Source organism: Homo sapiens, chromosome 20 (assembly GCF_000001405.40).
Source record: "Homo sapiens chromosome 20, GRCh38.p14 Primary Assembly".
NCBI classification, from domain to species: Eukaryota; Metazoa; Chordata; class Mammalia; order Primates; family Hominidae; genus Homo; species Homo sapiens.
The window spans coordinates 23,660,808-23,789,431 of record NC_000020.11 but is presented as its reverse complement, the minus strand read 5'-3'; the positions used below and the strand labels follow the sequence as shown (position 1 = coordinate 23,789,431).

The window sequence follows — 128,624 nt, the reverse complement described above, 5'->3', positions numbered from 1 at the left end:
TCACAGCCAAATTCTACCAGAGGGACAAGGAGGAGCTGGTACCATTCCTTCTGAAACTATTCCAATCAATAGAAAAAGAGGGAATCCTCCCTAACTCATTTTATGAGGCCAGCATCATCCTGATACCAAAGGCTGGCAGAGACACAACAAAAGAAGAGAATTTTAGACCAATACCCCTGATGCACATTGATGCAAAAATCCTCAGTAAAATACTGGCAAACTGAATCCAGCAGCACATCAAAAAGGTTATCCACCATGATCAAGTGGGCTTCATCCCTGGGATGCAAGGCTGGTTCAACATACTCAAATCAATAAATGTAATCCAGCATATAATCAGAACCAGTGACAAAAACCACATGATTATCTCAACAAATGCAGACAAGGCCTTTGACAAAATTCAAAAGCCCTTCATGCTAAAAAGTCTCAATAAGTTAGGTATTGATTGGATGTATCTCAAAATAATAAGAGCTGTTTATGACAAACCCACAGCCAATATCATACTGAATGGTCAAAAACTGGAAGCTTTCTCTTCGAAAACTGACTCAAAACAGGGGTGTCCTCTCTCACCACTCCTATTCAACATAGCGTTGGAAGTTCTGGCTGGGGCAATCAGGCAGGAGAAAGAAATAAAAGGTATTCAATTAGGAAATGAGGAAGTCAAATTATCACTGTTTGCAGATGACATGATTGTATATCTAGAAAACCCCAACGTATCAGCCCAAAATCTCCTTAAGCTGATAAGCTACTTCAGCAAAGTCTCAGGATACAAAATCAATGTGCAAAAATCACAAGCCTTCTTATAAACCAATAACAGACAAACAGAGAGCCAAATCACGAGTGAACTCCCATTCACAATTGCTTCAAAGAGAATAAAACACCTAGGAATCCAACTTACATGGGATGTGAAGGACCTCTTCAAGGAGAACTATAAACCACTGCTCAATGAAATAAAAGAGGATACAAACAAATGGAAGAACATTCCATGCTCATGGGTAGGAAGAATCAATATCGTGAAAATGGTCATACTGCCCAAGGTAATTTATAGATTCAATGCCATCCTCATCAAACTACCAATGACTTTCTTCACAGAATTGGAAAAAACTACTTTAAAGTTCATATGGAACCAAAAAAGAGCCCACATTGCCAAGTCAATCCTAAGCCAAAAGAACAAAGTTGGAGGCATCACGCTACCTGACTTCAAACTATACTACAAGGCTACAGTAACCAAAACAGCATGGTACCGGTACCAAAACAGAGATATAGACCAATGGAACAGAACAGAGCCCTCAGAAATAATGCCACATATCTACAACTATCTGATCTTTGACAAACCTGACAAAAACAAGAAATGGGGAAAGGATTCCCTATTTAACAAATTTTGCTGGGAAAACTGGCTAGCCATAGGTAGAAAGCTGAAACTGGATCCCTTCCTTACACCTTATACAAAAATTAATTCAAGACGGATTAAAGACTTAAATGTTAAACCTAAAACCATAAAAACCCTAGAAGAAAACCTAGGCATTACCATTCAGGACATAGGCATGAGCAAGAACTTCATGTCAAAAACACCAAAAGCAATGGCAACAGAAGCGTAAATTGACAAATGGGATCTAATTAAGCTAAAGAGCTTCTGCACAGCAACAGAAACTACCATTAGAGTGAACAGGCAACCTACAGAGTGGGACAAACTTTTTACAATCTACTCATCTGACAAAGGGCTAAGATCCAGAATCTACAATGAACTCAAACAAGAAAAAAACAGACAATCTTATCAACACATGGGCAAAGAATATGAACAGACACTTGTCAAAAGAAGATGTTTATGCAGCCAAAAGTCACATGAAAAAATGCTCATTATCACTGGCCATGAGAGAAATGCAAATCAAAACCACAATGAGATACCATCTCACACCAGTTAGAATGGCAATCATTAAAAAGTCAGGAAACAACAGGTGCTGGAGAGGATGTGGAGAAATAGGAACTCTTTTACACTGGTGGTGGGACTGTAAACTAGTTCAACCATTGTGGAAGTCAGTGTGGTGGTTCCTCAGGGATCTAGAACTAGAAATACCATTTGACCCAGCCATCCCATTACTGGGTATATGCCCAAAGGATTATAAATCATGCTGCTATAAAGACACATGCACATGTATGTTTATTGCAGCACTATTCACAATAGCAAAGACTTGGAACCAACAAAAATGTCCAACAATGATAGACTGGATTAAGAAAATGTGGCACATATACACCATGGAATACTATGCATCCACAAAAATGATGAGTTCATGTCCTTTGTAGGGACATGGTTGAAGCTGGAAGCCATCATTCTCAGCAAACTATCGCAACGACAAAAAACCAAACACCACATGTTCTCACTCATAGGTGGGAATTGAACAATGAGAACACATGGACACAGGAAGGGGAACATCACACACTGGGGCCAGTTATGGGGTGCGGGGAGGGGGGAGGGATAGCATTAGGAGATATACCCAATGTTAAATGACGAGTTAATGGGTGCAGCACACCAACATTGCACATGTATATATATATATGTAACAAACCTGCACGTTGTGCACATGTACCCTAAAACTTAAAGTATAATAATAAAAAAAAAATCCAGAAACTGAAATACTCGGAAGACAGCCCTAAAAATGACCACAAGTGCCCACCTAATAGCACCAGGTAGATCTTTATGCTTCTTCAGGCAGCACTAGGCTACCAGACAGGCACAAGGAGAACTCAGACCCCACTTTGTACCTGCTCACCTCTTCCTCTTTTCTGGACATCTTGGACATAGGGGTCCTGAAATCACATAAAAGAAGTATAATGAAATGCAAGATCTTAACAATTCCTTAAAGTACACAGAAAAACATTTTGTCCATCTTTTTGGACAGTCAAGTGTTCCTGAACAGGGTACCTGGGTGATTACTCACACTTTTCATCCATTCACTTATGAAGTTCACCAAAGTACCAAGAGGATCATTTTGCCCTGAACCCACTTGGAACTGCTCAGCTGCCAGCACATGGCTTCTGGTTGCATTTCTTACCCAATTTCTTGTTCGGTGGAAGAGAATGAGCTTTGTGGCACCTGTGATTCATTTTCATTTCTACTTATTTTACTTTTGGGGCTCTAGGCTGATGATTACATTTTCTCTCTCTCTCTCACTTCCTTTTTATGCATTTTATATTTGGGGATGATTTTTCAAATTACACAAAGCAATTTTCTTATTGTTCCTGGCAACTTCTATAAAATATTTTTCTTTCAATTATTCAAGAGAATTTCCCCATAAATTAATGTTTCTAAATAAAGATTTTTGAAAGTTTATCAGACTTTTCAAAAAATGGGCTTAATTTCATCACTCCTACTGTCTTTGTTGAGTATACATTTTATGCTAGAAAAGAAATCTGTTGCTGGAGAAAAGAAAGTGAAAGAGCCAAGTCCTCCATCCTCGAGGAATGTACAGTATAGAATTCTGGGTGGTAGACAAGCAAGTGGAAATCAGAGAAGAGAATATGGCACTGGAGAGCACAGAGAAGGGCACCAAACACACAGAGAGGGCTGGGGGAGGAGGACAAGCTGCCCAGATCCCTTGATTGGTCCTCACTGCCTTACCTCACTGCGCTTGCCAGTCCACATTCCAGTTGCCACCATCCCCACAAGTTTACCTGTGCACATGGCACAAGCAAGTGCGAGAGAACTAATAGCCCTGTACATTCTTCTTCCAAGGAATGACACCAGCAGACATGTTCTATGCAATCTCCCAGAAGTTCCCAGCAGAATTGAGCCCAAGGTATGAATAGCAGTAGCCTGAAAGTTCACACTCACTGTATTCAGCACCTTCTCTTTCCTGTATCATTTCCTCAATGCCCCAGCAGTGTGTCCTGGGACTACCACCCAAATAAATCACTTTCATTTGCATCCTCTTGTCAGGTTTTTCTTCTGTCAATCTGGAAAGTCACCTTTATGGAATATAGAATATCTACAGAATCACAAATGATGAAGAGAAATCAATGAGGTGACATAGGAGATGGGAATTCCAAAAAGAAGGAGAGTCTGGACCAAGACACGTGGGCAGGAATCATTGTCAAGTTCCGTATGAGGTGGTGATGACCTTGGCACTTTAAATGACCCCATCCTCTGAGCTCCAGTTCAAAAGCAGCATAACTGTGGCTCAACATGAGATTTCTCAAATGTACAAAGTTTCAGGGACAGCAGACTGCTGAGGCATCTCACATCATGGCAATGACATGTAGTCAGACTACACAGGTTAAAATCCTGATTCTTCCATTTACAAGCTGTGTAAATTTGACATATTTCCCTAAACTCTCTGTGGCTCAGTTATTTCATCTATAAAATGAAGACAGTAATAGCACCTACTAAGTAGTTATTATGAGGTGATGATACATTATTGAGTGTTATGTTCATTATTAGTGTTAGCTAGTTTTTGTTTGTGATTATCTCAGTGATCTCTGAGAAGGAAATCACAGGGGGAAGGGGACTCAGTCTTTATCCTCTAGGTCCTCATGGCCTGGTGGGTGACAGAAGTAGACACACAAGTAAGAACAACTCTCAGAGGAGGATAGAAAATTCCTCTTGTGCACACAAAAGTGCAATAAGACCCCAAATTCAAAAGGGTCACACCTGGCTGGCTACATGGACCAGAGAGGGATTCATAGACAGGGTTTGTGTAGACCTAAACCTGAGAAGCAGTAGCATTTGTGGAGGTAAAGATTTAGGGTGGAGTGGGCATCTACAGGTAAACATTTGAGAAAGAATTATGTGAGCCTGGACAGTTCTGTGTCTGGAGAACATCAAAGAGTCCAGTTTCTCTAGAGGCCAGGCTATGTCATGGCAAAAGCAAGAGTGCAGAGACAGAAAGCAAGATGCCAATGCTTCATGTGGCAGAGGATATGGGTTTCTAAACATTTTAGAACCAGAGAAACAAAATCTGAGGGTGGAGACCAGCAAACCAGTGAAGACTTCACTGTGGATGTCCACATCCGACCTCTCTAGGGAAGATCCAGCAATGTGGCAGCTGAGAAATAAAGTGAGTCTTCTCTTTCATTGATTGCAGATAGTTCTGAGAAGAAAAAGCAGGTTCTCACACTCTTCTATCATGTTTCAAAGCCAATTACCACCTTATTTTTTTCTATAAAATACAGAATCAGCATGACTATGTAATCACATGAGGTTTATAAAGGGTGTGGCACAATGTCCAATGCAGAACAGCTGCTGACAGACACCTGGCAGTGGTGCTGAAGATGATGATGGTGATGAGAATGATATGCTGGGGATGAAAATGGTGATGGTGGTGGTGGTTTTGAAGATGATGATGATGGTATGGTGGTAATGCTGGTAATGGTAATGATGGTGATGGTGTTGATGATGATAGTGGTGCTCATGATGTGTATAATGATGATGAGTATACTGATGGTGATGGTGGTAATGGAGATGGTGATGTTGATGACAGCAGTAATGCTGGTATTGTTAATGGTGATGGTGATTGTGATAATAGTGATGATGTTGGTGGTGGTGGTGGTGGTTATAATGGTGGTGATGATGGTAGCTCTTGTAGTAATAGTAGTGGTGATGGTAATAGTGGTGAAGTTGGTAATAGTGATGGTAGTAATAGTGGTGGTGGTGATGGTGATGATGGCAGAGATGGTGGTATTGATAATGATGGTGGTGGTGATGATAGTGATGATGTTGATAATAGTGTTGGTGGTAATGATGGTAGTGATGGTGGGTATTATGGTGGTACTGGTGTTGATGGTGATGGTCTTGGTGGTGGCAGTAATGGTGACGGTGATGATAATAGTGATGGTGATGGTAGTGATGATTATGATGATGGTGGTGATGATGGTGATGACCATGATGTTGAGGTTATGGTGATGGTGATGATGATGGTGATGGTGATGATGCTGGTGATGATGATAGTGATCATGGGAGTGGTATTGATGGTGATAGTGTTAAAGATAATGGTGATGGTGGTAGTGATGATTGTGGGGATGGTGGTGGTGATGCTGGTGATAGTGATGGTGGTTATGGAAGTGGCAATAGTTGTGAAGATTATGGTGATATTGATGATATAGTGGCGATGGTGGTGATATGATATTTGATGTGAAAAGATAAAGCTCTTTGGTGCAGAATATAAGCACGAAGGCAGAGCAGCTATCGTTAAGGTTTTCCTCTGTTTGCAGGCTCATCAGATCTGGACTCAGGTGAATCTGGTCTTCAGACACCTCGCCTTGCATGGGAAACCGTTTTTCAGTAATGGATCATGTGTTCTTCTTAACCACAGCAGCAAACGTGGTTTTTCCATGGTATTCATGCCTCCGACTGACTAAGTTGACCATGAAAAAGAAGGAGATGGGTAGTTTTAGAAAGGGGCAGGAAGTAAGAGAGGGAGCACCAGGAAAGGGGTGAGGAGGAAGAGAGTGGAAGAGAGGATAGAAACCAGACTTGTCCACGGGGTGTCCACACGTTCATTGTCACCTGCCTTCAGAAGGTCCCTGTCTTCTGAGAGAGTCAGCTCTGGGCCTGTCTCTCCTTCCTGGAAATATCCAGCAAGGGCCCTGGGGAGAGCTACAGGAACAGAAGACTGTGCCATCTACTGGTCATCGCTCTGATCAATAAAACCCCACATGCCCAGGTAGCCCAGGTAGCCCAGGGCAGCGAGGACAGAGCCAAGCAGACGGGCCTCTGCAGAACCCGTACGGCACTCAGGGAATGCTTAGTTTACAAAACTCCTTTCTCCAAGGCAGATGCTATGACAACCCCAGGGTTACCTTCAGAGCCTGCTCCGCAGGGTGAGGCTGGAGTAGAGGCACCCAAAGGGCTGGTCATCCATGGGTGAGTGCTTCCCTCTGGTGGTCACTGTGGTGAAGTGGAGCATGCAGAACCTAGAGGTTCTCTGCAAACTCATGAACTGAGAAGGATTTACAGGGCAGGTGGCTGCAGGCACAGGAATTGCCCTGTGGCTTTGTGGTTTATCTGCCACATTTGAGCATTTTCCTTGTGATGTGTTCATCTTCACATGTGATGTTTCAGCATATCATCCCCTCCTTTATCATGGGGTGAGGAGGTTGCCAACTCTGCAAGCCTCTTCCCACTTAGTTCCCATTGGATACTCTCCATATCTTAGGGCCCCAAAGCCCACCATTCCTGCCAACTCTGACACAGCTCAGGCATCCTTCTCAGACACCCCAAATGGCATGCACACCTGTGCATAAACACATTCATAAACTTCAGAGTACAATGGAGTTTCTACAAGCTCTCGATGAACACTCATATAAGTGACTTTGTTCTGGAGACCAGCCATTGTCAGTTCCTTTCCTCTTGCCTGCCCCTGAGTGCAAACAGTGAAAGTATCAGGCAATGGACTTCCAAGCCTTCCTCACCCCTGGGGAAATGGAGCTCAGGTCCAGCCAGCAACTGCTAAGCACTCGGCCGGGTTGCTACTAAGAGAGTATCTGCTGGATAAACAGAGAAAAGCCCCCTGAGGAGAGTTCTCTCTCTCTCTTTCTCTCTTTCTCTCTCTCTACCTCTATCTCTCTGTCTCTTTCTCTCTCTCTCCCTCAACCCTCCTCTCACGCCCTGTGACCTCCGCCTGCTCCTACTCCTCACCTTTCAGGCTGTAGTGTGGGACAGGATGTCTAGGGCTATGGTGTCCACCTTTCACTCATGAACTGTGTGCCCAAGAACAAAAGCCCAAGGAATGATGGAGAAGATGGAAGGAAACCACCTGGGCCCCTGCTGAGGATGCTGCAACTCTGTGAACACCATTCCCACAGCCTTTGTTAAATAACAAGTGTCATCGTGGGAGAGGCGGCAAGTGTTTCTCAGGACTCCTGCTACCTGCGGCCAGGACGCTCCTAGGAGTGATGGAGCTGACACATCACTTAGTGTCAGTCCCAGAGCCAGGGTGGCAAATGAAGCTTACTGTGTGACAAGAACATAATTAAGCTGAAAATTACATGACCTGACATCTTATCCTCAACCTACCTCCTACTTATTTTCTTAAGAGTAAAAAGGGTTTCTGGTACCTGCCCAACCTTCCTCAACAGCTAGATCAAATGAAATTATATGAGTGAAAATATTTCACCAAGTCCAATACAGATGGATACTTTGGTTTGCATTTCACTAGGGATGAAGAGGGGGAAAAAAGACCCAGCTGAGTAAGCGATTTTTGGGAACAAGGAACTTTCCAGATGAAGCATTGGTTTTCTTCAGCAGGTCTCATGGGTGTGAGAACATTGAGATCATCTATTGAAGGGAGATATCCAATCTCCTAGACAAAAATTTTCCAAACTTTCACAAACCTAACACCCACTGTGGTTAAAAGGCAAGATATTTGTGGTGTGGGTCCTGACTCCACCATCTCTTGGTTAGGGTTCCTGGGAACCAACTCAGATGGAGATTCACAGGCAAGAGGCTCACTGAGGCATGTGCTGGGAAGGCAGGGGCCCTCCCAACACTTTGAGAGGCCGAGGCGGGCAGATGACGAGGTCAAAAGTTTGAGACCAGCTTGACCAAAATGGTGAAACTCCGTCTCTACTAAAAAAAAAAAAAATACAAAAATTAGCCAGGCCTCATGGCACGTGCCTGTAATCCCAGCTACTCGGGAGGCTGAGGCAGGAGAATCACTTGAACCCAGGAGGTGGAGGCTGCAGTGAGCCAAGATCATGCCATTGCACTCCAGCCTGGGCAACAGAGTGAGACTCCATCTCAAAAAAAGTGGGCATAGAATGCCTAGGAATACAATTTACAAGGCAAGCAAAGGACCTCTTCAAGGAGAACTACAAACAGCTGCTCAAGGAAATAAGGCAGGACACAAACAAATGGAAAAAAATTCATTCTCATGAATAGGAAGGATCAATATCATGAAAATGGCCATACTGCCCAAAGTAATTTATAGATTCAATGCTATTCCCATCAAGCTATCATATTGATTTTCTTTGCAGAATTACAAAAAAAAACTACTTTAAATTTCATATGAAATCAAAAAAAGATCCCATATAGCCAAGCTAATACTAAGCAAAAAGAACAAAGCTGCAGACATCATGCTACCTGACTTCAAACTACACTACAAGGCTGCAGTAACTAAAACAGCATGGTACTGGTACCAAAACAGAGATATAGACCAAGGGAACAGAACAGAGGCCTCAGAAATAACATCAAACATCTACAACCATCTGATCTTTGACAAATCTGACAAAAACAAGCAATGGGAAAGGATTCCCTATTTAATAAATGGTGCTGGGAAAACCGGTTAGCCATATGCAGAAAACAGAAACTGGGCCCCTTCCTTATATCTTATACAAAAATTAACTCAAGATGGATTAAAGACTTAAATGTAACACCTAAAACCATAAAAACCCTAGAAGAAAACCTAGGCAATAGCATTGAGGACATAGGCATGGGCAAAAACTTCATGACTAAAATATCAAAAGGAATTGCAACAAAAGTCAAAATTGACAAATGGGATCTATTTAAACTAAAGAGCTTCTGCACACCAAAAGAAACTATCATTGGAGTAAACAGGCAACCTACAGAAAGGGAGAACATTTTTGCAATCTATCCATCTGACAAAGGTCTAATATCCAGACCTTTGCACAAAAAGTGCACAAAGGATATGAAGAGACACGTCTCAAGACATTTATGCAACCAATAAACACATGAAAAAAAGCTCATCATCATTGGTCATTAGAGAAATGCAAATCAAAACCACAATGAGATACCATCTCATGCCAATTAGAATGGCAATCATTAATAAGTCAGGAAACAACAGATGCTGGCGAGGCTGTGGAGAAATAGGAAGGCTTTTACACTGTTGGTGGGAATGTAAATTACTTCAACCATTGTGGAAGACAGTGTGGTGATTCCTCAAGGATCTAAAACCAGAAATGCCATTTGACCCAGCAATCCCATTACTGGGTATATATCCAAAGGATTATAAACCATTCTACTACAAAGACACATGCACACATATGTTTATTGCAACACTATTTACGATAGCAAAGACTTGGAACCCAAATGCCCATCAGTGATAGACTGGATAAAGAAAATGTGGCACATACACTATGCAGCCATAGAAGAGAATGCATTCATGTCCTTTGCAGGGACATAGATTAAGCTGGAAACCATCATTCTCAGCAAACTAACACAGGAACAGAAAAACAAACACCACATGTTCTCACTCATAAGTGGCAGTTGACCAGTGAGAACACATGGACACAGGGAGGGGAAAATCACATATCGGGGCCTGTCAGAGACTGGGGGACAAGTGGAGGGAAAGCATTAAGACAAACACCTAATGCATGTGGGGCTTAAAACCTAGATGACAGGTTGATAGGTGCAGCAAACCACCATGGCACATGTACACCTATGTAACAAACCTGCACATTCTGCACATGTATTCCAGAACTTAAAGTAAAATTTTTAAAAGTGGGCATAGCATATAAACAGATATTTTTCAAAAGAAGACATACAAGTGGCAAACATGCTTGTGAAAAAATGCTCAACATGACTAAATATCTGAGAAATGCAAATTGAAACCACAATGAAATATCATTGTACACCAGGGAGAAAGGCTGTTTTTAAATGTCAAAAGACAGCAGAGTGCAGTGGTTCATGTCTATAATCACAGCACTTTGAGAGACCAAAATGGGAGGATTGCTTGGGGCCAGGATTTCAAGACCAGCCTGGACAAAATAGTGAAACCCTGTCTCTACAAAAAATAAAAATGTCTTGCCATGGGCCTGTAGTACTAGCTACTCAGGAGGCTGAGGCAGGTGGATCATTTGAGCTCAGGAGTTTGAGGCTATAGTTAGGTATGATCGTGCCACTGCCTTTCTGCCCAGGTAAGAGTGTGAGATCCTGTCTCAAAAGAAAGTCAAAAAACAACAGACATTGGAGAAGATGTGGGGAAAAGAAAAAAATTATGCACTGTTGGTGGAAGTGTACATTAGTGCAACCTCTATAGAAAACTGATGATTTCTCAAACAACTAAAAGCAGAACTGCCCTGTGATCCAGCAGTTCCATTACTGGATAGGTACCCTCTAAAAAGAAATCATTATGTAAAAATGACACCTGCACTTGTATGTTTCTTGCAGCACTTTTCACATAGAAAAGTCATGGTATCAATGGACAGATGGACAGTTGGATAAAACAAGGTGGTTTGTGTGTGTATGAATACTACATATATATATATATATATATACTCACACGTATACATATATATGTATATATGTATACGTGTGTATATGTGTGTATATATATATATATATATATGCACACACACACACACCCCATGGAGTAATACTCAGCCACAAAAATGAATGAAATTATGTTTTTTTGCAGCAACGGATATGGAACTGGAGGCCGTTATCCTTATTGAAGTGATTCAAACTGAAAATCAAAAACTGCATGCTCTCACTTGTTAAGTGGGAGCTAAACAATGGGTACTCACGGACATGCAGAGTGGAATGATAGACAGTGGAGGCTCAAAGGTGGGAGAGTGGGATGGTGGTGAATGTGAAATATCACCTAGTGGATATAACGTACATTATCTGGTAATGGGTACCCTAAAAGCCCAGATTTCACCTCTATGCAATATATCCACATAACGCAACTACATCTGTACCCCAAAATCCATAAAAATAAACAAATCCCCCAGGTTACACATACATAATTAGGCGTTTTATTGTATGTAAATTCTACCTCATTCAAGGCAATTTTTAAGAATCAGGTGAGTTTTCCAAGTAGTGCACAGAGGACCAGTGCCGGCAGCTTGGCTGTCTGAGGGGAGGAACAAGAGATACCCGTGGGCTCCCACATTCATCCCGCGGCTGCTGCTCCCTCTCCTGACACCCCCATCACCTGCCAGGAGTCTCCCTGCACCTCCCACTGGGCCCCACCCACAGTTACCCTGAGACTCCAGGTCATTCCCTTCCCTGCTCACACCCGCCCCAGGAGCTTCCTCTTCTTGGAGCAGGCATGCTCAGCCCCGCCTCAGGGCCTTTGCACTGGCTGTTCCCGCTGCCTGGAGCTCTGCTTCCTGTCTAGACAGGGCTTCTCACCTTTCCAGTCTCCCTGACCACGGTCCAGTGGCTCCATCTGTCTCTACCTCATACTCTTTCACTTCCAACAGACAGACTAATTTCCTGATATTAATTATTGATTATCGCTTTCTCATCCTCCATACCCTAAGGAGCAGAACCACTGCCACCAGCCACATGTGGCCATGGGTCACTGAAAATGAGGCCAGTCCAAGATGACATTTGGTCTAAGTGTAAAAAAAAACAACAGGGAGTTTCAAAGACTTACACACATTCAAAAGAATGTAAACTATCTCATTAACAACTGTTCCCATGTGTTGAACTAATATTTTGGATATATTAGGTTAAACAAGAAATATTATTAAAATCACTCCCTCTGTTTCTTTTTCCTTTTTTAACGTGTCTATTATAAAACTGAAAATTGCTCATGGGTTTGTGTCACATCTCTGTCCATGGCTCGGTCATCCGTGCTCCCTCTCTAGGTCCTAGACCACCTGGTACCAGGAGGAGCTGGTAAAGGGTTTGTGCATTGAATAATGAGGACTCATGAAAAGAGAACCTAATGGCCTTTTGCAAAACATTAATTCTCTTATGTCTGGCAAAGAAATTCCCCAGAGCAGGATGCAGAATAAGCCTTCCAGGAGCTCCTGAAATCATCTCTCTGTTTCATGGATTCCCAGACTGTGACCAAGCTCTCACTGATGCCTCTGAAAACTGAAGATCCCAGGAGGGCCCTGCACTTTTCCCTTTTCTGAGGAAACAGGAGGTCATGTTGCTTTCACAGCCCAGTGAGCAGTGTGCCCTCTCTGGGGACAACGGTGAGCCAGCTTGGGAGCAATGGGGTGGAGGGGCAGGGCTGGAAAAGGGGTGGGAGTGAGGAGAGTAGTGAGGAGGAGGGGGAGACGGAGGAGCAGACTGGGGGATGGAGGGGCAGGGGCGGAGGGGCAGGGGGAACTTAGGCAGGGAGGGAGGTTATGGGGGGCCGGGCGGGGCGGGTAGGGGGAGTAGTGAAATGAGAGATGGATAAAGAGGGGGATGGGCAGAAAGAGGAGGAGGAGCCAAGGGCGGGCATGGAGTGGGGTGGGCTGGGGCTGCGGAAGCACGATAAATGCACAGCTGCCTGCTGGTCTGGGCTCCCTACCTTAGGCTCTCTCCCTCATCTCCTGCAGCTCCAGCTCTGCGCTCTGCCTCTGAGAAGCCCATGGCCCGGCCCCTGTGCACTCTGCTGCTCCTGCTGGCCGCCCTGGCAGTGGCCCTGTCCTGGAGCCCCGAGGAGGAGGAAGGACAATCGGGGTGACATCTATGACACACACCTCAATGATGAGTGGGTACAGCGTGCCCTTCACTTCACCATTAGCAAGTACAACAAGGCCACCAAAGATCAGTACTACAGACGCCCGCTGTGGGTGCTGCGAGCCAGAGAGCAGGTGGGTGCTGCCACCACACCTAGGGATGCCATAGCCTCTGCTTTGCCCCTCTGAGAGCATTCCCAGCAAATCAGCACTGACACATTCATGATCTAAGGCTCAGACTCATTCAGCTTTCCCTGACAGTCCGCTGACGGCCTTCAAGCCCAAGGATGCTCTTGGGCCATGAGTGCTTGAGTTCAGCCTTGTCGTGTCCACTTGGCCACCTTTAACCTGCAGCAGTCACTGGGTCTGTGCCATGATGTTAGCATTTCCCAGGGTCCAGCAGGTGTGGATGGAGACTGTGCGGACTCTGGGTGGGCTTGGTGCTGCTCAGGATGAGATCCAGGCCATGAGGCTCATCCTCCTCTCTGACTCCTCTCTGCAGGGGCCACAAAGGAGCCTGGCTCCTTGTCCTGCAGAGCCCTGCTTCCCTCCCCAAGTCACGCCCTGGGTACAGCCCCTTAGGGCTACCAGCCTTCACCCTCAGACTCACTGACCACCTCCTGCAGCCCAGGACTGCTGAGTTCCTGCTGGGGTGGAACACACCTGATGACCCTCCCTCTGCCAGCTGACACAGAGTTAGACTCAGCCAGTGAGGACAGCAGTCACCCAGCAGAGTAGAGGAGGGAGTTGGGTCAGGAGGGAGATTCAGCAGGGCTACCAGGCCCAGGTTGACGTGCATCCCGTGGCAGAGCAGCAAACAGTGACATAGACTTTAAAGCTCCTCCACCTTCTCTTGGAAATTCAAAGGAGTCCAGACCAGCCCCGTTTCTCCTCCTGCAGCCATCAGCTGGTGCTCTCTGCCCGCACATGAGGTGCATTCGCTGGTGTCACAGTTCCTCCTGGCCTGCAAGTGTCTCTGAAGTGTGACAGTAACTCAGAGTGAAGCAGTGGATGATGTGAATTGTTGGGCCCAGGATCCTAATTTACAGATGGGGAGACTGATGCCCTAGAGAACACACAACTACCTCTTGGTTCCACAGCCTGGTTCCCAGGGCTCCTTCTCCTGTGCTTCTCCCAGTTCTGACAAGTTGCGCCTCCATGATGCCCTGTGCAGGGAAAGCATTCAATTCTCTTCTGCAATAGCAAGTTTAACACAAGTAGGTGTATGACCCTAGAAATACTGGAGCCAAAAACCCACTCAGAATGGAGGCATTAGAGAGGAAGTCTCCTATTGGCCTAAAACATCCACTCAGAACAGAGGCATTAGAGAGGAAGTCCCTTATTGGCCTAAAACATCCACTCAGAATGGAGGCATTAGAGAGGAAGTCTCTTATGGATGTTTTAGGCCGGCACTAAAGCATCCACTCAGAATGGAGGCACTAGAGAGGAAGTCTCTTGTTGGCCTAAAACATACATTTGTGTGAAGCCTCTCATCTCCTACTGATAAAAGAGGGAATAAATAAATCTGAGTTAAATGGAGGAAATAAGATGCTCAATGGGCTGAATGCTAGAAACTGGAAGTTAGCTGAAATTTCATCATCAGACGACAGCCTTCCTAGAAGAAATACAGGGTCCCTGCCCCTTGGGCCAGCAGATTTCAGTTAATCCTTTGCACTGGCACAGAGAAAACAAGTTACCAGGGAGGCCTGGGGCATATCACCCCTGCCAGCCGGCAGGAGGTGACTGTGTGCCTTGCAGGTGGGAGTGTGGGCAGCTCATGAAGGCAGGAATGAAGCCCCAGGCAATTCCCTTGACTCAGTCACAGTGATGTGCCTGTGTGTGCATGAAACTGGTGGAGAGCACTGTCCGTGCATCCTGCTCTTTCACGTGAGTAGGTCGTGGCTGCGATGAACTAAATCTTTGATGTGGAGATGGGGCAAATCAAATGTGCCAGGTCCCAGCCCAACTTGGAAAAGTGTCCGTTCCATGACCAGCCAAAACTTCAGGAGGTGTGTGCATGATGTGGGTCGGGGACAGTTGTGCATTGCAGAGGGGTGTGTGTGTGTGTGCTCGTTCATATGTTTTGAAGGGTATGTGTGTAAGCGCATCGGTATGCCTAGAGCAGGGCATGCAGGCATGGGTACATTTATATGGCGACATGCATGTGTGTTTATGCAAACATGGCAGATGTGTGTTGGGAGAGACATGAATGTATGTGCATATGAAGTTATATGTCTGTGCATGTACATGTGAGTAGGTGTGCAGGTGTTTTGCTCATGGAAAGGGGCATGTGTACACACACATGTGCAAGTGTGTGGGGGAGGTGCATGGGAGTGTGCATGTGGTTGTGTGGGAGAAGTATGGACGTTTGTGCATAGATCCATGTGGGTGAGAGTTGGGGTGAGTTCATGTAGATGAATATGTGTGTGCATGTAGGTGGGGTGGTGTGGAGAGGAGTGAGGAATTTGATTTGCTAAGAGGGCTTTAGCTTGGGAATGGGGGTACTGGGAGCTCCACCTCATGTGCTTAGGGTTGTTGCCTGCTGAACCATAGGAAGCAGCTGCAGGGCTGGGTGCTGGGCAGGGAGATGGGGCTCTGTCTAATCCCAGCTTCAGGCACCTGCCCACAGCCACCGCCACGCTGAGCAGATTAGAGGGACCTAGAGGCCTGTTAGCTGCAAAGCCCTGGACCTGCCCCGCTCACCCAACAACAGCCTCTCCAAAGACCTGCTTGTTCTTGTGAGGTCTGCAATCTGGGAAGACCCGCACTCCCCTTCTCGCCCGCTCCCTACGCCCCAGCTCTTTCAAGGGGAGCTGCCCTGCCCTGGCTTCTTCCCTCTGGCCCCTCATAGTGCTGGCCTAGGCACAGGAGGTGGAAGGAGCTGGGGGCAGTGTGCTGCCTCCCCCTGTCCTGCACCCTTAGGGCTCCGGAGACCTTGCACAGGCTGCTCCTCCCAGGGCTGTGCTGGGGCAAGAACCCTGCAGGCTGGAAATGGGGGCAATGCCACCTGGTGAACTGGAGCTTTCCATCCCCACCTGAGAGGGGGAATGGAGTAATCACTGCACAATTTGGTTCAGTTCCTTGGGTCTCAGCAGGAGCAGGTGGGGACACAGTGTCTCACCTCCATCCATCCTTGCCTCCATCAGATGCCTCATGCCTGGGCGCCTCTCACTTTAACTGCAGCCGACACTGTTAGTCCCTCTCTCTTTCCTTTCACGGAAACAGTTATGCTCTTTCCAGATCTATGAAGTTCCTTGGGAGGACAGAATGTCCTTGGTGAAATCCACGTGTCAGAATGTCTAGGGGTTTGTACCAGGCCAGCTGCACAAACCACCTCCTACTCCCATGCCACTGTAGTGCTCTCACCCTTGAATTGGTGGTTCCTGCCCTGGGGGAGGTCTCCTCTGAGGGTCTTCACCAGGAGACAGGCAGAGAAGACATCAGGAGGCTTTCTTCACAGCAGGGGTTTCTGCCCTGGCTCCTTGCTTCTTACAGCCCCGGTGTATGGTACACATGCCCCCTTCTCCTGCAACTAAACAGTAGCATCTGCTCCCACTGAGTTCTTGGCTGTCCAGGGCTGTGCAAACAGGAAGGGTTTTGGCGGACCCTTTATGAAACTCTCCTTGTCCACCAGCCCCCTCCTCCAAGTCTGACCTCTTCCAAAGGGAGCAGCCCAGGTTCTAGTGTGAGAGCAGTGCCTCCTTTCATCAGTTCCATGTGGGTGTGCCCTGCGCAGGGAGATCATACCCTATGCTGAACAGGGAGATTGTGCATTACACTGGGAGGTAGTGCCCTGCGCTGGGAGGCTATGTGCTATGATGAGAGGTGGTGTCCTATGCTGAGAGATGGTGCCCTATGCTGGGAGGCTGTGTCCTATGCTAAGAGGTGGTGTCTTATCCTGGGAGATTTTGCCCTGTGCTTGGAAGTTATGCCCTACACTGGGAGGCAGTGCCCTGTGCTGGGAGGTTGCACCCTAGGAGCATTGTTCACGTTCACACCCACTAGTACTTTCTCTTGGACTTGGATTTAAAGCAAGTCGTCATGTCAAACTTAACATAAAGTATGTAGAAATTAAAACATTCAGGACTGTAATGCAGTGGATGCTCTTCAGGTTTCAAGAAGGATGTTCTCATTAATAAAGAACATCACTTAATTGTCACTAACATTCCAAAGAACAGTGGACATTTCTGCCCTGAACAGGAAACTACAGTCCTAAGTCACACAGCCCACCCTGCACAGTCCTCTTTGCCATTTCAGGGTACAGGGGGGCAGCCTCATGGCCGGTGCCCCAGGCAGGGCTTTCCAATACCTTCCATGCTCAGAGTCACATTGAGCAAGGGCTGCTGCCATGAGCATGGCGGAGGGCAGGGGCACAAAATGATAAGAGGAAATCTGCCCAAATTGTCCAGAGGCTGGCACCCATGTGCCACACCTTTCTAAGACTTTCTCTCCCAAAAATGATGTCACAAATCAGTGGTAAAAGATTGAAAATGAAGATGTTAGAAAGGATTTTGAAGGGATATTGAGGCTCTCAGAGCATGGCAGGACTTTGTGTAAAGCAGCCAGTGTCAAGCCTGGTCTGCAAAGTGGACCTAGGTCCTGTGTCCTTAGAACGCATAAAGTCCAGATAGATGTGGAATGTTCTGTCCATAAACCCCTTCTCTGTAGCTCTGTGCTTCTGTGTAAAGGTGGATGTAGATCCTCCAGGCAGTGGGATGTTCTTCTTACTGATAAGCAAAGTTTCTGACAGCCCCTGACTCTAGAGGATGAGGTCTTCCATTGAGTCAGAAAGCAGTCTTGTGTTGACCTCCTATCTCATCCTGTGACTTAGAATGCCTTAACCATCTGGGAATGCAGCACAGTAGGTCTCAGCCTCATTGTACCCAGCCCCTACTCCAGATGAAGTTGCTCTGATTCAAACGCCTCTGACATGAGCACGTAGATGGGGTGGTGGGGAACAAATGTGATGAATTTGATTTGGTAAGTGGGATTTAACTTGGCATTGGGGGTACTGGGAGCTCCACCCTGCATCCTTTGGGATGTTACCTGCTGGACTGGAGGAAGCAGCTTCAGAGCTGGGTGCTGGGCAGGCAGAAGGGGCTCTGTCTAATCCCAGCCTCAGGCACCTGCCCAGAGTCAGAAAGCAGTCATCAGCCAGCAAGAGGCTGTTTGACATTTCAAAGCTGCAGCTTGAGAGAAACATTCTGTCCTGCTCATGATGCCACTGGCTTTGTTAACATCAGTCCATCTATCCACTCTGCAGATGAAAGGGCAGATTTGCCCTTCTTAATCCACATGATTTTTACTTCCTCACATGATATTTTTATTAATCAGCTACTGACACAACTCATAATTTCATTCGATGTTTTTATACTCAACTAATGAATCACTATTTGCCTCATTGTAAGACATTTATCATAGGACTTTGTCAAGTATAACAGAAGAATAAAGCAGTCTTTCCACTAAAAGGTTTGATCACTTGTAAAATTGATGGCTCATCACATCTTGATTCAAACTCATACTTGGTCATATCGTGCACATTTTTCTGATTGTTGTCTAATTTGGAAAAGCCTCTTTCATTTTCCTTTCATCTGCAAGCTCTAAGATTTTAATACCTCTAAAATTTCTTGACTTAAATTTGAAGACCTTAACAAATCTTTCTACTGACAATACACACAAACACAGCATTTTTAAACTGTCACAGTTGTATTGAGCTTCAGAATTATCTAAAAATGTCATTATGGGTTATATTTATTAGCTCATTGTATGTGCAGGAGGTGTTTGTCCTGAAGCAAGTATTTCTTCGAGCTGTCTTTCTGCTAGTCACAGTTTTATATCTGTGTTATGTGGAGCTCCCAGACTTGATCAGGATAAGAAGAGGTGGGAGGTCAGCCCCATCCTCAGTTCTGTGCCGCTTCACACACATATGTCCTTATTATGGGTAGTTTCACCACACAGATCTGTGCTCTACAAATGTCAAAAATTCAGAAATTCTATCTCATTCAATTCCCATCAAAAATAAAGACAACTGCATAATGCACTAATTATGTTATATGCCATATTACTAAATACATTTCCAATAGAATAAAACTTCCTTTTTTGACTAGGGTCAAAAAGAAACAAAACACTCACTTAAAATTTTGCATGTTTCTTCTGGGAATAATTTTCCACAGATGGGCTTCTGGCGCCACACATTGCAAACCTTCTTTCCTCTGCTAATCACAGGCTTCCAATGTGAGGTGCTGGGGACATTTTCTGATCAAGGTTCTACCTCTCCTCAATGCTTTAGGTAAAATCCAAGATGGTGGTAGGGCCTTGTCTGGGGCCTCTCCTGCACCAGGACAGTTTGAGGCAACATGACTATGCACAGGAGTGACTGAGAACCATGGGACTGTGTTCCCCTCACCCCAGGTTAAATGCATCCCAACTCAACTTCCTCTTAGCCAGATACCAAAATGCCTGTGTCCACCCTACACCATCCAGAGGGCCATGAATGGGAAGAGGAAAGCCAGAGTAGAAAAATCCAGTGTTCTTAGCTGACTACAGTGAAAATATCACACATCTTTTATTGTACAAAACATCCAGCCAAGTAAAGCTGTTGCTAGGGCCCACTTGGAGCCTTTTGTGGGGTTTTTGAAGATCTCTGTACTTAAACGTCATTAGCATCATTGAAGATCTTCTGGATTTTTATGAGAAGACTTTACTATTTTTGCAAGAGTGGATGGGCCAAGGGGAAATGGGAAGGAGGCAAATCCACCATCCACAAAAATAGGAGACATGGAGAAGAAGTGAGGGAAGGAGAAACTCATGCAAAAGAAACCTGCACGTGCATGAGGACCTGGCAAGAGGCTTTCCGCAGCATGTAAGAAAGTCCCCAATTAAAAATGGCTTGAATGCAAAGGGAGTGCTCTACCTTTCATAATAAGAAGGCCCTGGGTGAGACAAGCTTTAGGAACAGAACTCCCACCATCTAGCTCTGCTTCTCTGGGATTCTCTCATTCGTACCTCTCTGTTCATGATGCTGCAGCCTCAAGCTGGTAGCAAGGTGGTTGCCACAACTCCAGACATCACATCATCAGCACCAACATCCAGAGGCAGAAAGATCCTAGGGAGAAGCCTCTGTTCCACCCGTCCTTCCTGAATGTGAGTAAGCTCCTCCTATGCACTCACTCCTTTTGATGCCTCATAGGCCAGGTCTGGATCACAGGCCCATCCCCTACACCAATCATACACTTAATAGATCTTAATACATCTACACTTAAAAGATGTTGAGAATCTATTAATACATCATTGATAGTGTCACCAACACTCAGTGAAACCTGTGGATGACCATGGCAATGTCCTGGTAATAGCACAAACTTTAACATGATCAAAATGATGTCATCACTAGAGACTACTCAAATAAATTATAGAGCACACACATTATGGAAGAGTGGTTAAGAATTAGATAGCAATATATGTATTAAACTGGAAATAATTTTAATATATCTTGAATATATTATTTTATTGAAAGCAAGGTATATATGGTGTGTTAATATAAAGCTTGTTGTAAAAACAAAGTAAACACACATGTGTATGAGTGGCTATATAGACATTTAGACACATATTTCCACATATGGATATACACATACACATCTAAAATATGGGAAAGGAGAGAGGCAAGCAGTCATTTGTATTTATTAACATTGGATATCACCGAAGAGAGGTGGTAGTGTGTGTAGGGAAACGGATAATTTGGCTTTTGCTTTTTTTATATTTAGAATCTTTCTTTTCCATTTGAATATTACAAAAATATGTGTGTGTTCTTTCTACCTCTTTTTTAGTGTCAGCTAGGAGTCTTTGGGTGATGAGATTACAGGTTATTTCCCCTTGGATCCTCCCTATGTCTCTATTTTTAAAACTAACAAATACTATGGCTGAATGACTTATTGGTGTGGTTGATATACCCACATATGCCTAACAGCTTATCAACTATGAGTTAATCGGCAGTTTATTTTCAGCATAAGTGTTCTCACAGCTGGGTACAGTGGCTCATGCCTATAATCCTAGAACTTTGGGAGGTCGAGGCAGGTGGATGATTTGAGGTTGAGAGTTCAAGACCAGTCTGGCCAACATGGTGAAACCCCATCTGGCATGCACCTGTAATCCCAGCTACTCGGGCGGCTGAGGCAGGAGAATCACTTGAACCTGGGAGTTGGAGGTTGCAGTGAGCCAAGATCATGCCATTGCACTGTAGCCTGGGCAAAAAGAGTGAAACTCCTTCCTAAGGGGGAAAAAAAATTGTTCTCACATGCTCCCTGATTTGTGAAAGCCACTTAGTATTTAATAAGTGTTTCCTTGTTTTTCATGGCAGTAAATGTTTTCAGATATATCCTCCGCCATCTATACTCTGAGCTCCTGGGGAAGAGAAGGTGTCTTAGGTCACATTCCCTACGAAGCCTTCACCACCAGAGAATTCATCACTGCCGTGGACTCAGTGACTGTGATTAGCAAGTGGGCTTTGGCTTGGCTTTAGTGTGCTCGATTTCATCCTCTTTCATTCTCCTGTATTCTACTTTGATTGAATGTAAAGAGGAGGTAGCCTGCTGCCCAGTTCAGTTGAAAGTAATGGACGTCTGAAGCTCAAGAGGTGAGTCTGTATTTAATTTCAGTGCAAACTCACGGCATTTCATTTACATCTCAGCGTCGATACTTCAACATTAGAATGGTGTACCAGTCACTGATCCCATTAGGAATCAGATGAGTATTGTAGAAATGGTGTGTATGTATGCATAGGCACACTCCTGCACAAACCCACTTGTAACCTTTTGAGTACTATGGAGTTTCTACAAACTCTTTGTGGACTCTTATATTAAGAAATTTTGTTCTGAAAACCTCACCAGCCATTCCCTACTCCCTTTCTCCTGCCTGCCCCGAGTGCAAAGGCTGAAAGCATCAGCCAATAAACTTCCTGGCCTTCCTCACCCCAGGGGGCATAGGACCCAAGTCCAGGCAATAACATCTAAGAAGACAGCCAGGTCATCACAAAAAAAAAAAAAAAAAAAAAAAAGCCTATACTGAATAGAAAAGATCGAGGCCTTGGAAAGAATCCTCTCTCTCTCTTTCTCTCTCTCTCTCTCTCACACACACACACACACACACACTCTCTCTCTCTCTCTCTCACTCACTCTCCACACCCTCCTCTCACCACCTGTGACCTCCTCCTGCTCCTGCTCCTCATCTTTCAGGCTGTAGTGTGGGACAGAATGTCCCAACTATGGTGTCTGCCTTTCACTATGAGCCGTGTGCCCAACAACAAGAGCCCAATGAATGATGGAGAAGATGGAAGGAAACCACCTGGGCCCCTGCTGAGGACACTGCACCAACTCTGTGAACACCACCCCCATGGCCTTTGGTAAATGACCAGTGTCATCATGGGAGAGGTAGCCTGTGTTTCTCAGGACTCTTCCTCTCTGCAGCCAGGATACTTCCAGGAATGATGGAGCTGACACATCACTAAGTGCCAGTCCCAGAGCCAGGGTGGCAAATGAAGCTTATTGTGCAATGTGAACAAAATGTATCTGAAAATTACATGACCTGGCTTATTGTCCCCAAATTGCCTTCTACATATTTCCTCAAAATTACAAAGGGTTTGTGTTACCTGCCTAGCCTTCCCCATCAGGTAGATCCAAAGAAATTTGGTAAGTGAAATATTTCACCAAGACCAATGCAAATGGAAGCTTTGGTTTTCATTTTACTAAGGAGTAAGGAGGGAAAAATAGTCCTGCTGAGTGAGAGATTTTCAAGAACAGGGAACTTTCCAGATAAAACACCATTTTTCCAAATAAGTCTCAGGTCTGAATGCATTTGGAACATCCTACCCCTTGAATCCTGAGAAGAGAGACATCCAGTCTCCTAGACAAGAATTGCTCCACCCTCCAAACATTCACAGACCTAACACCCACTGTAGTTTAAAAGGCAGGATATTTGTGGTGTGAGTCCTGACTCCACCATCTCTTGGTTAGGGTTCCTGGAAACAGACCCAGATGGAGATTCATGGGCAAGAGGCTCACTGAGGCATGTGCTGGGGAGGCAGGGGCATGGGGTAGGGCAGAGGAAGAAGTCAGGCAGGGGTGCAGCTCAGCAGATGACAGCCACAGCCAGGCCCATGGAGAGCTCTGCAATGGGGATGGCCTCAGAGTGGTAGCATATCAGGGCAAAAGAGTCAACATTTTGTACCCGCATATAGACCTATTATTTAAAATAGGCAATTCCAGGAGGGGCATGAACTTGGACAAAGCAGCTTCCTTTGACTCAGATCAATGCCCACAGAAGGACTCAACTGTGAGCCATCAGCGGCCACACTCCCAGTAGCTGAGAGAATGAAGTCTCACTGGTAAAGGGGAAACTGGTGGATGGAGCCCCTGCTGAGAGAGCGAGGGATGTCATCTCGAGGAGACTCAGTTAACTCATCTGTACAATGGGAAAAATTATAACTATGACTACGTATGGTCATTTAAGGTCTGTGGACTATGTACTTAAGTTTGTTTTTATGGTAGCAGGGATCTTTTGTTTCCATGTGTAGTACTTCCTGAAGAATCTCATGTAAGGCTGGTCTAGTGGTAACAAATTTCCTTAGTGATTGTTTGCCTGAAAAACATTTTATTTCTCTTTGCTTCTAAAGCTTAGTTTGACAGAATATGAAATTCTTGGTTGAATTTTCTTGTCTTTAAAAATGCTGAAAATAGGCTCCCATCACTTCTGACTTGTACAGTTGCCACTGAGAACTTTGCAGTTAAACTGATGGGGCTTCCTTTGTACATTATCTGACATTTTTCTCTAGATGCTTTTAGATTTTTTATATAATTGACCTTGAAAAACCTGGTGACTATAGGCATTGATGTTCATTTTGTGTAGTATCTTTCATGTGCGTCTGTGTGAAGAGACCACTAAACAGGCTTTGTGTGAGCAATAAAGCTTTTAATCACCTGGATGCAGACAGACAGGCTGAGTCTGAAAGAGAGTCAGCAAAGAGAGATGGGGTGGGGCTGTTTTATAAGATTAGGGTAGGTAAAGGAAAATTACAGTCAAAGGGGGGTTGTTCTCTGGTGGGCAGGAGAGTGGGGGTCACAAGGTGCTCGGTAGGGGAGCTTTTGAGCCAGGATGAGCCAGGAGAAGGAATTTCACAAGACAATGTCTTCAGTTAAGGCAGGAACAGGCCATTTTCACTTCTTTTGTGGTGGAATGTCATCAGTTAAGGCAGGAAATGGCAATCTGGATGTGTACCTGCAAGTCACAGAGGATATGATGGCTTAGCTTAGGCTCAGAGTCCTGACAGTATCTCGCAGGTGTTCTCTTCATTTTTTGTGTCTAGATGTCTATGACACTAGCAAGATTAGGGAAATTTTCTTGGATTACCTCAGATATGTTTCCCACATTGTTTATGTTTTCTCCTTGTCTCTCAGGAATGCTAACAATTCAGAGGTTTGGTCATTTTATATAATTTCATATTTCTCAGAGACTGTTCATTATTTTTGTCTGTCTGGGTTAGTTCAAAGTACCAATCTTCAAGCTCTGAAGTGGTTTTTTTGTTTGGTCTAGTCTAATAATAAAGCTTTCAACTGTATTTTGAAATTCCTTAAGTGGAGTTTATCAATTCCACAAACTCTGATTGATTTCTTTTTAAAATGTGTATTTCTTTCTTCATCTCCTGGATTGCTTAAGAAATTTGTTTTTGTTGATTTTGAATATTGTCTTGGATCTCATTGAGCTTCTTAGCAATGTATGCTTTGAATTCTTTATCTGTCATTTTTGAGTTTTCATTTTGGTTAGGAACCATTGCTGGGGAGATAGTGAGATCCTTGATGGTCTCACAATATTCAGATGTTTCATGGTGCCAGGATTCTTGTGCTGTTTTTTTCTCATCTGGACACATTGACACTTCTAATTTTTGAAATTATTTTCATGCAGACAGAATTTTTTTTCTATCTTTCTCTATATCATTGTTTTTCTTTCCATTTCTACCCCTCTCTAGGGTGTGTGACTATAGGGTTTTTGGCTTTGCTTCTATAACACTATGCACTTTTGTCAGTATGTTTTATATTGGGCCACGTGGTTTGTCTACAGGCCAATAGACGGTGCTTGTCTGTAAGAGTTGGCTGTGGCTAATGCAGATGGGTATATACTTGATTCTTGTTTACCGGGAGAAGTTTTCTGTTGCCTCTGGCATTGGGCTGATCCTGAAGTGCACCATGGTGTGAGCTCCCTGCTTATGCCTGGATGAGGTGACCAAGAAGGGCAGGCATAACTACAGGTGCTCCAATAGCAGGTACAAGCACCAGCATTGAGTGGGAGTCCAGTGGGCATCAATTGAGCACCCAGACATGTGCCTAGGCCTGGATGTGAGACACCTCCTTGGACTCAAATTCTCTGCAAGGGGTAGAATGCCTCAATTCCTAATCCAGGGGAGTCAGTGCTCCAGATGCCTGGATATCTGCCTGAGCATGGAGTGCAGCAGGTGCTGCTATACCAAAATCTCTGCACAGGAATATTGGGGCAGCTCAGGATGTTGTTCCAGGTGAGCAGGTGCTCTACATGTCTGGAGGTCTGCCTGGGCATGGAGCAGAGAGGGTCCTGCTTCACCACTGTCTCTGTACAGGAAGGGTAAGGCAGAAAAGCCTGCTGATTTAGGCACAGGGGTGCTCTGAATGCCTGTAGATCTACCTGGGTATGGAGTACAGAGGGCCCTGCTACACCACAGTCTATACATAGGAAGGGTGGGGTTGCTTAGGCTGCTCATCCGAGTGAGCAGGTGTTCTGAATGCCTAGAGATCAGCCCTAGTGTAGGGCAGATAAGATCCAGCTGCTCCATGATCTCAGGGAAGAAGTCTGGTGCATCCAGCACCGATACACAGAGACCAGTTCCAGGTACCAAGATGACCTTGGCTGCAAGTCTCATGACATAGGAGAACCCATGACTGCAGTAGCCCTCCTCTGGCTTCAGACTGGCAACAAGGGTGAACACAATTCCAACACCTATTATTAGGGCATTTTTCGCAGTCATTGCTCAGTTCTAATATGGAGACCCCTACCCCATTCTAGCACAAGCACTCCCATATGGCCCAAGACTAAAATGAGTTTGTAGGCAAGCTGCTGGGTCACCTAAGAATGACTGACTTATGAGCCCAGATTAAAACTAGCATACTGCTCTTAGTCCTAGGTCTAAGAAAATGGCAGCAACTTTTTCCAGTGTCTTTCCTTCTCAGAGTGTCCAGCATCTCCCCAAGTTAGCTCTAGGGCTTGGGAGAAACAAAGTGCTCTCCCTTGACCTGGGTCCATGGAATCCCCAGTGGAAGGGTACATCACAGAGGGAGACTCTCTACCCCCTCACATTCTGGGACATCGCTCACTTTTATCAGGAGCACATTAACATAGGGGCTATTTGCCTACATTCTCCTCCCCAGAATCTGAGGTGTCCTTCAGGATTCCAGTGGATTCCCACTCTCCTTCTTGAGTTAAAACTCACAGAGCCGATCACTAGGTACTATTTTGCTATTTCCAAGTGCTTAGGCACACTGAAAGCTTCTAATCTACCACTGGGGGGAAAAATGCACAATGTTTATCAGAATCCCTGACCTCTGTCCACTAAATGCCAGTAGCACATCCTCCCAAGTAGCAACGACCAAAAATGTCCTAGACATTACCAGTGTGCCCTGGGAAGCAAAATTGCCCCAGGTGAATAACTACAGACAGAGGCACCATGGCCTCCCTGTAGCAATGAATGTGCACAGGCACCACTCGGGATTGCTTTCTGAACTCACCACAGATTTCAGCCAGTAATTCTAGAGTTGGATGAAGGAAAGTATAAAATAGATCTAGAACTTCTTGTTATTAATACATGAGAAGGTAAGGATAGGCTCCAATAATAATGGAAACATGTCAAGAGAACAGAGGAAGCTGTTTAAAGGAGCTCTCGGTAGCCAACTGTGAGATAATCTACACATTGCAATAATAGTGGTAACAGATTATAACTTCTTGAATAAAATAAGAAACCATGAGTTAGATCTATCGAGAGACAGAAGCTAGGTAGGTAGGTATGTAGATAAACAGACAGATGAGAAAAGCAAGTTTTCCTTACAGTGGAATGAATGCCATTAATAAATACAGAAGAAATGATGAAGTTAGAAAAAATAGTCACAATCATCATAATAGCAATTGATTCATGGAAGAATTATCATTATATGCTAATGGTAGAAAGTAAAAGTTCAATAATAAGTAGAACATAAACCTATTTTCTAAGTATTGCTCCTTGAAATACTTATTAATTATACAACAAATAAAGTAACTTTAGAGTGGAGAAAGCTGGAAGATGCTATCTAAATCTAGAGATTAATGTTAACATCTATCAGCAGTTGGACGATGGTATCCTAGCCTCCTGGAATGAGGTACTGAGGGACACCATATCACTTCTATAATTTTCATCTGAAAAATGCATCACCTGAATCTAATCCATTGATGACCCCAACAGAAAACATTCTACAAAATAGCCAGTTATTGTCAAAAATGACAGGATAACAAAGACAAGAGAGAATGAAGGGCTTTTCCAGATTAAAGGAGACTAAGGAAGCTTGGCAAATAAACACCATTGATAAATTGTCTGAACAACAGACTAGACAAAAGGATGTATCCACACAAGCATCATGATTTTGCTCATTGAACTGAGGTTGTGTTAGAGAATGTCCTTGTCCTTAGGACACACACATGAAAGTATCTGAGGACAAAAGAGGCCATGTCTGCAATTTGCACTCAAATGACTTGTAAAAACCTATAATAGCTTGTACACACATAGAAAGAGAAGGAAAAAGCACAAGATACAATGTTATGAGTGGGAGAATTTGAATGTATACAAGAGTTCTTTATATTACTCTTCCCACTTTTTGTAAGTTTGAAATCACTAGGCCGGGCGTGGTGGCTCACGCCTGTAATCCCAGCACTTTGGGAGGCCAAGGTGGGCAGATCACAAAGTCAGGAGATCGAGACCATCCTGGTTAACACGGTGAAACCCCGTCTCTACTAAAAAAATACAAAAAATTAGCCGGGCGTGGTGGCGGGCGCCTATAGTCCCAGCTACTCAGGAGGCAGGAGAATGGCGTGAACCCGGGAGGCGGAGCTTCCAGTGAGCCGAGATTGTGCCACTGCACTCCAGCCTGGGTGACAGAGCAAGACTCTGTTTCAAAAAAAACAAAAAAGAAAGAAAAAATAGAAATCACTACAAAATAAAAGGTGCCAAAAATAAAAATTCAAAATACAGCAAAGTTCTATGTAAGGATCATCGACATGCACAGCCCTGTGTTGTCAGCTAGTTGGGAAGTCATGGAAACACCTCCTAACTTCTCAGCCTAGCATCAGTGTGTCAGGGGAATGTCCAAGCCATTGCGTGATGAAGCTGCAGGCTGGCTGGTTACTAAGAACACGTTTCACCAGCATCCACACTCTGTACTGTTCCTTAGAGCAGAGACAGAATGTGAGATGGAAGGGACTGGGGCACTGGAGAGGATGCAGGGACAGAGGCTGAGGAGGAAATTCCCTCCAATTTCCCTAGATGTTGCACCTCACAAGAGATGGCCACGTTCCCCACCTCATCCTACCTGCACCTCCCTTTGCAGTGCAGGGGGGTCACTGTTGTTTCCCAGCCCCCTTCTTCTATTTCATCTTGAGTTTTCATCATAAAACCCCATCCTGCACATTGCACACCTTCACAATTATTTGGCTATGATTCTGATACCATGTGAACCACACTGGGTGGGAGTAGAAGTGAATTCTCTATTAGGAAGAACTCAACAATCAATACATAACAAATCATAGGCCAAAAAAGCCTCTACCAGGCCATACCCTTTGACCAGCCTGTTTTTATGGAGAATAAACACGGGCTTTTGGAGAGGAGCTTTCCTCATATGGAGGATCCCATCTAGGGAGCCAGCACTTCCCAGATACCCCAGGTGGAACTCAGGAGACTGAAAAAATCACCCTTGTTAGCAAAAGTTTAGACAGCCATGCCAGCATGAAAGCCACAGGCTTCCTGGAAGTGTGTGCCATGTCATGGCACAGAGAAAAGGGGTTTTCCTAGATTCAAGGGGGTATGCCAGGATTGATGGAGAGCTGTCTCCCTTGCTGGAACAAAACTATACATGCATGCCCCCTCTGCCATGTGGCTAGCAGCAACTCTCTCCAAAAATTGCAGCATAAACCCCCATTGCCTTTGTGCATGGTCATGGGTCTTGCTTGGGCCTTAACAGATGTGACAAGGACAGAAACCTTAACCCTGCAGATGCGAGAGGTGGGTCCTCCTGCTCACCTCCTCACCATCATGAAGAAAACCTGATCCAAGCAGACACTGCCCCTTAGCATGGGCCCCAGGTTGAAGACACAAGGCAAGCCAGACCAGATCTGCTAAGCCCCAGCCCATTTGCAGGCTCCAGAGCGTGACAGGAACAGTTTCTTGCTTTTAGTCCCTAAGATGTTAAGAGTTTTTCCTGTGGAACAGCAACTGACTCACACATGATTTATTCCATTTTCCACTGTACTCCTTCTCCACTCTTTTCCCAAATGAACTCTTTACTGTCCCCTTGACAACCTACCTCCCATAAGTAATTGAGCTGCTGGCTGTAAAGAAACAGAAGCTTTAAAAGTTTCCTTTTGGCAAATCCTAAAAGCAGCCCATATATCAGAGACCCAGGACAGCACTTAACTCTTCCCAGATACAAATAAGCAATCCAGGAGGTCTGTGGGGGCACAGCATGCTGGTCCTCCGCATTGCCCAGGTCCTGGCTCCTGACTGTAAGTCAAGACAGCACCTCAGTGAGAAAAGGGGAGGATCCCGGTTCACCCTGTCAAACGCCACCCTAACCCTAAAGTGGCATGCTAAAGAGAGGCAAAGGAGAATGCAAACCACCACTGAATGGCTGTTCCTTTAGAGAGCAAAACAATAATCACAGAGGCTGGAATCCACTTTTAGCTTTTATAATCTGATGCACATGACAAACAACACAAGTAGAACTGGGGACTCCCAGGTTGGCTACCCTATTTCAGTTTGATTATTTATCAGATATTTAGAACTTTCCCTCTTTTTTAGACTTTAAGTTCTAGGGTACATGTGCACAATGTGCAGGTTTTTTACATATGTTTACATGTGCCATGTTGGTTTGCTGCAGCCATTAACTCATCATTTACATTGGGTATTTCTCCTAATGCTATCCCTCCCCCACACCCCCACCCCATGACAGGCCCCAGTGTGTGATGTTCCCCGCCCTGTGTCCAAGTGTTCTCATTGTTCAATTGGCTCTCTGTTGGTCTGTTATCGGTGTATAGGAATTCTTGTGATTTTTTCACGTGGATTTTGTATCCTGAGGCTTTGCTGAACTTGCTTATCACCTTAAGGAGATTTTTGGCTGAGACGATGGGGTTTTCTAAATATACAATCATGCCATCTGCAAACAGGGACAATTTGACTTCCTCTTTTCCTAATTGAATACCCTTTATTTCCTTCTCCTGCCTGATTGCCCTGGCCAGAACTTCCAACACTGTGTTGAATAGGAGTGGTGAGAGAGGGCATCCCTGTCTTGCACCAGTTTTCAAAGGGAATGCTTCCAGTTTTTGCCCATTCAGTATGATATTGGCTGTGGGTTTGTCATAAATAGCTCTTATTATTTTGAGATATATTCCATCAATACCTAGTTTATTGAGACTTTTTAGCATGAAGCACTGTTGAATTTTGTCAAAGGCCTTTTCTGCATCTATTGAGATAATCATGTGGTTTTTGTCTTTGGTTCTGTTTATATGCTGGATTACATTTATTGATTTGCATATATTGAACCAGCCTTGCATCCCAGGGATCAAGCCCACTTGATCTTGTTGGATAAGCTTTTTGATGTGCTGCTGGATTCGGTTTGCCAGTATTTTATTGAGGATTTTCACATCGATGTTCATCAAGGATATTGGTCTAAAATTCTCCTTTTTTTGTTGTGTCTCTGCCAGGCTTTGGTATCAGGATGATGCTGGCCTCATAAAGTGAGTTAGGCAGGATTCCCTCTTTTTCTATTGATTGGAATAGTTTCAAAAGGAATGGTACCAGCTCCTCTTTGTGCCACTGGTAGAATTCAACTGTGAATCTGTCTGGTCCTGGACTTTTTTGGTTAGTAGGCTATTAATTATTGCCTCAATTTCAGAGCCTGTTATTGGTCTATTCAGCAATTCAGCTTCTTCCTGGTTTAGTCTTGGGAGGGTGTATGCGTCCAGGAATGTATCTATTTCTTCTAGATTTTCTAATTTATTTGCATAGAGCTGTTTATAGTATTCTCTGATGGTAGTTTGTATTTCTGTGGGATTGGTGGTGATATTCCCTTTATCATTTTTTATTGGGTCTATTGATTCTTCTCTCTTTTCTTCTTTATTAGTCTACTAGTGGTCTATCAATTTTGTTGATCTTTTCAGAAAAAACAGCTCCTGGATTCATTGATTTTTTAAAGGGTTTTTTGCGTCTCTGTCTCCTTCAGTTCTGCTCTGATCTTAGTTACTTCTTGTCTTCTGCTGGCTTTTGAACTTGTTTGCTCTTGCTTCTCTAGTTCTTTTAATTGTGATGTTAGGGTGTCGATTTTAGATCTTTCCTGCTTTCTCTTGTGAGCATTCGGTGCTATAAATTTCTCTCTACACACTGCTTTAAATGTGTCCCAGAGATTCTGGTACGTTGTGTCTTTGTTCTCATTGGCTTAAAAGAACATCTTCATTTTTTACTTCATTTTATTATTTACCCAGTAGTCATTTAGGAGCAGGTTGTTCAGTTTCCATGTAGATGTGTGTAGGGAAAAGAAAGAGAGATCAGACTGTTACTGTGTCTATGTAGAAAGAAGTAGACATAAGAGACTCCATTTTGTTCTGTAATAAGAAAAATTCTTCTACCTTGAGATGCTGTTAATCTGTAACCCTACCCCCAACCCTGTGCTGGCAGAAACAAGTGCTGTGTTGATTCAAGGTTTAACGGATTTAGGGCTAGGTAGGACGTGCTTTGTTAAACAAATGCTTGAAGGCAGCATGCTTGTTAAAAGTCATCACCACTCCCTAATCTCAAGTACACAGGGACACAAATCACTGCAGGAGGCCACAGGAACCTCTTCCTAGGAAAGCCAGGTATTGTCCAAGGTTTCTCCCCATATGAAAGTCTGAAATATGGCCTCGTGGGAAGGGAAAGACCTGACCATCCCCCAACCCCACACCTGTAAAGGGTCTGTGCTGAGGAGGATTAGTAAAAGAGGAAGGCCTCTTTGCAGTTGAGATAAGAGGAAGGCATCTGTCTCCTGCTACTCCCTAGGCAATGGAATATCTGCTTGTAAAACCCAATTGAATGTTCCATCTACTGAGATAGGAGAAAACCACCTTCAGGCTGGAGGTGAGATATGTTGCTGGCAATACTGCTCTTTAATGCACCAGATATGTTTATGTATGTGCACATCAAAGCACAGCACATTTTCTAACCTTGTTTATGACACAGAGACATTTGTTCACATGTTTTCCTGCTGACCATCTCCCCACTATTACACTATTGTCCTGCCACAACCCCCTCTCTGAGATGGTAGAGATAATGATCAATAAATACTGAGGGAACGGAGAGACCTGTGCCAGCGTGGGTCCTCCCTATGCTGAGCACTTGTCCCCTGGGCCCACTTTTCTTTCTCTATACTTTGTCTCTGTGTCTCTTTCTTTTCTCAGTCTCTCATCCCACCCAATGAGAAATGCCCACAGGTGTGGAGCAGCTGGCCACCCTTTCATCTGGTGCCCAACGTGGGTGCTTTCCTCTAGGGTGAAGGTACGCTCAAGCGTGGTCACTGAGGACAAGTTGATGAGAGATTCCCGAGTACGTCTACAGTCAGCCTTGTGGTAAGCTCGAAAGAAGCCAGGGTAACAATGGGGCAAACTAAAGTAAATATGCCTCTTATCTCAGCTCTATTAAAATTTTTGTAAAAAGTGGGGGAGTTAGTGTTTCTACAAAAAATCAAATCACGCTATTTCAAACAATAGAACGATTCTGCCCATGGTTTCTAGAACAGGGAACTTTAGATCTAAAAGATTGGAGAAAAATTGGAAAACAATTAAAACAAGCAAGTAGGGAGGGTAAAATCATCTCACTTACAGTATGGAATGATTGGGTCATTATTAAAGTAGCTTTGGAACGGTTTCAAACAGAATTACTAAGCAGAGACATCAAAGGTAGGAGGTTCTAGATAAACTGACCTAACAATATTGTTGCTAAAGCCAGGACAAAGCCTTAGACATCAAAGGAAAGAAGAACTTGGTCAGATGTTGAGGGTGATCAGATACCAAGGGTGGGGGGGAGCCTTTCTAAACTGACTTAGCAGGATTCTTTCCTAAAACTGGGCCATGAAGCCCTCGCAAGAACAGGAGGTCCAGGGCTGGGGACTAGGGTTGAGGACCAGGGCAGAGGAAGGCTCAGAGGAGCCTAACAAGGGTTTGGTCAAGGTGAGTCTTGTCACTGGATCCAGCTCTTCTGTGACAGGAGGAAAGGGCAGGCAGGGCCACAGGAGGGAGCAGGGCTGTCCTGATGGCCTCTGGCTCCAGCTCCAACACTCAGTGATTGAGTTGAACAGGATTCCAAGCAGGAAGAGGAACCAATCTCCACAGTCACTGCATTTTGCTAAAGGAATTGATATTTAAGGTTACACAAACAGTGACAGGGAAGTCCCAGCAGTGACCCAAACAGGATAAGAAAGTCTGACCACCCAGAGATGTCAAGGAGATGACTCACCTCCTCAGAGTCATCTGTTTTCCTCATGGCCAGGCCTCTGCAGGCTGTAGCCCAGGGAGTCAGATGGATCCCTGGCTGCAGCAGCCAGCAGCCCGAGTTCCGGAGGCCGCCCCTACTCCCCTCCATTCATATGTGGTTCTTCAGTCAGTGAATCTGCACTGACAAATGCTCTTTTTGATTTTTGAAAAATAAATGTTAACTTGTACTCCAGAGCCAGGAATACCATTCATGTGCTGGTCCCTGAGAGAAAGGATTCTCTTTCTCCCCACGGAGTGCAAAACAATCAGACCTGACACTGGGCTCTGCCCTCTCTTGCCTTTCCCAGCCGGGGCTGCCAGCAGGCTTCCCCATGAGTATCAGTTTCCTAATGATGTGGAAAAGCCAAATGTGGTACCAACATGGGCCCATAGTTTAGAAGCATCCACATGTCCTAACAGAGCCAAATGTGTTACCAACATGGGCCCATAATTTAGAAGCATCCACGTGTCCACGATGTGTGAGGAGAGGGAGAAAAGAAGGAAGGATGGAGTGTGAAAGAGATGAGCTTGACCCCAGAGAATTCCAGGCACTCCATAAAGGAGGCTCCTGGGCTTCCCATTTGAGAAGCCACCAAATCCTGTGGCTGTTCAGTCCCAGCTCCTACCATAGACCAAACTGTTAGTTGCTCAAAACCCAGTTGTGCAGAATCTCAACTCTTGGCCAGCTTGTCCTCACCACTTGCACTTTTACATGATGCTTTCTGCGCTTGGTCATTTATTATGGTATTGTTTAGTGTTCACTTATTATTGGTCATTTATTGCAGAGAACTTCTGCCACTCACCTAATTTCTCATCCTACTAATTCAGATAATCAGATCAGTTCACCTGTGCAGCCTAGGGGAACACAGCTTTCTCTTTTGTCACCTAGCAGAAGGAAAACATGCCCCCTCCTGGGCAGCTGGACTCCTCTAGGTTACATGGGTGCTGGAGGCCCCAAGCTTGTTCCTCAGTCCATGGTTGCTATCTGGCCCTCTTCTAGTGTGTCCTTAAAACTGTGGACTATAGAAATCAGGGAACAAAGTGTTCTGCCATTTTTTTTAGATGGGTGTTTCACTGTGTTGCACAGGCTGAAACTGAACTTCTAGACTCAAGGAATCTTCCTGACTCACTCTCCTAATAAGCTAGGATTACAGGTGCAGTACCACACCTGGCTACTCCATCATTTTTAACCATGTTGATACATCACTGCTGAAGTCTGCTCATCTCTGCTGGTCTTAACTCCCAGATACTATGCTTTAGAAAGTAGCCTCTTTCTCCAGATGCATGACAGACACACCATTTGCCTAAGGTCATCAAACATCTGGAGCAGCTGGCCAGCTACCTCAACCTGCTACTTCCTATCACTCCATACTGGACATCGCACTTGTACCTCCTCCTAAGAGCAATGTACACTGGTATTTTTCCTACTGGGATTAGAGAGCTTGCTGCATCAGAACAGCTGACCCTCCCTGCAGTGCATGCCAGTGCCCAGACAGAAGATGACCACTGGTGGTGTCATCACATACAGGGCACAGGTCAGCACTCTGGCCTCCCTCCCTCATACTCCACCCACCAGCACATTCTCGCTATTTGGGTTACCTGCATCTCCTTTCCAATGATTAAAACAAAACAAAACAAACAAACAAAAACAAACAAAAAAACAAGAGGATTGCTTGACCTTCAGTTTACCCTCTGCACAGCATGTCTTCCTGAGCCTGGACTCCCAGCTGTCCCAGGAAGGTGGGAGCCACAGAGGAGAACTAACTCCTACCCTTTGGAGATGACCATTCTGCTCCCAAACACCTGGTAAGGGACTTCCTTCTCTTTCCCTTCTTTGGAAATCTCTCCCCATTTCCTGTCTAACTAGGAGGCATATGTGCAGCTTTGTTTGAAGACCTTCCCTCCTTCACCCAGCAGTAAACACCTTCGGTACACCTGCTGTATCTGCCGGGCTGCACGGCTATTCTAGGGGTGCTGGATTCACAGTGGGGTGAGATGGTCACCAGGCCTCAGGTAACAAGGTTCCCTGTACTAATACTGAACATGAGCACCCATGAGTAATATGGTTCCCAATGCCGGGTTCCTGCTGATCCAGCCCCAGCCATGTCCCAGCCCAGGATGACTCTTGGCCAGCTTGTCCTCATCACTTGCACCTTTATGTGATGGTTTCTGCACTTGGTCATTTGTTTATTATAGTATTGTTTAGTGTTCTAAACAGGTCTGGGCTGACACTGGCCAACGCTCACCTCCACCACTCCTGGGAGAGTCCTCTGGGTGTCCTGCTAAGGTCCAGGGTTTCCTGTAGCTTCTGGCCAAGCCTGCCACCTCCCCATAAGGGCATTTGCCACAGGGTCACCTTCAGGCATGGAGGGTGGGGTTGAGAGAACAAAGGGAGCAGCTGTCTGTTCAGAGCCTCCTTCCACCCTCTCCTCTCCTGGAGTCACATTCCAGCCCAGGCCCACAGCATCCCGAGCTGGGGGCTTTGTCAGCCCATAGGACACCCAACTGACCAAATCCTCTCAGTCTGCGGAGAAGGAGAACTCACAATCCTGGCAATGAAGCAACTCGGGGGCCGCCGGAAAGCCACACTGGGCAAAGGACAAAGACACACATGGGCTCGCTCTGCAGGACTCCATTCCTGGGAAGCTCAAGGACAGGCGACCAAGGAGTCTATGGGGCCGGATGGGGACTGCCAAGGTGGGGTGGGCACGAGGGTGGCTGGAAAGGCAGGAAGATACTGTCTGGGGCAAGGCAGATGTCACAGGTCTGGATAAAGTGGTAACACAAGTGTATGCATTTATGAAACACCCCAGATTGAGCACATACTATTAGGCATTTTATTGTATGCAAATTCTACCTCATTTAAGGCAATTTTTAAAATATCAGGTGAGTCTTCCAAGCAGTGAACAGAGGAAAGGAGCCTGAAGCATGGCTGCCTAGGACAGAAGCAAGAGAGACCTGTGGGTTCCCACATTCATCCCGTGGCTGCTGCTCCCTTTCCTGACACCCCCACTGCCTCACAGGGGTCTCCGTGCACCTTCCACCGGGCCCCACCCACATTTACTGTGAGACTCCAGGTCGTTCCCTTCCCTCCTCATACCCCCTCCAGGAGCTTCCACTTTCTGGAGCAGGCATGTCCCAACCCCACCTCAGGGCCTTTGCACTGGCTGTTCCCCACTGCCTGGGGCTTCTCAACCTCTCCAGTCTCATAGAGACCACCCTGACCAGGGTCCAGTGGTCTCTCTCTAGCCCCTGTTCTATTTCACTTCCAAAAGAGTGAGCATAACTCCCTGACCCTAATTTTTGATCGTAACCTACCATCCCCTACACACATTGTGTAGGAATGGACTATGGAGTTCCATAGAACCAGCCACATGTGCCACAGGATACTTGAAATGGGGCCAGTCCAAAATTACTTCTGGTCTAAGTGTTAAAAATACACAGGGAATTTCAAAGATTTACAAAACCAAAAAAAAAAAAAACAAAAAAAAAAAAAACATAAACGATCTCATTAATAATTGTTCCCATTAGCTGAAATCACATTGTGGCTATATAAGGTTAAATAAATATTTTAAACATTACTTTCACCCATTTATTCTCATCTTTTAAAATGCATCTACTAGAAATTTTCAATTGCTCGTGAGTTCGTGTCACATGTCTGTTGGGCAGCAGCTCTGCAATGTCACCTCTATGGCTCATCATCCAGGTTCCGTCTTCAAGCCCTAGACCTCCTGGCACGGGGAGTAGCTGGTGATAGGTTTGCTTATTGAATAATGAATTATGAAAAGAGAATCCAGTGACCTTTTCCAAAAAGGTTAATTCCCTTAAATTTGGCAAAGAAATTCTCCACATTAGGGTATGGACAGGGTCTTCTGGAACTTTCTGAAATAATCTCCCTGTTCCAGAGATTCAGAGACTGTGACCAAGTGCTCCTGGATGCCCCTGATATCTGAAGACCCTGGGAGGCCAAGCCCTGTATTTTTCCCCTTTCTGAGCAAACAGGAAGTCACATAGCTTTCACAGTCAAAGGACCAGTGTCACCTCTGTGGAGACCTGGGTGACTCAAGCTTGGGAGCACTGGGGAAGAGAGGCATGGCTCGGGGAGGCTGCAGTGAGGACTGGAGTGGGGAGGAGGGGGAGATGGAGGAGGAGGCCTGGGAGGGGCAGGGGGAACTTAGGCAGGGAGGGAGCTTGTAGTAGCGGGGGAGTGAAAAGAGAGATGGAGAAAGAGGGGATGGGAAGAAAGAGGAGGAGGAGTCAGGGGTGGGGCATGGAGGTGGGTGGGGCTGGGCTGCCAAAGCAGGATAAATGCACACCTGCCTGCTGGTCTGGGCTCCCTGCCTCGGGCTCTCACCCTCCTCTCCTGCAGCTCCAGCTTTGTGCTCTGCCTCTGAGGAGACCATGGCCCAGTATCTGAGTACCCTGCTGCTCCTGCTGGCCACCCTAGCTGTGGCCCTGGCCTGGAGCCCCAAGGAGGAGGATAGGATAATCCCGGGTGGCATCTATAACGCAGACCTCAATGATGAGTGGGTACAGCGTGCCCTTCACTTCGCCATCAGCGAGTATAACAAGGCCACCAAAGATGACTACTACAGACGTCCGCTGCGGGTACTAAGAGCCAGGCAACAGGTAGGTGCTCCCTCCACCCCAGGGGTCCTGGGTCCCAGCCTGGTTTGTTCCCCAACCCCCAAGAGCATTCCCAGCAAATCAACACTGATACATTCATGATCTAATGCTCAGATTCATTCAGCTTTCCCTGGCTCTCCGCTGATGCCCTTCATGCCTAAGCACGCTCCCCGGCCGTGCACAAACTCAGCTTCCTTTAACCTGCAGCAGCCACTGTGTCTGTACCATGACTGTGGCATTTCCCAGGGTCCAGCAGGTGTGGATGGAGACTGTGCTTACTCTGGGTGGGCTTGATGCTGCTCAGGATGAGATCCAGGCCATGAGGTTCATACTCCTCCCTGAGTCCTCTCTGCAGGGGCCACACAGGAACCTGGCTCACTGTTCTGCAGAGCCCTGCTTCCCCAAGTCACGCCCCTGGGCACAGCCCCTTATGGCTAGCGGCCTTCACCCTCAGGCCGGCTGACAAACCCCTACAGCCCAGGGCGCTGAGTCCCTGCTGGGGTGGAGCATGCCTGACCCTGCCTCTACCAGCTGATGCAGTTAGACCTCAGCCAGATGAGGACAGTGGTCACCCAGCAGAGCAGAGGAGGGGTCAGGTCGGGAGGGAGCTTCAGCAGGGCAACTGGGCCCAGCTTGACCTGCATCCCATGGCACAGCAGCAAATAGTGACACAGTCTTTAGAGCTCCTCCACCTTCTCCTGGAAATTCAAAGGAATCCCCACCAGCCCCGTTTCTCCTCTTGCAGCTGTCAGCTGGGGCTCTCTCCCTGCATACGAGATACACTCCCTGGTGCCGTGGTCCCCGCTGGCCTGCATCTCCCTTTCAAGCATGACAGTAACTTGGAGTGAAGCACAGGGCATTGCAGACCATCAGGCCCAGAAGCCTATTTTAGACATGGGTAAACTGACACTCGAGGGATCTCAGCAGTTCCTCCTGGTTCCAGAGAGTCCCTCATCCCAGGTTTCTCCACAGCTCTGCCACATTGTGTCTGGGAAAGGCCCTATGCAGGGAAAGGGTTCAATTCTAATCTGCAACTGTAAGACACGCAGGTGTGCTGCTGACTTGAGAAATGTATCTTGAATCTCACACTTGAAATGGTGGCATCCGGGCGGCCCCATTGATCCAAAATATCTGTGTGTGTGAAGCATCTCATTTCCTACTCTGAGTGAAGTAATAAATCTATGTTAAATGGAGGGAATAAGATTTTCAGAAGTTAGGTGAAATTTTGTCATCAGACAGACTTCCTAGAAAAGAGTCAGTGTTCCCTCGCCCCTGAGCCACAGACAGCAGAATTCAATGAATCCTTTTACCCAGCACAGAGAAAGCAATGTTTAAGAGCGGGTATGAGGCTCAGCACCCTGCCAGTTGACAGGAAGAGGGGGCTTGTGTGCCTTGTGTTGACATGTGGGCAGCTCACGAAGCCCCCAAGCAAGTCCAGTGACTCAGCCACAGTGAAGTGCCTGTGAGTGCATGAACTGATGGGGGCGCTGTCCTGTTTTCTCCTGTGTGCAGACCGTTGGGGGGGTGAATTACTTCTTCGACGTAGAGGTGGGCCGCACCATATGTACCAAGTCCCAGCCCAACTTGGACACCTGTGCCTTCCATGAACAGCCAGAACTGCAGAAGGTACGTTCCTGATGCAGGTCCCGGGCCAGTCATGCACTGCAGAGGGGTGCGTATGTGTCAGCCTCTGCCCTACACATGTTTGGAGGGTGTGTGTGTGCAGGTGGGTATGTGGGGAGCCGTGTATGCATGGATGTGTACGTGTTCATGTACTTATGGGGGGGTGTGCATGTAGGTGTGCATGTGGAAAGGTGCACGTGTGTACACACCTGTGCCAGTGTGTGCAGGGAGGTGGATGGGAGCATGTGTGCCTGTGCATGGATGTGTGGGGGGTGTATGGGGCTTTGTACATAGATCCATGGGGATGAGGGGTCCAAGTGAGTTTACGTAGTTGTCCATGTATGTGCAGATGGGGTGGTGAGGGAGGAGGGTGATGTGTTTGATTTGCTAGGAAGGCTTTAGGTTGGGAATGGTTACTATAAGGTCAATTCTGCCTGCTTTGGAGTGTTGCCTGTTGGACAGGAAGAAGCAGCTGTGCGGCTGTGTGCTGGGCAGGGAGAAGGGGCTCTGTCTAATCCCAGCCTCAGGCACCTGCATGCAGCCACAGCCACAGTGATCAGATTAGTGGGACCTAGAGGCCTGTTAGCTGGGAAGCCCTGGACCTGCCCGGCTCACCCAACACCAGCCTCTCCAAGGACCTGCTGGTTCTTGTGAGGTCTCCACTCAGGGGAGAGCCACACTCCCCTTGTTGCCCTTGCCCCATGCCCCAGCTCTTTGAGGGGGAGTTGCCCTGCCCTGGGTTCTTCCCTCTGGCCCCTCTTAGTGCTGGCCTGGGTGCTGGAGGTGGAAGGAGCTGGGGGAACTGAGCTGCCTCCCCATGCCCTGCACCCTTGGGGCTCCCGAGGCCTTGCCCAGGCTACTCCTCACAGGGCTGTGCTGGGACAGGACACTGCAGGCTGGGGTGGGGTCCCAATGCCACCTGGTGACTTGGAGCCTTGGGAGGGGCAATGGAACAGTCACTATTCATTCTAGTTCAGCACTCTGGGACTCAGTAGGGGTGGGTGAGGGCCCAGTGTCTCACCTCCATCCTCCTCACCCAGGCTCTGACATCTCATGCCTGGGCATCTTCCCCTTTAACTGTAACCCACACTGATTGGCCCTCTCTCTTCCCTTTCACAGAAACAGTTGTGCTCTTTCGAGATCTACGAAGTTCCCTGGGAGAACAGAAGGTCCCTGGTGAAATCCAGGTGTCAAGAATCCTAGGGATCTGTGCCAGGCCATTCGCACCAGCCACCACCCACTCCCACCCCCTGTAGTGCTCCCACCCCTGGACTGGTGGCCCCCACCCTGCGGGAGGCCTCCCCATGTGCCTGCGCCAAGAGACAGACAGAGAAGGCTGCAGGAGTCCTTTGTTGCTCAGCAGGGCGCTCTGCCCTCCCTCCTTCCTTCTTGCTTCTAATAGCCCTGGTACATGGTACACACCCCCCCACCTCCTGCAATTAAACAGTAGCATCGCCTCCCTCTGAGTTCTTGGCTGTCTGGGGATGTGCACGCAGGCGGGGTTTCTGCAGTTCCTTTATGAAGCCTCCTTGTCCTGCTGGTGTGGAGATCACAGGAGTACCTGGGAGCTGACGCAGCCACAGCAAGGCCATCAGGGGAGCTGCTGCCACTTTCAGAGACCTGAGCTTCAGAACAGGGAGAGAGCAGCCAGGGACTGGGAACCCAGGCCTTCAGCTGCAGCAGCCCCTGGTGAGGGGGTCAGGGAGAGGAGGGGGCCCAGGCAGCTGCCCCAGAAGCTAGGCTGCTGTTTTGGTCTGAGCTGCTGGTCAGACCACGAGGAGGGGGCTGGCTGTGTCCACAGGCAGGGGCCAGGCCTCAGTGGAGCTCGCCAGGCCATAGAGTCCATCTGTGCTTGCAGAGTGGAGCAGACTCCAGGGACTGAGCTGCTCTCATCAAATCCCCTAGACACTAAATAGACAGCGATCAACGTGTAGTTCTTTCCACAGGAGACTTTAGGCACCTACATGGAAACAAAGTCCAAAAGTGTGTGTGTGTGTGTGTGTGTGTGTGTGTGTGTATAACTTATTGGGAAAAATGCCACCCAGACCAAAGACAGGCAAGATCACCCAGAGAAAGCAACGCCTGCTCTCATCCATCCTGGGAGGGTGTGCCCCAGGCTGGGAGGTTGTCTCCTATGCTAGGAAGCTGTGCCCTAGAAAAGTTTTACACGTTCACACCCAGCCGCCCTTTCTCTGGACTTGAATTTAAAATGAGCACTCAGGTCAGCCTTCTTGGCAGGGATGGAGAAGCTAAAACACAAATGAAAGTGACATGCAGTGGACACTCGATTTTTTCACAAAGGATGTTTTAATTAATAAATAACATCACCTAAGTGTCAAAACCATTCTGTAGAATAGTGGGTAGTTGCGCTCTAAAGAAGAGGCTACAGTCCTAAGACAACGCCCACCCTGCACGGCCCTTCCCTTTGCCATTTCAGGGCAGGGGGTGCAGCCCTCAGGGCAGGTGCCTCTGGGGAAGGGCTCTCAACTATCTTCCATGCCTAGATCTGCGTTGACCAAGAGTGGCTGCCATGAACACCGAGGGGAAAATGACAAAGGGGAAACTGTTGAAACAGCCCTGAGGCCAGCACCCCATGTGCCGCACATAGAAAGCCAGGAGGAGTATGGTCTGGCAGGGAGAGTGGGGAGCACCTGTTTCATTTCCTCTCCACCCCTATGGGATGTAACCAAGGTTTTACGTTGAAGAAAGTGAAGCAGCACCCAGGAGGCCATGAACTGGGGAGATTTGAGTCTGGGCCTCACCCGGTGTCAGGGGGTGGGGGCTGCACACACTGATTCAGGCTTCTGTTGGAAGACAGGGGCTGAGAGCAGAGGAGCATGTGCCCAGGAATCATGGTTAGGGGCAGAGTCTTCCCTGCATGGAGATCCTCATGGTTCTCTACCTGGGGAAAGTCTGTCTTGACATAAGCAACCACCATCCAAGGACACAAGGAACAGACAATTTTGTGTAAACCAGTAACTTTTCTGACATCTCTCTTCCTGGGGAAGTGGAGGGGGACGTCTGGCTCTGTAGAGGGCTCCCTCAACCATCTCCTTGTGTGTCTGTTCCCTAGGAGGGGAGCAGGGGGCAGGGAGGCTTTAAGGTGAGCATGTGGACCTTCATCTTCTGGACCAAGCTGAGGGTCTGGGCCCTGTCCGGAAGCCACCCGGTTTTTGGGAGTAAAGGAGGATACTGAGGGTCATGTTTTGGAAATATTGCACCCCTTCTAAGAGTTCCTTTAGCAAAAATAATGTCACACATTCTTACTAAAAGCCTAAAACCGCTGAGGTTAGAAACTCCACCTTCAGCATAGACAAATCACTCTGAAAGGAGGGATAAGTCCATTGGAGGCCTGGGAAGCGGGAACCAGAGCGGTCATTCCTTGGGCAGGTGGATTCTCAGCACTATGACCACTGGCAATCCAGGTTCCGTGAGGTCTGAGGCTTACATAATTCAGAGGGTTATCTACATGAAAAATAGCATAATATAAACTATTTGAAACTAAACACAGAAGTTAGTGTTTATTTAAGAAAAGGAAATAAGTCACAACAAATTACTCACTTTAAAATGCTGAAAAATGCTACAGTCATCCCAAATTCCAGAAACTAATATACATCCTAGTGCATTCAGTCACCAAAACTGATTTTGCAGTTAACAGACTCAGGATTATTGGCTTGTAGCAAAAAGGGAATAAATTCACATTAAGAAACCTGGGATGACTAAAAAAACAAAGCAAAGAGGTTATTATAAGACTGTGGGGAGGGATTCTTGAGGCTGTAGTGATGGACTCACAACGTAGCAGTCCTAAGTGTAAAGCAGCCAGTGTCAAGTCTGGTCTGCAAAGTGGACCCAGGTCCTCTGTCCTTAGAACCCATGAAGTCCAGCCAGATGTGAATGTTCCATCCAGAAACCCCTTCTCTGTAGCTCTGTGCTTCTGTGTAAAGGTGGACCTAGATCCTCCAGGCAGTGTGATGTTGTACTTACTCAAAAGCAAAGTTTCTGACAGCCCCTGATGCTGGAGAGCAAGGTCTTCCTTTGAGTCAGAAAGCAGTTGTCACCCAAGGAAGAGGCTGTTTGACATTTCGAAGCTGCAGCTTGAGAGAAGCATTGTTTCCTGCTCATGATGTCAGTGGCTTTGTCCTCATAAGTCCATCCATCCACCCTGCAGATGAAAGGGCAGATTTGCCCTTCCTTAATTTGTGTTCTTTTTACATGCTAACATAGCATTTTTATTAACTACTTGACTCAACAGTGTAACAAGTTATTTCTATGTTTTCATACTCAACTATTGAGTAACTATTTGCTTCATCACATGACATTGATTTTATAATAGAATTTTCCATAAATATAGCAGAAAGATAAACCAGTCTTTCCACTAAGTTTGATCACTTTAAAATTCTGATAAATAATACAATCATCCAAAATTATGAAATACTACAATCAATCCTACTTGTGAAAATCATGGATTATAACATTTTCTTTCTGCTTCAAAGCTCATATAGGTAATACTATGCAAATTTGTCTGATTGTTGTCTAATTTGGAAAAGCTTCCAGTTTTCTTTCATGTGAGCGCTAAGATTTTAGTACTTTCTAAATTTTCTTGACTTAAGATTGATGATCTTAAAGACTCTATCAATAATGCTCACTAAACACAGCATTTTAAAACTCTGACTGTTGTAGTGGGCTTCAAAATTGTGCAAATGTATAGCTATATACTATATTGATTACCTCATGGAATGCACAGAGTTTGTCCTGAAAGAAATATTTCTTCAAGCCATCTTACTGTTGGTCAATGTTGTGTCTCTGTTGTTTGGAGCTTGCAATTTCATCAGGATAACAGGAGGTTGAAGGCCAAGTCTGATCCATCAGTTCTGTGCCACCTCACAGGCATACATCCTTGCTGTGGGTAGTTTCACTACGCAGATCTGCACCCTACAAACATGAAAAATCAAGAAATTCTATCTCATTAAATTCCCATAAAAAATACAAAAACTTGGGTCTCACTTGGGTAAAATTAAAAACAAAATAACATAAAATAAAAACAAACTGCCTGGTGTGCTATTGTACATACCATATTAGTGAGTACATTTTCATGACACTAACCTATTTTCAGCGTTCTTAAAGACAATAGATTCCAACCAAGAATGTCCTATCCCATCCAACTAAGCTTCATAAGCAAAGAAGAAAAACAATCTTTTCCAGACAAGCAGTTACTGAGAAAATTTGTTACCACTAGACCAGCCTTAAGAGATGCTTAAGGGAGTTCTAAACATGGAAATAAGAGAACAATACCTACTGTTGCAAAAATACAGTTAAATATAGTTCAAAGACAGTATATAGCAACAATACAATACATACTGCAAGGAAACCAGTTGTCACCTTCATGGTAGGATCAAAAACTCACATATAAATATTAACCTTGGGCCAGGCACAGTGGCTCAAGCCTGTAATCCCAGCACTTTGGGAGGCCGAGACGGCCGGATCATGAAGTCAGGGGTTCGAGACCAGTCTGGCCATCATGGTGAAACCCTGTCTCTATTAAAAATACAAAAAATTAGCTGGGCATGGTGGTGCACACCTGTAATCCCAGCTACTTGGGAGGCTGAGGCAGAAGAATCACTTGAACCAAGGAGGCGGAGGTTGCAGTGAGCTGAGATTGTGCCACTGCACTCCATCCTGGGTGCTAGAGTGAGACTCTATCTCAAACAAACAAACAAACAAACAAAAATTAACCTTGATTATAAACAACCTAAATACACCACTTAAAAGGCACAGATTACAAGTTGTAATTAAAAACCCAGACCCATCCATCTGCTGTCTTCAAAAGATCCATCTCACACGTAATGACACCTATGGTCTCAACATAAAAGGTTGGAGGGAGATCACACAAATAGAAAATAAAAAAGGGAGAGGGTTGCTATTTTTACATCAGATGAAACAGACTTTAAACACAAAACAGCAATTTAGAGAGGACAAAGAAGGGCATTACATGATGACAAACGGTTCAATTAAACAAGAAGACTTAATTATTCTTAAACATATATGCACCCAACATTGCAGCCCCCAGATTCATAAACAAGTATGCCCAGGCCTACAAAAAGAATTAGCCACAGAATTATAATGGGGTACTTCAACATCCCACTGGCAGTGTTAGATAGATCATCAATGTAGAAAACTAACAAAGAAATTCTGGATTTAAATTTGACACTTGACCAATTGGACCTCATAGACATCTACAGAATGCTCCACCTATCTGTGTCCTGAATTGGTTCCTTCTGGTGGGTTCTTGGCCTCGCCGACTTCAAGAATAAAGCTGCGGACCCTGGCGGTGAGTGTTACAGTTCTTAAAGATGGTGTGTCCAGAGTTGTTCCTTCAGATGTTCATATATGTCTGGAGTTTCTTCCTTCTGGTGGGTTCGTGGTCTTGCTGACTTCAGAAGTGAAGCCACAGACCTTCACAGTGAGTGTTACAGCTCTTAAGGTGGTATGTCTGGAGTTGCTCATTCCTCCTGGTGGGTTTGTGCTCTCACTGACTTCAGGAGTGAAGCTGCAGACCTTCGTGGTGAGGGTTACAGCTCATAAAGGTAGTGAGGACCCAAAGAGTGAGCAGCAGCAAGATTTATTGTGAAGAGTGAAAGAACAAAGCTTCCACAGCGTGGAAGGGGACCCAAGTGGGTTGCCACTGCTGGCTAGGTGGCCAGCTTTTATTCCCTTATTTGGCCCCCCCCACAACCTGCTGATTGGTCCATTTTACAGAGTGCTGATTAGTCTGTTTTTACAGAGTGCTGATTGGTGCCTTTACAAACCTTTAGCTAGACACAGAGTGCTGATTGGTGCATTTACCATCCTTTAGCTACACATAAAAGTTCTCCAAGTCCCCACCTGACCCAGAAGCCTAGCTGGCTTCACCTGTCAATCCCTCCTCAAACAGGACACCCCAACTGCTGTTGGGAGTTCAATGATGACCACTCTAGCTACTTCCTGCTGGATAGGGGCAAAGAAGGGGCCCTGCAGTTGTAGTATCCTCCAGAGGTGAACTCTTTAGGCCAGTGAAAGGGCCAGTGGGTTAGTCCAGGGGTCCTTGGTAGAAGTTGTTAGTTGAGCTCATTTGGGTTTCCATATGTAAGACCATCTGAAGCTTGGTGGCCTCAATCCTAGAGGAAACAAATTTGACAAGGAGGTTAAAAATACAGGGCCCGAAGGCAGGTAATAGCAAGATGGCTGCCAGGGTACCTAGAAAGGGGAGAAGCCATGTTGCTCAACTCCAGAGGTTGGTATAAGAGCTTGAAAGGTGTTATCTGATTTCAGAATCGTTTTTCTGTAAATGTCGGGTGGCATCTTGTACTATCCCTGACTGGCTAGTGTAAAAACAACACTCTTCCCCTAAGAAGGTACAGAGTCCTCCTTTCTCAGCAGTGAGGAGTCTAGGCCTCGGTGGTTTGGAGAATCATGGCTGCCAAAGAGTCTATTTGGGATTGTAGAGTAAGGATAGATTTCGCTATTTCTTGCAAACTGTCTAAGAAATCCTTTGAGAGTGTGTGGTAGTAGGATAATGAAGTAAATAAACTGGCTATTCCGGTTCCTGTAGCAGTAGCCATTCCTAACCCTGTAAGTAGGGGTATTAGTTGTATAGCTCTGAGCTGATGGACTTGAGATTTAATATTAATTATAGGGTACTTGAGCTATAATATCAATTATACTTGAGCTATAATATCAATTATAGGGTACTGATAGGGTCTGATTTCACAAGACTGGAAGTTAGGATAATATAAGTTTACACTGTTAACTTTTAGCAAACTTTACTTTTGTTGAAAACCTTTTAAGTTTGGGATTTCAATTCTTCTTTGCTATTAATAAGACCTCGTTCAGTCCATATTAACTTAGAACTGGTATGGATGGCTCCTTCCTGATTCTGTAAGTACTTTAAGGTTTGGGTTAGTGTAAACAGCTCGCACCCTTGAGCAGATCAATTATTAGACAATTTTCCTAATTCTGATTCTATGATTTTCCTTATCACTTACTGAATACCCATTGTGTCTTTTTCCTTAATCACCTGGGAGGAACCATCTATCCTCCTGTCCTGAAGAGAGTTCCTCCTAGATTTGGTCGGATGTTTGTATAGTAATTAATTAAGATTTAGATCCCCTGTTAGGAAACCTGCTGGGTTAAGGATTTTTGATAGGAAGGCTAAGGGTTTTCAGTGGCCTCAGTGCTTTCGGGCTACACCCTTGTTTACAATGACAAGGTGGTATTGGAGTGTTATAGGGTTACAGAGAAAACCTTCATTTATCAATTATAGGTTTTAATTTTACCCTGGCTTTTAAAGGAATAGGGTACACTTTTTTCTTTACTACTTCTATCTCTCTTTCTCTTTGATTTCTTTGTCTCTCTCTTTTTGACTCTCTCTTTTTCTGTCTCTTCCTCTCTCTCTTTGACTTTCTGTGTCTCTCTTTTTCTCTCTCTCTCTGACTCCCTCTTTGTCTCTCTCTCTTCCTCTCTTTGTCTCTTTGACTTTTTCTCTTTCTTTCTCTCTGACTCCCTTTTTCTCTCTCTCTTCCTCTCTCTGTCTCTCTCTCTCTAACTTTTTATCTCTTTCTCTCTTTCCTTTCTGCTGGTCTTTCCCTGCCTCTGCCAGCTGCTTATGCTGCTGTTCTCCCCTCTCCTTCCCCTTTTGATGGGCTTAGCAGTGTAAGACTGCCACCTCCTTGGGTTTTTGCACTGCGTGCAATAACTCCATGGTTTTCTTGTGGTATTTAATGGGGGTTCTCCCAGAGGTTAGGAACTCCCTTTCTTTCCAGATTGCAGCATGGGCATGTAGGATTAGATAAGCATACTTGCTATTTGTATACACATTTATTCTTCTTCCCTTTCCCAGTTCTAAGTCTTGGGTAAGTGCCACTAGTTCTGATAACTGGGTGCTGGTCCCTGGGGGAAGAGGCTTACTTTCAAGTACTGTTACTATGGCATAACCTGCCCTTCATATCCCATTCTCCACAGATGAACTTCCATCAGTATATAGTTTAGGTCAGGATTAGCTAAGGGGACTTCTAAGAGATCATCTCAGGTGACATAAATCTGGACTATAATTTTTTGGCAGTCATGCTTGATTGGCTCCTCATCCTCTGGGAGAAAAGTGGCAGGGTTGAGGGCCATGCACATACATATTTGAAGCACCAGTCCCTCAAGGACTAGCACCTGGTATCTAAGTAGGTGGTTGTCTGATAACCATAAACATCGTTTGGCACCTAGTATGTCATTTACATCATGAGTAGTCCAGACAGTGAGATCCTTTCCTTGTATTATTTTGATAACCTCTAACACTAAGATGGCCACCCCCACAACTACCCATAAATGGTGAGGCCAGCCTTTTGCTACTACATCAATTTCCTTACTTAACTATGCCACTGATATGGGGTTGTCCCACAAGTATAAGTAAGGACTCCAAGAGCTATTCCTGCTCTCCTTGTGATGTATAAAGAGAAGTTTTGTCTTGTGGGAAGGTTTAAGGCTGGAGCTTGAATTTGTTTCTTCCAATGCCCAGACTTCAGGGTTGATTCCCTCCTCAAGCAGGGGACAACAAATGGATAACTTGTTCCCCATATTCATGTAAATAATAGCTGCAGCTTTGGCTAATATATCCCTCCCTAATAAGGGTATAGGACTTTCAGGCATAACAAGAAAGACATGTGAAAAGAGCAAAGTCTCCCAATTACAACTGAGGAAGTGGGAGAAATATCTACCCCGGGATTCCTCGGATGGTAACAGACCTTGAGGGCACCTGTCCAGAACAGTAGATTAACACTGACAAAGCTGTGCCAGTGTCCAGGAGGAAGTCAATTTCCTGGCCCTCAATGGTTATACATACCCAGGGCTCAGTGAGCGTGATGACATGAACTGGCACTTGCCCCGGGCACCCTCAGTCTTGTTGTTGGATCATCTGGTTGGGGCTTCTGGCCCAGAGAACCATTGCACTCTGGGGCAATGTGCCTTCCAGTGATTGCCTTGGCATAGTGAACATGGACAAGGAGACAGCTTGTTTCTCATAGGACAACGTTTTTTAAAGTGTCCTTGTAAACCACACTGATAACAAGCGCTACCTGGTGATTGGCCTGCTCCATTTTCTGTCCTCTCTGAACCACCAGTGTTTGTTTGTCTGAGGGCCATGACTAAGGCTGTGGCCTTTCTCTGATTTTGCTTTTCCTTTTGGGCCTGTTCCTCTTGGTCCCTATCATAGAACACCGAAGTTGGCAGGTTTAATAATGCCTCCAGATTTTGTTCAGGGCCCAGGGCTTACTTTTAGAGCTTTCTCCTGATGTCTGCAGCTGATTGGGTAATAAACTTATCTTTCAGGATTAATTGACCCCCTAGTGAGTCGGGTGACAGGGGAGTATATATTCTTAAGGCCTCCCATAGCTGCTCGAGGAAGGCAGAAGCACTTTCTTCCTTTCCCTGACGTGGTGGACATCACTGAATAATTCATGGGCTTTTTCCTCATTCTCCTTAGTCCTTCTAGAACACAGGTTAACAGAGGTTTGTGACTCCAGTCCCCATGATCTGAGTCGAGGTCCCAGTGGGGATCCATACTGGGGATGGCTTGCTGAGCAGTAGGGAATTTGTCCCTTTCTTCAGCTGTCATTCTATCATTTACTTGAGTAAGATACCACGTATCTCCAGACTCTTGGGCTGCAGCTAAAGCTGCATTCTTTTCATTAAAGGACAGGATTTGATCTAATAATAACATGACATCTCTCCAAGTGAGATTGAAGGTTTGCCTTAGGCCCTGTAGGACATCTATGTAACTATCAGGATCATCTGAAAACTTCCCCAGGTCTGTCTTGATCTGCTTTAAATCAGAGAGGGAGAAAGGGACATCTACCTGTGTTGGGACAAATTCCCTTCCCCCTACAGCTTGAAGGGGGCATAACTGATAGCCCAGGGGTTTTTGTGGTCCTTTGGAGATTTGGTTGCCTATTTCCTTCTGAGCTGGTGAGATTAGAGGAGGCTTATTATTAATAGGAAGGGGAGATATAGGGAGGCTAGGATATGGGGGTAACCTGAAAGGTCCTCCTGTGGGATGTAAATTGTAAGCTTTGCATAGTTGTGTATTCTCCTTCAATGTAAAGAAAGCTTGGATATAAGGTATTTCACTCCATTTGTCTTCTCTCTTACAGAAATGGTCAAGCTGCAGGATAGTATTGTAATTTATACTTCCATCAGGTGGCCATTTTCCCCCTTCAGAGAGAGAATATTGGGGCCAAGCCATATTGCAGAAAAAAATGAGCCACCTCTTTTTCAGGGTTTGTGGGTCAAATTGGTTCCAATGGCTTAGGATGCATTTCAAGGGTGAGCCTGTTGATGCCTGAGTGTTTCCCGTCTGAAAGACAAAACTGCCCATGGTTTTGGTTTGCTTGTTTCTCCCCCTGCCCAAGAACCCAAAATGGTCCTTGGGACCTGCTGATTGGAGTAGTTGCACTCACCGATGCAGCAGCAGAAACACCTCTTGCCCAAGAACATGCAACAGTCCCTGGACCCTGCTGATTGGAATAGTTTCACTCACCAATGCAGCAACAGAAACGTTAGTTTTCTTCCACAAGGAGGACTGAGGAAGGTCAGATTTAGTGGCCCTTACCAATGCATTCTTGAAAACCTGCACCCTTGCCTGTCCTCCTAGACCACAAAGAAGACTGAGAAAAATTGGATTTAGTGGTCTTTACCAACACATTCTTGAAAACCTGTTAGTCCTAAGCATTCTCATGTTAGTGTTGGGACTTTAACTCTGTCCTATAAAGATGTTATGCCTGAAAAATGAAGTGGAGGGCCATAGCCTGAGGGAGGGGAGGGATCATCAGAGTTGGAAGAGTGATGCCTTTTTGTCCTCACTTATATGAATAGGAAGGATATCATTTCTGAAGCTCCCCATATCCTAGCTTCCAGAATAGCTTCTCTAGGCCTGCTTGTCTGAGGAGGGATCCTAAAATTCCAGATAGTCCCCCCTGTGATGGGGCTTTGGGCAAAAATTTTGTCTTTCTGATTGGTGAACCAGGGAGCCTAAAGAAGGTAACAGAGTCCTGAAGTTTATACTAGAAATCACTCTTACAGGAGAAACTAGAAAAGCACCAGAGACAGGAAGTAGTTTTTAGAAGTGGGACTAGCCTCAGAGAAGAGAGGTGAGAGGAAGTTTGTCTGACAAGCATTAGAATCCAGGAGGCAAGGGTCAGGAGAGATAGGATAGATAGGATAGATGGGCGAGTCTTGCTTGGGCGACATGACTTTGAGAGTTCCACTCATGGCCCCAGGGTCAACCAAATTGTTGACCCTGAGAGCTGAATGGCTTTCCTCTCTGTTGACCCCCAGCTCAGCCCAGAAGTACAGGAAAAGTGGAAGCTGGTTCCAGGCAAACCAACGCTCCCAACTTTAAAGAGTTGGGGGTTGTTAGAGAGCCTTTTCCCAGAAAGCCTGACACCCATGTCTTTAGTCTGGTGGCTGCGCTAGTCACTTTTAACTGGCTGACAGGTGCCCAGTATTTAGCACCCAAGTTCTAAGGAAAAATAGGACACAATAAATAGCAAAATGGGTCTGATGGTACTCACTGCTTGGTAATAGGTGATAGTGCCTTCGTGGTCACCAAAATGTGTTCAGAATTGGTTATTTCTGGTGGATTCTTGGTCTTGCTGACTTCAAGAATGAAGCCGTGGACCCTCGTGGTGGGTGTTACAGTTCTTAAAGATGGTGTGTCCAGAGTTGTTCCTTCTGAAGTTCAGATGTGTCTGGAGTTTATTCCTTCTGCTGGGTTTGTGGTCTTGCTGACTTCAGAAGTGAAGCCACAGACCTTCACAGTGAGTGTTACAGCTCTTAAAGGTGGCGCATCTGGAGTTGTTCATTCCTCCTGGTGGGTTCATGGTCTCACTGACTTCAGGAGTGAAATTGCAGACCTTCATGGTGAGGGTTACAGCTCATAAAGGTAGTGCAGACCCAAAGAGTGAGCAGCAGCAAGATTTATTGTGAACAGCGAAAGAACAAAGCTTCCACAACATGCAAGGCAACCCAAGCAGGTAGCAGCTGCTGGCTCAGGTGGCCAGCTTTTATTCCCTTATTTGCCCCCACCCACATCCTGCTGATTGGTCCATTTTACAGAGTGCTGGTTGGTGCATTTACAAATCTTTAGCTAGACACAGAGCATTGATTGGTGCATTGACAATCCTTTAGCTAGACAGAAGAGTTCTCCAAGTCCCCACCTGACCCAGAAGCCTAGCTGTCTTCACCTCTCACATCAACCACAGAACATACATTCTTCTCATGGGCCTACAGAGCATACTCAAAGACAGAGCTGCTGGTCTGAATTGGGAGTGTGGGCCACAGTTCCCTTATCTTGCAAATAACTTGGCAAAGCAACAAACCCCCTCAGGTCCAAGCCTGGGCGTATTTCCCAGCATTCAACACTTCCACTTCCTGAAATAAGTGTCTAGCAGCCTTTCCTGCAAAGACCTTTTTGCAATAGCCATTTCACTGCTCTGAAGCAAATTTTTTTGTTCCTCACTGAGGGGCATATTTCCAGGCATTTGGCCCATCTGCTCACATAGATTAAGATCCTGGGTCACGCCTCCATTCCCGTGCAGACATCTTGGTGTAGAAGCACCCTCTTCACTCCACAACCAGGCATAATTTCAAGAATTCAGTGTGCCCCCTCACCTGGATTAGGAGCATAAGTTGCCTTTCCCTTCTAATGCAGAGATCTTGGTGCATCTGTACTTTGCTACTCCACTCTAAGGTATCGTTCCAAGCATTCAGCACACCTACTCTACTGGACTGGAACCCTGAGTCACTTCTCTTATCCTGTGCAGAAATCTTGGTACAACAGTGCCCTCTCTGTCATGCTCAGGGATACTTCCAGGCATGTTGAGGACCCACTTACCCGGAATAGGAATCTGAGCTGCCCCTCTCTTCTCATGCAGAGATCTTTCTGCAGCAGCACCCTCTCCACTCCATGCTGGGCACATTCCCAGGCATTTGGAGAACCTTCTCACCTGGATTAGGAGCCTCAGCCACTCCTCCCTTCAGGTGCATAGGTCTTGAATCAGCAGCACCCACTATGCTCCATGCCTGGACATATCTTCAGGCATATGGATTACTCACTTTTCAAGATTAGGAGGGTAGGTTACCACTCCCTTTCCAGGCAGAGAACTTTGGGCAGCAGAGGGTTATCCCCTCCATACCCAGGCAGCTCTCTGGATGTTTTGCAGCTGCCTCTTTATCTGCCCTCAGAGCTAGTGCTTGCACCTACCACTGGTGGACATGTAGGCATGTCTGCATTCTCTGGCCCCAACCAACTTGTTCCCTTAGTCCAGGACTGTACAGGGAGCTCACACCACTGTGCATTGCACAACATAGCCCATTGCCTGAGGCAACAGAAAGCATCTCGCCATAAACAAAGATCAAGTATATGCCCCATTTGCATCAGCCTTAGCTGGTTCTTATCCATAAGCACCACACACTGGCTTGGAAAATAAATGACACAATCTAATAGAAAATCTGCTGACAGAAATGCATTGCACTGGAGAATGAGATAAGCTTCCTGAGACCTCAACCACACTGGACTTGTAGGAGACAGTGAACCCACTCATTCATCCCTACACCACTACTACAACCAACATCTGAGAAAGCCACCATACAAAGACTATCTATAACCAAGGAACATACACAGAACCTTTAACAATGAAAGTCCAGAACCAAAGTTGAACCCTACACAGCAGACATTATACACATTCTCAAGGGAGAAAAGAAAAAAACAAAAACATCCCTTCCAAATGAAAGTAAATTTAAGAATTAGAAGCAGAGATAGCTTTTGCAGATGAGAAAGAATCAGCAAAAAAAAATTCAAAAGTATGGAAAAGCAGAGAGTAACAATACCTCAAAAGGACCACACTAACTCTCCAGAAATGGGTCTTCATGAAAATAATTTTTTTGAAATGCTTGATAAAGAATTTAAAATACTGATTTTTAAAAAGCACAAAATAAGCCAAGAGATAGTTGAAAAGCAACATAAATCAGAAATACAATTCAAGACATGAAAAAAGAGATAGATTTTTAAAAACCCATACAACTACTAAAAATAAAAACTGTATTGGTGAAATTTTAAAATCCAGGTAAAAGCATCAACAGTAGGCTTGACCAAAGCAGAAGAAATTATTTCAGAGATGGAAAGTAGGTCTTTCAAATTAATCCAGCCAGACAAAAATAAAGGAAAAAAAAATTAATGATTAAAGATTTCAAGAAATATGGGACCATATAAAAAGCATGTAAAAATAAGAGTCATAGATATTCCAGAGAGAGAAGAAAAAAGTAAAAAATATAGAAAAATCTATAAATGAGACAAAGAAGGTAATTATATAATGATAAAGAAATTTATTTGAGAAGATCTAACAATTCCAAATACATGTGCACCAAACATTGGAACACCTAGATTCATAAAACAAATACTACTACACCTAAAAAAAAAGATAGCTACCAATACAGTATTTGTATGGGACTTCAATATCCCACTGACACAACTAGACAGTTCATTGAGGCAGAAAATCAACAACAACAAAAAATTCTGGATTAAAGTTGAATTCTAGAGCAAATGGACCTAACAGATATTTACAAAATATTCTACCCTACAACCTCAGAATATACAGTCTTCTCATGTATGCATGAAACATTCTCAAAAATTTATCACATGCTAGGCCACAAGGAAAATCTCAATAAATGTAAAAAAATTGAAATCATATCAAGCACCTTCTAAAAACAACAGTGAAATAAAAATACAGATCAACACTAAGAGGAATACTCAAAACTATACAAATACATGAAAATTAAATGATCTGCTTCTGAACGACTGTTGGACCAATGATGAAATTAAGACCCACATCAAAAAAATTGTAAATGAATAAAAATAAAGATATAGCTTGCAAAAAATATCCGAAAAACAACAAAATCAGTGCTAAGAGGGAAGTTTATAACATTAACTGCCTACATGAAAAAGATAGAAAGATCTCAAATAAACAACTTAAGGTTATACCTCAAGAAACTTGAGGAAAAGAAAAAAACACACCAAAGGCTAGTAAAAAAGGAAAAAAAGAATAAAAATCAGAAAAGGACTAAATGAAATTGAGACCAAAAAAAAAAAAAAAAAGAATCAATGAAATGAAGTTGGTTGTTTGAAAAGATCAACAAAATCAATAGACCACTAGCTGGATTAACCAACAGACAAAGAGAGGAGATTCAAACAAGTGCAAGCAGAAGTGATAAAGGTGTCATTACAACTGATAACAACAGAAATACAGAAGATTATCAAAGACTACTCTGAGCAACTCTATGTGATCAATGAGAAAACCTAGAAGAAACAGATGGATTTCTGGAAATATACAACCCCTGAGGTTCAACCAGGAAGAAACAGAAATTTTGAACAGACCAATAATAAGTAATAAAATTGAATTAGTAAGAAAAAAAATCCCAACAACAAAAAAGCCTAGGACCAGATGAGTTCAAAGCCAGGTACTATCAGATGTACCAGACAGAACTGCTGCCAATCTTACTGAAACTGTTCCAAAAAGGGAATCTTCTCTAATTTATTCTATGCAGTCAGCATTGCAATGATACCAAAGATAGAAAAGAACACAACCAAAAACAACAACAACAACAACAAAAAAAACTACAAAACAATATCTGTAATAAACATAGAAGCAAAAATCCTTAACAAAATGCTACCACACAAAATCTAACAGCATATCAAAGACTAATACACAAGATTGAGTGGGTTTTATTCCAGAGATGCAAGATTGATTCAACATACACAAATCAAAAAATAGGATTCACCATATAAACAGAATTAAAAACAAAAACCATGTGATCATATCAAAAGATTCAGAAAAAGGCATTCAACAAAATCCAGCATCTCTTCATAATAAAGACCCTTACCAATTAGGCATAAAATGAGCATACCTCAAAACGATAAATGCCATATATGACAAACCCAAAGCCAACATCATTCTGAATGAAGAAAAGTTGAAAACATTTTCCCTAAGAATAAGAACAAGGCAAGGATATCCACTACGAGGACTCCTATTCAACGTACTACTGGAAGTTCTAGCTAAAGCAATCAGGCAGAAGAAAGAAATAAAGTACATCAAAGTTCTAAAAGAGGAAGTCAAATTCTCGTATTTTTTTATGATATGAACTTATACCTAGAAAACCCTAAAGATTCCCCCAAAAGGCTCTTCGATTTGATAAATTTCTTCATGAAAGTTTCAGGATACAAAATTAATGTACAAAAATCAGTAGCATTTCTATATAACAATAATGTCCAAGCTGAGAACCAAATCAAGAACTCAATCCAATTCATAATAGTTACAAAAAGTAATAAAATACCTTGAAATACATTTAATCAAGGAGTGAAAGATCTCTACAAAGAGAACTATGAAACACTAAAGAAAGAAATAATAGATGGCAAAAATGTATTTTAAAAATCCCATGCTTATAGACTGGGGGAATCAATATCATTAAAATGACCATACTGCCCAAGCTATCTACAGATTCAATTAAATTACTATCAAACTACCAATGTCATTCTTCATAGAATCAGAAAAAAAAAATCGTAAAGTTCACATGGAACCAAAAAAGATCCTGAATACCCAAAGCAATGCTAAGCAAAGAGAATAAAATTGGACAGATCACATTATATTGTATGGCTCTAGTAGCCAAAACAGCATGGTCTTGTTGTAGAAAGAGACACATATGGAAAAATAAAGCCACATAGCTACAACCAACTGATCGCTGACAAAGTTGACAAAATTTTATAAAGAGAAATCACATTCTATTCAATAAATGGTGCTGGGATAATTGGTGAGCCATATGTAGATTCATGAAATTGGCCTCTTACCTTCCATCACATACAAAAATTAACTCAAGGTGGATTAAAGACTTAAATGTAAGAACAGAAACTAAAAAAATCTTAGAAGACAACTTAGGAAAAACTCTTCTAAATATTGGTCTAGGCAAATAATTTATCATGAAGTCCTCAAAATAAAATACGACAAAAACCAAAACAGAGAAATGGGACTTAATAAAACTAAAAAGCTTCTGCACATCAAAAGAAATAATTCTCAGTAAACAAACAACCTGCAGAATGGGCGGAAAGATTTGCCAGCAGTGTATCTGACAAAGAGCTAATATCCAGGCTCTACAAGGAACTTAAACAACTCAACAAGAAAAACAAGAATAACCCCATTAAAAAGTGGCCACAGGGTATGAACAGACATTTTTAAATAAAAGACATATAAACGGCAAACATATGAAAATACTTAACATAATTAAATGTCAGAGAAATGAAAATTAAAGCCGCAATGCCATACCATCTTATAATAGTCACAATGGCTGTTATTAAACAGTCAAAAAATGGCCAAGTGCAGTGGTTCATGCTTGTCATCACAGTATTTTGAGAGGCTGAGGTGGGTGAATCACTTGAGTCCAGGCATTCAAGATAAGCCTGGGCAACATAGTGGAACCTTGTCTCAAGAAACAAGAAAAAAAATATCCAGGTGTGGTGGTATGGGCCTGTAGTCCTTACTACTCAGGAGGCAGACCCAAGAGGATGCCTTGAGCCCAAGAGATTGGGGTTGCAGTGACCTATGATCATGCCACTGCACTTCAGCCTGGGCAACAGAGGGAGACCCTGTCTCAAAAATGGTCAAAAAGCAAGATGTTGGAAAATATGTATTGGTTGGTGTGTAATTAGCATGACCTCTATGGAAAACAGTATGATAATTTCTAGAAAACTAAAAATAGAACTACCCTTCAATCCAGCAATTCCACTACTGCACATGTACTCCCCAAAAAGAAAGAAATCATTATATAAAAAAGCCTTCTGCATTTGTATGTTTATTGTAGCACAATTCAGAATAGCAAAATTGCGAAATCAACCTAAGTGTCCATCAACATATCATTGAATAAAACAATCTGGTAGATATATACCATGGAATACTATTCAGCCATAAAAGTGGATGAAATTATGACTTTTGCAGCATGTGTGTGGAACTGGAGGCCATTACCCTTAGTGAAATGACTCAGAAACAGAAAATCAAGAACTGCATGTTCCCAATTATACATGGGTGCTAAACCGTGGACATGGACTTACTGAGTGGAATGATAGACATTGGAGGCTCCAAACAGTGGGAGGATAGAATGAGGGTGAAAGTGAAATGCTGCCTATTGGGTACAATGTATCTTTTTTGGGTAGTTGTACGTAAAAGCCCAGATTTCATCTCTACAAAATATATACATGTAACACAACTGCACCTGTACCCCTAAATCCATCAAAAATCTAAAAAAATTAGTTTTAAATAAATACATTTTTAAATGCCATACATCCTATAATTCAACAATGTATAGCTGATCATTAGCCACTGTTATTTCTGTAAATCAATGAGAATTAGATCAACAACTTTGGTAATCACGCCTTCTCTTCACTTGTACTTTTTTTCCTTAAAATCTTGAGTTTGATTTTTTGTTCTACAGAGCAGTCCCCAAGGCAACCTGAAAGTGTGTCCTGTGCTCCACTCTTGCTTGATCTCTGTGCTTAAATAAACTCTCTTTCAACTGGAAAAAAAATTAAGAGAAATGAATGAATGAGTACAAAAATAATTTTAAAACAAACTCTATAGTGTACACAGAAGCCTTAATGTTTATCTTATAATTAGTTATTAAAGTCTTTTCTTGATTATTTACTTTTTCTGGATATAGGAGATCAAAGTGAAACCAATAGGTATACAGACAACATTTGGCTATAAATCTATGAACTGAATGTTGACAAATTATACCTTTTAAAAAGAGGAGAAATATGCAGAACAAAGGTGAATGTATAGTGTATAGTAGATGGGCAATAAATATTTGCATTTAGTGGAAAATGAATAAAACTCTGTTTTACAAAAAGCATGAGATGTCCTATAAAATTAATGGAAGATCCTCCTTCCTTTTTTAAAATAAAACAGACTTTCAAAAGGGAAGAAAACTCTAAGAAATTATAAAGATTGCATGTGCTTGGTTCCTAGTTTATTATTTTTCCTCCTTACATATCTTCTTCCTTTCACATTAATTCTCTTTCTCCCTCTCCTGCTCTGAGTAAATAATCAAATGTTTCTGCCCTCATTTTGTCTATATCTTAATTGTCAAAACCAGAACACATACCTATAAGGCAAGCACAATGGGTAGGAACACAATGTCCAATCTTAAGAAAATATCTTAATCTTTCTCAGTCGCATTTCTCTTATCTGGAAATGGTGGCATCAGTCAGGATGAGCTGTGTTATGCTGTGGTAACAAAAAAAAGTACGAGGGACTTAAGACAGCAACATACCATTCCATTACTGTGACTGCTATTTGTATAGATGCACTGCATGTGTGTCGGGGTGCTGAACTATGTTGTGCTCACTCTGGATCCCAAGATGATGGAGAAGACACCCTCACAACAGTATCAGGGGCCAAGGCAATAAGCACCAGCTTTCCCCAAGTGCAACTGGAAGTAACAGATGTCACTTATTCATCTATTATATTGACCAAAGCAGGTCATGACTACAGCCAACTCAAAGGAAGGGGAAGGACAATCCTATCTTGTACCCATAAGAAACAGAAGCACTCAAGGGACAGCCCTAAAGACTATCACAAATACCCACTCAATCACATCAGGCAGATGTCTGTGCTTCTGCCCACAGCACCAGGATACCAGGCAAGCAATAGCACAGCTCAGATCCCAGTTTCTCCCTGCTCACCACCTCCACTTCCCCAGACATTTTGGACACAGTGGACCTGAAACCAAATAATAGAAGTATAATAAAATATAGTCACCTCACAGGGGGGATGGCTCATGCCTATAATCCCAGCACTTTGGGAGGCCAAGGCGGGTCGATCACTTGATGTCAGGAGTTCGAGACCAGCCTGGCCAACATAGTGAAACCCTGTCTTTACTAAAAATACAAAAATTAGCTGGGCATGGTAGCGCATACCCGCGGTCCCAGCTACTTGGGAGGCTGAGGCAGGAGAATTGCTTGAATCTAGGAGGCAGAGGTTGTATTTAGCTGAGATTGAGCCACTGCACTGCAGCCTGGGGGACACAGTGAGACTCCATGACAAAAAAAAAAAATATATATATATATATGTATACAGTATCCTGAAAATGCCTTAAAGTACACAGAAAATATTTTACCCATCTTTGGGCAGTCAAGCAACACCTAGGCAGAGTACCTTGATGATCATTTGTGTTTTCACCCACCGAGTTCACCAAGATGCCAAGATTATTTTGCCCTGAACCCACTTGGAACTGTCTGGGTGCTGGCATGTGGCTTCGGGTTGCCTCTCTTACCCAATTCCTTGTTTCATAGAAGGGAATGAGCTTCATGGCACCTGTGATTCATTTTCACCTTTACCTTATTTTACTTTTGGGCCTCCAAGCTAATGATTACAATTTTCCTTGTCTCTCATTTCCTTTATAGACATTTTAACTTTTCTGTGTGATTTTTTTTTTAATGACATAAAGCTATTTGCTTTTTGTTCCTGCAACTTTTATAAAATGTTTCTCTTTTAATTATTCAAGAATATTTGTCCATAAATTAAAGTTGTCAAACAAAGATTTATAGAAAATTTTCAGGCTTGTCATAAAATGGGCCTAATTGTGTCCTCCTCCTGTATTATTGAGCATGTGATGTGTGGTAGACGCTCGATTGGGTGCTGGAGATATCAAGCAGGAAGATCCGAGTCATCCACCCTCAATGAGTGTCAGGTCTGCTAGAGAGGGAAGTGGAAATCAGAGGAGAGAACAGGGCACTGGAGAGCACAGAGAAGGGAACCAAACCCACAGAGGCTGGGAGAGGAGGACAAGCTGCCCACATTCCTGGGTCCTCTCTACTTGAGCACCTACCAGCCCAACTTCCAATTACCAGCATCTGTACCCATTTACCTGTACAAATAGCCCAAGTAAGTGCAAGATAACTAATTCCCTGACACATTCTCCAAGGACTGACACCAGCTGACATGTTAAACACAATCTCCCAGAAGTTCCCAGCAGAAATGAGCTGCATAGCAGTAGCCTGACAGCTCACACTCATAGTATTGACCACCTTCTCATCCCTATTTCATTTCCTCACTGTCCTAGGAGTGTACCCTGGGACTGCCTTCCAGATAAGCCACTTGAAATTGAATTCTGGTTACAAGGTCTCCCTCTGGGTAGCCCAATCTTGACAGTCATCTTTATGGAGAATGTAATTTCTGTGGAATCACAAAAGTTGAAGAGGAATCAATGAGGTGACATAGGGGAAGGGAATTCCAAAACAGGGAGTCTGGGCCAAGACATATGGGCGTGAATAAGTGTCAAGTTCCATATGAGGAGAGATGACCCTGGAGTTTCAGGGGTTTCAAACACTGAGCTCCAGGTCAAAGGCTATCAAACTGGGCCCACCATGGAATTTGCCAAGTATCCAAAGGTGTTGAGGACTGGGGACTGCTGGGAGATCTAACCTCATGCCAAAAGCATGAAACCAGACTGCATGGGTTAAAAGCCTGGTTCTTCCACTTATAAGCTGTGCAACTTTGTAATACTTGCCTCTCTGTGGTTCAGTTTCTTCATCTGTAAAATGGAGACAGTAATAGTAACTACTAAGCAGTTATGTGATGCTATAATAAATTATTGAATTATGTTCATTGTAAGGTGACATTATTATTAGCTAGTTTTGGTTTGTGATTCTCTCAGTGATCTCTGAAAGGCACATCACATGGGGAAGGAGACTCAGTCCTTGCTCTCCAGGACCTCATGGACTAGTGGGGGACAGAAATACACACACGAGTAAGAAAGACCATGAGAGGAGGAGGATAAATGCCTATAGTCAACATAAAAGTGCTGTAGGAGACCAAAATCAAAAGGTTCACACCTGGTTACATGGATCAGAGAAGGATTTATAGAAAAGGTTTGTGTAGACCTGAACTTGGGAAGCATGTTATATTTGAAGAGGCAAAGATCTAGGGTGGGTGGGGAGCTACAGGTGCACTTTCCAGAAGGGCAAATTCATATAAGCTTGGACAGGATGTGTCTGAGAACATCAAGGAAGTCCAGCTTCTCTAAAGGCCAAGCTATGTGATGGGCAAAGGCTGGAGGGCAGCCACAGAGGGCAAGTTTCCAGGGCCTCATGTGGCAGGGGATGTGGCTTTCAGAACATTTGAGAACCAGAGAAACAGAATCTAAGGGTGGAGACTAGTGGACCAGTGAGGAGTTCACTGTGGATGTCCAGACCAGACCTATCTAGACAGCATCCAGCAATGTGGGAGATGAGAAATAAAATAAGTCTTCTTTTTTATTGATGTCAAAATAGTTCTGAGAATAGAAGGCAGTTATAATGTTACAAAGCCAATTACCACCTTCTTTTTCTGTATAAAATATAGAATCAGAGTGACTGTATAATCACATGAGGTTGATAAAGGGCAGAAAACAGTGCCCAATGCAGAGTAACTGCTTACACCCAGCAGTGACGATGATAATGATGATGGTGATGATGATGGTATTGTGGAGGTGGAGATGGTGATGGTGGTGAAGATGCTAATGATGATGCTATAGCAGCAGTGGTGATTCTGGTGATGATAGTAATGGTGGTGATAGTGACAGTGATGATGGGGATTGCAGTGGTCATGTTGGTAATAATGGTCATAGCGTGGTGATGGTAGTGATGATGGTGGTGATAATATTGGTGATGGTGGTGGTAGTGGTTATGATGTGGCAAAAGTGCTGATGGTGATGGTGGTGGCAGTAATGGTGATGGTGGTGATAAGGGAGAAGATGGTGGTGATGATAATGATGATGGTGGTGAGAGTGGCGGTGATTATGGTGATGATGATGGTAATGAAGATAGTGATGTGGTGATGATGGTGGTTATGGTGGTCATGTTGATACTGGTAATGGTAGTTATGAAGATGATGGTGTTACTGATGAGGATTACCATGGTGACTGTGGTGGTGATGGTGATGGCAATGGTGGTGGTGATGGTAGTGATGATGGTAATGGTGGTGGTTGTGGTGATGGTGGTGATGGTGATGTTAGTAGTAATAATTATGGCAATGGCAATGGTGTTGATAATGATGGTGATGGCGGTGATGGTGATGGTGGTTGATAGTGATGGTAATAGTGGTGATGGGGTGTTGATGATAATGGGGATAAATGTGCTGATGGTACTGAGATTGATGGTGATGTTGGTGGAGATAATGATGGTGACACTAGTGATGATGGTTACAACAGTGGTGATAACGGTGATGGTGATGGGACAGTGGTGATTGTCGTGATGATAATGGTGATGGCTTGGATGGAGATGGTGGTGATACTATGTTTTATGGGAGAGGATGAAGCTATTTGGAGTAGAATGTAAGCACCAGGCCTGGCCAGGTACTAGTAAGAGAGTTCTACCCTCTAGAGATTTATCAGGTCGGGACTCAGGTAAATCTTCTCCTTAGACTCCTCATCGTGGATGGAAAACTGTGTCTGCCACAAATGAATCGCGAGTCCCTGTTAACCACAAATGAATCGCGTGTCCCTGTTAACCACAGGAACAAAAGTAGATTTTCCCTGGCATTCATACTTCTGACCTCCAGAAGGGACCATGAATAAGAAGTAGTTGGGAGATGAGTAGCTTTAGTAAAGGGGGAGGGAAGGAAGAGAGTGAACAGGGAGATAAGCGGAAGGGGGAAGAGTGAAAGAGAGGAAAGAAACCAGTCTTGTCCACAGAGGTGTCCACATGTTCATCACCCACCCTGAGAGAGTCCTTGTCTTCTGAGAGGGTCCATTCTGGGCCTGTCCAGCAGGGGCTGTGGGGACAGCTGCAGGAACAGGAGGCTGTGCCATCTACTGGCCATGGCTCTGAGCAATAAAACCCTGCACACCCAGGTAACCCAGAGCAGCAAGGACAGAGCCAAGCAGAGGGGCCTCTGCAGAACCCATACAGCACTCAGGGAGTGTTTAGTTTGTAGAGCTTCTTCCTTCAAGGCAGACCCTATGTCGACCCCAGGGCCACTTTCAGAGCCTGCTCCCCAGGGTGAAGCTGGAGTAGAGGGACCTGAGGGACTGGACATCAGTGGGTGAGTGCTTCCCTCTGGTGGTCAGTGTGTGAAGTGGAGGATGCAGGCCCCACCTTACAGAGGTTCTCTGCAAACTCATGAACCCAGCAGGATTTTCAGGGCAGGTGGCTGTGGGCAAAGGAATTGCCCTGTAGCTTTTGGTTTCTCTGCCCCTTGGAAGATTCTCTTCATGATGTCTTCATCTTCACATGTCACATTTCAAAATATTGTCCTCTTCTTTATTGTGAGGTTGGATGATTGCCACTCTGTGAGCCTCTTCCCGCCTTAGTTTCCGTCAGATGCCCTCTGTCTCTCAGAAATCAGCCACCCACCCTGCCTGCCAACTCGGACACAGCCCAGGATCCCTCTCAGACACCTTCCAAGCGATGGGTTATAGACTCTGGGTTCCTGTAATCCATGCTTTTTTGGATTAAGGACTGCTAATGTTGATTTTCCAAATATGGTTGGCAAAGACTAAAATTGACTATCACTAATTCATAATGGAAAACCATGTGGTACTGCACCATATGAAGTCCATGATCAAAATCGAGAGGTGCCCTCCCCTGCACTCTGGTAAAACCTGAACATCCAGGCTGGATCCAGGGAGTAGCATTTGAGATCCACAGTCCTACATGGGTGACATCCCAAGCCTCTGTGGGAACAGCTCTGGATTCCTCTCCAAAGCCCCAGCCCTGAAAATCTGCTCATCCTCACCTCTGCCTTGGCTGAGTAACCATCCTGTAACTTACTCAGGCCTGGGCTGCAGTTCTGTTCTTTCCTCCTCACTGCGCCCTCAACCCAGCCCTCAGCAAGTCCTGCCCCGCCACCTCTCACAGGCATCCTCAGTCTCCTGTGCTCCACCTCCTGGCCACGGCACAGGCACAGGCCACTATCCTCTCTTTCCTGAGGAAATGCAATGTCCTCCTGACTGTTCTCCGCCCTCCCATTCTCACCAACTAGAAGCCCGTTCCTTCCCTGTGGCCATGCCAGCCTTCTAATAATATAAAAGGTGTCTTGTCATGTCCTGGTAAAAGCTTTCAAAGGCTTCTCATTTCACTTGGAGTAAAATAGAAATTCTTCAGCACGGTGTGCAAGGCATGGCAGGAATTGATATCTGCTCATCCACCAAACCCAGTCTGCTTACCTCTCCTGCCGGCCAGTCCCTCACTCAATTCAGGAGCTTCCACAGGTTAGGATCATTTCCAGCTGGGGGTCGGTTTATGATTTTCTTTGCATCAAACACCCCTCTTGTTGGCTTTCTGCAGCTGGCTCTTTCTCCTCCTTAAAAGTCTAGCTCAAATGTTATTTCCTCAAATTGATCTTTCCTGATCATTCTCTGCAGTTAGAATTTGACTTGGCAACCAGTTCATTGAAGGCAATATTGTATCCATCTCATTCTCTGTAATGTGTCTGTGCTTCTCACAATCTGTGGAATGTGGAGGACACTCAGTGTGCATACTGGATGAACATGCCTTTATGGGTGTTTCAGAGACTTTCCCAGTGTGGATAAGATGATTCCATGTGGATAGCTTGCTGGCAGCTCCCATGAGGTGATGATGACTACTTGTGAGAACTGCTGTTTTGATGGTTAGTGTTTTAATTACTTTTCCATCTTTTGAAAAATAGTGAAATCTTAAAGGAAATATCAAAATGCAACTGGGGAAGGATAAGAAATGACCCTGGGGAGGGTGGCAGGAAGCACAGGGTGTCCCAGAAGAAGAGTCCTGGAACCCAGCCAACAGAGCCCACACCAGCAACACTCTCACCCTTTCTCCAGGGCTTCTCTGTGCCGAGCAGTTTGGCAAGAACCTCTTACACATCATCATTTTGTTCTTCATGTATTCCCAAAATATAGAGAGATTCCTTTTCTGATGAGAATATAGTTCCTAGCATACAGCAGTCACACCATAACCTTATTTTGACTGAATGAGTGCTGAGCAGTGATGAGATCACAGTGTAGGGACTGACACTTTTTGTTGCAGGTTCCTTGTCTGAAAAATGTGGAAAACACATTTTGTAAAGATTGTTAGAGAATCCATTCATTCAGTCAACTAATTCCCTACTGATTCCTGTGCTAGAGCTGAGACCACAGCATTGAGCAAGTAGGCAGTGCGCCATGTGCATGGAAAAAAGGAGGCAGAGAGGCATAGACATGGCAGCTGATAGACACCCCTTTCTTTCCTTCTCAGCCTGGGAGTCTCATGAGAAGAGCTTGCCTTGGAGTAGGTTGAGCCCACTGGTAGGAAGCACAGGAGGTAAAGCGAGTGCATCTCCAATGTGATGCTACCCTAGGAAAATGCCATGGTGCTGCTGAACTACAACAGTGATAACAAATGCTGCAGTGGGAACCCAGAGACCTCAGAGAAGAGCAATGAGGGCTTCCGGGGGAACACAAGAGCTGTTGAATGGAGTGAGCCATCAGGGGACCCGTAGTGGGCAGCTCTCAGGCTCCTGAGGGATTGGTGCCTTGTTCAGGTGCATGCACACACACAATCTCATACACACATACACAGTCTCATGTAATAGTGTACTAGTACAGAGAAAACCTGCTGTATAAATATTTCTCAGTAATGAATTTCCTCAAAAGCATGAAATTCTTTATGTTCATGAAAAAATCTAGAAAAACTCCTTGCAGGGTGCAAAAGATCTAAAACAGTGTTTGCAAACTGTTGCACACAGCACAAATGTGGCTATGAGTTAATATATGCTGCTAATTACATTTTCAAAGATTCCCTGAAAAATACATTGAAATTATTCTGTATACAAAAGCCTCCATTCAGAGATACCAATGCACATTAGAATATTCATTAAAACAAAAAATACTTGTGATAAGAATCTGATTAATTCTCTTCCAACTTTTCTAGATGATTCTGTTCCTCATACCCTTTGTGTTTTGAGGGGAAGGGCTAACATGTATCAGCAACCATGAGAAAGAGTGTCCTGTGAAGATAAATTGGGAAACACTGATCTAGAATAATGTTTCACTTTCTGTGAGTTCTAGTACACAGAAAGCAAGTAAATATATTGATTATAATGGAATGAAGGTTTATAATTGTCCAAGAAAGGAGTCACAACTATAGAAAGGAGGGGACTGGAAAGAATCTCATTGCATTGGGTTTGGTGTCAATAATAACTTAGAGTTTTTAATACATAAATATGTAATAGAACAATAGCTATCTACACGTGGGTAAGTTTTTGTATGTATTTTGTAGCACTGACCAACAGACAAGGCCAAGAACAAGTTGCCTCACCTTCTGCACTGTGGCCATTTGAGACCTAGGAATTCTTTTTCTGGAAATGTCCTGTGCATTGCAGAATGTTGATCAGCATCCCTTCCCTCTCTCCCTAAATGCCAGTAGCACCTGCCTTACAAATCGGAACAACCAAAGACATCCTAGACATTACCAAATGTGCCCTGGGAAGCAAAATTGCCCCAGGTTGAGAACCACTGACTGAGGCCTCACGGCATTCCAGGAGCGGTGAGTACAGGCAGCACGCGGGAATTCCTTTCTACATTCACTGCAGATTCCAACCACTGATTTTCACCTTGGATCAGAGAAAGTAAAACATAAATCCGGAACTTCTTGTTATATCAGAAAGTAAGGATAGGCTCAAATAATGATGGAAACATATCAAGAGGACACAGGAAGCAGCTTAAAGGGGCTTCCACTAACCTACCCTGAGGTAATTTTCACATTCTAATAAACAAGAGCAATAGATTATAACTCCTTGAGTAAAATAAGAAGCCATGAGTCAGATAGATCTATGGAAAAATTGATGTCTAACAGATAGATGGATAGATAGGGAAAAGAGTAAAGTGTTTCCTTGCAGTAGAATGAATGTCATTTATAAGTATTTTTAAAAAACGAACTTATGAATATAATTTGAAAGCAATCATAATAACAACTGATTCAAACAGGAATTATTATTGTATGCTAAAGCTAGAAAGCAAAAGTGAAAACTTTATAAGTAAGACATAAATATATATTTCAAAGTATTTCTCCATGAAACACTTACTAAATATAAAGGAGAGAAAAGTAAACTGTACTGTGGAGAGACCTGTCAGATACCATCTGAATCTAGAGATCAAGGTTAGTGTCTATCAGCCATGGGACAGCGTTGTTATGGCCTCCTGGTAGGAGGTAATGAGGGACACAAGATCACATCTACAATTCTTCTCTGAAAATCTGCATAGCCTGAATCTCATCCATTGACAAAGCCCAGCTGAGGACATTCTATGAAATCGCCGGTTATCTTCAAAAATGACAAGATTACAAAGATAAGAAAGACTGAGAAACTGTTTCAGATCAGAGGAGACTGAGGCGGCCTGACAACGACACACGGTTGATGAATTGCCTGGACGACAGATTAGACGACAGTGTGGACCCATGCTAGTGCCGTGATTCCGCTCACTGCACTGAGGCTGTGCTGGAGAATGTCCTTGGCCTTAGGGGACACACATGAGAATGTCTAAGGACAAAAGGAGTCACACCTGCAGCTTGCTCTGAAATGGCTCAGGAAAAGCTGTAACAGTGCATACACATATAGAAAGAGGGAAAAGCGCGCGAGACACAATGTGAGGAGTGGGAGGGTCTGGGTGTGTACAGGAGCTCTTTATATTACTCTTGCTGCTTTTTGTAAGTTTGAAGTCACTTCAAAACTACAATAAAAAAGTTTATTATTTATTTTCTAATGAATATAGAAAAATAAAATTGCTTCTTTTTTTATATATTCATTAATGGCATTCTTTTTACTCCAAGGAAGAACTTTTCTCCTTTATCTGTATGTATCTTTCTATCTCTCTATTTGTTAATCATCTATTTATCCACAGATCTAGAAGACTCACGGTTTCTTATTTTATTCAATGAGTTGTAATCTGTTACTATCACTTATTTGAATGTTTAAAATATCTGAGTTGACTAGTGAGAGCCCCTTTAAGCTGCTTCCTGTGTCCTCCTGACATAATTCCATCATCTTTTTATCTTTTACAAGAAATTAAAAATTGAAAATACAGCAAAGTGCTGCCTCAGCACTGAGACCCCAGCCCCACCCAACATGCACAGGCCTGTGTGCTCAGCTTGTTGGAAGGTCCCGGCTCATGCTTTCCAGCCTAGCATGGACTTCCCAGCCAAGCCGCAGCACCATGAAGCTTCAGGGCAGCTGGTTATTAAGGATGAGCTTCACCAGTGTCCACACCCTGTACTGTTCCTTGGAGCAGAGAAACGGGGTGTGAGACGGCAGGGACTGGCGCACTGGAGAGAATGCATGGGCAGAGGTTGAGGAACAAGCGCCCTCTGCTTCCACCAGACGTGTTGCCTCACAAGGGACAGCCACGTTCCCCACCACTCACTCTACCTGCACCTCCCTCTGCAGCACAGGGGGGTCACTACTGTTTCCCAGTCCCCTTCTTCTGTTTCCTCCTGGGTTTTCACCATAAGCCCCCTCTCCCACATGCACACCCCCACCAGGATGGGCCTGTGAGTCTGGTACCACATTGCCAGCAATGGGTAGAGGTGGGAATGGAGGTAGAAGGGGGTAAATTCTTCATCCGGAATAACACAGTAATCAATGGATCACAAACTATAGGCCTAAAAAGGACTCTCTGAAGCCATGGCCTTTGACCTGCTCATTTTTATAGAGAAGAAAGAGAGGGCCTGAAAAGGGAACTCTCCGCACTTGGAGGACTCCTTAGAGGCCAACACTTCCCAGACATCCCAGGATGGAACAGAGGAGACAGAAAAAAGTCAGCCTTGATAGCAAGAGTTCAGCCAACCACTGCCAGCATGAAATCCACCTGCTTCCTGGGCGCATATGTGCCATGTCACAGCAGTGTATTTCCAAGATTCAGGGGAGTGTGGCAGGGTGGATGGACAGTTGGCTCCCTTGCTGGAACTAAAGTATACATCCATGCCCTGTGCCATGCAGCTAGCAGCACCTCTCTCCAGAAAATGCAGAGTAGATCCCCATTGCCATTGTGCATGGTCATGGGTCTTGCTTGGCCCATAGGATGTTAACACATGGGACAAGCACAGAACCCTTAACCCTGTGTGTGTGAGAGGCTGGTCCTCCTCCTCTCATCTGAGCTTCCATGAGAAGAACTTGGCCCAGACGGGCACGACCCCTTCAGCATGGGCCCCAGCATGAAGACACAAGCCAAGCCAGCACCAGACCCCCTGACCCCCAGCCCATGTGCAGGCAGCAGAGCATGACAGGAACAGCTTGTTGCTGTCAGCCCTTGAGCCACTGTTGAGTCCCAGATCTTCCCTCTGACACAGCTTACCCAAGTGTGAAGGAAACTGAAAAACAATTCCGGTAGTATGACAAATTAAGGTTATTTAACACCCCAAAAAATTACATCAGCTCACCAGCCATGGATCCAAACCAAGATGAAATCTCTGAAATGCCAGAAAAGGAATTCAGCAGCAATTATTAAACCAACCAAGGAGCCACCTGAGAAAGGTGAAGTCCAACTTAAAGAAATTAAAAAAAAAAAGATGCAGCATATGAATAGAAAGACCTCCAGTGAAAATAAATGGAATAAACAAAATACAATCACAACTTTTGGAAATCAAGGACACACTTAGAGAAATGCAAAATCCATTGGTAAGTCTCAGCAATAGAATCAAATGAGTAGAAGAAAGAACTTCTGAGCTCGAAGACAAAGTTTTCAAATTAACTCCGTCCAACGATGATGAAGAAGATAGAATTTAAAAATAAACAAAGCCTCCAACAAGTTTGGGATTTTGTTAAATGACCAAATCTAAGAATAATTGATGTTCCCAAGGAAGAAGAGAAATCTAAAAGTTTGAAAAACATATTTGAGGGAATGATTGAGGAAAACTTCTTTGATCTTGCTAGAGATCTAGACATACAAACACAAGAAGCTGACAGAACACTTGGGAAATTCATTGCAAAAAGATCATCACCTAGGCACATAGTTATCAGGTTAACTAAAGTGAAGATGAAGAAAAGAATCTTAAGAGCTGTGAGGCAAATCATCAGGTAACCTATAAAGGAAAACCTATCAGATTAACAGCAGATTTCTCATCAGAAACCTTACAAGCTAGAAGGGATTCGAGTCTTATCTTTAGCCTCTTTAAACAACAACAACAAAAAATCAACCAAGAATTTTGTATCCACAAACAAATGGAAGAACATTCCATGCTCATGGGTAGGAAGAATCAATATCGTGAAAATGACCATACTGCCCAAGGTAATTGACAGATTCAATGCCATCCCCATCAAGCTGCCAATGACTTTCTTCACAGAATTGGAAAAAACTACTTTAAAGTTCATATGGAACCAAAAAAGAGCCCGCATTGCCAAGTCAATCCTAAGCCAAAAGAACAAAGCTGGAGGCATCACATTACCTGACTTCAAACTATACTACAAGGCTACAGTAACCAAAACAGCATGGTACTGGTACCAAAACAGGGATATAGATCAGTGGAACAGAACAGAGCCCTCAGAAATAACACCACATATCTACAACTGTCTGATCTTTGACAAACCTGAGAAAAACAAGCAAAGGGGAAAGGATTCCCTATTTAATAAATGGTGCTGGGAAAACTGGGTAGCCATATGTAGAAAGCTGAAACTGGATCCCTTCCTTACACCTTATACAAAAATCAATTCAAGATGGATTAAAGACTTAAACGTTAGACCTAAAACCATAAAAACCCTAGAAGAAAACCTAGGCATTACCATTCAGGACATAGGCATGGGCAAGGACTTCATGTCTAAAACACCAAAAGCAATGGCAAACAAAGCCACAATAGACATATGGGATCTAATTAAACTAAAGAGCTTCTGCACAGTAAAAGAAACTACCACCAGAGTGAACAGGCAACCTACAAAATGGGAGAAAATTTTTGCAACCTACTCATCTGACAAAGGGCTAATATCCAGAATCTGCAATGAACTCAAACAAATTTACAAGAAAAAAACAAACAACCCCATCAAAAACTGGGTGAAGGACATGAACAGACACTTCTCAAAAGAAGACATTTATGCAGCCAAAAAACACATGAAAAAATGCTCACCATCACTGGCCATCAGAGAAATGCAAATCAAAACCACAATGAGATACCATCTCACACCAGTTAGAATGGCAATCATTAAAAAGTCAGGAAACAACAGGTGCTGGAGAGGATGTGGAGAAATAGGAACACTTTTACACTGTTGGTGGGACTGTAAACTAGTTCAACCATTGTGGAAGTCAGTGTGGCGATTCCTCAGGGATCTAGAACTAGAAATACCATTTGACCCAGCCATCCCATTACTGGGTATATACCCAAGGGACTATAAATCATGCTGCTATAAAGACACATGCACACATATGTTTATTGCGGCATTATTCACAATAGCAAAGACTTGGAACCAACCCAAATGTCCATCAATGATAGACTGGATTAAGAAAATGTGGCACATATACACCATGGAATACTATGCAGCCACAAAAAAAGATGAGTTCATGTCCTTTGTAGGGACATGGATGAAATTGGAAATCATCATTCTCAGTAAAGTATCGCAAGAACAAAAAACTAAACACCGCATATTCTCACTCATAGGTGGGAATTGAACAATGAGAACACATGGACACAGAAGGGGGAACATCACACTCTGGGGACTGTTGTGGGGTGGGGGGAGGGGGGAGGGATAGCACTGGGAGATATACCTAATGCTAGATGACAAGTTAGTGGGTGCAGCGCACCAGCATGGCACATGTATACATATGTAACTAACCTGCACATTGTGCACATGTACCCTAAAACTTAAAGTATAATAATAATAAGTAAATAAATAAATTAAGAATTTTGTATCCAGTGAAACTAAGCTTTATAAATGAAGGAAAGATACAGTCTTTTTCAGATAAATGTTGAGAGAATTTGCCGCTACCAGGCCAGCACTATGAGAACTGCTAAAAGGACCTCTAAATCTTGAAACAAATCCTCAAAATACACAAAATAGAATCTCCTTAAAGCATAAATCTCAAGGACCTATAAAAGAATACTACAATGGAAAAAAAAACACATGGTATTCAGGAGAGAACCAGCATGATGACTAGACATCTCACTTCTTCTTCATCACCATAGCAAGTCATGACCACACCAAACTCAAAGGAAGAAGAAGAACAATCCTGCCTTGCACTCATGAGAAGAAACTGAAATACTCAGAAGACAGCCCTAATTATGACCGCAAATGCCCACCTAACAGCACCAGGTAGATGTTTGTGCTTCTTCAGGCAGTACTAGGCTACCAGACAGGCACAAGCGGAACTCAGACCCCACTTTGTACCTGCTCACCTCTTCCTCTTTTCTGGGCGTCTTAGACTTAGGGGTCCTAAAAACCACATAAAAGAAGTATAATGAAATGCAGGATCTTAACAGTTCCTTAAAGTACACAGAAAAACATTTTATCCGTCTTTGGGCAGTCAAGTATTCCTGGACAGCATAACTGGGTGGTCACTCACACTTCTCATCCACTCACTTATCAAGGTCACCAAAGTACCAAGAGGATCATTTTGCCCTGAACCCACTTGGAACTGCTCGGGTGCCAGCATATGGCTTCTGGTTGCATTTCTTACCCAATTCCTTGTTCGGTGGAAGAGAATGAGCTTTGTAGCACCTGTGATTCATTTTCATTTCTACCTTATTTTGCTTTTGGGACTCTAGGCTGATGATTACATTTTCCCTCTCTCACACTTCCTTTTTATGCATTTTATTTTTGGGGATGATTTTTCAAATTACACAAAGCAATTTTCTTTTTGTTCCTGGCAACTTCTATATAATATTTTTCTTTTAATTATTCAAGAGAATTTCTCCTACATTAATATTTCTAAATCAACATTTATGAAAGCTTTTCAGACTTTTCATAAAATGGATTTAATTTCACTCCTACTGTCTTTGTTGAGTGTACATTCTATGCTAGAAACAAAATCTGGTACTGGAGAAAAGAAAGTGAAAGAGCCAAGTTCTCTATCCTCAATGAATGTTCAGTATAGAATTCTGGGTTGTAGACAGGCAAGTGGAAATCAGAGGAGAGAATATGGCACTGGAGAGCACAGAGAAAGGCACCAAATGCACAGAGAGGGCTGGGGGAGGAGGACAAGCTGCCCACATCCCTTGATAGTTCCTCACTGTCTTACCTCACTGCACTTACTAGCCCACACTCCAGTTGCCACTATCCCCACCAACTTACCTGTGCACATGGCACAAGTAAGTGTGAGAGAACTAATAGCCCTGTATATTCCTCATCCAAGGAATGACATGAGCAGACATGTTCTACGCAATCTCCCAGAAGTTCCCAGCAGAATTGAGCCATAGGTGCCCATAGCAGTAGCCTGAAAGCTCACACTCACTGTATTGAGCACCTTCTCTTCCCTGTATCATTTCCTCAATGCCCCAAGAGTGTGTCTTGGCACTACCTCCCAAATAAACCACTTTCATTTGTATCCCCTTGTCAGGGTTTTCTTCTGTCAATCTAGAAAGTCACCTTTATGGAAAATGTAATATCTACAGAATCACAAATGATGAAGAGAAATCAATGAGGTGACATAGGAGATGGGAATTCCAAAAAGAAGGAGGGTCTGGGCCAAGACACATGCCTGTGAATCATAGTCAAGTTCCATAAGAGGTGGTGATGACCTTGGCATTTTAAATGGCCCCATCCTCTGAGCTCCAGTTCAAAAGCAGCATAACTGTGGCTCGACATGAAATTTCTCAAATGCACAAAGTTTTGAGGACAGCAGACTGCTGAGGCATCTCACATCATGGCAATGACATGGAGTCAGACTACACGGGTTAAAATCCTGATTCTTCCATTTACAATCTGTGTAAATTTGACATATTTCCCTAAACTCTCTGTGGCTCAGTTATTTCATCTCTAAAATGAAGAAAGTAATAGTACCTAGTAAGTAGTTATGAGGTTATAATATATTATTGAGTGTTATGTTCATTATTAGTGTTAGCTAGTTTTTGTTTGTGATTATCTCAGTGATCTCTGAGAGGCAAATCACATGGGGAAGGAGATTCAGTCTTTATCTTCTAGGACCTCATGGCCTGGTGGGTGACAGAAATAGACACACAAGTAAGAATGACCCTAAGAGGAGGATAGAAAATTCCTCTTGTGCACACAAAAGTGCTATAAGACCCCCAAATCAAAAGGGTCACACATGGCTGGCTACATGGACCAGAGAGGGATTCATAGACAGGGTTTGTGTAGACCTAAACCAGAGAAGCAGGTAGCAGTTGTGGAGGCAAAGATCTATGGTGGAGTGGGCATCTACAGGTAAACATTTGAGAAAGAATTATGTGAGCCTGGACAGTTCTGTGTCTGGAGAACATCAAAGAGTCCAGTTTCTCTAGAGGCCAGACTGTGTAATGGGCAAAAGCAAAAGTGCAGCCACAGAGAGCAAGATGCCAATGCTTCATGTGGCAGGGGATATGGGTTTCTAAACATTTTAGAACCAGAGAAACAAAATCTGAGGGTGGAGACCAGCAAACCAGTGAAGACTTCACTGTGGATGTCCACATCAGACCTCTCTAGGGAAGATCCAGTAATGTAGGAGCTGAGAAATACAGTGATTCTTCTCTATCATGGATTGCAGATAGTTCTGAGAAGAAAAACCAGATTCTCACTCTTCTATCATGTTACAAAGCCAATTGCCGCCTTCTTTTTTTCTATAAAATATAGAATTAGCATGACTATGTAATCACATGAGGTTTATAAAGGGTGTGGCACAATGTCCAATGCAGAAAAGCTACTGACAGACACCTGGCAGTGGTGCTGAAGATGATGATGGTGATGAGAATGATATGCTGGAGATGAAAATGGTAATGGTGGTGGTGGTTTTGAAGATGATGATGATGGTATGGTGGTAATGCTGGTAATGGTAATGATGTTGATGGTGTTGATGATGATAATGGTAATGGTGGTCATGATGAGTATAATGATGGTGAGTATACTGATAGTGATGGTGGTAGTGGTGATGGTGATGGTGATGACAGCAGTAATGTTGGTATTGATAATGGTGATGGTGATTGTGATAATAGTGATGGTGGTGGTGGTGGTGGTTATAATGGTGGTGATGATGGTAGCTCTTGTAATGATAATAGTGGTGATGGTAATAGTAATGAAGTTGGTGACAGTGATGGTAGTAATAGTGGTGGTGGTGATGGTGATGATTGCAGAGATGGTGGTATTGATAATGATGATGGTAGTGGTGATAATAATGATGATGATGGTGACAGTGGTGATGGTGGTAATGATGGTAGCGATGGTGGGGATTATGCTGGTACTGGTGTTGGTGATGGTCTTGGTGGTGGCAGTAATGGTGATGGTGATGATAATAGTGATGGTGATGGTAGTGAGGCTCATGGTGATGGTGGTGATGATGATGATGACCATGATGTTGATGTTATGTTGATGGTGGTCTCATGCCTGAGAGTCTCCTGCTTTAACTGCAACTCACACTGATTGTCCCGTTCTCTTTCCTTTCACAGAGACAGTTCTGCTCTTTCCAGATCTATGAATTTCCTTGGGAGGACAGAATGTCCTTGGTGAAATCCACGTGTCAGAATGTCTATGGGTTTGTAGTAGGCTAGCTGCACCAACCACCTCCTACACCCATGCCACTGTAGTGCTCTCACCCTTGGATTGGTGGTTCCTACCTTGGGGGAGGTCTCCTCTGCAGGCCTGCACCAGGATACAGACAGAGAAGGCATCAGGAGGTTTTTTGCGCAGCACGGGTTTCTGCCCTCCCTCCTTGCTTCTTACAGCCCCGGTGCATGGTGCACACAACCCCTTCTCCTGCAACTAAACAGTAGCATCGGCTCCCTCTGAGTTCTTGGCTGTCTGGGGCTGTGCACACAGGAAGGGTTTTAGCAGTCCCTTTATGAAGCTCTCCTTGTCCACCAGCCCCCTCCTCCAAGTCTGACCTCTTCCAAAGGGAGCAGCCCAGGTTCTAGTGTGAAAGCAGTGCCTCCATTGATCAGTCCCATGAGGGTGCACCCTATACAGGGAGGTCATGCCCTATGCTGGACAGGGAGGCTGTGCCCTACACTGGGAGGTAGTGCCCTGTGCTGGGAGGCTATGTGCTATGATGAGAGGTGGTGTCCTATGCTGAGAGATGGTGCCCTATGTTGGGAGGCTGTGTCCTATACTGAGAGGTGGTGTCTTATCCTGGGAGATTGTGCCCTATGCTTGGAGGTTATGCCCTATGGTGGGAGGCAGTGCCCTGTGCTGGGAGGTTGTACCCTAGGAGCATTGTTCACGTTCACCCCCACTGGCCCTTTCTCTGAACTTGGATTCAAACCAAGTTATTATGTCAAGCTTAACATAAAGAATGTAGAAATTAAAACATTCAGGACTGTAATGCAGTGGACGGTCTTCAGTTTTCAAGAAGGATGTTCTCATTAATAAAGAACATCACTTCATTGTCACTAGCATTCCAAAGAACAGTGGATATTTCTGCCCTGAACAGGAAACTACAGTCCTAAGTCACACAGCCCATCCTGCACAGTCCCCTTTGCCATTTCAGGGTACAGGGGGGCAGCCTCATGGCCGGTGTCCCGGGCAGGGCTCTCCAATACCTTCCATGCTCAGAGTCACATTGAGCAAGGGCTGCTGCCATGAACATGGCGGAGGGCAGGGGCGCAAAATGATAAGAGGAAATCTGCCCAAATTGTCCAGAGACTGGCACCCATGTGCCACACCTAGAAATCCAGAGTGGGAAACACATGGACAGGGAGAGTGGAGAACATCTACATCCATTTCATCTCCACTTGGACTTGATTTTACAGAGGTCTTTGGGATCTGGGAAGTGAAGCACCACCCAGGAGGCCATGACCTGGGGGACTTGAGTCTGAGCCTCATCCTCTTGGGGATGGGCAGATGTAGTCACTCAGGCTTCTGGTGGGAGAGAGGGGTTGCATGCAGAGTAGGAGGTGCTCAGAGTGGTGATTAGGGGTGAAGACATCCCTGCAGAGAGTTGCTCATGATTTTCTACCTGGATGGAAAATCTCCTTTGACGCAAGCAACCATCCTCAAGACACACAATGAAGAGATGATCTTGTGTAAACCAGCCACTTCTCAGACACAATTCTCTCTCCCTTGAGAAAGTTGGGAGTAAAGTGGGGGGTGTATAGTGGGCTTCCCCCACCTTCTCCCTGTGTGTGTGTCTGCTCTCTAGGAGGGAAGAAGTGGATAGGGATGCTGAGGGTGAGCAGGAATAGCTTCTGAGCCAATGAATTGTCTGAACTGAGTCCTGAAGCCACTAGGTCTTTGTAGGAGAGTAAGACAGGGTTTCACTACACTGATCTGCGCCTACAAATATCAAAAAATATAAAATTCCATATCATTCAGTTCCCATTTTGGAAATTTTATGCCTTTTCTAAGACTTTCTTTCCCAAAAATAATGTCACAAATCAGTGGTAAAAGACTGAAAATGAAGAAGTTAGAAACCCCTAATCCAGCATAGAGAAATCACTCTGGAAGGAGGGTTGAGTGCATCGGAGGCCAGATAAGCACAAGACAGCACAGTCTTTCCATGGGCAGGCAGACACTTGCCATAACAAGGACAGGAGGACCAAGGAGCTGCAGGGTCTGAGAAGCAAACATAAGGGCTCTCTGTGGAAAAAAAGAAAAAAAAAAAAAAAAAAGCACTGTGTTAGCAATACAAAACTAAGCACAAAAATTAATGTTTATTTAGGAAGAGAAAATAAATCATGGAAATTATATGTATGAAAATGCTGAAAAATACTGCGAACATCACAAAATTGGGAAAAATAACACATATCTATTGCAATCAGTCACTAACACCGATTCTGCAGTCAACAGATTCAGGTCTATTGCCTTGTTGCAATAAGGGAATAAACTCACACCAAGAAACCTGGGATGACTCAAAAAAGAAAAGAGGTTTTTCTAGGACCAGGGGAAAGGATTTTGAGGTGACATCGATGCACTCAGGGCATGGCAGGCCTCTGTGTAAAGCAGCCAGTGTCAAGCCTGGTCTGCAAAGTGGACCTAAGTCCTGTGTCCTTAGAACCCATAAAGTCCAGACAGATGTGGAATGTTCTGTCCATAAACCCCTTCTCTGTAGCTCTGTGCTTCTGTGGAAAGGTGGATATAGATCTTCCAGGCAGTAGAATGTTCTTCTTACTGATAAGCAAAGTTTCTGACAGCCCCTGACTCTAGAGGATGAGGTCTTCCATTGAGTCAGAAAGCAGTCTTGTGTTGACCTCCTATCTCATCCTGTGACTTACAATGCCTTAACCATCTGGGAATGCAGCACAGTAGGTCTCAGCCTCATTTTACCCAGCCCCTACTCCAGATGGAGTTGCTCTGGTTCAAACGCCTCTGACATGAGCAGGTGGATGGGGTGGTGGGGGACAAATGTGATGAATTTGATTTGTTAAGAGGTATTTAACTTGGCAATGGAGGTACTGGGAGCTCCACCATGCATCCTTTGGGATGTTGCCTGCTGGACTAGAGGAAGCAGCTGCAGGGCTGGGTGCTGGGCAGGGAGAAGGGACTCTCTCTAACCCCAGCCTCAGGCACCTGCCCAGAGTCAGAAAGCAGTCATCAGCCAACAAGAGGCTGTTTGACATTTCAAAGCTGCAGCTTGAACATTCTGTCCTGCTCATGATACCACTGGCTTTGTTAACATCAGTCCATCTATCCACTCTGCAGATGAAAGGGCAGATTTGCCCTTCTTAATCCACATGATTTTTACTTCCTCACATGATATTTTTATTAATTAGCTACTGACACAACTCATAATTTCATTTGATGTTTTTATACTCAACTAATGAATCACTATTTGTCTCATTATAAGACATTTAATTTATCATAGGATTTTGATTAAGTATAGCAGAAGAATAAACCAGTCTTTCCACTAAAAGGTTTGATCACTTGTAAAATTGATAGTGCATAACATCTTGATTCAAAACTCATAATTGGCCATATCATGCACATTTTTCTGGTTGTTGTCCAGTTTGGAAAAGCCTCTTTCATTTTCCTTTCATCTGCAAGCTCTAAGATTTTAATACCTCTAAATTGTCTTGTTTTAAAACTGAGGACCTTATCAAATCTTTCTGTTGACGATGGACACAAACACAGCATTTTTAAACTGTCACTGTTGTACTGAGCTTCAGAATTGTCTAAAAATGTCCTTATGTGCTATATCTATTAGCTCATTGACTGTGCAGGAGGAGTTTGTCCTGAAGCAAGCATTTCTTTGAGCTGCCTTACTGCTGGTCACAATTTTATATCTGTGTTATGTGGAGCTCCCAGACTTGGTCAGGATAAAAAGAGGTGGGAGGTCAGCCCCATCCATCAGTTCTGTGCCGCTTCACACACATATGTCCTTACTATGGGTAGTTTCACCACACAGATCTGTGCTCTACAAATGTCAAAAATTGAGAAATTCTATCTCATTCAATTACCATCAAAAATAAAAACAACTGCATGATGCAATAATTATTTTATATGCCATATTACCAAATACATTTCCAATAGAGTAAAACTTCCTTTTTTGACTAGGGTCAAAAAGAACCAAACACTCACTTGAAATTTTCCATGTTTCTGCTGGGAATCATTATCCATAGATGGGCTTCTGGCTCCACACATTGCAAACCTTTTTTCCTCTCTGCTAATCACAGGCTTCCAATGTGAGGTGCTGGGGACATTTTCTGATCAAGGTTCTACCTCTCCTCGCTGATTTAGGTAAAAACCGAGGGGGTGGTAGGGCCTTGTCTGGGGCCACTCCTACACCAGGACAGTTTGAGGCAACATGACTATGCACAGGAGTGACTGAGAACCGCGGGAATGTGTTCCCCTCACCCCAGGTTAAATGCATCCCAACTCAACGTCCTCTTAGCCAGATATCAAAATGCCTGGGTCCAACCTACACCATCCGGAGGGTGGTGAATGTGAAGAAGAAAGCCAAAGTAGAAAAAGCCAATGTTCTTAACTGACTACAGTGAAAATACCACACACTTTTTTATTGTACAAAACATCCAGCAAAGTAAAGCTGTTGCTGAGGCCCACTTGGAGCTTTTTGTGGGGTTTTTGAACAGCTCTGTACTTAAAAGTCATTAGCATCACTAAAGGTCTGGATTTTTATTAGAAGACTTTAATATTTTTGTAAGAGTGCATGGTCCCAGAGGAAATGGGAGGGAGGCAAATCCACCAGCCACAAAAGTAGGAGACATGGAGAAGAAGTGAGGGAAGGAGAAACTCATGCAGAATAAACTTGCATGGGCATTGGGAGCTGGCAAGAGGCTTTCCACTGCATGTAAAGAAAGGTCCCAATTAAAAATGGCTTGAATGCAAAGGGAGTACTCTACCTGTCATAATAAGAAGGCCCTGGGTGAGACAGGTTTTAGGAGCAGAACTCCCAGCATCTAGCTCTGCTTCCCTGGGATTCTCTCATCCTTACCTTTCTGTTTATGATGCTTCAGCCTCGAGCTGGTAGCAAGGTGTTTGCTACAGCTCCAGACATCACATCATCAACACCAACATCCAGAGGCAGAAAGATCCTAGGGAAAAGCCTCTGTTCCACCCGTCCTTCCTGAATGTGAGTAACCTCCTCCTATGCACTCCTTAGCTCATTCCTTCTCATGCCTCATAGGCCAGGTCTGGATCACAGGCCCATCCCCTACACCAATCATACATTTAATAGATGTTAATAAACCTACACTTAAAATATGTTAAGAATCTATTAATATATCATTTACAGTGTCACCAACACTCAGTGAAACCTGTGGATGACCATGGCAATGTCCTGGTAATAGCACAAACTTTGACATGATCAAAATGATGTCATCACTAGAGACTGCTCAAATAAATTATAGAGCACACACATGATGGAAGAGCGGTTAAGAATTAGATAGCAACATATGTGTTAAACTGGAAATAATTTTAATATATCTTGAATATATTATTTTATTGAAAGCAAGGTATATGTGGTGTGTTAATATAAAGCTTGTAAAAACAAAAGTAAACACGCATGTGTATGAGTGTATAGACATTTAGACACATATTTACACATGTGGATATACACATAAAAGCCTAAAATATAGGAAAGGAGACAGGCAGTCAGTCATTTGTATTTATTAACAGTGGATACCACGGAAGAGAGGTGGTAGAGTGGGTAGGGAGATGGATAATTTGGCTTTTGCTTTTTTTTATATTTAGGATCTTTATTTTCCATTTGAACATTACAAAAATGTGTGTGTGTTCTTTATACATTTTTTTTAGTGTCAGTTAGGAGTGTTTGGGTGATGAGATTATAGGTTATTTCCCCTTGGATCCTCCCTATGTCTCTATTTTTAAAACTAAAACTAACAAATACTATGGCTGAATGACCTATTGGTGTGGTTGATATGCCCACATATGCCTCACAGCTTATCAACTATGAGTTAATCGGCAGTTTATTTTCAGCATAGGGTGTTCTCACAGCTGGGTACAGTGGCTCATGAATATAATCCCAGAACTTTGGGAGACCAAGGCGGGTGGATGATTTGAGGTCGAAAGTTCAAGACCAGCTTGGCCAACATAGTAAAACTCCATCTCTACTAAACGTACAAAATTAGCTGGGCATGGTGGTGTATGCCTGTAATCCCAGCTACTTGGGAGGCTGAGGCAGGAGAATCGCTTGAACCTGGAAGGCAGAGGTTGCAGTAAGCCATGATCACACCATCGCACTGTAGCCTGGGCAAAAAGAGTGAAACTCCTTCCAAAGTGGGAAAAAAATTGTTCTCACATGCTCCCTGAGTTCTGAAAGCCACTTAGTATTTAATAAGTGTTTGCTTGTTTTTTGTGGCACTGAATGTCTTCAGATACATGCTCTGAGTTCCTGGGGAAGAGAGGATATCTTAGGTCACATTCCCTACAAAGCCTTCACCACCAGAGAAATCATCACTGCTGTGGACTCAGTGACTGCAATTAGCAGGTGGGCTCTGGCTTGGCTTTAGAGTGCTCCATTTCATCCTCTTTCATTCTCCTGTATTCTACTTTCATTGAATGTAAAGAGGAGATAGCCTGATGCCCAGTTCAGTTGAAAGTAATGGATATGTAAAGCTCAAGAAGTGAGTCTGCATTTAATTTCAGTGCAAACTCATGGCATTGCATTTACAACTCAGCATCCATACTTCAACATTAGAATAGTGTAATAGTCACTGATCTCATTAGGAGTCAGATGAGTATTGTAGAAATGGTGTGTAGGTATGTGTATGCACACTCCTGCACAAACACGCTTGTAATCTTTGGAGTACAATGGAGTTTCTACAAACTCTTTGTGGACTCTCATATTAAGAAACTTTGTTCTGAAAACCTCACCAGCCAGTCCCTACTCCCTTTCCCTTCCCCTGAGTGGAAAGTCTGAAAGCACCAGGCAATAAACTTCCTGGCCTTCCTCACCCCCCGGGGCATAGGACCCAAGTCCAGGCAGTAACATCTAAGAAGGCAGCCAGGTCATTACAAAAAAAAGAAAAAAGAAAAAAGAAAAAGAAAAAGGAAAGAAAAGAAAAGCCTGTACTGAATAGAAAAGACAGGGTCCTCGGAATGAATCCTCTCTCTCTCTCTCTCTCTCTCTCTCTCTCTCTCTCTCTCTCTCACACACACACACACACACTCTCTCTCCCACTCACTGTCCACACCCTCTTCTCACCCCCTGTGACCTCCTCCTGCTCCTACTCCTCACGTTTCAGGCAGTAGTGTGGGACAGAACGTCTCCAACTATGGTGTCTGCCTTTCACTTATGAGCCATGTTCCCAACAACAAGAGCCCAATGAATGATGGAGAAGATGGAAGGAAACCACCTGGGCCCCTGCTAAGGACCCTGCACCTACTCTGTGAACACCACCCCCATGGCCTTTGGTGAATCACCAGTGTCATCATGGGAGAGGCAGCCAGTGTTTCTCAGGACTCCTGCTATCTGCAGCCAGGACACTTCTACAAATGATGGAGCTGACACACCACTAAGTGCCAGTCCCAGAGCCAGGGTGGCAAATGAAGCTTATTGTGCAATGCGAACAAAATTTATCTGAAAATTACATGACCTGCCTTATTGTCCCCAAATTCCCTTCTACATATTTCCACAAAATTACAAGGGGTTTATGTTACCTGCCTAGCCTTCCCCATCAGGTGGATCCAAAGAAATTTGGTAAGTGAAATATTTCACCAAGTCCAATACAAATGGAAGCTTTGGTTTTCATTTTACTAAGGAGTAAAGAGGGAAAAATAGTACTAGCTGAGTAAGAGATTTTCAAGAACAGGGAACTTTCCAGATAAAACACCATTTTTCCAAATAGGTCTCAGGTCTAAATACATTTGGAGCATCCTACCCCTTGAATCCTGGGAAAAGAGACATCCAGTCTCCCAGACAAGAATTGCCCCATCCTCCAAACATTCACAGATCTAACACCCACTGTAGTTTAAAAGGCAGGATATTTGTGGTGTGGGTCCTGACTCCACCATCTCTTGGTTAGGGTTCCTGGAAACAGACTCAGATGGAAATTCAAGGGCAAGAGGCTCACTGAGGCATGTGCTAGGGAGGCAGGGGAATGGGGTGGGGCAGAGGAAGAAGTCAGGCAGGGGTGCAGCTCAGCAGAGGGGCATGAGGTGGGGCAGAGGGAAAAGTCAGGCAGGGGTGCAGGTCAGCAGAGGCCAAAGTCAGGCCCATGGAGATCTCTGCAATGGGGATGGCCTCAGAGTGGTAGCATATTAGGGCAAAAGAGTCAACATTTTGTACTCCCTTATAGACCTATTATTTAAAATAGGCAATTCCAGGAGGGACATGAACTTGGACAAAGCAGCTCCCTTTGACTCAGATCAATGCCCACAGAAGGACTCAGCTGTGAGCCATCAGTGGCCACACTCCCAGTAGCTGAGAGAATGAAGTCTCACTGGTAAAGCAGAAACTGATAGATGGAACCCTTAATGAGAGAGCTAGGGATGTCATCTCTAGGAGACTCAGTTAACTTATCTGTACAATGGGAAGAATTATAACTATGACTACATATGGTCATTTAAGAAATAAATGAAATTTTGCTCCTCTCATGAAGTTATTAGCTGGTTGCTTTGTAGTTTCTATTGCATAGTTGCTTTACAAAGTCTGTGGACTATGTACTTGTTTGTTTTTATGTTAGCTGGATCTTTCTTTTGTTTTCATGTGTAGTACTTCCTTAAGAATCTCTTGTAAGCCTGGTCTACTGGTAACAAATTTCCTTACTGATTGTTTGCCTGAGAAAGATTTTATTTCTCTTTGCTTCTAAAGCTTAGTTTAACAGGATATGAAATTATTGGTTGAATTTTCTTGTCTTTAAAAATGCTGAAAATAGGTTCCCATCACTTCTGACTTGTACAGTTTCCACTGAGAACTTTGCAGTTAGCCTGATGAGGTTTCCTTTGTACATTATCTGACATTTTTCTCTAGATGCTTTTAAGATTTTTTATTTAATTGACCTTGAAAAGCCTGGTGACTATACGCATTGATGTTCATTTTGTATAGTATCTCGCAGGTGTTCTCAGTATTTTTTGTGTCTGGATGTCTATGACACTAGCAAGATTAGGGAAATTTTCTTGGATTACCTCAAATATGCTTTCCACATTGTTTATGTTTTCTCCTTCTCACTCAGGAATGCTAACAATTCAGAGGTTTGGTCATTTTATATAACATCATATTTCTCAAAGACTGTTCATTTCTTTTGTCTGACTCGGTTAGTTCAAAGCACTACTCTTCAAGCTCTGAAGTGATTTGTTTTGTTTGGTCTAGTCTAATAATAAAGCTTTCAATTGTATTTTGAAATTTCTTCAGTGGAGTTTATCAGTTCGACAAGCTCTGACTGATTTCTTTTAAAATGTGTTTCTCTTTCTTCATTTCCTGGATTGCTTAAGACATTTGTTTTTGTTGATTTTCAATATTGTCTTGGATCTCATTGAGCTTTCTTGCAATGTATGCTTTGAATTCTTTATCTGTCATTTTTGAGTTTTCATTTTGGTTAGGAACCATTCTGGAGAGATAGTACAATCTTTTGATGGTGTCACAACATTCAGATGTTTCATGGTTCCAGGATTCTTGTGCTGTTTTTTTCTCATCTGGACATATTGGCACTTCCAATTTTTGTAATTATTTTCATACAGACAGATTTTTTTTTCTTTCTTTCCCTACGTCATTGTTTTTCTTTCCATTTCAACCCCTCTCCAGGGGGTGTGATTATAGGGTTTTTGGCTTTGCTTCTATAACCCTATAGGGCAGGCATAACTACAGGTGCTCCAATAGCAGGTACAAGCACCAGCATTGAGTGGGAGTCCAGTGGGCATCAATTGAGCACCCAGAGATGTGCCTAGGCATGGATATGAGAAACCTCCTTGGACTCAGCTTCTCTGCAGGAGGTGGAATGCCTAAATTCCTAATCCAGGGGAGTGCGTGCTCCAGATCCCCAGATATCTGCCTTGGCATGGAGTGCAGCAGGTGCTGCTACACCGCAATCTCTGCACAGGAATGTTGGGGCAGCTCAGGCTATTGTTCCAAGTGAGCAGCTGCTCTAAATATCTGGAGGTCTACCTGGGCATGGAGCAGAGAGGGTCCTGCTTCACCACTGTCTCTGTACAGGAAGGGTAAGGCAGCAAAGGCTGCTGATTTAGGCACACAGGTGCTCTGAATGCCTGGAGATCTACCTGGGTGTGGAGTACAGAGGGCCCTGCTGCACCACAGTCTATACATAGGAAGGGTGGGGCTGCTTAGGCTGATGATCCGAGGGAGCAGTTGCTCTGAATGCCAAGAGATCAGCCCACGTGTGGGGCAGAGAGGATCCAGCCACTCCACAATCTCAGGGAATAAGTCTGGCGCATCCAGCACTCATACACAGAGACCAGTTCCAGGTACCAAGATGACCTTGACTGCAAGTGTCATCACCCAGGAGAAACCATGGCTGCAGCAGACCTCCTCTGGCTCTAGACTTGCAACAAGGGTGAGCACAATTCCAACACCTATTATTAGGGCATTTTTCGCAGTCACTGCTCAGTTCTAATATGGAGGCCCCTACCCCATTCTAGCATAAGCACTCCCATATGGCCCAAGACTAAAATGAGTTTGTGGGCAAGCTGCTGGGTCACCTAAGAATGACTGACTTATGAGCCCAGATTAAAAATAGCATACTGCCCTTAGTCCTAGGTCTAACAAAATGGCAGCAGCTTTTTCCAGTGTCTTTCCTTCTCAGAGTGTCCAAGCATCTCCCCAAGTTAGCTCTAGGGCTTGGGAGAAACAAAGTGCTCTCCCTTGGCCTGGTTCCATGGAATCCCCAGTGGAAGGGTACATCACAGAGGAAGACTCTCTGCCCCCTCACATTCTGGGATATCACTCACTTTTATGAGGAACACATTGTCTTAGGGGCTATTTGCCTGCATTCTCCTCCCCAGAATCTGAGGTGTCCTTCAGGATTCCAGTGGATTCCCACTCGCCTTTTTGAGTTAAAACTCACAGAGCTGATCACTAGGTACTATTTTGCTATTTCCAAGTGTTTGAGGCACACCGAAAGCTTCTAATCTACCACTGGGGGAAAAAAATGCACAATGTTTATCAGAATCCCTGACCTCTGTCCACTAAATGCCGTAGCACATCCTCCCAAGCAGCAACGACCAAAAATGTCCTAGACATTACCAGTGTGCCCTGGGAAGCAAAATTGCCCCAGGTGAATAACTACTGACAGAGGCACCATGGCCTCCCTGTAGCAATGAATGAGCACAGGCACCACTCGGCATTGCTTTCTGAACTCACCACAGATTTCAGCCAGTAATTCTAGAGTTGGATGAAGGAAAGTATAAAATAGATCTAGAACTTCTTGTTATTAATACATGAGAAGGTAAGGATAGGCTCCAATAATAATGGAAATCTGTCAAGAGAACAGAAGAAGCTGCTTAAAGGAGCTCTTGGTAGCCAATTGTGAGATAATCTACACACTGGAATAATAGTGGTAACAGATTATAACTTCTTGAATAAAATAAGAAACCATGAGTTAGATCTGTCGAGAGACAGAAGCTAGGTAGGTAGGTATGTAGATAAACAGACAGATGAGAAAAGCAAGTTTTCCTTACAGTGGAATGAATGCCATTAATAAATACAGAAGAAATGATGAAGTTAGAAAAAAATAGTCACAATAATCATAATAACAACTGATTTAGGAAAGAATTATCATTATATGCTAATGGTAGAAAGTAAAAGTTTAATAAGAAGTAGAACATAAAACTATTTTCTAAGTATTGCTCTGTGAAATACTTATTAATTACACAAACAAAAAAAAGTAACTTAAGAGTGGAGAAACCTGGAAGATACTATCTATATCTAGAGATTAATGTTAACATGTATCAGCAATTGGACAATGGTATCCTGGCCTCCTGGAATGATGATATACTGAGGGACACAATGCCACTTCTATAATTTTCATCTGAAAAAAATGCATCACCTGAATCTAATCCACTGACGACCCCAACAGAAAACATTCTTCAAAGTAGCCAGTTATCTTCAAAAATGACAGGATAACAAAGACAAGAAAGAATGAAAAGCGTTTCCAGATTAAAGGAGACTAAGGAAGCTTGGCAAACAAACACAATTGATAAACTGTCTGAACAATAGACTAGATAAAAGGCTGTATCCACACAAGCATCATGATTTTGCTCATTGCACTGAGGTTGTGTTAGAGAATGTCCTTGTCCTTAGGACACACACATGAAAGTATCTGAGGACAAAAGAGGTCATGTCTGCAATTTGCACTCAAATGACTCAGAAAAACCTATAATAGCTTGTACATATAGAAAGAGAAGGAAAAAGCACGAGACAAAATGTTAAGAGTGGGAGAATCTGAGTGTATACAGGAGCTCTTTATATTACTCTTCCCACTTTTTGTAAGTTTGAAATCACTACAAAATAAAAGGTGCAAAAAATAAAAACTCAAAATACAGCAAAGTTCTGCATCGGGATCACCTGAGATACACAGGCCAGTGTTGTCAGCTAGTTGGGAAGTCATGGAAACACCTCCTAACTTCTCAGCCTAGCATACATGTGTAGGGGAAATGGCCAAACCATCACGTGATGAAGCTGCAGGCTGGCTGGTTACTAAGAACACGCTTCACCAGCATCCACACTCTGTACTGTTCCTTAGAGCAGAGAGAGAGTGTGAGGCAGAAGGGACTGGGGCACTGGAGAGGATGCAGGGACAGAGGCTGAGGAGGAAGCGCCCTCCACTTCCCTCAGATGTTGTCACCTCACAAGAGATGGCCACTTTCCCCACCTCATCCTACCTGCACCTCCCTTTGCAGTGCAGGGGGTCACTGTTGTTTCCCAGACCCCTTCTTCTATTTCATCTTGAGTTTTCATCATAAAACCCCATCCTGCACATTGCACACCTTCGCAATTATTTGGCTATGATTCTGATACCATGTGAACCACACTGGGTGGGAGTAGACGTGAATTCTCTATTAGGAAGAACTCAACAATTAATATATAACAAAATGTAGGCCAAAAAAGGCTCTACCAGGCCATACCTTTTGAGCAGCCTGTTTTTATAGAGAATAAACATGGGCCTTTGGAAAGGAGCTTTCCTCATATGGAGGATCCCTTCTAGGGAGCCAGCACTTCCAAGATACCGCAGGTGGAACTCAGGAGACTGAAAAAAATCACCCTTGTTAGCAAAAGTTTAGTCAGCCACTGCCAGCATGAAAGCCACAGGCTTCCTGGAAGTGTGTGCCATGTCACAGCACAGAGCAGAGGGGTTTTCCTAGATTCAAGGGGGTGTGCCAGGATTGATGGACAGCTGTCTCCCTTGCTGGAACAAAACTATACATGCATGCCCCCTCTGCCATGTGGCTAGCAGCAACTCTCTCCAGAAAATGCAGCATAAACCCCCATTGCCTTTGTGCATGGTCATGGGTCTTGCTTGGGTCTTAACAGATGTGACAAGGACAGAGACCTTAACCCTGCAGATGCGAGAGGTGGGTCCTCCTGCTCCCCTCCTCACCATCATGAAGAAAACCTGACCCAAGCAGACACTGCCCCTTAGCATGGGCCCCGGGATGAAGACACAAGGCAAGCCAGACCAGATCTGCTAAGCCCCAGCCCATCTGCAGGCTCCAGAGCGTGACAGGAACAGTTTCTTGCTTTTAGTCCCTAAGATGTTAAGGGTTTTTCCTATGGAAAAGAAACTGACTCATACATGGTTTATTCCATTTTCCGCTGTATGCCTTCTCCACTCTTTTCCCAAATGAACTCTTTACTGCCTCCATGACAACCTACATCCCATAAGTAATTGAGCTGCTGGTTGTAAAGAAACAGAAGCTTTAAAAGTTTCCTTTTGGCAAATCCTAAAAGCAGCCCATATATCAGAGATCCAGGACAGCACTTAACTGTTCCCACATATGAAGAAGCAATCCAGGAGGTCTGTGGGGCACAGCATGCTGGTCCTCCGCACTGCCCAGGTCCTGGCTCCCGACTGTAATTCAAGACAGCACCTCAGTGAGAAAAGGGGAGGATCCCAGTTCCCCCTGTCAAACAGCACCCTAACCCTAAAGTGACATGCTGAAGAGAGGCAAAGGAGAATGCAAACCACCACTGAATGGCTGTTCCATTAGAGAGCAAAACAGAATAATCACAGAGGCTGGAATCCACTTTTAGCTTTTATAATCTGATGCACACGACAAACAACACAAGTAGGACTGGGGACTCCCAGGTTGGCTGCCCTATTTCTTTATGATTATTTCTCAGATATTTAGAACTTTCTCTCTCTTTTTTTATACTTTAAGTTGTAGAGTACATGTACACAACGTGCAGGTTTGTTACATATGTATACATGTGCCATGCAGGTTTGCTGCACCCATTAACTCATCGTTTACATTAGGTATTTCTTCTAATGCTGTCCCTCCCCCATACCCCCACCCCAGGACAGGACCCAGTGTGTGATGTTCCCCACCCTGTGTCCTAGTGTTCTCATTGTTCAATTGGCTCTCTGTTGGTCTGTTATTGGTGCATAGAAATTCTTGTGATTTTTGCACATGGATTTTGTATCCTGAGACTTTGCTGAAGTTGCTTCTCACCTTAAGGAGATTTTGGGTTGAGTCGATGGGGTTTTCTAAATATACAATCATGCCATCTGCAAACAGGGACAATTTGACCTCCTCTTTTCCTAATTGAATACCCTTTCTTTCTTTCTCTTGCCTGATTGCCCTAGCCAGAACTTCCAACACTATGTTGAATAGGAGTGGTGAGAGAGGGCATCCTTGTCTTGTGCCAGTTTTCAAAGGGAATGCTTCCAGTTTTTGCCCATTCAGTATGATATTGGCTGTGGGTTTGTCATAAATAGCTCTTATTATTTTGAGATACGTTCCATCAATACTTACTTTATTGAGACTTTTTAGCATGAAGGGCTGTTGAATTTTGTCAAAGGCCTTTTCTGCATCTATTGAGATAATCATGTGGTTTTTGTCTTTTGGTCTGATTATGTGTTGGATTACATTTATAGATTTGTGTATGTTGAACCAGCCTTGCATCCCAGGGATGAAGCGAACTTGATCTTGGAGGATAAGCTTTTTGATGTGCTGCTGTATTCAGTTTGCCAGTATTTTATTGAGGAGTTTTGCAGCGATGTTCATCAGGGATATTGGTCTAAAATTCTCTTTTTGTGTGTGTGCCTCTACCAGGCTTTGGTATCAGTATGATCCTGACCTCATAAAATGAGTTAAGGAGGATTCCCTCTTTTTCTGTTGTTTGGAATAGTTTCAGAAGGAATGGTACCAGCTCCTCTTTGTACAGCTGGTAGGATTTGGCTGTGAATCTGTCTGGTCATGGACTTTTTTTTGGTTAGTAGGCTATCAATTATTGCCTCAATTTCAGAGCCTGTTATTGGTCTATTCAGCAATTCGACATCTTCCTGGTTTAGTCATGGGAGGGTGTATGTGTCGAGGAATTTATCCATTTCTTCTAGATTTTCTAGTTTATTTGTGTAGAGCTGTTTATAGTATTCTCTGATGGTAGTTTGTATTTCTATGGGATCGGTGGTGATATCCCCTTTATCATTTTTAACTGTGTCTATTGATTCTTCTGTCTTTCCTTCTTTATTAGTCTTGCTAAAGGTCTATCAATTTTGTTGATCTTTTCAAAAAAAAAAACCAGCTCCTGGATTCATTGATTTTTTGAAGGGTTTTTTGTGTCTCTGTCTCCTTCAGTTCTGCTCTGATCTTAATTACTTCTTGCCTTCTAGCTTTTGAATTCTAGCTTTTGAATTTCTTTGCTCTTGCTTCTCTAGAACAAATTCTAGCATTTGAATTTGTTTGCTCTTGCTTCTCTAGTTCTTTTAATTGTGATGTTAGTGTGTGGATTTTAGATCTTTCCTGCTTTCTCTTGTGAGCATTCGGTGCTATAAATTTCTCTCTACACACTGCTTTAAATGTGTCCCAGAGATTCTGGTACGTTGTGTCTTTGTTCTCATTGGTTTCAAAGAATATCTTTATTTCTGCCTTCATTTTATTATTTACCCAGTAGTCATTTAGGAGCAGGTTGTTCAGTTTCCATGTAGTTGTGTGTGGGGAAAAGAAAGAGGGATCAGACTGTTACTGTGTCTATGTGGAAAGAAGTAGCCATAAGAGATTCCATTTTGTTCTGTACTAAAAAAAAATTCTTCTGCCTTGAGATGTTATTAATCTGTAACCCTACCTCCAACTCTGTGCTCCCAGAAACATGTGCTGTGTTGACTCAAGGTTTAATGGATTTAGGGCTATGCAGGATGTGCTTTGTTAAACAAATGCTTGAAGGCAGCATGCTTGTTAAAAGTCATCACCACTACCTAATCTCAAGTACCCAGGGACACAAAACACTGCCGAAGGCCGCAGGGACCTCTGCCTAGGAAAACCAGGTATTGTCCAAGGTTTCTCTCCATGTGAAAGTCTGAAATATGGCCTCGTGGGAAGGGAAAGACCTGACCATCCCCCAGCCCCACACCCATAAAGGGTCTGTGCTGAGGAGGATTAGTGAAAGAGGAAGGCCTCTTTGCAGTTGAGATAAGAGGAAGGCATCTGTCTCCTGCTGGTCCCTAGGCAATGGAATATCTACCTGTAAAACCCAATCGGATGTTCCATCTACTGAGATAGGAGAAAACTGCCTTAAGGCTGGAGGTGACACATGCTGGCGGCAATACTGCTCTTTAATGCACCAGATATGTTTATGTATGTGCACATCAAAGCACAGCACATTTTCTAACCTTGTTTATGACACAGAGACATTTGTTCACATGTTTTCCTGCTGACCCTCTCCTGACTATTACCCTATTGTCCTGCCACATCCCCCTCTTCCGAGATGGTAGAGATAATGATCAATAAATACTGAGGGAACGGAGAGACCTGTGCCAGCTCAGGTCCTCCCTATGCTGAGCACCAGTCCCCTGGGCCCACTTTTCTTTCTCTATACTTTATCCATGTCTCTTTCTTTTCTCAGTCTCTCATCCCACCTGACCAGAAATGTCCACAGGTGTGGAGGGGATGGCCACCCCTTCATCTGGTGCCCAACGTGGGTGCTTTTCTCTAGGGTGAAGGTATGCTCGAGCGTGGTCATTGAGGATAAGTCAATGAGAGAGTCCCAAGTACGTCTACAGTCAGCCTTGCAGTAAGCTTGTACGCTCAGAAGAAGCCAGGGTAACAATGGGGCAAACTAAAAGTAAATATGCCCTTAGCTCAGCTGTATTAAAATTCTTTTAAAAAGAGGGGGAGTTAGAGTCTCTACAAAAAATCTAATCACGCTATTTCGAACAATAGAACAATTCTGCCCGTGGTTTCTAGAACAAGGTACTTTAGATCTAAAAGATTGGGAAAAAATTAGCAAAGAATTAAAACAAGCAAGTAGGGAGGGTAAAATCATTCCACTTACAATATGGAATGATTGGGCCATTATTAAAGTAGCTTTAGAACCGTTTCAAACAGAATTACTAAGCAGAGACATCAAAGGTAGGAGTTTCTAGAAAAACTGACCTAACAATATTGTTGCTAAAGGCAGGAGAAAGCCTTAGACATCAAAAGTAAGGAATGAAGAACTCGATCAGATGCTGAAGGTGGTCAGATACCAAGGGTTGGGGGATTCTTTCTAAACTGACTTAGCAGGATTCTTTCCTAAAACTGGGCCATGCAGCCCTCGCAAGAACAGGAGGTCCAGGGCTGGGGACTAGGGATGAGGACTGGGGAGAAGAAGGCTCAGAGGAGCTTAACTAAGGTTTGGTCAAGGTGAGTCTTGTCGCTGGATCCAGCTCCTCTGTGACAGGAGGAGAGGGCAGGCAGGGCCACAGGAGGGAGCAGGGCTGTCCTGATGGCCTCTGGCTCCAGCTCCAGCACTCAGTGATTGAGTTGAACAGGATTCCAAGCAGGAAGAGGAACCATTCTCCAGGGTCACTGCACTTTGGTAAAGGAATTGATATTTAAGGTTACACAAACAGTGACAGGGAAGTCCCAGCAGTGACCCAAACAGGATAAGAAAGTCTGACCACCCAGAGATGTCGAGGAGATGACTCACCTCCTCAGAGTCATCTGTTTTCCTCATGGCCAGGCCTCTGCAGGCTGCAGCCCAGGGACTCAGACGGATCCCTGGCTGCAGCAACCAGCAGCCCGAGTTCCCGGAGGCCGCCCCTACTCCCCTCCATTCATATGTGGTTCTTCAGTCAGTGAATCTGCACTGACAAACGCTCTTTTTGCAAAATAAATGTTAACTTGCACTCCAGAACCATGAATACCATTCACGTGCTAGTCCCTGAGAGAAAGGATTCTCCTTCTCCCCATGGGGTGCAAAACAATCAGACCTGACACTGGGCTCTGCCCTCTCTCGCCTTTCCTAGCCAGGGCTACCAGCAGGCTTCCCCATGAGTATCACAGTTTCCTAATGATGTGGAAGAGCCAAATGTGTTACCAACATGGGCCCACAGTTTAGAAGCATCCACATGTTCTAGCAGAACCAAATGTGTTACCAACACTGGCTCATAGTTTAGAAGCATCCACGTGTCCACCATGTGTGAGGAGAGGGAGAAAAGAAGGAGGGATGGAGTGAAAGAGACGAGCTTGACCCCAGAGAATTCCAGGCACTCCATAAAGGAGACTCCTGGCCTTCCCATTTGAGAAGTCACCAAATCCTGTGGCTGCTCAGTCCCAGCTCCTACCATAGACCAAACTGTTAGTTGCTCAAAACCCAGATGTGCAGAATCTCAACTCTTGGCCAGCTTGTCCTCACCACTTGAACCTTTAGGTGATGCTTTCTGAGCTTGGCCATTTGTTTATTATAGTATTGTTTAGTGTTCACTTATTATTGGTCATTTATTGCAGAGAACTTCTGCCTGTCACCTAATTTCTCATCCTACTAATTCAGATAATCGGATCAGTAGTCACCATGCAGCCTAGGGGAACACAGCTTTCTCTTTCGTCACCTGGCAGAAGGAAAACATGCCCCCTCCTGGGCAGCTGGACTCCTCCAGGTTACATGGGTGCTGGAGGCCCCAAGCTTGTTCCTCAGTCCATGGTTGCTATCTGGCCCCCTCCTAGTGTGTCCTTAAAACTGTGGACTATAGAAATCAAAGTCTTCTGTCATTTTTTTTGAGATAGGGGTTTCACTGTGTTACACAGGCTGAAATTGAACTTCTAGACTCAAGGAATCTTCCTGACTCACTCTCCTAATTAGCTAGGATTACATGTGCACCATCACACCTGGCTACTCCATCATTTTCAAACATGTTTATACACCGCTACTGAAGTCCGCTCATCTCTGCTGGTCTGAAATCCCAGAAACTATGCTTTAGAAAGTAGCCTCTTTCTCCAGATGCACGACAGACACAACATTTACCTAAGGTCATCAAATATCTGGAGCAGCTGGCCAGCTACCTCAACCTGCCACTTCCTATAACTCCATACTGGACATCGCACTTGTACCTCCTCCTAAGAGCAACCTACATTGGTATCTTTCCTACTGGGATTAGAGAGTTTGCTGCATCAGGACAGCTGACCCTCCCTGCAGTGCATGCCAGAGTCCTGACAGAAGATGACCACTGGTGGTGTCATCACATATGGGGCACAGGTCAGCACTCTGGCCTCCCTCCCTCACACTCCACCCACCAGCACATTCTCGCTATTTGGGTTACCTGCATCTCCTTTCTGATGATTAAAAAAAAAAAAAAAAAAAAAACAAGAGGATTGCTTGACTTTCAGTTTACCCTTTGCACAGCATGTATGTCTTCCTGAGTCTGGACTCCCAGCTGTCCCAGGAAGGTGGGAGACACAGAGGAGAACTAACTCCTACCCTTTGGAGATGACCATTCTGCTCACAAACACCTGGTAAGGGACTTCCCTCTCTTTCCCTTCTCTGGGAATCTCTCCCCATTTCCTGTCTAACTAGGAGGCATATGTAAAGCTCTGTTTGAAGACCTTCCCTCCCTCACCCAGCAGTAAACACCATGGGGACACCTGCTGTATCTGCCAGGCTTCATGGCTATTCTAGGGGTGCTGGATTCACAGTGGGGTGAGATGGTCACCAGGACTCAGGTAACAAGGTTCCCTGTCGTAATACTGAACATGAGCACCCATAAGTAATATGGTTCCTGCTGCCAGGTTCCTGCTGATCCATCCCCAGACATGTCCGAGCCCAGGATGACTCTTGGCCAGCTTGTCCTCATCACTTGCACCTTTACGTGATGCTTTCTGCGCTTGGTCATTTGTTTATTATAGTATTGTTTAGTGTTCTAAACAGGTCTGGGCTGACACTGGCCAACCCTCACCTCCACCACTCCCAAGACAGTCCTCTGGGTGTCCTGCTAAGGCCCAGGGTTTCCTGGAGTTTCTGGCCAAGCCTGCCACCTCCCCATAAGGGCATTTGCCACAGGGTCACCTTCAGGCATGGAGGGTGGGGTTGAGAGAACAACGAGAGCAGCTGTCTGTTCAGAGCCTCCTTCCACCCTCCCCACTCCTGGAGACACATTCCAGCCCAGGCCCACAGCATCCCAAGCTGGGGGCTTTGTCAGCCCACAGGACACCCAACTGACCACATCCTCTCAGTCTGTGGAGAAGGAGAACTCACAGTCTTGGCAATGAAGCAACTCAGGTGCCGCTGGAAAGCCACACTGAGCAAAGGATGAAGACACATCAGGGCTCGCTCTGCAGGACTCCATTCCTGGGAAGCTCAAGGACAGGCGACAAAGGTGTCTACAGGGCCGGATGGGGGCTGCCAGGGTGGGGCGGGCACGAGGGTGGCTGGAGAGGCAGGAGGATACCGTCTGGGGCAAGGCAGATGTCACAGGTCTGGACAAAGTGGTAACACAAGTGTATGCATTTATGAAATCCCCCAGATTGGGCACATACTATTAGGCATTTTATTGTATGTAAATTCTACCTCATTTAAGGCAATTTTTAAAATGCCACGTGAGTCTTCCAAGGAGTGCACAGAGGAAAGGAGCCTGAAGCATGGCTGCCTAGGAGAGAAGCAAGAGAGGCCTGTGGGTTCCCACATTCATCCCGTGGCTGCTGCTCCCTCTCCTGACACCCCCACTGCCTCACAGGGGTCTCCGTGCACCTTCCACCGGTCCTCACCCACAGTTACCGTGAGACTCCAGGTGGTTTCCTCCCTTGCTCACATCCCCTCCAGGAGCTTCCTCTTCCTGGAGCAGGCATGTCCCAACCCCACCTCAGGGCCTTTGCACTGGCTGTTCCCCGCTGCCTGGGGCTGCTCAACCTCTCCAGTCTCATAGAGACCACCCTGACCAGGGTCCAGTGGTCTCTCTCTAGCCCCTGTTCTATTTCACTTCCAACAGAGTGAGTATAACTCCCTGATCCTAATTGTTGATCGTAACCTACCATCCTCTACACACACTGTGTAGGAATTTACTGTGCAGTTCCACAGCCACCAGCCACATGTGCCACAGGACACTTGAAATGGGGCCAGTCCAAAATGATTCCTGGGCTAAGTGTAAAAAATACACAGGGAATTTCAAAGATTTACAAAACCAAAAAAAAAAAACACACATAAACGATCTCATTAATAATTGTTCCCGTTAGCTGAAATAATATTGTGGCTATATTAGGTTAAATAAATATTTTAAACATTACTTTCACCCATTTATTCTCATCTTTTAAAATGCATCTACTAGAAATTTTCAAATGCTTGTGGGTTCATGTCACATCTCTGTGGGCAGCAGCTCTGCAATGTCACCTCTATGGCTCATCATCCAGGTTCCGTCTTCAAGCCCTAGACCTCCTGGCATGGGCAGTAACTGGTGATAGGTTTGTTTATTGAATAATGAGTTATGAAAACAGAAGCCAGTGACCTTTTCCAAAAAGGTTAATTCCCTTAAATTTGGCAAAGAAATTCTCCATATTAGGGTGTGGACAGGGTCTTCTGGAACCTTCTGAAATAACCTCTCTGTTCCAGAGATTCAGAGACCGTGACCAAGTGCTCCTGGAAGCCTCTGATATCTGAAGACCCCGGGAGGCCAAGCCCTGTATTTTTCCCCTTTCTGAGCAAACAGGAAGTCACATTGCTTTCACAGTCAAAGGACCAGTGTCACCTCTGTGGAGACCTGGGTGACTCAAGCTTGGGAGCACTGGGGAAGAGAGGCATGGCTCAGGGAGGCTGCAGTGAGGACTGGAGTGGGGAGGAGGGGGAGATGGAGGAGGAGGCCTGGGAGGGGCAGGGGGAACTTAGGCAGGGAGGGAGCTTGTAGTGGTGGGGGAGTGAAAAGAGAGATGGAGAAAGAGGGGATGGGCAGAAAGAGGAGGAGGAGTCAGGGGCAGGGCATGGAGGTGGGTGGGGCTGGGCTGCCAAAGCAGGATAAATGCACACCTGCCTGCTGGTCTGGGCTCCCTGCCTCGGGCTCTCACCCTCCTCTCCTGCAGCTCCAGCTTTGTGCTCTGCCTCTGAGGAGACCATGGCCCGGCCTCTGTGTACCCTGCTACTCCTGATGGCTACCCTGGCTGGGGCTCTGGCCTCGAGCTCCAAGGAGGAGAATAGGATAATCCCAGGTGGCATCTATGATGCAGACCTCAATGATGAGTGGGTACAGCGTGCCCTTCACTTCGCCATCAGCGAGTACAACAAGGCCACCGAAGATGAGTACTACAGACGCCCGCTGCAGGTGCTGCGAGCCAGGGAGCAGGTGGGTGCTGCCTCCACCCGAGGGGTCCTGAGCCCTAGCCTGGTTTGTTGCCGGACCCCCAAGAGCATTCCAAGCAAATCAACACTGACACATTCATGATCTAATGCTCAGATTCATTCAGCTTTCTCTGACTCTCCGCTGATGCCCTTCATGCCTAAGCATGCTCCCGGTCCATGCACTGCAGACAGTTAAAGGAAGTGCTGCAGCTTCCTTTAACCTGCAGCAGCTGCTGTGTCTGTACCATGACCGTGGCATTTCCCAGCGTCCAGCAGGTGTGGATGGAGACTGTGCTGACTCTGGGTGGGCTTGATGCTGCTCAGGATGAGATCCAGGCGGTGAGGCTCATTCTCCTCCCTGAGTCCTCTCCTCAGGGGCCACATGGGAACCTGGCTCCCTGTTCTGCAGAGCCCTTCTTCCTTCCCCAAGTCATGCCCTTGGGCACAGCCCCTTAGGGCTAGTGGCCTTCACCCTCAGGCAGGCTGACCCACCCCTGCAGGCCAGGATGGCTGAGTCCCTGCTGGGGTGGAGCACGCCTGGCCCTGCCTCTACGAGCTGATGCAGAGTTAGACCTCAGCCAGATGAGGACAGCAGTCACCCAGCAGAGCAGAGGAGGGGTTAGGTCCAGAGTGAGCTTCAGCAGGGCAACTGGGCCCAGCTTGACCTGCATCCCATGGCAGAGCAGCAAATAGTGACACAGCCTTTAGAGCTCCTCCACCTTCTAGAAATTCAAAGGAATCCAGACCAGTCCCGTTTCTCCTCCTACAGCTGTCAGCTGGAGCCCTCACCCTGCACAGGAGGTGCACTCCCTGGTGCCATGGTCCCCGCTGGCCTGCATCTCCCTCTTAAGCATGACAGTAACTTGGAGTGAAGCACAGGGCATTGCAGACCATCAGACCTGGAAGCCTATTTTATACATGGGTAAACTGATACTCGAGGGATCTCAGCAGTTCCTCCTGGTTCCAAAGAGTCCCTCATCCCAGGTTTCTCCACAGCTCTGCCACGTAGTGTCTGGGAGAGGCCCTGTGCAGGGAAAGGGTTCAATTATAATCTGCAATTGTAAGACACTCAGGTGTGCTGCTGACTTGAGAAACGTATCTTGAACCTCACACTTGAAATGGTGGCATCTGGGCGGCCCCATTGACCCAAAATATCTGTGTGTGTGAAGCATCTCATTTCCTACTCTAAGTGAAGTAATAAATCTAGGTTAAATGGAGGGAATAAGATTTTCGTGAGTTAGCTGAAATTTTGTCATCAGACAGCCTTCCTAGAAAAGAGTCAGTGTTCCCTCACCCCTGAGCCACAGGTAGCAGAATTCAATGAATCCTCTTACCCAGCACAGAGAAAACGATGTTTAAGAGCGGGCATGAGGCTCAGCACCCTGCCAGCTGACAGGAAGAGGGGGCTTGTGTGCCTTGTGTTGACATGTGGGCAGCTCACGAAGCCCCCAAGCAAGTCCAGTGACTCAGCCACAGTGAAGTGCCTGTGAGTGCATGAACTGATGGGGGCGCTGTCCGTGCTTCCTGTTTTCTCCTGTGTGCAGACCTTTGGGGGGGTGAATTACTTCTTCGACGTAGAGGTGGGCCGCACCATATGTACCAAGTCCCAGCCCAACTTGGACACCTGTGCCTTCCATGAACAGCCAGAACTGCAGAAGGTACGTTCCTGATGCGGGTCCCGGGCCAGTCATGCACTGCAGAGGGGTGCGTATGTGTCAGCCTCTGTCCTACCCATGTTTGGACGGTGTGTGTGTGCAGGTGGGTATGTGGGGAGCCGTGTATGCATGGATGTGTACGTGTTCATGTACTTATGGGGGGGTGTGCATGTAGGTGTGCATGTGGAAAGGTGCACGTGTGTACACACATGTGCCAGTGTGTGCGGGTAGGTGTATGGAAGCATGTGTGCCTGTGTGTGGGTGTGTGGCGGAAGTATGGGGGTTTGTACATAGATCCATGGGGATGAGGGGTCCAAGTGAGTTTACGTAGTTGCCTATGTGTGTGCAGATGGGGTGGTGAGGGAGGGGGTGATGTGTTTGATTTGCTAGGAAGGCTTTAGCTTGGGAATGGTTACTAGAAGGTCAACTGCCTGCTTTGGGGTGTTGCCTGTTGGACAGGAAGAATCACCTGCGGGGCTGGGTGCTGGGCAGGGAGAAGGGGATCTGTCTAATCCCAGCCTCAGGCACCTGCATGCAGCCAAAGCCACAATCAGATTAGTGGGACCTAGAGGCCTGTTAGCTGGGAAGCCCTGGACCTGCCCGGCTCACCCAACACCAGCCTCTCCAAGAACCTGCTGGTTCTTGTGAGGTCTCCACTCAGGGGAGAGCGGCACTCCCCTTGTTGCCCTTGACCCATGCCCCAGCTCTTTGAGGGGGAGTTGCCCTGCCCTGGGTTCTTCCCTCTGGCCCCTCTTAGTGCTGGCCTGGGTGCTGGAGGTGGAAGGAGCTGGGGGAACTGAGCCACCTCCCCATGTCCTGCACCCTTGGGGCTCCCGAGGCCTTGCCCAGGCTGCTCCTCACAGGGCTGTGATGGGACAGGACACTGCAGGCTGGGGTGGGGGCCCAATGCCACCTGGTGACTTGGAGCCTTGGGAGGGGTAATGGTACAGTCACTACTCATTCTAGTTCAGTGCTCTGGGACTCAGCAGGGGTGGGTGAGGGTGCAGTGTCTCACCTCCATCCTCCTCACCCAGGCTGTGACATCTCATGCCTGGGCATCTTCCCCTTTAACTGTAACCCACACTGATTGGCCCTCTCTCTTCCCTTTCACAGAAACAGTTGTGCTCTTTCGAGATCTACGAAGTTCCCTGGGAGGACAGAATGTCCCTGGTGAATTCCAGGTGTCAAGAAGCCTAGGGGTCTGTGCCAGGCCAGTCACACCGACCACCACCCACTCCCACCCACTGTAGTGCTCCCACCCCTGGACTGGTGGCCCCCACCCTGCGGGAGGCCTCCCCATGTGCCTGTGCCAAGAGACAGACAGAGAAGGCTGCAGGAGTCCTTTGTTGCTCAGCAGGGCGCTCTGCCCTCCCTCCTTCCTTCTTGCTTCTAATAGACCTGGTACATGGTACACACACCCCCACCTCCTGCAATTAAACAGTAGCATCGCCTCCCTCTGAGTTCTTGGCTGTCTGGGGATGTGCACACAGGCAGAGTTTCTGCAGTTCCTTTATGAAGCCTCCTTGTCCTGGTGGTGTGGAGATCACAGGAGTACCTGGGAGCTGATGCGGCCACAGCAAGGCCATCAGGGGAGCTGCTGCCACTTTTGGAGACCTCAGCTTCAGAACAGGGAGAGAGCAGCCAGGGGCTGGAAACCCAAGCCTTCAGCTGCAGCAGCCCCTGGCGAGGGGGTCAGGGAGAGGAGGGGGCCCAGGCAGCTGCCCCAGAAGCTGGGCTGGTGCTTTGGTCTGAGGTCCTGGTCAGACCAGGAGGAGGGGGCTGGTTGTGTCCACAGGCAGGGGCCAGGCCTCGGTGGAGCTCGCCAGGACGTAGATTCCATCTGTGCTTGCAGAGTGGAGCAGACTCCAGGGACTGAGCTGCTCTCATCAGATCCCCTAGACACTAAATAGACAGCGATTGACGTGTAGTTCTTTCCACAGGAGACTTTAGGACCCAACATGGAAACAAAGTCCAAAAGTGTGTGTGTGTGTGTGTGTGTGTGTGTGTGTGTGTGTAACTGATTGGGAAAAATGCCACCCAAACCAAAGATGGGCAGGATCACCCAGAGAAAGCAGAGCCTGCTGTCATCCATCCTGGGAGGGTGTGCCCCAGGCTGGGAGGTTGTCTCCTACGCTAGGAAGCTGTGCCCTAGAAGGGTTTTACACATTCTCATCCAGCCGCCCTTTCTCTAGACTTGGATTTAAAACCAGCACTCAGGTCAGGTTTCTTGGTAGGGATGGAGAAGCTAAAACACAAATGGAAGTGACATGCAGTGGACACTCGATTTTTTTCACAAAGGATGTTTTAATTAATAAATAACATCACCTTAGTGTCAAAACCATTCTGTAGAATAGTGGGTAGTTGCACTCCAAAGAAGAGGCTACAGTCCTAAGAGCCCGCCCACCCTGCATGGCCTTTCCCATTGCCATTTCAGGGCAGAGGGGTGCAGCCCTCAGGGCAGGTGCCTGTGGGAAGGGCTCTCAACTATCTTCCATGCCAAGAGCTGTGTTGACCAAGAGTGGCTGCCATGAACACCGAGGGGGAAATGACAAAGGGGAAACTGCCCAAACAGCCCTGAGGCCAGCACCCCATGTGCCGCACATAGAAAGCCAGGAGGAGAATGATCTGGTAGGGATAGTGGGGAGCACCTCCTTCATTTCCCCTCCACCCCCACGGGATTTAACCAAGGTTTTGGGTTGAAAAAAGTGAAGCAGCGCCCAGGAGGCCATGAGCTGAGGAGAATTGAGTCTGGGTCTCACCCGGTGTAGGGGGGTCGGGGGGTGCACACACTGATTCAGGCTTCTGTTGGAAAAGAGGGGCTGAGAGCAGAACAGCATGTGCCCAGGAATCGTGGTTAGGGGCAAAGTCTTCCCTGCATGGAGATCCTCATGGTTCTCTACCTGGTGGAGGGTCTGTCTTGACATAAGCAACCACCATCCAAGGACACAAGGAAAAGGTGATTTTCTGTAAACCAGTAACTTTTCTGACTTCTCTCTTCCTGGGGAAGTGGAGGGGAAAGTCTGGCTCTGTAGAGGGCTCCCTCCACCATCTCCCTGTGTGTCTGTTCCCTAGGTGGGGAGCAGGGGACAGCGAAGCTTGAAGGTGAGCATGTGGGTCTTTGTCTTCTGCACCAAGCTGAGGATCTGGGCTCTCTCTGGAAGCTACCGGGTTTTGGGAGTAAAAAAGTCTCCTAAGGGTCATGTTTTGGAAATATTGCACCCCTTCTAAGAGTTCCTTTAGCAAAAATAATGTCACATATTCTTGCTAAAAGTGTAAAACCACAGAGGTTAGAAATTCCACCTTCAGCATAGACAAATCACTCTGGAAGGAGAGATAAATCCAATGGAGGCCTGGGAAGCAGGAACAAGTGCGGTCATTCCTTGGGCAGGTGGATTCTCAGCACTATGACCACAGACAACCCAGGTTCCGTGAGGTCTGAGGCTTACATAATTCAGAGGGTTATCTGCATGAAAAATAGCATAATATAACCAATTTGAAACTAAGCACAGAAGTTAGTGTTTATTTAAGAAGAGGAAATAAGTCACAACAAATTACTCATTTTAAAGTCCTAATAAATACAACAATCATCCCAAATTCCAGAAAAATGATATACATCCTAGTGCGATCAGTCATCAAAACTGATTTTGCAGTTAACAGACTCAAGATTATTGGCTTATTGCAAAAAGGGAATAAATTCACATCAAGATATCTGGGATGATTCAAAAAACAAAGCAAAGAGGTTACTATAAGACTGTGGGGAGGGATTTTTGAGGCTGTAGTGATGGACTCAGAGCATGGCAGGCCTCAGTGTAAAGCAGCCAGTGTCAAGTCTCGTCTGCAAAGTGGACCTAGGTCCTGTGTCTTTAGAACCCATAAAGTCCAGCCAGATGTGGAACGTTCCATCCAGAAACCCCTTCTCTGTAGCTCTGTGCTTCTGTGTAAAGGTGGATATAGATCATCCAGGCAGTGGGATGTTCTTCTTACTCATAAGCAAAGTTTCTGACAGCCCCTGACACTAGAGAATAAGGTCTTCCATTGAGTCAGAAAGCAGTCCTCAGCCAAGGAAGAGGCTTCCTGACTTTTCAAACCTGCAGCTTGAGAGAAACATTGTTTCCTGTTCATGATGTCATTGGCTTTGTCCTCATCAGTCCATCCATGCACCTTGCAGATGAAAGGGCAGATTTGCCCTTCCTAAATTTGTGTTCTTTTTACTTGCTAACATAGCATTTTTATTAATTAGCTACTTGACACAGCAGTGTAATAAGTTATTTCTATGTTTTCATAGTCAACTATTGAGTCACAATTTGCCTCATCACATGACATTGATTTTATAATAGAATTTTCTATAAATATAGCAGAAAGGTAAACCAGTCTTTCCACTCAGTTTGATCACTTTAAAATTCTGATAAATACTACAATCATCCAAAATTATGAAATACTACAATCAATCCTACTTGTGAAAATCATGGTTTATAACATTTTCTTTCTGCTTCAAAACTCACATTGGTAATATTATGCAAATTTGTCTGGTTGTTGTCTAATTTGGAAAAGCTTCCAGTTTTCTTTCATGTGAGCACTAAGATTTTAGTACTTTCTAAATTTTCTTGACTTAAGATTGATGATCGTTAAGACTCTATTGACAATGATCACTAATCACAGCATTTTAAAACTCTCATTGTTGTAGTGGGCTTCAAAATTGTGCAAATGTATAATTATATCCTATATTGATTACCTTATGGAATGTGCAGAAAGAGTTTGTCCTGAAAGAAGTATTTCTTCAAGCCATCTTACTGTTGGTCAAAGTTTTACATCTGTGTTGTCTGGAGCTGTCAGATTTCATCAGGATAAGAGGAGGATGGAGGCCAAGTCTGATCCATCGGGTCTGTGTCACCTCACAGGCATACATCCTTGCTGTGAGCAGTTCACTACACAGTTCTGCACCCTACAAATGTGAAAGTCAAGAAATCCTATCTCATTAAATTCCTGTAAAAAATAAAACAATTTGGGTCTCACTTGGGTAAAATGAAAAACGAAATAACATAAAATAAAAACAAACTTCATGATACACTAACTATTGTACATACCATATTAGTGAGTACATTTTCATGAGGATAACACTTTCATTTTTGACTAGGTGTCGAAAGAACCCAATCTTTTGGGGCCTATTTTCAGCATTCTTAAAGACAATAAATTCCAAACAAAATTTCCTATCCCATCAAACTAAGCTTCATAAGCAAAGAAGAAAAAAAAATCTTTTCCAGACAAGCAGTCACTGAGAAAATGTGTTACCACTAGACCAGCTTTACAAGAGATGCTTAAACGAGGTCTAAAGATGGAAATAAGAGAACAACACCTACTGTTGCAAGAATACAGTTAAATGCATAGTTCAGAGACAGTAGATAGCAACAACACAATACATACTACAAGGAAAACAGCTGTCACCTTCATGATAGGATCAAAAACTCACATATAAATATTAACCTTGGGCCGGGCACAGTGGCTCGCACCTGTAATCCCAGCACTTTGGGAGGCTGAGGCGGGTGGATCACAAGGTCAAGAGTTCGAGACCAGCCTGCCCAGCATGGTGAAACCCAGTGTCTACTAAAACTACAAAAAATTAGCTGGGCATGGTGGTGCACACCTATAATCCCAGCTACTTGGGAGGCTGAGGCAGGAGAATCACTTGAACCCAGGAGGCAGAGGTTGCAGTAAGCCGAGATCGTGCCATTGTACTCCAGCCTGGGCAATAGAGCAAGTCTCTGTCTCAAACAAACAAACAAACAAACAAAAAATATTAATCTTGACTATAAACAGCCTAAATGACCCACTTAAAAGGCACAGATTACAAGTTGTATTTAAAAACCCAGACCCATCCATCTGCTGTCTTTGAAAAGATCCATCTCACACATAATGACACCCATAGTCTCAACAAAAAGGGTTGGAGGGAGATCTATCACACAAATAGAAAACACAAAAGGGAGAGGTTTGCTATTTTCACATCAGATGAAACAGACTTTAATCCCAAAACAGCAATTTAGAAAGGACAAAGAAGGGCATTACATGATGACAAAGGGTTCAATTAAACGAGAAGACTTAGTTATTCTTAAACATGTGCACCCAACATTGCAGCCCCTAGATTGATAAACAAGTATGCCCAGGCCAACAAAAAGAATTAGTCACAGAATAATAATGGGGTACTTCAATATCCCAATGGCAGTGTTAGATAGATTATTGACGTAGAAAACTAACAAAGAAATTCTGGATTTAAATTTGATACTTGACCAATTGGACCTAATAGACATCTACAGAATACACCACCCATCAACCACAGAACATACTTTCTTCTCATGGGACCACAGAGCATGCTCTAAGACAGACCACATGCTCAGCCATGAAGCAGGTCTCAATAAATTAAAAAAGGAAAATCATACTAACTGTAATCTCAGACCACAGTGGAATAAAAATAGAAATCAATACCAATAAGACAAAATGAAATAAAAATAGAAATCCATACTAAAGAGAGTTGCTGAAGCCACAATTTTTCCTGAGTGATAGGTACTATGGCCAGGAACAGCTATGCAGTCATGGACTTGTGTGTGGGTGTCATTTCTGGGTGCCCCAGCCTGCCCCCTTTGTCAGTTGGGAGGTGTGTCCCACCAGTTTTGAGCTGCTGGTGTGAATGGGGAGTGTGGTTCATAGCTCCCTTATCTTGCAAATAATTTGGCAGAGCAAAAACACCCCCCCCTCAGGTCCAAGCCTGGGCATATTTCCCAGCATTCAACACTTCCACTTCCTGAAATAAGGGCCTGGCACCCCTCCCATGAACAGAGCTTCTTGCAACAGCCATTTCTCCACTCTGCAGCAAATTTTTTTGTTCCTCACTGAGGGACATATTTCCAGGCATTTGGCCCATCTGCTCACCTAGATTAAGATCCTGGGTCACCCCTCCATTGCTGTGCAGACATCTTGGTGCAGAAGCACCCTCTTCACTCCACAACCAGGCATAATTTCAAGAATTCAGTACACCCCCTCACCTGGATTAGGAGTATAAGTTGCCTTTCCCTTCTAATGCGGAGATCTTAGTGCGTCTTTATTTTCCACTCCTCTCCAGGGCATAGTTCCAAGCACTCAGTGCACCTGCTCTACTGGACTGGAACCCTGAGTCACTTCTCTTGTCCTGTGCAGAAATCTTGGTACAGCAGTGCCGTCTCTGTCTTGCTCAGGGATATTTCCAGGCATGTTGAGTACCCACTTACCTGGAATAGGAACCTGAGCTTCCCCTCCCTTCTCATGCAGAGATCTTGGTGCAGACGCACCCTCTCCACTCCATGCTGGGCACATTCCCAGGCATTTGGAGAACCTTCTCACCTGGATTAGGAGCCTCAGCCACCCCTCCCTTCAGGTGCATAGGTCTTGAATCAGCAGCACCCACTGTGCTGCATGCCTGGACGTATCTTCATGCATGTGGAGTACTCGCTTTTCTAGATTAGGAGGGTAGGTTACCACTCCCTTTCCAGGCAGAGAACACTGGGCAGCAGAGGATTATCCCCTCCATACCCAGGCACATCTCTGGATGTTTTGCAGCTGCCTCTTTATCTGACTTCAGAGATAGTGCTTGCACCTACCACTGGTGGACATGTAGGCATGTCTGCATTCTCTGGCCCAAGCCAGCTTGGTCCCTCAGTCCAGGACTGTACAGGGAGCTCACACCACTGTGCATTCCACAACATAGCCCATTGCCTGAGGCAGCAGAAAGCATCTCGCCATAAACAAAGATCAAGTATATGCCCCATCTGAATCAGCCTTAGCTGGTTCTTATCCATAAGCACCACCCACTGGATTGGAAAATAAATGGCACAATCTAATAGAAAATCTGCTGACAGAAATGCATAGCACTGGAGAATGAGATAAACTTCCTGAGACCTCAGCCATACTGGACATGTAGGAGGCAGTGAACCCACTCATTTCTCCCTTCACCACTACTACAACCAACATCTAAGGAAGCCACCATACAAAGACTACCTATAACCAAGGAACATACACAGAACCTTTGACAATGAAAGCACCCAGAACCAAAGTTGAACCCTACACAGCACACATTATACACATTCTCAAGGGAGAAAAGGAAAAAACAAAAACATCCCTTCCAAATGAAAGTAAATTTAAAAATTAGAAACAGAGATAGCTTTACAGATGAGAAGGAACCAGAGAAAAAATTCCAAAAGTATGGAAAAGCAGAGTGTAACAATACCTCAAAAGGACCACACTAACTCTCCCGCAATGGGTCTTCATGAAAATAATTTTTCTGAAATGCTTGATAAAGAATTTAAAATGCCGATTTTAAAAATGCACAATATAATCCAAGAGAAAATTGAAAACCAAAATAAATCAGAAATACTATTCAAGTATCAAAAAAGATAGATTTTTAAAAACCCAAACAACTACTAGAAATAAAAAATGTATTGGTGAAATTTTGAAATCCAGTTAAAAGTATCAATAGTAGGCTTGACCAAAGCAGAAGAAATTATTTCAGATGTGGAAAGTAGGTCTTTGAAATTAACCCAGTCAGACAAAAATAAAGGAAAAAAATTAATGATTAAACATTTCAAGAAATATGGGACCATATAAAAAGCATGTAAAATTAGGAGTCACACATATTTCAGAGAGAGAACAAAAAGGAAAAAAATAGGAAAATCTATAAATGAGACAAATAAGGTAATTATATAATGATAAAGAAATTTATTGGGGAAGATCTAACAATTCCAAATACATTTGCACCAAACATTAGAACACCTAGATTCATAAAACAAATACTACTACACCTAAAAAAAGAGATAAATACCAATACGGTATTTGTATGGGACTTCAATATCTCACTGACAGAACTAGACAGTTTATTGAGGCAGAAAATCAACCAAAAAATTCTGGAATTAAGTTGAACTCTAGAGCAAATGGACCTAACAGATATTTACAGAATATTCTACCCTACAACTTCAGAATATACAGTCTTCTGGTATATGCATAAAACATTCTCAAAAATTTACCATATGCTAGGCCACAAGGAAAATTTCAATAAATGTAAAAAAATTGAAATCATACCAAATACCTTCTTGAACCACAGTGAAATAAACATACAGATCAACACTAAGAGGAATACTCAAAACTATACAAATACATGAAAATTAAATGATCTGCTTCTGAATGACTGTTGGACCAATGATGAAATTAAAATCGACATTAAAAAAAGTAAATGAATAAAAATAAAGATATAGATTGCAAAAATGTCTTAAAAACAACCAAATCAGTACTAAGAGGGAAATTTATAACATTAACTGCCTACATGAAAAAGATAGAAAGATTTCAAATAAGCAACTTAAGGTTATACCTCAAGAAACCTGAGGAAAAAAAACAAACCACACCCAAGGCTAGTAAAAAAGAAAAAAAGAATAAAAATCAGAAAAGGACTAAATGAAATTGAGACCAAAAAAAAAAAAAAAGAATCAATGAAATGAAGTTGGTTGTTTGAAAAGATCAACAAAATCAATAGACCACTAGCTAGATTAACCAACAAACAAAGAGAGGAGATTCAAACAAGTGCAAGCAGAAGCGATAAAGGTGTCATTACAACTGATACAACAGAAATACAGAAGATTATCAAAGACTACTCTGAGCATCGCTATGTGATCAAATGAGAAAATCTAGAAGAAATAGATGGATTTCTGGAAATATACAATCCCCTAAGTTTCAACCAGGAAGAAAAAGAAATTTTGAACAGACCAATAATGAGTAATAAAATTGAATTAGTAAGAAAAAAAAAAAAAAACTCCCAACAACAACAAAAAAGCCTAGGACCAGATGAGTTCATAGCCAAATTCTATCAGATGTACAAGACAGAACTGCTGCCAATCTTACTGAAACTTTTCCAAAAAGGGAATCTTCTCTATTCTATTCTATGTAGCCAGCATTGCGATGATACCAAAGATAGACAAGGACATAACCAAAAACAACAACAACAAAAAACTACAAACCAATATCTCTAATAAACATAGAAGCAAAAATCTTCAACAAAATGCTACCACACAAAATCCAGCAGCATATCAAAGACATAATACACAAAGATTGAGTGGGTTTTATTCCAGAGATGCAAGATTGATTCAACAGACACAATAAAAAAAATAGGATTCACCACATAAACAGAATTAAAAACAAAAATCATGTGATCATATCAAAAGATTCGGGAAAAGGCATTTAACCAAATGCAGCATCTCTTCATAACAAAGACCCTTACCAAACTAGGCATAGAAGGAACATACCTCAAAACAATAAATGCCATATATGACAAACCCAACGCCAACATCATTCTGAATGAAGAAAAGTTGAAAGCATTTTCCCTAAGAATAGGAATAAGGCAAGGATACCCACTATGACTACTCCTATTCAACATACTACCGGAAGTTCCAGCTAAAGCAATCAGGCAGAAGAAAGAAATAAAGTACATCCAAATTGTAAAAGAGGAAGTCAAATTTTCTGTTTTCTTTTATGTTATGATCTTATACCTAGAAAACCCTAGAGATTCTTCCAAAGACTCTTCGATTTGATAAATTTCTTCATGAAAGTTTCAGGATACAAAATTAATGTACAAAAATCAGTAGCATTTCTACATAACAATAATGACCAAGCTGAGAACAAAATCAAGAACTCAATCCAATTCATAATAGCTACAAAAAGTAATAAAATACCTAGAAACACATTTAACCAAGGAGGTGAAAGATCTCTACAAAGAGAACTACAAAATCCTGAAGAAAGAAATAATAGATGGCACAAAGAAATTTTAAAAATCCCATGCTTATAGATTGGGAGAATCAATATCATTAAAATGACCATACTGCCCAAGCTATCTACAGATTCAGTTAAATTACTATCATACTACCAATGTCATTCTTCATAGAATTAGAAAAAAAAATCCTAAAATTCATATGAAACCAAGAAAAGATCATGAATACCCAAAGTAATGCTAAGCAAAGAGAATAAAATTGGAGATATCATATTATATTGCAAGGCTGTAGTAACCAAAACAGCACGGTCATGTTATAGAAATAGACACATACTGAAAAATAAAGCCACACAGCTACAGTCAACTGATTTCTGACAAACTTGACAAAATTATATAAAGGGAAATCACATTCTATTCAATAAATGGTGCTGGGATAATTGCTGAGCCATATGTAGATTCATGAAACTGGCCTCTTACCTTCCATCACATACAAAAATTAACTCAAGGTGGATTAAAGACTTAAATGTAAGAACTGAAACTATAAAAATCTTAGAAGACAACCTAGGAAAAACTCTTCTAACTATTGATCTAGGCAAAGAATTTCTGATGAAGTCCTCAAAGTAAAATACAACAAAAACCAAAACAGAGAAATGGGATTTAATAAAACTAAAAAGCTTCTGCACAGCGAAAGAAATAATTATCAGTAAACAAACAACCTACAGAATGGGAGAAAAGATTTGCCAACGGTGTGTCTGACAAAGAGCTAATTTCCAGACTCTACAAGGAACTCAAACAACTCAACGAGAAAAACAAGAATAACCCCATTAAAAAGTGGGCATAGGGTATGAACAGACATTTTTAAATAAAAGACATACAAATGGCAAACTTATGAAAATGCTTAACATAATTAAATATCAGAGAAATGAAAATTAAAGCCACAATGCCATACCATCTTATACTAGTCACAATGGCTGTTATTAAGGAGTCAAAAAATAGCCAAGTGCAGTGGTTCATGCTTGTCATCACAGTATTTTGAGAGGCTGAGGTGGGTGGATCACTTGAGCTCAGGCATTCAAGATAAGCCTCGGCAACATAGTGAGACCTTGTCTCAACAAACAAGAAAAAAAAAATATCCAGGTGTGGTGGTGTGGGCCTGCAGTCCTTGCTACTCAGGAGGCAGAGCCAGGAGGATGCCTTGAGCCCAAGAGGTTGGGGCTGCAGTGACCTATGATCATGCCACTGCACTTCAGCCTGGGCAACAGAGGGAGACCCTGTCTCAAAAAAGGTCAAAAAACAAGATGTTGGTATGTAATTAGTATGACCTCTATAGAAAACAGTATGGTAATTTCTAGAAAACTAAAAATAGAACTACCCTTCAATCCAGCAATTCCACTACTGCCTATGTACCCCCCAAAAAGAAAGAAATCATTATATAAAAAAGCCTTCTGCATTTGTATATTTATTGTATCACAATTCAGAATAGCAAAGTTGTGAAATCAACCTAAGTGTCCATCAACACATCATTGAATAAAACAATCTGGTAGATATATACCATGGAATACTATTCAGCCATAAAAGTGAATGAAATTATGACTTTTGCAGCAATGTGTATGGAGCTGGAGGGCATTATCCTTAGTGAAATGACTCAGAAACAGAAAATCAAGAACTGCACATTCCCACTTATACGTGGGCGCTAAACCATGGACATGGACTTACTGAGTTGAATGATAGACATTGGAGGCTCCAAACGGTGGGAGGATAGAATGAGGGTGAAAGTGAAATGCTGCCTATCGGGTTCAATGTATCTTATTTGGGTAGTTGTACATTAAAAGCTCAGATTTCACCTCTACACAATATATCCATGTAACACAACTGCACCTGTACCCCTAAACCCATCAAAAATCTTTAAAAAATTTAGTTTTAAATAAATATATTTTAAATACCATACATCCTATAATTCAACAATGTATAGCCGATCATTAGCCACTGGTATTTCTGTCTACCAATGAGAATTACTGATCAACAACTTTTGTAATCATGCCTTCTCTTCATTTGTACTTTTTATTCCTTAAAATCTTGAGTTTCTTTTTTGTTCTACAGAGCAGTCCCCAAGGCAACTTGAAAGTGTGTCCTGTGCTCCACTTTTGCTTGATCTCTGTGCTTAAATAAATTCTCTTTCGACTGGAAAAAAGAATTAAGAGAAATGAATGAATGAATGAATACAAAAATAATTTCAAAACTAACTGAACAGTGTACACAGAAGCCTAACACAAGACTCTTAATGTTTATCTTATAATTAGTTATTAAAGTCTCTTCTTGTTTTCTTTTTCTGAATATAGAAGATCAAAGTGAAACCAATAGGTATACAGACAATACTTGGCTGTAAATCTATGAAATGTATGTTGACTAATTATACCTTTTTAAATGAGGAGAATTATACAGAACAAAAGGCCAAAGTATAGCCTATAGTAGACAGGCAATAAATATTTGTATTTAGTGGAAAATAAATAAAACTCCGTTTTACAAAAAGCATGGGATGTCCTATAAAATTAATGGAAGATACTCCTTCCCTTTCAAAAATAAAACAAAGTTTTAAAAGCGAAGAAAATTCTAAAGAAATTATAAAGATTGCACGCGCTTGGTTCCTAGTTTATTGCTTTTCCTCCTTACATATCTTCTTCCTCTCTGTTTAATTCTCTTTCTCCTTCTCTTGCTCTTAGTAAATAATCAAATGTTTCTGCCCTCATTTTATCTATATCTTGATTGTCAAAACCAGAACACATACCTATAAGGCAAGCACAACGGGTAGGAACACAGTGTCCAATCTTAAGAAAATATCTTAATCTTTCTCAGTCTCATTTCTCTTCTCTTGAAATGGTGGCATCAGTCAGGATGAGCTGGGTTATGCTGTGGTAACAAAAAAAGTATGAGGGACTTAAGACAGCAACATACCATTCCATTATTGTGACTGCTATTTGTATAGATGCACTGCATGTGTGTTGGGGGTGCTGAACTATGTTGTGCTCACTCTGGACCCCAAGATGATGGAGAAGACACCCTCACAATGGTATCAGTGGCCAAGGCAATGAGCACCAGCTTTCCCCAAGTGCAACTGGAAGTAACAGATGCCACTTATTCTTCTATTATATTGACCAAAGCAGGTCATGACTACAACAAACTCAAAGGAAGGGGAAGGACAATCCTGTCTTGTACCCATAAGAAACAGAAGCACTCAAGGGACAGCCCTAATGACTACCACAAATGCCCACTCAATCACACCAGGCAGATGTCTGTGCTGCCCACAGCACCGGGGTACCAGGCAAGCAAGAGCACAGCTCAGATCCCACTTTGTCCCTGCTCACCACCTCTGCTTCCCCAGACATTTTGGACATAGTGGACCTGAAACCAAATAATAGAAGTATAATAAAATATAGTGACCTCACAGGGGGGATGGCTCACGCCTATAATCCCAGCACTTTGGGAGGCCAAGGCAGGTGGATCACTTGATGTCAGGAGTTTGAGACCAGCCTGGCCAACGTAGTGAAACCATGTCTCTACTAAAAATTCAAAAATTAGCCAGGCATGGTAGCGCATACCTGCAGTCCCAGCTACTTGGAAGGCTGAGGCAGGAGAATCACTTGAATCCAGGAGGCGGAAATCGCGCCACTGCACTGAGAGATCGCGCCACTGTACTGCAGCCTGGATGACACAGTGAGACTCCGTCTCGAAAAAAAAAAAAATATATATATATATATATATATATGTATACAGTATCCTAAAAATGCCTTAAAGTACACAGAAAAACATTTTACCCAGCTTCGGGCAGTAAAGCATCACCTAGGCAGAGTACCTTGATGATCATTTGTGTTTTCACCCACCAAGTTCACCAAGATGCCAAGATTATTTTGCCCTGAACCCACTTGGAACTGCCTGGGTGCTGGCATGTGGTGTTGGGTTGCCTCTCTTACCCAATTCCTTGTTCCATGGAAGGGAATGAGCTTCATAGCACCAGTGATTCATTTTCACCTTTACCTTATTTTACTTTTGGGCCTCCAAGCTAATGATTACAATTTTCCTTGTCTCTCATTTCTTTTATAGACATTTTCACTTTTCTGTGTGATTTTTTTTAAATGACATAAAGCTATTTGCTTTCTGTTTCTGCAACTTTTATAAAATGTTTCTCTTTTAATTACTCAAGAGGATTTGTCCATAAATTAAAGTTGCTAAACAAAGATTTATGGAAAATTTTCAGACTTGTCATAAAATGGGCCTAATTGTGTCCTCCTCCTGTATTATTGAGCATGTGCTCTGTGGTAGACACTCGATTGGGTGCTGGATAACTCGAGGAGGAAGATCTGAGTCTTCCACCATCAATGGGTGTCAGGTCTGCTAGACAGGGAAGTGGAAATCAGAGGAGAGAATAGGGCACTGGAGAGCACAGAGCAAGGCACCAAACCCATAGAGAGGCTAGGGGAGGAGGACAAGCTGCCTACATTCCTGGGTCCTTTCTACCTCAGCATCAATCAGCCCACTTTCCATTTGCCAGCATCTGTAACCATTTACCTGTACAAATAGCCCAAGTAAGTGCAAGATAACTAATTCCCTGGCACAGTCTCCAGCAACGACTGACACCACCTGACACGTCAAACACAATCTGCCAGACGTTCCCAGCAGAAATGAGCCACATAGCAGTCAGTAGCCTGACAGCTCACACTCATAGTATTGACCACCTTCTCATCCCTGTTTCATTTCCTCACTGTCCTAGTAGTGTACCCAGGGATTGCCTTCCAAATAAGCCACTTGCAATTGAATTCTGATTACAAGGACTCCCTCTGGGTAGCCCGATCTAGACAGTCATCTTTATGGAGAATGTAATTTCTGTGGAATCACAAAAGTTGAAGAGGAATCAATGAGGTGACATAGGGGAAGGGAATTCCAAAACAGGGAGTCTGGGCCAAGACACGTGGGTGTGAATAAGTGTCAAGTTCCATATGAGGTGGGATGACCCTGGAGTTTCAGAGGTTTCAAACACTGAGCTCCAGCTCAAAAGCTATCTAACTGGGCCCACCATGGAATTTGCCAAGTATCCAAAGGTGTTGAGGACTGGGGACTGCTGGGAGATCTAACCTCATGCCAAAAGCATGAAACCAGACTGCACGGGTTAAAAGCCTGGTTCTTCCACTTATAAGCTGTGCGATTTTGTAGTACTTGCCTCTCTGTGGTTCAATTTCTTCATCTGTAAAATGGAGACAGTAATAGTAACTACTAAGCAGTTATGTGATGCTATAATAAATTATTGAATGTTATGTTCATTGTAAGGTGACGTTATTATTATTAGCTAGTTTTTGTTTGTGATTCTCTCAGCGATCTCTGAAAGGCACATCACGTGGGGAAGGAGACTCAGTCCTTGCTCACCAGGACCTCATGGACTAGTGGGGGACAGAAATACACACACAAGTAAGAAAGACCATGAGAGGAGGAGGATAAATGCCTATAGTGAATATAAAAGTGCTGTAGGAGACCAAAATCAAAAGGTTCACACCTGGTTACATGGATCAGAGAAGGATTTATAGAAAAGGTTTATGTAGACCTGAACTTGGGAAGCATGTTATATTTGAAGAGGCAAAGATCTATGGTGGATGGGGAGCTACAGTGCACTTTCCAGAAGGGCAAATTCATATAAGCTTGGACAGGATGTGTCTGAGAACGTCAAGGAAGTCCAGCTTCTCTAGAGGCCAAGCCACATGATGGGCAAAAGCTGAAGGGAAGCCACAGAGGGCAGGTTTCCAGGGCTTCATGTGGCAGGGGATGTGGCTTTCAGAACATTTGAGAACCAGAGAAACAGAATCTAAGGGTGCAGACCAGTGGACCAGTGAGGACATCACTGTGGATGTCCAGACCAGACCTATCTAGAAAGGATCCAGCAATGTGGGAGATGAGAAATAAAATAAGTCTTCTCTTTTATTGATTTCAAAATAGTTCTGAGAATAGAAGGCAGGTTATCATACTCTTCTATCGTGTTACAAAGCCAATTGCCACCTTATTTTTCTGTATAAAATATAGAATCAGAATGACTGTATAATCACACGAGGTTGATAAAGGGCAGAACACAATGTCCAATGCAGAGTAACTGCTGACACCTGGCAGTGACAGTGAAAATGATGATGGTGATGATGACGGTATTGTGGAGATGGAGATGGTGATCGTGGTGAAGATGCTAATGATGATGCTATAGCAGCAGTGGTGATTGTGGTGATGATGATAGTAATGGTGGTGATAGTGACGGTGATGATGGGGATTGTAGTGGTCACGTTGCTGATAATGGTCATAGCGTGATGATGGTAGTGATGATGGTGGTGATAATGTTGGTGATGGTGGTGGTAGTGGTTATGATGTGGCAAAAGTGAGAATGGTGACAGCAGTGGCAGTAATGGTGATGGCGGTGATGATAATGGAGAAGGTGATGCTGACGATAATGATGATGGCGGTGAAAGCGGTGGTGATTATGGTGATGATGATGGTAATGAAGATAGTGATGTGGTGATGATGGTGGTTATGGTGGTCATGTTGATACTGGTAATGGTAGTCATGATGATGATGGTGTTACGGATGAGGATTACCATGGTGATTGTGGTGGTGATGGTGATGGCAATGGTGGTGGTGATGGTAGTGATGGTGGTGATGGTAATGGTGGTGGTTGTGGTGATAGTGGTGATGGTGATGTTAGTAGTAATAGTGATGGCAATGGCAATAGTGTTGATAATGATGGTGATGGTGGTGATGGTAATGGTGGTTGACAGTGATGGTACTAGTGGTGATGGGGGTGTTGATGATAATGGGGATAATGGTGCTTATGTTGCTGAGTATGTTAATGGTGAGGTTGGTGGAGATAGTGATGGTGACACTAGTGATGATGTTTACAACAGTGGTGATAACAGTGATGCTGATGGGACAGTGGTGATTGTGGTGATGATAATGATGATTGCTTGGATGGAGATGGTGGTGATATTATGTTTTATGGGAGAGGATGAAGCTATTTGGAGCGGAATGTAAGCACCAGGCCTGAGCAGGTACCAGTAAGAGAGTTCCACTGTCTAGAGATTTATCAGATCGGGACTAAGGTGAATCTTCTCCCTAGACACCTCATCGTGGATGGAAAACTGTGTCTGTCACAAATGGATCACGTGTCCCTGTTAACCACAAGAACAAAAGTAGATTTTCCCTGGCATTCACACCTCTGACCTCCAGAAGGGACCATGAGCAAGAAGGAGATGGGAGATGGGTAGCTTTAGTAAAGGGGGAGGGGAGGAAGAGGGCCAACAGTAATAACAGCGGAAGAGGGAAGAGTGAAAGAGAGGAAAGAAACCAGTCTTGTCCACAGAGGTGTCCACATGTTCATCACCCACCCTGAGAGAGTCCTTGTCTTCTGAGAGGGTCCGTTCTGGGCCTGTCCAGCAGGGCCGTGGGGACAGCTGCAGGAAAAGGAGGCTATGCCATCTACTGGCCATTGCTCTGATCAATAAAACCCTGCACACCCCTGTAGCCCAGAGCAGCAAGAACAGAGCCAAGCAGAGGGGCCTCTGCAGAACCCATACAGCACTCAGGGAGTGTTTAGTTAGTAGAGCTTCTTCCTTCAATGCAGATCCTATGTCGACCCCAGGGCCACCTTCAGAGCCTGCTCCCCAGGGTGAAGCTGGAGTAAAAGGCACCTGAGGGGCTGGTCATCCATGGGTGAATGCTGCCCTCTATTGGTCATTGTGGTGAAGTGGAGGATGCCGGGATTTACAGGGCAGGTGGCTGGGGGCACAGGAATTGCCCTGTAGCTTTGTGGTTTATCTGCCACCTTGGAGGATTCTCTTCATGATCTCTTCATCTTCACATGTCATATTTCAACATATTGTCACCTTCTTTATCGTGGGGTAGGAAGACTGCCGCTCTGCGAGACTCTTCCCACCTTAGTTCCTGTCAGAAGCCCTCCATCTCTCAGAGGTCAGCCACCCACCCTCTCTGCGAAATCTGACACAGCCCAGGATCTCTCTCAGACACCTTCCAAGCCATGGGTTATAGACTCTGGGTTCCTGTAATCCATGCTTTTTTAGATTAAGAATTGCTAATGTTAATTTTCCAAATATGGTTGGCAAAGATTAAAATTGACTATCACTAATTCATAATGGAAAACCATGTGGTACTGCCCCAAATGAAGTCCATGATCAAAATTGAGAGGTGCCCTCCCCTGCACTCTCGTAAAACCTGAACCTCTAAGCTGGATCCACGGGGTGGCATTTGAGATCCACAGTCCTACATGCATAACGCCCCAACACTCTATGAGGACGGCTCTGGATTCCTCCCCAAAGCCCCAGCCCTGACAATCTGCTCATCCTCACCTCTGCCTTGGCTGAGTAACCATCCTGTGACTTACTCAGGCCTGGGCTGGAGTTCTGTTCTTTCCTCCTCACTGCGCCCTCAACCCAGCCCTCAGCAAGTCCTGCCCCGCCACCTCTCATAGGCATCCTGAGTCTCCTGTGCTCCAACTCCCGGCCACGGCACAGGCCCAGGTCACTGTCCTCTCTTTCCTGAGCAACTGCAATGTCCTCCTGACTGTTCTCCACCCTCCCATTCTCACCAACTAGAAGCCTGTTCCTTCCCTGTGGCCATGCCAGCCTTCTAATAATATAAAAGGTGTCTTGTCATGTCCTGGTAAAAGCTTTCAAAGGCTTCTCATTTCACTTGGAGTAAAATAGAAATTCTTCAGCACGGTGTGCAAGGCATGGCAGGAATTGATATCTGCTCATCCACCAAACCCAGTCTGCTTACCTCTCCTGCCAGCCGGTTCCTCACTCAATTCAGGAGCTTCCACAGGTTAGGATCATTTCCAGCTAGGGGTCGGTTTATGATTTTCTTTGCATTAAACACCATTCTTGCTGGCTTTCTGCAGCTGGCTCTTTCTCCTCCTTAAAAGTCTAGCTCACATGTTATTTCCTCAAATCGCTCCTTCCTGATCATTCTCTGCAGTTAGAATTTGGCTTGGCCACCAGTTCGTTTAAGGCAATATTGTATCCATCTCATTCTCTGTAATGTGTCTGTGCTTCTCACAATCTGTGGAATGTGGAGGACACTCAGTGTGCATACTGGATGAACATGCCTTTATGGGTGTGTCAGAGACTTTCCCAGTGTGGATAAGATGATTTCATATGGATACCTTGCTAGCAGCCCCATGAGGTGACAATGACTCTAAGACGACTTGTTAGAACTGCCATTTCAATGGCTAGAGTTTTAATTACTTTTGGATCTTTTGAAAAACAGTAAAATCTTAAAAGGAAATATCAAAATGCAACTGGGGAAGGATAAGAAATGACCCTGGGGAGGGTGGCAGGAAGCACAAGCTGTCCCAGAGGAAGAGTCCTGGAAACCAGCCAGCAGAGCCCCCACCAGCAATACTGTCAGCCTTTCTCCAGGGCTTCTCTGTGCCGACCAATTTGGCAAGAACCTCTTACACATCATCATTTTGTTCTTCACTTATTCCCAAAACATAGAGAGATTCTTTTTCTGATGAGAAGATAATTCCTAGCACACAACAGGCACACCATAACCTTATTTTGACTGAATGCGTGGAGGCATCCCACGTCCACTCTTAAGGAGAGGAGATCGCTGGAGAGTTCCAAGATTCCAGGCAGAGCTCAGCAGTGTTGAGATCACAGTGTGGGGTCTGACACTTTTTGTTGCAGTTTCCTTGTCTGAAAAATGTGGAAAACATATTTTATAAAGATTGCTGGAGAATCCATTCATTCGCTCAACTAATTCCTTACTGAGTCCAGTGCTAGGGCTGAGACCACAGCATTGAGCAAGTAGACAGTGTGCCATGTGCATGGAACAAAGGAAGCAGAGAGGCACAGGCATGGCAGCTGATAGACATCCCCTTCTTTCCTTCTAGGCCTGTGATTCTCACCAGAAGAGGGTGCCTTGGAGTAGGTTGAGCCCACTGGAAGGAAGCACAGGAGGTAAAGTGAGTGCATCTTCAATGTGATGCTACCCTAGGAAAATGCCATGGTGCTGCTGAACTACGACAGTGATAACAAATGCTGCAGTGGGAACCCAGAGACCTCAGAGAAGAGCGATGAGGGCTTCCGGGGGAACACAAGAGCTGTTGAATGGAGTGAGCCATCAGGGGACCCGTAGTGGGCAGCTCTCAGGCTCCTGAGGGATTGGTGCCTTGTTCAGGTGCATGCACACACACAATCTCAAACACACATACACAGTCTCATGCAATAGTGTACTACTACAGAGAAAACCTGCTGTATAAATATTTCTCAGTAATGAATTTCCGCAAAAGCATGAAACTCTTTATGTTCATGGAAAATTCTAGAAAAACTCCTTGCAGGGTGCAAAAGATCTAAAACAGTGTTTGCAAACTGTTGCACACAGCACAAATGTGGCTATGAGTTAATATATATTGCTAATTACATTTTCAAAGATTCCCTGAAGAATACATTGAAATTATACTGTATACAAAAGCCTCCATTCAGAGATACCAATGCACATTAGAATATTCATTAAAACAAAAAATACTTGCAATGAGAATCTGATTCATTCTCTTCCAACTTTCCTAGACGATTCTGTTCCTCACACCCTTTGTGTTTTGCGGGGAAGGGCTAACATGTATCAGCAACCATGAGAAAGAGTGTCCTGTGAAGATAAATTGGGAAACACTGATCTAGAATAATGTTTCACCTTCTGTGAGTTCTAGTACAGAGAAAGCAAGTAAATATATTGATGATAATGGAACTAAGATTTATAAATGTCCAAGAAAAGAGCCACAACTATAGAAAGGAGGGGACTGGAAAGAATCTCATTGCATTGGGTTTGGTGTCAATATTAACTCAGAGTTTTTAATACGTAAATAGGTAATAGAACAATAGCTATCTACACGTGGGTAAGTTTCTGTGTGTATTTTGTAGCACTGACCAACAGACAAGGCCAAGAACAAGGTTCCTCTACTTCTGCACTGTGGCCATGTGAGACCTAGGAAATGTCCTATGCATTGCAGAATGTTGATCAGCATCCCTGCCCTCTCTCCCTAAATGCCAGTAGCACCTGCCTTACAAATTGGAACAACCAAACACATCCCTAGACATTACCAAATGTGCCCTGGGAAGCAAAATTGCCCCAGGTTGAGAATCTCTGACTGAGGCCTCACGGCATTCCAGGAGTGGTGAGTACAGGCAGCACGCGGGAATTGCTTTCTGCATTCACTGCAGATTCCAACCACTGATTTTCACCTTGGATCAGAGAAAGTAAAACATAAATCTAGGACTTCTTGTTATATCAGAAAGTAAGGATAAGCTCAAATAATGATGGAAATATGTCAAGAGGACACAGGAAGCAGCTTAAAGGGGCTCCCACTAGCCTATTCTGAGATAATTTTAACATTCTAATAAACAAGAGCAATACATTCTAACTCACTGAGTAAAATAAGAAACCATGAGTGGGATAGATCTATAGCAAAATAGATGACTAACAGATAGATGGATAGGTAGGTAAAAGAGAAAAGTGTTTCCTTGCAGTAGAATGAATGCCATTTATAAGTATGTTTTAAAAACGAAGTTAGGAATACAATTTGAAAGCAATCATAATAACAATTGATTCGAAGAGGAATTATTATTGTATGCTAAAGCTAGAAAGCAAAAGTGAAAACTTTATAAGTAAGACATAAATACATATTTCAAAGTATTGCTCAGTGAAATAATTCCTAATTATAAAGGAGAGAAGAGTAAACCATACTGTGGAGAGATCTGTCAGATACCATCTGAACCTAGAGATCAAAGTTAGTGTCTGTCAGCCATGGGACAGCGATGTTATGGCCTCCTGGTAGGAGGTACTGAGGGACACAAGATCACATCTACAATTCTTCTCTGAAAATCTGCATAGCCTGAATCTCATCCATTGACAAAGCCCAGTTGAGGACATTCCATGAAATCGCCAGTTATCTTCAAAAATGACAAGATTACAAAGATAAGAAAGACTGAGAAACGGTTTCAGATCAGAGGAGACTGAGGCGGCCTGACAATGACACACAGTTGATGAATTGCATGGATGACAGATTAGACGACAATGTGGACCCATGCTAGTGCTGTGATTCCTCTCACTGCACTGAGGCTGTGCTGGAGAATGTCCTTGGCCTTAGGGGACACAGATGAGAATGTCTAGGGACAAAAGGAGTCACACCTGCAGCTTGCTCTGAAATGGCTCAGGAAAAGCTGTAACAGTGCATACACATATAGAAAGAGGGAAAAGCGCGCGAGACACAATGTGAGGAGTGGGAGGGTCTGGGTGTGTACAGGAGCTCTTTATATTACTCTTGCTGCTTTTTGTAAGTTTGAAGTCACTTCAAAACTACAATAAAAAAGTTTATTATTACTTCTTTTCTAATAAATATAGAAAAATAAAATTGCTTCATTTTTTCTATATTTATTAATGGCATTCTTTTTACTCCAAGGAAGAACTTTTCTCCTTTATCTGTATCTATCTTTCCATCTCTCTATTTGTTAATCATCTATTTATCCACAGATCTAGAAGATTCATGGTTTCTTATTTTATTCAATGAATTGTAATCTATTACTATCATTTATTTGAATGTTTAAATTTTCTCAGAGTTGACTAGTAGAGCCCCTTTAAGCTGCTTCCTGTGTCCTCCTGACATACTTCCATCATCTTTTTATCTTTTACAAAAAATTAAAAATTAAAAATACAGCAAAGTGCTGCCTCAGCACTGAGACCCCAGCCCCACCCAGCACACACAGGCCTGTGTGCTCAGCTTGTTGGAAAGTCCCGGCTCATGCTTCCCATCCTAGCATGGACTTCCAGCCAAGCCACAGTACCATGAAGCTACAGGCCAGCTGGTTACTACGGATGTGTTTCACCAGCGTCCACACCCTGTACTGTTCCTTGGAGCAGAGAAACGGGGTGTGAGACGGCAGGGACTAGGGCACTGAAGAGAATGCATGGGCAGAGACTGAGGAAGGAGCTCCCTCTGCTTCCCCCAGATGTGTTGCCTCACAAGGGACAGCCACGTTCCCCACCACTCACTCTACCTGCACCTCCCTCTGCAGCACAGGGGGGTCACTACTGTTTCACAGCCTCCTTCTTCTGTTTCCTCCTGGGTTTTCACCATAAGCCCCCTCTCCCACATGCACACCCCCACCAGGATGGGCCTGTGAGTCTGGTACCACATTGCCAGCAATGGATAGAGGTGGGAATGGAGGTAGAAAGGGGTAAGTTCTTCATCCAGAGTAACACAGTAATCAACAGATCACAAACTATAGGCCTAAAAAGGACTCTCGGAAGCCATGGCCTTTGACCTGCTCATTTTATAGAGAAGAAAGAGAGAGGTCCTGAAAAGGGAGCTGTCCACACTTGGAGGACTCCTGAGAAGCCAACACTTCCCAGAAAAATCCCAGGATGGAACAAAGGAGACAGAGAAAAGTCAGCCTAGGTAGTAGTTCAGCCAACCACTGCCAGCACGAAATCCACCTGCTTCCTGGGCGCATATATGCCATGTCACAACAGTGTTTTTCCAAGATTCATGGGGGTGTGACAAGATGGATGGACAGCTGGCTCCCTCGCTGGAACTAAAGTATACATCCATGCCCTGTGCCATGCAGCTAGCAGCGCCTCTTTCCAGAAAATGCAGAGTAGACCCCCATTGCCATTGTGCATGGTCATGGGTCTTGCTTGGCCTATAGGATGTTAACACATGGGACAAGCGCAGAGACCTTAACCCTGCGTGTGTGAGAGGCTGGTCCTCCTGCTCCCGTCTGAGCCTCCATGAGAAGAACCTGGCCCAGACAGGCACCACCCCTTCAGCATGGACCCCAGCATGAAGACACAAGCCAAGCCAGCACCAGACCCACTGACCCCCAGCCCATGTGCAGGCGGCAGAGCATGACAGGTATAGCTTGTTGCTGTCAGCCCCCGAGATGCTAAGGTTTTTCCTAGGGAACAGCAGCTGACTAATGCATGAGTTATCCCATTTTCCATGGTGCATCTTCTCCACTCTTATTCCAAGTGAACCCTTGGCTGCCCCCATAACAATCTGTGTTCCGTAACAAGTACTAAAGATGGTTGTTACAAGGACTAGAAACAAGAGCTTTAAATATTTCCTTCTGGTCCTTCGCGGTGGCTCACGCCTGTAATCCCAGCACTTTGGGAGGCAGAGGTGGAAGAATGGCTTGAGCCCAGGAGTTTGAGATCAGCCTGGGCAACATAGCAAGACATTGTTTCTACTAAAAATTTAAAAAATTAGTGCAGCATGGTAGTGCACACCTCTAGTTCCAGCTACTAGAAAGGCTGAGGTGGGAGGATCACTTAAGTCTGGGAGGTCAAAGCTGCAGTGAGACGTGATTGTGCCACTGCACTGCAGCCCAGGAGGCAGAGCGAGCCCCTGTCTCCAAATAAATAAATAGTCTCCTTTTGGCAAATCCTAACAGCTACCCATCTCTCGGATTCAGAGGACAGCATTTAACTCTCTTCAGGCAGATGAATACCTGTGCTTTTGTCCTCTGTCTGCTATCCTCAGCCCTCCGCTTCCTCAGCTCTGCTCATCAAACACTCTTTGTTTTATGAATGATGTATTGCCCAATTCTAGCCTCTAAACCAAAGCCAATAAAGACCTTTAAACGGGATGTGTTGTAATCTTTTCTTCTGACACCTTGTAGGTATGGATATGACTTGGGGACTTTGTCCAAGGTCTCCAGCACACACAGGGAGCTATTGTCCTCACATATCCCAAGAGACTTCTGGTGTTGCTTTAAGTGGACTATTTTATTCTCTTCAGAGGACCTAAGCATTTAGGAGAAACAAGATGGGGAAAAGAAGGTGAGTTCAAAATTAAAACCAAGAAAAAAAGTTGATTTTTACCATGACCGCAAACACAAGAATCCCACAGCAGGGCTGTTGCAGAGGAGTGTTTAAAGTCCCCATTTAAAATCATATAATGTGTAAACCAGATCAGAGATAACTGAAATTAAAATGAAATTGCAAATCAGAAGTACACCCTTCTCAGCTCTACTTACTTCCTTCTCTGGGCCTCCAGTGTCCAATGTCATTGGAGGGTCCCTCCACAATTGCAACTGTCCGGGATGAACAGAGATGGGCAGGAGACTCGCTTCCCACGGTTCCAATGCCTGAGAGACCACAGAAAAATAGCCAGAGCAGTGTGGGCTATGTGAGGTGTGCAAAACCTATCAGGCCCAGAGAGACGTGAGTGTGGGACTTTAGTCATGTCCTTCCTACGCATGGCTGGGGGCAATTGTTTAAAGGCATTCTATTCCTGATGACCTGTCTCACCCATTATCTTCCCCATCCTGGAAAAATGTATAGCCAATTTACAGCATATGTTATCTTAATGTAAATTCTTGGTAAACAATTTAGAAATGGCCTTTTTTTCTTTAAAAACTCACTTGCAACTGCTGCTAATTGGAGCATATCTTCAGGGCAACTTTAATCTATGCAAC

General features: G+C 44.2%; 2 protein-coding genes, 3 long non-coding RNA genes and 2 pseudogenes across 5 annotated transcripts, besides 6 other annotated features; 4 read left to right on the top strand and 3 right to left on the bottom strand.

Moving 5' to 3' along the window:
- Positions 13,092-13,592: an enhancer, noted in NCBI's record as "H3K4me1 hESC enhancer chr20:23756477-23756977 (GRCh37/hg19 assembly coordinates)". NCBI's record gives its function as "activates a minimal SCP1, AML or CMV promoter by ChIP-STARR-seq in naive H9 embryonic stem cells {active_cell/tissue: H9 hESC(naive)}" and the evidence as "EXISTENCE:reporter gene assay evidence [ECO:0000049][PMID:30033119]".
- On the top strand, positions 13,263-16,573 carry CSTP2 (cystatin pseudogene 2; annotated as a pseudogene).
- Positions 24,141-25,005: an enhancer, noted in NCBI's record as "OCT4-NANOG hESC enhancer chr20:23745064-23745928 (GRCh37/hg19 assembly coordinates)". NCBI's record gives its function as "activates a minimal SCP1, AML or CMV promoter by ChIP-STARR-seq in primed H9 embryonic stem cells {active_cell/tissue: H9 hESC(primed)}" and the evidence as "EXISTENCE:reporter gene assay evidence [ECO:0000049][PMID:30033119]".
- Positions 32,120-32,870: an enhancer, noted in NCBI's record as "OCT4-NANOG hESC enhancer chr20:23737199-23737949 (GRCh37/hg19 assembly coordinates)". NCBI's record gives its function as "activates a minimal SCP1, AML or CMV promoter by ChIP-STARR-seq in naive H9 embryonic stem cells {active_cell/tissue: H9 hESC(naive)}" and the evidence as "EXISTENCE:reporter gene assay evidence [ECO:0000049][PMID:30033119]".
- Positions 36,229-36,742: an enhancer, noted in NCBI's record as "H3K4me1 hESC enhancer chr20:23733327-23733840 (GRCh37/hg19 assembly coordinates)". NCBI's record gives its function as "activates a minimal SCP1, AML or CMV promoter by ChIP-STARR-seq in naive and primed H9 embryonic stem cells {active_cell/tissue: H9 hESC(naive and primed)}" and the evidence as "EXISTENCE:reporter gene assay evidence [ECO:0000049][PMID:30033119]".
- Positions 36,743-37,257: an enhancer, noted in NCBI's record as "H3K4me1 hESC enhancer chr20:23732812-23733326 (GRCh37/hg19 assembly coordinates)". NCBI's record gives its function as "activates a minimal SCP1, AML or CMV promoter by ChIP-STARR-seq in naive and primed H9 embryonic stem cells {active_cell/tissue: H9 hESC(naive and primed)}" and the evidence as "EXISTENCE:reporter gene assay evidence [ECO:0000049][PMID:30033119]".
- On the top strand, positions 38,497-41,870 carry CST1 (cystatin SN). The gene is made up of 3 exons (NM_001898.3): positions 38,497-38,793; positions 40,303-40,416; positions 41,533-41,870. The coding sequence occupies exons 1-3, from the start codon at positions 38,566-38,568 to the stop codon at positions 41,614-41,616; spliced, it is 426 nt and encodes a 141-aa protein (NP_001889.2). The 5' UTR covers positions 38,497-38,565; the 3' UTR covers positions 41,617-41,870.
- A 2,037-nt stretch (positions 41,871-43,907) lies between these two features.
- Positions 43,908-45,345, bottom strand: LOC124904966 (uncharacterized). Its single transcript, XR_007067750.1, has 2 exons — positions 45,142-45,345; positions 43,908-44,575 (listed from the first exon to the last, which is right to left on the bottom strand). It is a non-coding gene; the product is annotated as an uncharacterized LOC124904966 (long non-coding RNA).
- Positions 45,346-58,496: 13,151 nt separating this feature from the next.
- LOC105372574 (uncharacterized) lies at positions 58,497-66,885 on the bottom strand. The gene is made up of 3 exons (XR_937387.2): positions 66,676-66,885; positions 60,634-60,755; positions 58,497-60,045 (listed from the first exon to the last, which is right to left on the bottom strand). It is a non-coding gene; the product is annotated as an uncharacterized LOC105372574 (long non-coding RNA).
- Positions 70,701-71,201: an enhancer, noted in NCBI's record as "H3K4me1 hESC enhancer chr20:23698868-23699368 (GRCh37/hg19 assembly coordinates)". NCBI's record gives its function as "activates a minimal SCP1, AML or CMV promoter by ChIP-STARR-seq in naive H9 embryonic stem cells {active_cell/tissue: H9 hESC(naive)}" and the evidence as "EXISTENCE:reporter gene assay evidence [ECO:0000049][PMID:30033119]".
- On the top strand, positions 78,033-78,374 carry CST2P1 (cystatin SA pseudogene 1; annotated as a pseudogene).
- CST4 (cystatin S) lies at positions 100,394-103,792 on the top strand. Its single transcript, NM_001899.3, has 3 exons — positions 100,394-100,690; positions 102,231-102,344; positions 103,455-103,792. Exons 1-3 carry the CDS (start codon positions 100,463-100,465, stop codon positions 103,536-103,538), a joined length of 426 nt encoding a protein of 141 aa, NP_001890.1. The 5' UTR covers positions 100,394-100,462; the 3' UTR covers positions 103,539-103,792.
- A 10,769-nt stretch (positions 103,793-114,561) lies between these two features.
- On the bottom strand, positions 114,562-128,362 carry LOC107985383 (uncharacterized). Its single transcript, XR_001754712.2, has 5 exons — positions 128,184-128,362; positions 127,782-127,950; positions 121,930-123,094; positions 115,901-116,022; positions 114,562-115,296 (listed from the first exon to the last, which is right to left on the bottom strand). It is a non-coding gene; the product is annotated as an uncharacterized LOC107985383 (long non-coding RNA).
- Between the last annotated feature and the right edge of the window lie 262 nt (positions 128,363-128,624).

Coding starts and splice junctions, on each gene's coding strand:
- CST1 (NM_001898.3), top strand. CDS start 38,566: ATGGCCCAGTATCTGAGTACCCTGCTGCTCCTGCTGGCCACCCTAGCT. Junction 38,794..40,302: donor TACTAAGAGCCAGGCAACAG/GTAGGTGCTCCC, acceptor TCCTGTGTGCAG/ACCGTTGGGGGGGTGAATTA. Junction 40,417..41,532: donor AACAGCCAGAACTGCAGAAG/GTACGTTCCTGA, acceptor TCCCTTTCACAG/AAACAGTTGTGCTCTTTCGA.
- CST4 (NM_001899.3), top strand. CDS start 100,463: ATGGCCCGGCCTCTGTGTACCCTGCTACTCCTGATGGCTACCCTGGCT. Junction 100,691..102,230: donor TGCTGCGAGCCAGGGAGCAG/GTGGGTGCTGCC, acceptor TCCTGTGTGCAG/ACCTTTGGGGGGGTGAATTA. Junction 102,345..103,454: donor AACAGCCAGAACTGCAGAAG/GTACGTTCCTGA, acceptor TCCCTTTCACAG/AAACAGTTGTGCTCTTTCGA.